This window comes from Pseudophryne corroboree, unplaced genomic scaffold (genome assembly GCF_028390025.1).
Source record: "Pseudophryne corroboree isolate aPseCor3 unplaced genomic scaffold, aPseCor3.hap2 scaffold_947, whole genome shotgun sequence".
Taxonomy (NCBI): domain Eukaryota; kingdom Metazoa; phylum Chordata; class Amphibia; order Anura; family Myobatrachidae; genus Pseudophryne; species Pseudophryne corroboree.
Window position 1 is genome coordinate 105677 of NW_026970527.1, and position 129520 is coordinate 235196.

General features: G+C 42.6%; 56 non-coding genes and 4 pseudogenes across 56 annotated transcripts; 47 read left to right on the forward strand and 13 right to left on the reverse strand.

Moving 5' to 3' along the window:
- Positions 1–45657: 45657 nt before the first annotated feature.
- On the forward strand, positions 45658–45836 carry LOC135048291 (U1 spliceosomal RNA; annotated as a pseudogene).
- A 2083-nt stretch (positions 45837–47919) lies between these two features.
- On the reverse strand, positions 47920–48082 carry LOC135048335 (U1 spliceosomal RNA). The gene has a single exon (XR_010240250.1). It is a non-coding gene; the product is annotated as a U1 spliceosomal RNA (small nuclear RNA).
- A 15191-nt stretch (positions 48083–63273) lies between these two features.
- Positions 63274–63452, reverse strand: LOC135048292 (U1 spliceosomal RNA; annotated as a pseudogene).
- A 3761-nt stretch (positions 63453–67213) lies between these two features.
- On the forward strand, positions 67214–67377 carry LOC135048316 (U1 spliceosomal RNA). Its single transcript, XR_010240231.1, has one exon. It is a non-coding gene; the product is annotated as a U1 spliceosomal RNA (small nuclear RNA).
- Positions 67378–67529: 152 nt separating this feature from the next.
- LOC135048344 (U1 spliceosomal RNA) lies at positions 67530–67692 on the forward strand. Its single transcript, XR_010240257.1, has one exon. It is a non-coding gene; the product is annotated as a U1 spliceosomal RNA (small nuclear RNA).
- Positions 67693–68363: 671 nt separating this feature from the next.
- LOC135048319 (U1 spliceosomal RNA) lies at positions 68364–68527 on the forward strand. Its single transcript, XR_010240234.1, has one exon. It is a non-coding gene; the product is annotated as a U1 spliceosomal RNA (small nuclear RNA).
- A 153-nt stretch (positions 68528–68680) lies between these two features.
- On the forward strand, positions 68681–68844 carry LOC135048346 (U1 spliceosomal RNA). The gene has a single exon (XR_010240259.1). It is a non-coding gene; the product is annotated as a U1 spliceosomal RNA (small nuclear RNA).
- Positions 68845–69508: 664 nt separating this feature from the next.
- LOC135048326 (U1 spliceosomal RNA) lies at positions 69509–69672 on the forward strand. The gene has a single exon (XR_010240241.1). It is a non-coding gene; the product is annotated as a U1 spliceosomal RNA (small nuclear RNA).
- Positions 69673–69823: 151 nt separating this feature from the next.
- LOC135048354 (U1 spliceosomal RNA) lies at positions 69824–69987 on the forward strand. The gene has a single exon (XR_010240266.1). It is a non-coding gene; the product is annotated as a U1 spliceosomal RNA (small nuclear RNA).
- Positions 69988–71193: 1206 nt separating this feature from the next.
- On the forward strand, positions 71194–71357 carry LOC135048307 (U1 spliceosomal RNA). Its single transcript, XR_010240222.1, has one exon. It is a non-coding gene; the product is annotated as a U1 spliceosomal RNA (small nuclear RNA).
- A 152-nt stretch (positions 71358–71509) lies between these two features.
- On the forward strand, positions 71510–71672 carry LOC135048336 (U1 spliceosomal RNA). Its single transcript, XR_010240251.1, has one exon. It is a non-coding gene; the product is annotated as a U1 spliceosomal RNA (small nuclear RNA).
- Positions 71673–72500: 828 nt separating this feature from the next.
- On the reverse strand, positions 72501–72663 carry LOC135048342 (U1 spliceosomal RNA). The gene has a single exon (XR_010240255.1). It is a non-coding gene; the product is annotated as a U1 spliceosomal RNA (small nuclear RNA).
- Positions 72664–73131: 468 nt separating this feature from the next.
- On the forward strand, positions 73132–73294 carry LOC135048329 (U1 spliceosomal RNA). Its single transcript, XR_010240244.1, has one exon. It is a non-coding gene; the product is annotated as a U1 spliceosomal RNA (small nuclear RNA).
- An 828-nt stretch (positions 73295–74122) lies between these two features.
- Positions 74123–74285, reverse strand: LOC135048343 (U1 spliceosomal RNA). Its single transcript, XR_010240256.1, has one exon. It is a non-coding gene; the product is annotated as a U1 spliceosomal RNA (small nuclear RNA).
- A 468-nt stretch (positions 74286–74753) lies between these two features.
- Positions 74754–74916, forward strand: LOC135048330 (U1 spliceosomal RNA). The gene has a single exon (XR_010240245.1). It is a non-coding gene; the product is annotated as a U1 spliceosomal RNA (small nuclear RNA).
- A 663-nt stretch (positions 74917–75579) lies between these two features.
- LOC135048305 (U1 spliceosomal RNA) lies at positions 75580–75743 on the forward strand. The gene has a single exon (XR_010240220.1). It is a non-coding gene; the product is annotated as a U1 spliceosomal RNA (small nuclear RNA).
- Positions 75744–80421: 4678 nt separating this feature from the next.
- On the reverse strand, positions 80422–80534 carry LOC135048304 (U5 spliceosomal RNA). Its single transcript, XR_010240219.1, has one exon. It is a non-coding gene; the product is annotated as a U5 spliceosomal RNA (small nuclear RNA).
- Positions 80535–82930: 2396 nt separating this feature from the next.
- LOC135048298 (U5 spliceosomal RNA) lies at positions 82931–83046 on the reverse strand. Its single transcript, XR_010240213.1, has one exon. It is a non-coding gene; the product is annotated as a U5 spliceosomal RNA (small nuclear RNA).
- A 275-nt stretch (positions 83047–83321) lies between these two features.
- LOC135048295 (U5 spliceosomal RNA) lies at positions 83322–83437 on the reverse strand. The gene has a single exon (XR_010240210.1). It is a non-coding gene; the product is annotated as a U5 spliceosomal RNA (small nuclear RNA).
- A 286-nt stretch (positions 83438–83723) lies between these two features.
- On the reverse strand, positions 83724–83839 carry LOC135048302 (U5 spliceosomal RNA). The gene has a single exon (XR_010240217.1). It is a non-coding gene; the product is annotated as a U5 spliceosomal RNA (small nuclear RNA).
- A 270-nt stretch (positions 83840–84109) lies between these two features.
- Positions 84110–84225, reverse strand: LOC135048296 (U5 spliceosomal RNA). Its single transcript, XR_010240211.1, has one exon. It is a non-coding gene; the product is annotated as a U5 spliceosomal RNA (small nuclear RNA).
- Positions 84226–84369: 144 nt separating this feature from the next.
- LOC135048338 (U1 spliceosomal RNA) lies at positions 84370–84533 on the forward strand. Its single transcript, XR_010240252.1, has one exon. It is a non-coding gene; the product is annotated as a U1 spliceosomal RNA (small nuclear RNA).
- Positions 84534–89354: 4821 nt separating this feature from the next.
- Positions 89355–89467, reverse strand: LOC135048306 (U5 spliceosomal RNA). The gene has a single exon (XR_010240221.1). It is a non-coding gene; the product is annotated as a U5 spliceosomal RNA (small nuclear RNA).
- Positions 89468–89742: 275 nt separating this feature from the next.
- Positions 89743–89858, reverse strand: LOC135048293 (U5 spliceosomal RNA). The gene has a single exon (XR_010240208.1). It is a non-coding gene; the product is annotated as a U5 spliceosomal RNA (small nuclear RNA).
- Positions 89859–90144: 286 nt separating this feature from the next.
- Positions 90145–90261, reverse strand: LOC135048301 (U5 spliceosomal RNA). The gene has a single exon (XR_010240216.1). It is a non-coding gene; the product is annotated as a U5 spliceosomal RNA (small nuclear RNA).
- Positions 90262–90531: 270 nt separating this feature from the next.
- LOC135048299 (U5 spliceosomal RNA) lies at positions 90532–90647 on the reverse strand. Its single transcript, XR_010240214.1, has one exon. It is a non-coding gene; the product is annotated as a U5 spliceosomal RNA (small nuclear RNA).
- A 144-nt stretch (positions 90648–90791) lies between these two features.
- Positions 90792–90955, forward strand: LOC135048310 (U1 spliceosomal RNA). Its single transcript, XR_010240225.1, has one exon. It is a non-coding gene; the product is annotated as a U1 spliceosomal RNA (small nuclear RNA).
- Positions 90956–91107: 152 nt separating this feature from the next.
- Positions 91108–91270, forward strand: LOC135048348 (U1 spliceosomal RNA). The gene has a single exon (XR_010240261.1). It is a non-coding gene; the product is annotated as a U1 spliceosomal RNA (small nuclear RNA).
- Positions 91271–91944: 674 nt separating this feature from the next.
- Positions 91945–92108, forward strand: LOC135048349 (U1 spliceosomal RNA). Its single transcript, XR_010240262.1, has one exon. It is a non-coding gene; the product is annotated as a U1 spliceosomal RNA (small nuclear RNA).
- A 152-nt stretch (positions 92109–92260) lies between these two features.
- LOC135048325 (U1 spliceosomal RNA) lies at positions 92261–92423 on the forward strand. Its single transcript, XR_010240240.1, has one exon. It is a non-coding gene; the product is annotated as a U1 spliceosomal RNA (small nuclear RNA).
- Positions 92424–93094: 671 nt separating this feature from the next.
- On the forward strand, positions 93095–93258 carry LOC135048318 (U1 spliceosomal RNA). The gene has a single exon (XR_010240233.1). It is a non-coding gene; the product is annotated as a U1 spliceosomal RNA (small nuclear RNA).
- Positions 93259–93410: 152 nt separating this feature from the next.
- On the forward strand, positions 93411–93573 carry LOC135048353 (U1 spliceosomal RNA). Its single transcript, XR_010240265.1, has one exon. It is a non-coding gene; the product is annotated as a U1 spliceosomal RNA (small nuclear RNA).
- A 674-nt stretch (positions 93574–94247) lies between these two features.
- On the forward strand, positions 94248–94411 carry LOC135048315 (U1 spliceosomal RNA). The gene has a single exon (XR_010240230.1). It is a non-coding gene; the product is annotated as a U1 spliceosomal RNA (small nuclear RNA).
- Positions 94412–94563: 152 nt separating this feature from the next.
- Positions 94564–94726, forward strand: LOC135048339 (U1 spliceosomal RNA). The gene has a single exon (XR_010240253.1). It is a non-coding gene; the product is annotated as a U1 spliceosomal RNA (small nuclear RNA).
- Positions 94727–95400: 674 nt separating this feature from the next.
- On the forward strand, positions 95401–95564 carry LOC135048288 (U1 spliceosomal RNA). The gene has a single exon (XR_010240206.1). It is a non-coding gene; the product is annotated as a U1 spliceosomal RNA (small nuclear RNA).
- Positions 95565–95716: 152 nt separating this feature from the next.
- On the forward strand, positions 95717–95858 carry LOC135048341 (U1 spliceosomal RNA; annotated as a pseudogene).
- Positions 95859–96553: 695 nt separating this feature from the next.
- LOC135048294 (U1 spliceosomal RNA) lies at positions 96554–96717 on the forward strand. The gene has a single exon (XR_010240209.1). It is a non-coding gene; the product is annotated as a U1 spliceosomal RNA (small nuclear RNA).
- Positions 96718–96869: 152 nt separating this feature from the next.
- Positions 96870–97032, forward strand: LOC135048289 (U1 spliceosomal RNA). The gene has a single exon (XR_010240207.1). It is a non-coding gene; the product is annotated as a U1 spliceosomal RNA (small nuclear RNA).
- Positions 97033–97703: 671 nt separating this feature from the next.
- LOC135048311 (U1 spliceosomal RNA) lies at positions 97704–97867 on the forward strand. Its single transcript, XR_010240226.1, has one exon. It is a non-coding gene; the product is annotated as a U1 spliceosomal RNA (small nuclear RNA).
- Positions 97868–98019: 152 nt separating this feature from the next.
- Positions 98020–98182, forward strand: LOC135048350 (U1 spliceosomal RNA). Its single transcript, XR_010240263.1, has one exon. It is a non-coding gene; the product is annotated as a U1 spliceosomal RNA (small nuclear RNA).
- Positions 98183–98856: 674 nt separating this feature from the next.
- LOC135048312 (U1 spliceosomal RNA) lies at positions 98857–99020 on the forward strand. The gene has a single exon (XR_010240227.1). It is a non-coding gene; the product is annotated as a U1 spliceosomal RNA (small nuclear RNA).
- A 152-nt stretch (positions 99021–99172) lies between these two features.
- On the forward strand, positions 99173–99335 carry LOC135048327 (U1 spliceosomal RNA). The gene has a single exon (XR_010240242.1). It is a non-coding gene; the product is annotated as a U1 spliceosomal RNA (small nuclear RNA).
- A 671-nt stretch (positions 99336–100006) lies between these two features.
- Positions 100007–100170, forward strand: LOC135048317 (U1 spliceosomal RNA). Its single transcript, XR_010240232.1, has one exon. It is a non-coding gene; the product is annotated as a U1 spliceosomal RNA (small nuclear RNA).
- A 152-nt stretch (positions 100171–100322) lies between these two features.
- On the forward strand, positions 100323–100474 carry LOC135048352 (U1 spliceosomal RNA; annotated as a pseudogene).
- Positions 100475–101159: 685 nt separating this feature from the next.
- Positions 101160–101323, forward strand: LOC135048308 (U1 spliceosomal RNA). Its single transcript, XR_010240223.1, has one exon. It is a non-coding gene; the product is annotated as a U1 spliceosomal RNA (small nuclear RNA).
- Positions 101324–101475: 152 nt separating this feature from the next.
- Positions 101476–101638, forward strand: LOC135048351 (U1 spliceosomal RNA). The gene has a single exon (XR_010240264.1). It is a non-coding gene; the product is annotated as a U1 spliceosomal RNA (small nuclear RNA).
- Positions 101639–102312: 674 nt separating this feature from the next.
- Positions 102313–102476, forward strand: LOC135048309 (U1 spliceosomal RNA). The gene has a single exon (XR_010240224.1). It is a non-coding gene; the product is annotated as a U1 spliceosomal RNA (small nuclear RNA).
- Positions 102477–103448: 972 nt separating this feature from the next.
- Positions 103449–103612, forward strand: LOC135048313 (U1 spliceosomal RNA). Its single transcript, XR_010240228.1, has one exon. It is a non-coding gene; the product is annotated as a U1 spliceosomal RNA (small nuclear RNA).
- A 152-nt stretch (positions 103613–103764) lies between these two features.
- LOC135048331 (U1 spliceosomal RNA) lies at positions 103765–103927 on the forward strand. The gene has a single exon (XR_010240246.1). It is a non-coding gene; the product is annotated as a U1 spliceosomal RNA (small nuclear RNA).
- A 671-nt stretch (positions 103928–104598) lies between these two features.
- LOC135048322 (U1 spliceosomal RNA) lies at positions 104599–104762 on the forward strand. Its single transcript, XR_010240237.1, has one exon. It is a non-coding gene; the product is annotated as a U1 spliceosomal RNA (small nuclear RNA).
- A 972-nt stretch (positions 104763–105734) lies between these two features.
- On the forward strand, positions 105735–105898 carry LOC135048320 (U1 spliceosomal RNA). Its single transcript, XR_010240235.1, has one exon. It is a non-coding gene; the product is annotated as a U1 spliceosomal RNA (small nuclear RNA).
- A 152-nt stretch (positions 105899–106050) lies between these two features.
- On the forward strand, positions 106051–106213 carry LOC135048328 (U1 spliceosomal RNA). The gene has a single exon (XR_010240243.1). It is a non-coding gene; the product is annotated as a U1 spliceosomal RNA (small nuclear RNA).
- A 670-nt stretch (positions 106214–106883) lies between these two features.
- Positions 106884–107048, forward strand: LOC135048340 (U1 spliceosomal RNA). The gene has a single exon (XR_010240254.1). It is a non-coding gene; the product is annotated as a U1 spliceosomal RNA (small nuclear RNA).
- Positions 107049–107200: 152 nt separating this feature from the next.
- On the forward strand, positions 107201–107363 carry LOC135048333 (U1 spliceosomal RNA). Its single transcript, XR_010240248.1, has one exon. It is a non-coding gene; the product is annotated as a U1 spliceosomal RNA (small nuclear RNA).
- A 674-nt stretch (positions 107364–108037) lies between these two features.
- Positions 108038–108201, forward strand: LOC135048321 (U1 spliceosomal RNA). The gene has a single exon (XR_010240236.1). It is a non-coding gene; the product is annotated as a U1 spliceosomal RNA (small nuclear RNA).
- Positions 108202–114114: 5913 nt separating this feature from the next.
- Positions 114115–114277, forward strand: LOC135048332 (U1 spliceosomal RNA). The gene has a single exon (XR_010240247.1). It is a non-coding gene; the product is annotated as a U1 spliceosomal RNA (small nuclear RNA).
- Positions 114278–114948: 671 nt separating this feature from the next.
- LOC135048314 (U1 spliceosomal RNA) lies at positions 114949–115112 on the forward strand. Its single transcript, XR_010240229.1, has one exon. It is a non-coding gene; the product is annotated as a U1 spliceosomal RNA (small nuclear RNA).
- Positions 115113–115264: 152 nt separating this feature from the next.
- LOC135048345 (U1 spliceosomal RNA) lies at positions 115265–115427 on the forward strand. Its single transcript, XR_010240258.1, has one exon. It is a non-coding gene; the product is annotated as a U1 spliceosomal RNA (small nuclear RNA).
- Positions 115428–116101: 674 nt separating this feature from the next.
- Positions 116102–116265, forward strand: LOC135048324 (U1 spliceosomal RNA). Its single transcript, XR_010240239.1, has one exon. It is a non-coding gene; the product is annotated as a U1 spliceosomal RNA (small nuclear RNA).
- Positions 116266–116417: 152 nt separating this feature from the next.
- On the forward strand, positions 116418–116580 carry LOC135048347 (U1 spliceosomal RNA). Its single transcript, XR_010240260.1, has one exon. It is a non-coding gene; the product is annotated as a U1 spliceosomal RNA (small nuclear RNA).
- Positions 116581–129520: the final 12940 nt, after the last annotated feature.

Genomic DNA, 129520 nt, shown 5'->3' on the forward strand with positions numbered 1-129520 from the left:
GCTTTTCCTTGCCAATATCTCTCTTTTGCAAAGAGCTAGGCATTGGAAAATTCAGGGCAATAACGTGTAGATGAAGCACTAACAGGAGGCTTTAAAATTTTCATTCTAGTGTCTTTCGTTTGGGAGAAAAATGCAAAAGTACAATGCAGCTTTTCCTTGCCGATATCTCTCTTTTGCAAAGAGATAGGCATTGGAAAATGCAGGGCTATAACGTGTAGATGAAGCACTAACAGGAGGCTTTAAAATTTTCATTCTAGTGTCTTTCGTTTGGGAGAAAAATGCAAAGGTACAATACAGCATTTCCTTGCCGATATCTCTCTTTTGCAAAGAGATAGGCATTGGAAAATTCAGGGCTATAACGTGTAGATGAAGCACTAACAGGAGGCTTTAAAATTTTCATTCTAGTGTCTTTCGTTTGGGAGAAAAATGCAAAGGTACAATACAGCTTTTCCTTGCCGATATCTCTCTTTTGCAAAGAGCTAGGCATTGGAAAATTCAGGGCTATACCGTGTAGATGAAGCACTAACAGGAGGCTTTTAAATTTTCATTCTAGTGTCTTTCGTTTGGGAGAAAAATGCAAAGGTACAATACAGCTTTTCCTTGCCAATATCTCTCTTTTGCAAAGAGCTAGGCATTGGAAAATTCAGGGCTATAACGTGTAGATGAAGCACTAACAGGAGGCTTTAAAATTTTCATTCTAGTGTCTTTCGTTTGGGAGAAAAATGCAAAAGTACAATGCAGCTTTTCCTTGCCGATATCTCTCTTTTGCAAAGAGATAGGCATTGGAAAATTCAGGGCTATAACGTGTAGATGAAGCACTAATAGAAGGCTTTAAAATTTTCATTCTAGTGTCTTTCGTTTGGGAGAAAAAAGCAAAGGTACAATACAGCTTTTCCTTGCCGATATCTCTCTTTTGCAAAGAGATAGGCATTGGAAAATTCAGGGCTATAACGTGTAGATGAAGCACTAACAGGAGGCTTTAAAATTTTCATTCTAGTGTCTTTCGTTTGGGAGAAAAATGCAAAGGTACAATACAGCTTTTCCTTGCCGATATCTCTCTTTTGCAAAGAGCTAGGCATTGGAAAATTCAGGGCTATAACGTGTAGATGAAGCACTAACAGTAGGCTTTAAAATTTTCATTCTAGTGTCTTTCGTTTGGGAGAAAAATGCAAAGGTACAATACAGCTTTTCCTTGCCAATATCTCTCTTTTGCAAAGAGCTAGGCATTGGAAAATTCAGGGCTATAACTTGTAGATGAAGCACTAACAGGAGGCTTTAAAATTTTCATTCTAGTGTCTTTCGTTTGGGAGAAAAATGCAAAAGTACAATGCAGCTTTTCCTTGCCGATATCTCTCTTTTGCAAAGAGATAGGCATTGGAAAATGCAGGGCTATAACGTGTAGATGAAGCACTAACAGGAGGCTTTAAAATTTTCATTCTAGTGTCTTTCGTTTGGGAGAAAAATGCAAAGGTACAATACAGCATTTCCTTGCCGATATCTCTCTTTTGCAAAGAGATAGGCATTGGAAAATTCAGGGCTATAACGTGTAGATGAAGCACTAACAGGAGGCTTTAAAATTTTCATTCTAGTGTCTTTCGTTTGGGAGAAAAATGCAAAGGTACAATACAGCTTTTCCTTGCCGATATCTCTCTTTTGCAAAGAGATAGGCATTGGAAAATTCAGGGCTATAACGTGTAGATGAAGCACTAACAGGAGGCTTTAACATTTTCATTCTAGTGTACTTCGTTTGGGAGAAAAATGCAAAGGTACAATACAGCTTTTCCTTGCCGATATCTCTCTTTTGCAAAGAGATAGGCATTGGAAAATTCAGGGCTATAACGTGTAGATGAAGCACTAATAGGAGGCTTTAAAATTTTCATTCTAGTGTCCTTCGTTTGGGAGAAAAATGCAAAGGTACAATACAGCTTTTCCTTGCCGATATCTCTCTTTTGCAAAGAGATAGGCATTGGAAAATTCAGGGCTATAACGTGTAGATGAAGCACTAACAGGAGGCTTTAAAATTTTCATTCTAGTGTCTTTCGTTTGGGAGAAAAATGCAAAGGTACAATACAGTTTTTCCTTGCCGATATCTCTCTTTTGCAAAGAGATAGGCATTGGAAAATTCAGGGCTATAACGTGTAGATGAAGCACTAACAGGAGGCTTTAAAATTTTCATTCTAGTGTCTTTCGTTTGGGAGAAAAATGCAAAGGTACAATACAGCTTTTCCTTGCCAATATCTCTCTTTTGCAAAGAGCTAGGCATTGGAAAATTCAGGGCAATAACGTGTAGATGAAGCACTAACAGGAGGCTTTAAAATTTTCATTCTAGTGTCTTTCGTTTGGGAGAAAAATGCAAAAGTACAATGCAGCTTTTCCTTGCCGATATCTCTCTTTTGCAAAGAGATAGGCATTGGAAAATGCAGGGCTATAACGTGTAGATGAAGCACTAACAGGAGGCTTTAAAATTTTCATTCTAGTGTCTTTCGTTTGGGAGAAAAATGCAAAGGTACAATACAGCATTTCCTTGCCGATATCTCTCTTTTGCAAAGAGATAGGCATTGGAAAATTCAGGGCTATAACGTGTAGATGAAGCACTAACAGGAGGCTTTAAAATTTTCATTCTAGTGTCTTTCGTTTGGGAGAAAAATGCAAAGGTACAATACAGCTTTTCCTTGCCGATATCTCTCTTTTGCAAAGAGATAGGCATTGGAAAATTCAGGGCTATACCGCGTACATGAAGCACTAACAGGAGGCTTTTAAATTTTCATTCTAGTGTCTTTCGTTTGGGAGAAAAATGCAAAGGTACAATACAGCTTTTCCTTGCCAATATCTCTCTTTTGCAAAGAGCTAGGCATTGGAAAATTCAGGGCTATAACGTGTAGATGAAGCACTAACAGGAGGCTTTAAAATTTTCATTCTAGTGTCTTTCGTTTGGGAGAAAAATGCAAAAGTACAATGCAGCTTTTCCTTGCCGATATCTCTCTTTTGCAAAGAGATAGGCATTGGAAAATTCAGGGCTATAACGTGTAGATGAAGCACTAATAGGAGGCTTTAAAATTTTCATTCTAGTGTCTTTCGTTTGGGAGAAAAAAACAAAGGTACAATACAGCTTTTCCTTGCCGATATCTCTCTTTTGCAAAGAGATAGGCATTGGAAAATTCAGGGCTATAACGTGTAGATGAAGCACTAACAGGAGGCTTTAAAATTTTCATTCTAGTGTCTTTCGTTTGGGAGAAAAATGCAAAGGTACAATACAGCTTTTCCTTGCCGATATCTCTCTTTTGCAAAGAGCTAGGCATTGGAAAATTCAGGGCTATAACGTGTAGATGAATCACTAACAGTAGGCTTTAAAATTTTCATTCTAGTGTCTTTCGTTTGGGAGAAAAATGCAAAGGTACAATACAGCTTTTCCTTGCCGATATCTCTCTTTTGCAAAGAAATAGGCATTGGAAAATTCAGGGCTATAACGTGTAGATGAAGCACTAACAGGAGGCTTTAAAATTTTCATTCTAGTGTCCGTCGTTTGGGAGAAAAATGCAAAGGTACAATACAGCTTTTCCTTGCCGATATCTCTCTTTTGCAAAGAGATAGGCATTGGAAAATTCAGGGCTATATCGTGTAGATGAAGCACTAACAGGAGGCTTTAAAATTTTCATTCTAGTGTCTTTCGTTTGGGAGAAAAATGCAAAGGTACAATACAGCTTTTCCTTGCCAATATCTCTCTTTTGCAAAGAGCTAGGCATTGGAAAATTCAGGGCTATAACGTCTAGATGAAGCACTAACAGGAGGCTTTAAAATTTTCATTCTAGTGTCTTTCGTTTGGGAGAAAAATGCAAAAGTACAATGCAGCTTTTCCTTGCCGATATCTCTCTTTTGCAAAGAGATAGGCATTGGAAAATGCAGGGCTATAACGTGTAGATGAAGCACTAACAGGAGGCTTTAAAATTTTCATTCTAGTGTCTTTCGTTTGGGAGAAAAATGCAAAGGTACAATACAGCATTTCCTTGCCGATATCTCTCTTTTGCAAAGAGATAGGCATTGGAAAATTCAGGGCTATAACGTGTAGATGAAGCACTAACAGGAGGCTTTAAAATTTTCATTCTAGTGTACTTCGTTTGGGAGAAAAATGCAAAGGTACAATACAGCTTTTCCTTGCCGATATCTCTCTTTTGCAAAGAGATAGGCATTGGAAAATTCAGGGCTATAACGTGTAGATGAAGCACTAATAGGAGGCTTTAAAATTTTCATTCTAGTGTCCTTCGTTTGGGAGAAAAATGCAAAGGTACAATACAGCTTTTCCTTGCCGATATCTCTCTTTTGCAAAGAGATAGGCATTGGAAAATTCAGGGCTATAACGTGTAGATGAAGCACTACCAGGAGGCTTTAAAATTTTCATTCTAGTGTCTTTCGTTTGGGAGAAAAATGCAAAGGTACAATACAGCTTTTCCTTGCCGATATCTCTCTTTTGCAAAGAGCTAGGCATTGGAAAATTCAGGGCTATAACGTGTAGATGAAGCACTAACAGGAGGCTTTAAAATTTTCATTCTAGTGTCTTTCGTTTGGGAGAAAAATGCAAAGGTACAATACAGCTTTTCCTTGCCGATATCTCTCTTTTGCAAAGAGATAGGCATTGGAAAATGCAGGGCTATAACGTGTAGATGAAGCACTAACAGGAGGCTTTACAATTTTCATTCTAGTGTCTTTCGTTTGGGAGAAAAATGCAAAAGTACAATGCAACTTTTCCTTGCCGATATCTCTCTTTTGCAAAGAGATAGGCATTGGAAAATGCAGGGCTATAACGTGTAGATGAAGCACTAACAGGAGGCTTTAAAATTTTCATTCTAGTGTCTTTCGTTTGGGAGAAAAATGCAAAGGTACAATACAGCATTTCCTTGCCGATATCTCTCTTTTGCAAAGAGATAGGCATTGGAAAATTCAGGGCTATTACGTGTAGATGAAGCACTAACAGGAGGCTTTAAAATTTTCATTCTAGTGTCCTTCGTTTGGGAGAAAAATGCAAAGGTACAATACAGCTTTTCCTTGCCGATATCTCTCTTTTGCAAAGAGATAGGCATTGGAAAATTCAGGGCTATAACGTGTAGATGAAGCACTAACAGGAGGCTTTAAAATTTTCATTCTAGTGTCTTTCGTTTGGGAGAAAAATGCAAAGGTACAATACAGCTTTTCCTTGTCGATATCTCTCTTTTGCAAAGAGCTAGGCATTGGAAAATTCAGGGCTATAACGTGTAGATGAAGCACTAACAGGAGGATTTAAAATTTTCATTCTAGTGTCTTTCGTTTGGGAGAAAAATGCAAAGGTACAATACAGCTTTTCCTTGCCGATATCTCTCTTTTGCAAAGAGATAGGCATTGGAAAATTCAGGGCTATAACGTGTAGATGAAGCACTAACAGGAGGCTTTAAAATTTTCATTCTAGTGTCTTTCGTTTGGGAGAAAAATGCAAAGGTACAATACAGTTTTTCCTTGCCGATATCTCTCTTTTGCAAAGAGATAGGCATTGGAAAATTCAGGGCTATAACGTGTAGATGAAGCACTAATAGGAGGCTTTAAAATTTTCATTCTAGTGTCCTTCGTTTGGGAGAAAAATGCAAAGGTACAATACAGCTTTTCCTTGCCGATATCTCTCTTTTGCAAAGAGATAGGCATTGGAAAATTCAGGGCTATAACGTGTAGATGAAGCACTAACAGGAGGCTTTAAAATTTTCATTCTAGTGTCTTTCGTTTGGGAGAAAAATGCAAAGGTACAATACAGCTTTTCCTTGCCGATATCTCTCTTTTGCAAAGAGCTAGGCATTGGAAAATGCAGGGCTATAACGTGTAGATGAAGCACTAACAGTAGGCTTTAACATTTTCATTCTAGTGTCTTTCGTTTGGGAGAAAAATGCAAAGGCACAATACAGCTTTTCCTTGCCGATATCTCTCTTTTGCAAAGAGATAGGCATTGGAAAATTCAGGGCTATAACGTGTAGATGAAGCACTAACAGGAGGCTTTAAAATTTTCATTCTAGTGTCTTTCGTTTGGGAGAAAAATGCAAAAGTACAATGCAGCTTTTCCTTGCCGATATCTCTCTTTTGCAAAGAGATAGGCATTGGAAAATGCAGGGCTATAACGTGTAGATGAAGCACTAACAGGAGGCTTTAAAATTTTCATTCTAGTGTCTTTCGTTTGGGAGAAAAATGCAAAAGTACAATACACTTTTCCTTGCCGATATCTCTCTTTTGCAAAGAGATAGGCATTGGAAAATTCAGGGCTATAACGTGTAGATGAAGCACTAATAGGAGGCTTTAACATTTTCATTCTAGTATCCTTCGTTTGGGAGAAAAATGCAAAGGTACAATACATCTTTTCCTTGCCGATATCTCTCTTTTGAAAAGAGATAGGCATTGGAAAATTCAGGGCTATAACGTGTAGATGAAGCACTAACAGGAGGCTTTAAAATTTTCATTCTAGTGTCTTTCGTTTGGGAGAAAAATGCAAAGGTACAATACAGCTTTTCCTTGCCGATATCTCTCTTTTGCAAAGAGCTAGGCATTGGAAAATTCAGGGCTATAACGTGTAGATGAAGCACTAACAGTAGGCTTTAAAATTTTCATTCTAGTGTCTTTCGTTTGGGAGAAAAATGCAAAGGTACAATACAGCTTTTCCTTGCCGATATCTCTCTTTTGCAAAGAGCTAGGCATTGGAAAATTCAGGGCTATAACGTGCAGATGAAGCACTAACAGTAGGATTTAAAATTTTCATTCTAGTATCTTTCGTTTGGGAGAAAAATGCAAAGGTACAATACAGCTTTTCCTTGCCGATATCTCTCTTTTGCAAAGAGATAGGCATTGGAAAATTCAGGGCTATAACGTGTAGATGAAGCACTAACAGGAGGCTTTAAAATTTTCATTTTAGTGTCTTTCGTTTGGGAGAAAAATGCAAAGTTACAATACAGTTTTTCCTTGCCGATATCTCTCTTTTGCAAAGAGATAGGCATTGGAAAATTCAGGGCTATAACGTGTAGATGAAGCACTAATAGGAGGCTTTAAAATTTTCATTCTAGTGTCCTTCGTTTGGGAGAAAAATGCAAAGGTACAATACAGCTTTTCCTTGCTGATATCTCTCTTTTGCAAAGAGATAGGCATTGGAAAATTCAGGGCTATAACGTGTAGATGAAGCACTAACAGGAGGCTTTAAAATTTTCATTCTAGTGTCTTTCGTTTGGGAGAAAAATGCAAAGGTACAATGCAGCTTTTCCTTGCCGATATCTCTCTTTTGCAAAGAGCTAGGCATTGGAAAATTCAGGGCTATAACGTGTAGATGAAGCACTAACAGTAGGCTTTAACATTTTCATTCTAGTGTCTTTCGTTTGGGAGAAAAATGCAAAGGTACAATACAGCATTTCCTTGCCGATATCTCTCTTTTGCAAAGAGCTAGGCATTGGAAAATTCAGGGCTATAACGTGTAGATGAAGCACTAACAGTAGGCTTTAAAATTTTCATTCTAGTGTCTTTCGTTTGGGAGAAAAATGCAAAGGTACAATACAGCTTTTCCTTGCCGATATCTCTCTTTTGCAAAGAGATAGGCATTGGAAAATTCAGGGCTATAACGTGTAGATGAAGCACTAACAGGAGGCTTTAAATTTTTCATTCTAGTGTCCTTCGTTTGGGAGAAAAATGCAAAGGTACAATACAGCTTTTCCTTGCCGATATCTCTCTTTTGCAAAGAGATAGGCATTGGAAAATTCAGGGCTATAACGTGTAGATGAAGCACTAACAGGAGGCTTTAAAATTTTCATTCTAGTGTCTTTCGTTTGGGAGAAAAATGCAAAAGTACAATGCAGCTTTTCCTTGCCGATATCTCTCTTTTGCAAAGAGATAGGCATTGGAAAATGCAGGGCTATAACGTGTAGATGAAGCACTAACAGGAGGCTTTAACATTTTCATTCTAGTGTACTTCGTTTGGGAGAAAAATGCAAAGGTACAATACAGCTTTTCCTTGCCGATATCTCTCTTTTGCAAAGAGATAGGCATTGGAAAATTCAGGGCTATAACGTGTAGATGAAGCACTAATAGGAGGTTATAAAATTTTCATTCTAGTGTCCTTCGTTTGGGAGAAAAATGCAAAGGTACAATACAGCTTTTCCTTGCCGATATCTCTCTTTTGCAAAGAGATAGGCATTGGAAAATTAAGGGCTATAACGTGTAGATGAAGCACTAACAGGAGGCTTTAAAATTTTCATTCTAGTGTCTTTCGTTTGGGAGAAAAATGCAAAGGTACAATACAGCTTTTCCTTGCCGATATCTCTCTTTTGCAAAGAGCTAGGCATTGGAAAATTCAGGGCTATAACGTGTAGATGAAGCACTAACAGGAGGCTTTAAAATTTTCATTCTAGTGTCTTTCGTTTGGGAGAAAAATGCAAAGGTACAATACAGCTTTTCCTTGCCGATATCTCTCTTTTGCAAAGAGATAGGCATTGGAAAATTCAGGGCTATAACGTGTATATGAAGCACTAACAGGAGGCTTTAAAATTTTCATTCTAGTGTCTTTCGTTTGGGAGAAAAATGCAAAGGTACAATACAGCTTTTCCTTGCCGATATCTCTCTTTTGCAAAGAGATAGGCATTGGAAAATTCAGGGCTATAACGTGTAGATGAAGCACTAACAGTAGACTTTAAAATTTTCATTCTAGTGTCTTTCGTTTGGGAGAAAAATGCAAAGGTACAATACAGCTTTTCCTTGCCAATATCTCTCTTTTGCAAAGAGCTAGGCATTGGAAAATTCAGGGCTATAACGTGTAGATGAAGCACTAACAGGAGGCTTTAAAATTTTCATTCTAGTGTCTTTCGTTTGGGAGAAAAATGCAAAGGTACAATACAGCATTTCCTTGCCGATATCTCTCTTTTGCAAAGAGCTAGGCATTGGAAAATTCAGGGCTATAACGTGTAGATGAAGCACTAACAGTAGGCTTTAAAATTTTCATTCTAGTGTCCTTCGTTTGGGAGAAAAATGCAAAGGTACAATACAGCTTTTCCTTGCCGATATCTCTCTTTTGCAAAGAGATAGGCATTGGAAAATTCAGGGCTATAACGTGTAGATGAAGCACTAACAGGAGGCTTTAAAATTTTCATTCTAGTGTCTTTCGTTTGGGAGAAAAATGCAAAAGTACAATGCAGCTTTTCCTTGCCGATATCTCTCTTTTGCAAAGAGATAGGCATTGGAAAATGCAGGGCTATAACGTGTAGATGAAGCACTAACAGGAGGCTTTAACATTTTCATTCTAGTGTACTTCGTTTGGGAGAAAAATGCAAAGGTACAATACAGCTTTTCCTTGCCGATATCTCTCTTTTGCAAAGAGATAGGCATTGGAAAATTCAGGGCTATAACGTGTAGATGAAGCACTAATAGGAGGTTATAAAATTTTCATTCTAGTGTCCTTCGTTTGGGAGAAAAATGCAAAGGTACAATACAGCTTTTCCTTGCCGATATCTCTCTTTTGCAAAGAGATAGGCATTGGAAAATTCAGGGCTATAACGTGTAGATGAAGCACTAACAGGAGGCTTTAAAATTTTCATTCTAGTGTCTTTCGTTTGGGAGAAAAATGCAAAGGTACAATACAGCTTTTCCTTGCCGATATCTCTCTTTTGCAAAGAGCTAGGCATTGGAAAATTCAGGGCTATAACGTGTAGATGAAGCACTAACAGGAGGCTTTAAAATTTTCATTCTAGTGTCTTTCGTTTGGGAGAAAAATGCAAAGGTACAATACAGCTTTTCCTTGCCGATATCTCTCTTTTGCAAAGAGATAGGCATTGGAAAATTCAGGGTTATAACGTGTATATGAAGCACTAACAGGAGGCTTTAAAATTTTCATTCTAGTGTCTTTCGTTTGGGAGAAAAATGCAAAGGTACAATACAGCTTTTCCTTGCCGATATCTCTCTTTTGCAAAGAGATAGGCATTGGAAAATTCAGGGCTATAACGTGTAGATGAAGCACTAATAGGAGGCTTTAAAATTTTCATTCTAGTGTCCTTCGTTTGGGAGAAAAATGCAAAGGTACAATACAGCTTTTCCTTGCCGATATCTCTCTTTTGCAAAGAGATAGGCATTGGAAAATTCAGGGCTATAACGTGTAGATGAAGCACTAACAGGAGGCTTTAAAATTTTCATTCTAGTGTCTTTCGTTTGGGAGAAAAATGCAAAGGTACAATACAGCTTTTCCTTGCCGATATCTCTCTTTTGCAAAGAGCTAGGCATTGGAAAATTCAGGGCTATAACGTGTAGATGAAGCACTAACAGGAGGCTTTAAAATTTTCATTCTAGTGTCTCTCGTTTGGGAGAAAAATGCAAAGGTACAATACAGCATTTCCTTGCCGATATCTCTCTTTTGCAAAGAGATAGGCATTGGAAAATTCAGGGCTATTACGTGTAGATGAAGCACTAAAAGGAGGCTTTAAAATTTTCATTCTAGTGTCTTTCGTTTGGGAGAAAAATGTAAAAGTACAATGCAGCTTTTCCTTGCCGATATCTCTCTTTTGCAAAGAGATAGGCATTGGAAAATTCAGGGCTATAACGTGTAGATGAAGCACTAATAGGAGGCTTTAAAATTTTCATTCTAGTGTCCTTCGTTTGGGAGAAAAATGCAAAGGTACAATACAGTTTTTCCTTGCCGATATCTCTCTTTTGCAAAGAGATAGGCATTGGAAAATTCAGGGCTATAACGTGTAGATGAAGCACTAACAGGAGGCTTTAAAATTTTCATTCTAGTGTCTTTCGTTTGAGAGAAAAATGCAAAGGTACAATACAGCTTTTCCTTGCCGATATCTCTCTTTTGCAAAGAGATAGGCATTTGAAAATTCAGGGCTATAACGTGTAGATGAAGCACTAACAGGAGGCTTTAAAATTTTCATTCTAGTGTCCTTCGTTTGGGAGAAAAATGCAAAGGTACAATACAGCTTTTCCTTGCCGATATCTCTCTTTTGCAAAGAGATAGGCATTGGAAAATTCAGGGCTATAACGTGTAGATGAAGCACTAATAGGAGGCTTTAAAATTTTCATTCTAGTGTCCTTCGTTTGGGAGAAACATGCAAAGGTACAATACAGCTTTTCCTTGCCGATATCTCTCTTTTGCAAAGAGATAGGCATTGGAAAATTCAGGGCTATAACGTGTAGATGAAGCACTAACAGGAGGCTTTAAAATTTTCATTCTAGTGTCTTTCGTTTGGGAGAAAAATGCAAAGGTACAATACAGCTTTTCCTTGCCGATATCTCTCTTTTGCAAAGAGCTAGGCATTGGAAAATTCAGGGCTATAACGTGTAGATGAAGCACTAATAGGAGGCTTTAAAATTTTCATTCTAGTGTCTTTCGTTTGGGAGAAAAATGCAAAAGTACAATGCTGCTTTTCCTTGCCGATATCTCTCTTTTGCAAAGAGATAGGCATTGGAAAATTCAGGGCTATAACGTGTAGATGAAGCACTAACAGGAGGCTTTAAAATTTTCATTCTAGTGTCCTTCGTTTGGGAGAAAAATGCAAAGGTACATTACAGCTTTTCCTTGCCAATATCTCTCTTTTGCAAAGAGCTAGGCATTGGAAAATTCAGGGCTATAACGTGTAGATGAAGCACTAACAGGAGGCTTTAAAATTTTCATTCTAGTGTCTTTCGTTTGGGAGAAAAATGCAAAGGTACAATACAGCTTTTCCTTGCCAATATCTCTCTTTTGCAAAGAGCTAGGCATTGGAAAATTCAGGGCTATAACGTGTAGATGAAGCACTAACAGGAGGCTTTAAAATTTTCATTCTAGTGTCTTTCGTTTGGGAGAAAAATGCAAAGGTACAATACAGTTTTTCCTTGCCGATATCTCTCTTTTGCAAAGAGATAGGCATTGGAAAATTCAGGGCTATAACGTGTAGATGAAGCACTAACAGGAGGCTTTAAAATTTTCATTCTAGTGTCCTTCGTTTGGGAGAAAAATGCAAAGGTACAATACAGCTTTTCCTTGCCAATATCTCTCTTTTGCAAAGAGCTAGGCATTGGACAATTCAGGGCTATAACGTGTAGATGAAGCACTAACAGGAGGCTTTAAAATTTTCATTCTAGTGTCTTTCGTTTGGGAGAAAAATGCAAAGGTACAATACAGCTTTTCCTTGCCGATATCTCTCTTTTGCAAAGAGCTAGGCATTGGAAAATTCAGGGCTATAACGTGTAGATGAAGCACTAACAGGAGGCTTTAAAATTTTCATTCTAGTGTCTTTCGTTTGGGAGAAAAATGCAAAGGTACAATACAGCTTTTCCTTGCCAATATCTCTCTTTTGCAAAGAGCTAGGCATTGGAAAATTCAGGGCTATAACGTGTAGATGAAGCACTAACAGGAGGCTTTAAAATTTTCATTCTAGTGTCTTTCGTTTGGGAGAAAAATGCAAAGGTACAATACAGCTTTTCCTTGCCAATATCTCTCTTTTGCAAAGAGCTAGGCATTGGAAAATTCAGGGCTATACCGTGTAGATGAAGCACTAACAGGAGGCTTTTACATTTTCATTCTAGTGTCCTTCGTTTGGGAGAAAAATGCAAAGGTACAATACAGCTTTTCCTTGCCGATATCTCTCTTTTGCAAAGAGATAGGCATTGGAAAATTCAGGGCTATAACGTGTAGATGAAGCACTAACAGGAGGCTTTAAATTTTTCATTCTAGTGTCCTTCGTTTGGGAGAAAAATGCAAAGGTACAATACAGCTTTTCCTTGCCGATATCTCTCTTTTGCAAAGAGATAGGCATTGGAAAATTCAGGGCTATAACGTGTAGATGAAGCACTAACAGGAGGCTTTAAAATTTTCATTCTAGTGTCTTTCGTTTGGGAGAAAAATGCAAAAGTACAATGCAGCTTTTCCTTGCCGATATCTCTCTTTTGCAAAGAGATAGGCATTGGAAAATGCAGGGCTATAACGTGTAGATGAAGAACTAACAGGAGGCTTAAAATTTTCATTCTAGTGTCTTTCGCTTGGGAGAAAAATGCAAAGGTACAATACAGTTTTTCCTTGCCGATATCTCTCTTTTGCAAAGAGATAGGCATTGGAAAATTCAGGGCTATAACGTGTAGATGAAGCACTAACAGGAGGCTTTAAAATTTTCATTCTAGTGTCCTTCGTTTAGGAGAAAAATGCAAAGGTACAATACAGCTTTTCCTTGCCAATATCTCTCTTTTGCAAAGAGCTAGGCATTGGAAAATTCAGGGCTATACCGTGTAGATGAAGCACTAACAGGAGGCTTTTACATTTTCATTCTAGTGTCCTTCGTTTGGGAGAAAAATGCAAAGGTACAATACAGCTTTTCCTTGCCGATATCTCTCTTTTGCAAAGAGATAGGCATTGGAAAATTCAGGGCTATAACGTGTAGATGAAGCACTAACAGGAGGCTTTAAATTTTTCATTCTAGTGTCCTTCGTTTGGGAGAAAAATGCAAAGGTACAATACAGCTTTTCCTTGCCGATATCTCTCTTTTGCAAAGAGATAGGCATTGGAAAATTCAGGGCTATAACGTGTAGATGAAGCACTAACAGGAGGCTTTAAAATTTTCATTCTAGTGTCTTTCGTTTGGGAGAAAAATGCAAAAGTACAATGCAGCTTTTCCTTGCCGATATCTCTCTTTTGCAAAGAGATAGGCATTGGAAAATGCAGGGCTATAACGTGTAGATGAAGCACTAACAGGAGGCTTTAACATTTTCATTCTAGTGTACTTCGTTTGGGAGAAAAATGCAAAGGTACAATACAGCTTTTCCTTGCCGATATCTCTCTTTTGCAAAGAGATAGGCATTGGAAAATTCAGGGCTATAACGTGTAGATGAAGCACTAATAGGAGGTTATAAAATTTTCATTCTAGTGTCCTTCGTTTGGGAGAAAAATGCAAAGGTACAATACAGCTTTTCCTTGCCGATATCTCTCTTTTGCAAAGAGATAGGCATTGGAAAATTCAGGGCTATAACGTGTAGATGAAGCACTAACAGGAGGCTTTAAAATTTTCATTCTAGTGTCTTTCGTTTGGGAGAAAAATGCAAAGGTACAATACAGCTTTTCCTTGCCGATATCTCTCTTTTGCAAAGAGCTAGGCATTGGAAAATTCAGGGCTATAACGTGTAGATGAAGCACTAACAGGAGGCTTTAAAATTTTCATTCTAGTGTCTTTCGTTTGGGAGAAAAATGCAAAGGTACAATACAGCTTTTCCTTGCCGATATCTCTCTTTTGCAAAGAGATAGGCATTGGAAAATTCAGGGTTATAACGTGTATATGAAGCACTAACAGGAGGCTTTAAAATTTTCATTCTAGTGTCTTTCGTTTGGGAGAAAAATGCAAAGGTACAATACAGCTTTTCCTTGCCGATATCTCTCTTTTGCAAAGAGATAGGCATTGGAAAATTCAGGGCTATAACGTGTAGATGAAGCACTAACAGTAGACTTTAAAATTTTCATTCTAGTGTCTTTCGTTTGGGAGAAAAATGCAAAGGTACAATACAGCTTTTCCTTGCCAATATCTCTCTTTTGCAAAGAGCTAGGCATTGGAAAATTCAGGGCTATAACGTGTAGATGAAGCACTAACAGGAGGCTTTAAAATTTTCATTCTAGTGTCTTTCGTTCGGGAGAAAAATGCAAAGGTACAATACAGTTTTTCCTTGCCGATATCTCTCTTTTGCAAAGAGATAGGCATTGGAAAATTCAGGGCTATAACGTGTAGATGAAGCACTAACAGGAGGCTTTAAAATTTTCATTCTAGTGTCCTTCGTTTGGGAGAAAAATGCAAAGGTACAATACAGCTTTTCCTTGCCAATATCTCTCTTTTGCAAAGAGTAAGGCATTGGAAAATTCAGGGCTATAACGTGTAGATGAAGCACTAACAGGAGGCTTTAAAATTTTCATTCTAGTGTCTTTCGTTTGGGAGAAAAATGCAAAGGTACAATACAGCATTTCCTTGCCGATATCTCTCTTTTGCAAAGAGATAGGCATTGGAAAATTCAGGGCTATTACGTGTAGATGAAGCACTAAAAGGAGGCTTTAAAATTTTCATTCTAGTGTCTTTCGTTTGGGAGAAAAATGTAAAAGTACAATGCAGCTTTTCCTTGCCGATATCTCTCTTTTGCAAAGAGATAGGCATTGGAAAATTCAGGGCTATAACGTGTAGATGAAGCACTAACAGGAGGCTTTAAAATTTTCATTCTAGTGTCTTTCGTTTGGGAGAAAAATGTAAAAGTACAATGCAGCTTTTCCTTGCCGATATCTCTCTTTTGCAAAGAGATAGGCATTGGAAAATTCAGGGCTATAACGTGTATATGAAGCACTAACAGGAGGCTTTAAAATTTTCATTCTAGTGTCTTTCGTTTGGGAGAAAAATGCAAAGGTACAATACAGCTTTTCTTTGCCGATATCTCTCTTTTGCTAAGAGATAGGCATTGGAAAATTCAGGGCTATAACGTGTAGATGAAGCACTAAAAGGAGGCTTTAAAATTTTCATTCTAGTGTCCTTCGTTTGGGAGAAAAATGCAAAGGTACAATACAGCTTTTCCTTGCCGATATCTCTCTTTTGCAAAGAGATAGGCATTGGAAAATTCAGGGCTATAACGTGTAGATGAAGCACTAATAGGAGGCTTTAAAATTTTCATTCTAGTGTCCTTCGTTTGGGAGAAAAATGCAAAGGTACAATACAGCTTTTCCTTGCCGATATCTCTCTTTTGCAAAGAGATAGGCATTGGAAAATTCAGGGCTATAACGTGTAGATGAAGCACTAACAGGAGGCTTTAAAATTTTCATTCTAGTGTCTTTCGTTTGGGAGAAAAATGCAAAGGTACAATACAGCTTTTCCTTGCCGATATCTCTCTTTTGCAAAGAGCTAGGCATTGGAAAATTCAGGGCTATAACGTGTAGATGAAGCACTAACAGGAGGCTTTAAAATTTTCATTCTAGTGTCTCTCGTTTGGGAGAAAAATGCAAAGGTACAATACAGCATTTCCTTGCCGATATCTCTCTTTTGCAAAGAGATAGGCATTGGAAAATTCAGGGCTATTACGTGTAGATGAAGCACTAAAAGGAGGCTTTAAAATTTTCATTCTAGTGTCTTTCGTTTGGGAGAAAAATGTAAAAGTACAATGCAGCTTTTCCTTGCCGATATCTCTCTTTTGCAAAGAGATAGGCATTGGAAAATTCAGGGCTATAACGTGTAGATGAAGCACTAATAGGAGGCTTTAAAATTTTCATTCTAGTGTCCTTCGTTTGGGAGAAAAATGCAAAGGTACAATACAGTTTTTCCTTGCCGATATCTCTCTTTTGCAAAGAGATAGGCATTGGAAAATTCAGGGCTATAACGTGTAGATGAAGCACTAACAGGAGGCTTTAAAATTTTCATTCTAGTGTCTTTCGTTTGAGAGAAAAATGCAAAGGTACAATACAGCTTTTCCTTGCCGATATCTCTCTTTTGCAAAGAGATAGGCATTTGAAAATTCAGGGCTATAACGTGTAGATGAAGCACTAACAGGAGGCTTTAAAATTTTCATTCTAGTGTCCTTCGTTTGGGAGAAAAATGCAAAGGTACAATACAGCTTTTCCTTGCCGATATCTCTCTTTTGCAAAGAGATAGGCATTGGAAAATTCAGGGCTATAACGTGTAGATGAAGCACTAATAGGAGGCTTTAAAATTTTCATTCTAGTGTCCTTCGTTTGGGAGAAACATGCAAAGGTACAATACAGCTTTTCCTTGCCGATATCTCTCTTTTGCAAAGAGATAGGCATTGGAAAATTCAGGGCTATAACGTGTAGATGAAGCACTAACAGGAGGCTTTAAAATTTTCATTCTAGTGTCTTTCGTTTGGGAGAAAAATGCAAAGGTACAATACAGCTTTTCCTTGCCGATATCTCTCTTTTGCAAAGAGCTAGGCATTGGAAAATTCAGGGCTATAACGTGTAGATGAAGCACTAATAGGAGGCTTTAAAATTTTCATTCTAGTGTCTTTCGTTTGGGAGAAAAATGCAAAAGTACAATGCTGCTTTTCCTTGCCGATATCTCTCTTTTGCAAAGAGATAGGCATTGGAAAATTCAGGGCTATAACGTGTAGATGAAGCACTAACAGGAGGCTTTAAAATTTTCATTCTAGTGTCCTTCGTTTGGGAGAAAAATGCAAAGGTACATTACAGCTTTTCCTTGCCAATATCTCTCTTTTGCAAAGAGCTAGGCATTGGAAAATTCAGGGCTATAACGTGTAGATGAAGCACTAACAGGAGGCTTTAAAATTTTCATTCTAGTGTCTTTCGTTTGGGAGAAAAATGCAAAGGTACAATACAGCTTTTCCTTGCCGATATCTCTCTTTTGCAAAGAGATAGGCATTGGAAAATTCAGGGCTATAACGTGTAGATGAAGCACTAACAGGAGGCTTTAAAATTTTCATTCTAGTGTCCTTCGTTTGGGAGAAAAATGCAAAGGTACAATACAGCTTTTCCTTGCCGATATCTCTCTTTTGCAAAGAGATAGGCATTGGACAATTCAGGGCTATAACGTGTAGATGAAGCACTAACAGGAGGCTTTAAAATTTTCATTCTAGTGTCTTTCGTTTGGGAGAAAAATGCAAAGGTACAATACAGCTTTTCCTTGCCGATATCTCTCTTTTGCAAAGAGCTAGGCATTGGAAAATTCAGGGCTATAACGTGTAGATGAAGCACTAACAGGAGGCTTTAAAATTTTCATTCTAGTGTCTTTCGTTTGGGAGAAAAATGCAAAGGTACAATACAGCTTTTCCTTGCCAATATCTCTCTTTTGCAAAGAGCTAGGCATTGGAAAATTCAGGGCTATAACGTGTAGATGAAGCACTAACAGGAGGCTTTAAAATTTTCATTCTAGTGTCTTTCGTTTGGGAGAAAAATGCAAAGGTACAATACAGCTTTTCCTTGCCAATATCTCTCTTTTGCAAAGAGCTAGGCATTGGAAAATTCAGGGCTATAACGTGTAGATGAAGCACTAACAGGAGGCTTTAAAATTTTCATTCTAGTGTCTTTCGTTTGGGAGAAAAATGCAAAGGTACAATACAGTTTTTCCTTGCCGATATCTCTCTTTTGCAAAGAGATAGGCATTGGAAAATTCAGGGCTATAACGTGTAGATGAAGCACTAACAGGAGGCTTTAAAATTTTCATTCTAGTGTCCTTCGTTTGGGAGAAAAATGCAAAGGTACAATACAGCTTTTCCTTGCCAATATCTCTCTTTTGCAAAGAGCTAGGCATTGGACAATTCAGGGCTATAACGTGTAGATGAAGCACTAACAGGAGGCTTTAAAATTTTCATTCTAGTGTCTTTCGTTTGGGAGAAAAATGCAAAGGTACAATACAGCTTTTCCTTGCCGATATCTCTCTTTTGCAAAGAGCTAGGCATTGGAAAATTCAGGGCTATAACGTGTAGATGAAGCACTAACAGGAGGCTTTAAAATTTTCATTCTAGTGTCTTTCGTTTGGGAGAAAAATGCAAAGGTACAATACAGCTTTTCCTTGCCAATATCTCTCTTTTGCAAAGAGCTAGGCATTGGAAAATTCAGGGCTATAACGTGTAGATGAAGCACTAACAGGAGGCTTTAAAATTTTCATTCTAGTGTCTTTCGTTTGGGAGAAAAATGCAAAGGTACAATACAGCTTTTCCTTGCCAATATCTCTCTTTTGCAAAGAGCTAGGCATTGGAAAATTCAGGGCTATAACGTGTAGATGAAGAACTAACAGGAGGCTTTAAAATTTTCATTCTAGTGTCTTTCGCTTGGGAGAAAAATGCAAAGGTACAATACAGTTTTTCCTTGCCGATATCTCTCTTTTGCAAAGAGATAGGCATTGGAAAATTCAGGGCTATAACGTGTAGATGAAGCACTAACAGGAGGCTTTAAAATTTTCATTCTAGTGTCCTTCGTTTAGGAGAAAAATGCAAAGGTACAATACAGCTTTTCCTTGCCAATATCTCTCTTTTGCAAAGAGCTAGGCATTGGAAAATTCAGGGCTATACCGTGTAGATGAAGCACTAACAGGAGGCTTTTACATTTTCATTCTAGTGTCCTTCGTTTGGGAGAAAAATGCAAAGGTACAATACAGCTTTTCCTTGCCGATATCTCTCTTTTGCAAAGAGATAGGCATTGGAAAATTCAGGGCTATAACGTGTAGATGAAGCACTAACAGGAGGCTTTAAAATTTTCATTCTAGTGTCTTTCGTTTGGGAGAAAAATGCAAAGGTACAATACAGCTTTTCCTTGCCGATATCTCTCTTTTGCAAAGAGATAGGCATTTGAAAATTCAGGGCTATAACGTATAGATGAAGCACTAACAGGAGGCTTTAAAATTTTCATTCTAGTGTCCTTCGTTTGGGAGAAAAATGCAAAGGTACAATACAGCTTTTCCTTGCCGATATCTCTCTTTTGCAAAGAGATAGGCATTGGAAAATTCAGGGCTATAACGTGTAGATGAAGCACTAATAGGAGGCTTTAAAATTTTCATTCTAGTGTCCTTCGTTTGGGAGAAAAATGCAAAGGTACAATACAGCTTTTCCTTGCCGATATCTCTCTTTTGCAAAGAGATAGGCATTGGAAAATTCAGGGCTATAACGTGTAGATGAAGCACTAACAGGAGGCTTTAAAATTTTCATTCTAGTGTCTTTCGTTTGGGAGAAAAATGCAAAGGTACAATACAGCTTTTCCTTGCCGATATCTCTCTTTTGCAAAGAGCTAGGCATTGGAAAATTCAGGGCTATAACGTGTAGATGAAGCACTAACAGGAGGCTTTAAATTTTTCATTCTAGTGTCCTTCGTTTGGGAGAAAAATGCAAAGGTACAATACAGCTTTTCCTTGCCGATATCTCTCTTTTGCAAAGAGATAGGCATTGGAAAATTCAGGGCTATAACGTGTAGATGAAGCACTAACAGGAGGCTTTAAAATTTTCATTCTAGTGTCTTTCGTTTGGGAGAAAAATGCAAAGGTACAATACAGCTTTTCCTTGCCGATATCTCTCTTTTGCAAAGAAATAGGCATTGGAAAATTCAGGGCTATAACGTGTAGATGAAGCACTAACAGGAGGCTTTAAATTTTTCATTCTAGTGTCCTTCGTTTGGGAGAAAAATGCAAAGGTACAATACAGCTTTTCCTTGCCGATATCTCTCTTTTGCAAAGAGATAGGCATTGGAAAATTCAGGGCTATAACGTGTAGATGAAGCACTAACAGGAGGCTTTAAAATTTTCATTCTAGTGTCTTTCGTTTGGGAGAAAAATGCAAAAGTACAATGCAGCTTTTCCTTGCCGATATCTCTCTTTTGCAAAGAGATAGGCATTGGAAAATGCAGGGCTATAACGTGTAGATGAAGCACTAACAGGAGGCTTTAACATTTTCATTTTAGTGTACTTCGTTTGGGAGAAAAATGCAAAGGTACAATACAGCTTTTCCTTGCCGATATCTCTCTTTTGCAAAGAGATAGGCATTGGAAAATTCAGGGCTATAACGTGTAGATGAAGCACTAATAGGAGGTTATAAAATTTTCATTCTAGTGTCCTTCGTTTGGGAGAAAAATGCAAAGGTACAATACAGCTTTTCCTTGCCGATATCTCTCTTTTGCAAAGAGATAGGCATTGGAAAATTCAGGGCTATAACGTGTAGATGAAGCACTAACAGGAGGCTTTAAAATTTTCATTCTAGTGTCTTTCGTTTGGGAGAAAAATGCAAAGGTACAATACAGCTTTTCCTTGCCGATATCTCTCTTTTGCAAAGAGCTAGGCATTGGAAAATTCAGGGCTATAACGTGTAGAAGAAGCACTAACAGGAGGCTTTAAAATTTTCATTCTAGTGTCTTTCGTTTGGGAGAAAAATGCAAAGGTACAATACAGCTTTTCCTTGCCGATATCTCTCTTTTGCAAAGAGATAGGCATTGGAAAATTCAGGGCTATAACGTGTATATGAAGCACTAACAGGAGGCTTTAAATTTTTCATTCTAGTGTCTTTCGTTTGGGAGAAAAATGCAAAGGTACAATACAGCTTTTCCTTGCCGATATCTCTCTTTTGCAAAGAGATAGGCATTGGAAAATTCAGGGCTATAACGTGTAGATGAAGCACTAACAGTAGACTTTAAAATTTTCATTCTAGTGTCTTTCGTTTGGGAGAAAAATGCAAAGGTACAATACAGCTTTTCCTTGCCAATATCTCTCTTTTGCAAAGAGCTAGGCATTGGAAAATTCAGGGCTATAACGTGTAGATGAAGCACTAACAGGAGGCTTTAAAATTTTCATTCTAGTGTCTTTCGTTCGGGAGAAAAATGCAAAGGTACAATACAGTTTTTCCTTGCCGATATCTCTCTTTTGCAAAGAGATAGGCATTGGAAAATTCAGGGCTATAACGTGTAGATGAAGCACTAACAGGAGGCTTTAAAATTTTCATTCTAGTGTCCTTCGTTTGGGAGAAAAATGCAAAGGTACAATACAGCTTTTCCTTGCCAATATCTCTCTTTTGCAAAGAGCTAGGCATTGGAAAATTCAGGGCTATAACGTGTAGATGAAGCACTAACAGGAGGCTTTAAAATTTTCATTCTAGTGTCTTTCGTTTGGGAGAAAAATGCAAAGGTACAATACAGCATTTCCTTGCCGATATCTCTCTTTTGCAAAGAGATAGGCATTGGAAAATTCAGGGCTATTACGTGTAGATGAAGCACTAAAAGGAGGCTTTAAAATTTTCATTCTAGTGTCTTTCGTTTGGGAGAAAAATGTAAAAGTACAATGCAGCTTTTCCTTGCCGATATCTCTCTTTTGCAAAGAGATAGGCATTGGAAAATTCAGGGCTATAACGTGTAGATGAAGCACTAACAGGAGGCTTTAAAATTTTCATTCTAGTGTCTTTCGTTTGGGAGAAAAATGTAAAAGTACAATGCAGCTTTTCCTTGCCGATATCTCTCTTTTGCAAAGAGATAGGCATTGGAAAATTCAGGGCTATAACGTGTATATGAAGCACTAACAGGAGGCTTTAAAATTTTCATTCTAGTGTCTTTCGTTTGGGAGAAAAATGCAAAGGTACAATACAGCTTTTCCTTGCCGATATCTCTCTTTTGCTAAGAGATAGGCATTGGAAAATTCAGGGCTATAACGTGTAGATGAAGCACTAAAAGGAGGCTTTAAAATTTTCATTCTAGTGTCCTTCGTTTGGGAGAAAAATGCAAAGGTACAATACAGCTTTTCCTTGCCGATATCTCTCTTTTGCAAAGAGATAGGCATTGGAAAATTCAGGGCTATAACGTGTAGATGAAGCACTCATAGGAGGCTTTAAAATTTTCATTCTAGTGTCCTTCGTTTGGGAGAAAAATGCAAAGGTACAATACAGCTTTTCCTTGCCGATATCTCTCTTTTGCAAAGAGATAGGCATTGGAAAATTCAGGGCTATAACGTGTAGATGAAGCACTAACAGGAGGCTTTAAAATTTTCATTCTAGTGTCTTTCGTTTGGGAGAAAAATGCAAAGGTACAATACAGCTTTTCCTTGCCGATATCTCTCTTTTGCAAAGAGCTAGGCATTGGAAAATTCAGGGCTATAACGTGTAGATGAAGCACTAACAGGAGGCTTTAAAATTTTCATTCTAGTGTCTCTCGTTTGGGAGAAAAATGCAAAGGTACAATACAGCATTTCCTTGCCGATATCTCTCTTTTGCAAAGAGATAGGCATTGGAAAATTCAGGGCTATTACGTGTAGATGAAGCACTAAAAGGAGGCTTTAAAATTTTCATTCTAGTGTCTTTCGTTTGGGAGAAAAATGTAAAAGTACAATGCAGCTTTTCCTTGCCGATATCTCTCTTTTGCAAAGAGATAGGCATTGGAAAATTCAGGGCTATAACGTGTAGATGAAGCACTAACAGTAGACTTTAAAATTTTCATTCTAGTGTCTTTCGTTTGGGAGAAAAATGCAAAGGTACAATACAGCTTTTCCTTGCCAATATCTCTCTTTTGCAAAGAGCTAGGCATTGGAAAATTCAGGGCTATAACGTGTAGATGAAGCACTAACAGGAGGCTTTAAAATTTTCATTCTAGTGTCTTTCGTTCGGGAGAAAAATGCAAAGGTACAATACAGTTTTTCCTTGCCGATATCTCTCTTTTGCAAAGAGATAGGCATTGGAAAATTCAGGGCTATAACGTGTAGATGAAGCACTAACAGGAGGCTTTAAAATTTTCATTCTAGTGTCCTTCGTTTGGGAGAAAAATGCAAAGGTACAATACAGCTTTTCCTTGCCAATATCTCTCTTTTGCAAAGAGCTAGGCATTGGAAAATTCAGGGCTATAACGTGTAGATGAAGCACTAACAGGAGGCTTTAAAATTTTCATTCTAGTGTCTTTCGTTTGGGAGAAAAATGCAAAGGTACAATACAGCATTTCCTTGCCGATATCTCTCTTTTGCAAAGAGATAGGCATTGGAAAATTCAGGGCTATTACGTGTAGATGAAGCACTAAAAGGAGGCTTTAAAATTTTCATTCTAGTGTCTTTCGTTTGGGAGAAAAATGTAAAAGTACAATGCAGCTTTTCCTTGCCGATATCTCTCTTTTGCAAAGAGATAGGCATTGGAAAATTCAGGGCTATAACGTGTAGATGAAGCACTAACAGGAGGCTTTAAAATTTTCATTCTAGTGTCTTTCGTTTGGGAGAAAAATGTAAAAGTACAATGCAGCTTTTCCTTGCCGATATCTCTCTTTTGCAAAGAGATAGGCATTGGAAAATTCAGGGCTATAACGTGTATATGAAGCACTAACAGGAGGCTTTAAAATTTTCATTCTAGTGTCTTTCGTTTGGGAGAAAAATGCAAAGGTACAATACAGCTTTTCCTTGCCGATATCTCTCTTTTGCTAAGAGATAGGCATTGGAAAATTCAGGGCTATAACGTGTAGATGAAGCACTAAAAGGAGGCTTTAAAATTTTCATTCTAGTGTCCTTCGTTTGGGAGAAAAATGCAAAGGTACAATACAGCTTTTCCTTGCCGATATCTCTCTTTTGCAAAGAGATAGGCATTGGAAAATTCAGGGCTATAACGTGTAGATGAAGCACTAATAGGAGGCTTTAAAATTTTCATTCTAGTGTCCTTCGTTTGGGAGAAAAATGCAAAGGTACAATACAGCTTTTCCTTGCCGATATCTCTCTTTTGCAAAGAGATAGGCATTGGAAAATTCAGGGCTATAACGTGTAGATGAAGCACTAACAGGAGGCTTTAAAATTTTCATTCTAGTGTCTTTCGTTTGGGAGAAAAATGCAAAGGTACAATACAGCTTTTCCTTGCCGATATCTCTCTTTTGCAAAGAGCTAGGCATTGGAAAATTCAGGGCTATAACGTGTAGATGAAGCACTAACAGAAGGCTTTAAAATTTTCATTCTAGTGTCTCTCGTTTGGGAGAAAAATGCAAAGGTACAATACAGCATTTCCTTGCCGATATCTCTCTTTTGCAAAGAGATAGGCATTGGAAAATTCAGGGCTATTACGTGTAGATGAAGCACTAAAAGGAGGCTTTAAAATTTTCATTCTAGTGTCTTTCGTTTGGGAGAAAAATGTAAAAGTACAATGCAGCTTTTCCTTGCCGATATCTCTCTTTTGCAAAGAGATAGGCATTGGAAAATTCAGGGCTATAACGTGTAGATGAAGCACTAATAGGAGGCTTTAAAATTTTCATTCTAGTGTCCTTCGTTTGGGAGAAAAATGCAAAGGTACAATACAGTTTTTCCTTGCCGATATCTCTCTTTTGCAAAGAGATAGGCATTGGAAAATTCAGGGCTATAACGTGTAGATGAAGCACTAACAGGAGGCTTTAAAATTTTCATTCTAGTGTCTTTCGTTTGGGAGAAAAATGCAAAGGTACAATACAGCTTTTCCTTGCCGATATCTCTCTTTTGCAAAGAGATAGGCATTTGAAAATTCAGGGCTATAACGTGTAGATGAAGCACTAACAGGAGGCTTTAAAATTTTCATTCTAGTGTCCTTCGTTTGGGAGAAAAATGCAAAGGTACAATACAGCTTTTCCTTGCCGATATCTCTCTTTTGCAAAGAGATAGGCATTGGAAAATTCAGGGCTATAACGTGTAGATGAAGCACTAATAGGAGGCTTTAAAATTTTCATTCTAGTGTCCTTCGTTTGGGAGAAACATGCAAAGGTACAATACAGCTTTTCCTTGCCGATATCTCTCTTTTGCAAAGAGATAGGCATTGGAAAATTCAGGGCTATAACGTGTAGATGAAGCACTAACAGGAGGCTTTAAAATTTTCATTCTAGTGTCTTTCGTTTGGGAGAAAAATGCAAAGGTACAATACAGCTTTTCCTTGCCGATATCTCTCTTTTGCAAAGAGCTAGGCATTGGAAAATTCAGGGCTATAACGTGTAGATGAAGCACTAATAGGAGGCTTTAAAATTTTCATTCTAGTGTCTTTCGTTTGGGAGAAAAATGCAAAAGTACAATGCTGCTTTTCCTTGCCGATATCTCTCTTTTGCAAAGAGATAGGCATTGGAAAATTCAGGGCTATAACGTGTAGATGAAGCACTAACAGGAGGCTTTAAAATTTTCATTCTAGTGTCCTTCGTTTGGGAGAAAAATGCAAAGGTACATTACAGCTTTTCCTTGCCAATATCTCTCTTTTGCAAAGAGCTAGGCATTGGAAAATTCAGGGCTATAACGTGTAGATGAAGCACCAACAGGAGGCTTTAAAATTTTCATTCTAGTGTCTTTCGTTTGGGAGAAAAATGCAAAGGTACAATACAGCATTTCCTTGCCGATATCTCTCTTTTGCAAAGAGATAGGCATTGGAAAATTCAGGGCTATTACGTGTAGATGAAGCACTAAAAGGAGGCTTTAAAATTTTCATTCTAGTGTCTTTCGTTTGGGAGAAAAATGTAAAAGTACAATGCAGCTTTTCCTTGCCGATATCTCTCTTTTGCAAAGAGATAGGCATTGGAAAATTCAGGGCTATAACGTGTAGATGAAGCACTAATAGGAGGCTTTAAAATTTTCATTCTAGTGTCTTTCGTTTGGGAGAAAAATGTAAAAGTACAATGCAGCTTTTCCTTGCCGATATCTCTCTTTTGCAAAGAGATAGGCATGAGAAAATTCAGGGCTATAAAGTGTATATGAAGCACTAACAGGAGGCTTTAAAATTTTCATTCTAGTGTCTTTCGTTTGGGAGAAAAATGCAAAGGTACAAAACAGCTTTTCCTTGCCGATATCTCTCTTTTGCTAAGAGATAGGCATTGGAAAATTCAGGGCTATAACGTGTAGATGAAGCACTAACAGGAGGCTTTAAAATTTTCATTCTAGTGTCCTTCGTTTGGGAGAAAAATGCAAAGGTACAATACAGCTTTTCCTTGCCGATATCTCTCTTTTGCAAAGAGATAGGCATTGGAAAATTCAGGGCTATAACGTGTAGATGAAGCACTAATAGGAGGCTTTAAAATTTTCATTCTAGTGTCCTTCGTTTGGGAGAAAAATGCAAAGGTACAATACAGCTTTTCCTTGCCGATATCTCTCTTTTGCAAAGAGATAGGCATTGGAAAATTCAGGGCTATAACGTGTAGATGAAGCACTAACAGGAGGCTTTAAAATTTTCATTCTAGTGTCTTTCGTTTGGGAGAAAAATGCAAAGGTACAATACAGCTTTTCCTTGCCGATATCTCTCTTTTGCAAAGAGCTAGGCATTGGAAAATTCAGGGCTATAACGTGTAGATGAAGCACTAACAGGAGGCTTTAAAATTTTCATTCTAGTGTCTTTCGTTTGGGAGAAAAATGCAAAGGTACAATACAGTTTTTCCTTGCCGATATCTCTCTTTTGCAAAGAGATAGGCATTGGAAAATTCAGGGCTATAACGTTTAGATGAAGCACTAACAGGAGGCTTTAAAATTTTCATTCTAGTGTCCTTCGTTTGGGAGAAAAATGCAAAGGTACAATACAGCTTTTCCTTGCCAATATCTCTCTTTTGCAAAGAGCTAGGCATTGGAAAATTCAGGGCTATAACGTGTAGATGAAGCACTAACAGGAGGCTTTAAAATTTTCATTCTAGTGTCTTTCGTTTGGGAGAAAAATGCAAAGGTACAATACAGCATTTCCTTGCCGATATCTCTCTTTTGCAAAGAGATAGGCATTGGAAAATTCAGGGCTATTACGTGTAGATGAAGCACTAAAAGGAGGCTTTAAAATTTTCATTCTAGTGTCTTTCGTTTGGGAGAAAAATGTAAAAGTACAATGCAGCTTTTCCTTGCCGATATCTCTCTTTTGCAAAGAGATAGGCATTGGAAAATTCAGGGCTATAACGTGTAGATGAAGCACTAACAGGAGGCTTTAAAATTTTCATTCTAGTGTCTTTCATTTGGGAGAAAAATGTAAAAGTACAATGCAGCTTTTCCTTGCCGATATCTCTCTTTTGCAAAGAGATAGGCATTGGAAAATTCAGGGCTATAACGTGTATATGAAGCACTAACAGGAGGCTTTAAAATTTTCATTCTAGTGTCTTTCGTTTGGGAGAAAAATGCAAAGGTACAATACAGCTTTTCCTTGCCGATATCTCTCTTTTGCTAAGAGATAGGCATTGGAAAATTCAGGGCTATAACGTGTAGATGAAGCACTAAAAGGAGGCTTTAAAATTTTCATTCTAGTGTCCTTCGTTTGGGAGAAAAATGCAAAGGTACAATACAGCTTTTCCTTGCCGATATCTCTCTTTTGCAAAGAGATAGGCATTGGAAAATTCAGGGCTATAACGTGTAGATGAAGCACTAACAGGAGGCTTTAAAATTTTCATTCTAGTGTCTTTCGTTTGGGAGAAAAATGCAAAGGTACAATACAGCATTTCCTTGCCGATATCTCTCTTTTGCAAAGAGATAGGCATTGGAAAATTCAGGGGTATTACGTGTAGATGAAGCACTAAAAGGAGGCTTTAAAATTTTCATTCTAGTGTCTTTCGTTTGGGAGAAAAATGTAAAAGTACAATGCAGCTTTTCCTTGCCGATATCTCTCTTTTGCAAAGAGATAGGCATTGGAAAATTCAGGGCTATAACGTGTAGATGAAGCACTAACAGGAGGCTTTAAAATTTTCATTCTAGTGTCTTTCGTTTGGGAGAAAAATGTAAAAGTACAATGCAGCTTTTCCTTGCCGATATCTCTCTTTTGCAAAGAGATAGGCATTGGAAAATTCAGGGCTATAACGTGTATATGAAGCACTAACAGGAGGCTTTAAAATTTTCATTCTAGTGTCTTTCGTTTGGGAGAAAAATGCAAAGGTACAATACAGCTTTTCCTTGCCGATATCTCTCTTTTGCAAAGAGATAGGCATTGGAAAATTCAGGGCTATAACGTGTAGATGAAGCACTAACAGGAGGCTTTAAAATTTTCATTCTAGTGTCTTTCGTTTGGGAGAAAAATGCAAAGGTACAATACAGCTTTTCCTTGCCGATATCTCTCTTTTGCAAAGAGCTAGGCATTTGAAAATTCAGGGCTATAACGTGTAGATGAAGCACTAACAGAAGACTTTAAAATTTTCATTCTAGTGTCTTTCGTTTGGGAGAAAAATGCAAAGGTACAATACAGCTTTTCCTTGCCGATATCTCTCTTTTGCTAAGAGATAGGCATTGGAAAATTCAGGGCTATAACGTGTAGATGAAGCACTAAAAGGAGGCTTTAAAATTTTCATTCTAGTGTCCTTCGTTTGGGAGAAAAATGCAAAGGTACAATACAGCTTTTCCTTGCCGATATCTCTCTTTTGCAAAGAGATAGGCATTGGAAAATTCAGGGCTATTACGTGTAGATGAAGCACTAAAAGGAGGCTTTAAAATTTTCATTCTAGTGTCTTTCGTTTGGGAGAAAAATGTAAAAGTACAATGCAGCTTTTCCTTGCCGATATCTCTCTTTTGCAAAGAGATAGGCATTGGAAAATTCAGGGCTATAACGTGTAGATGAAGCACTAACAGGAGGCTTTAAAATTTTCATTCTAGTGTCTTTCGTTTGGGAGAAAAATGTAAAAGTACAATGCAGCTTTTCCTTGCCGATATCTCTCTTTTGCAAAGAGATAGGCATTGGAAAATTCAGGGCTATAACGTGTATATGAAGCACTAACAGGAGGCTTTAAAATTTTCATTCTAGTGTCTTTCGTTTGGGAGAAAAATGCAAAGGTACAATACAGCTTTTCCTTGCCGATATCTCTCTTTTGCTAAGAGATAGGCATTGGAAAATTCAGGGCTATAACGTGTAGATGAAGCACTAAAAGGAGGCTTTAAAATTTTCATTCTAGTGTCCTTCGTTTGGGAGAAAAATGCAAAGGTACAATACAGCTTTTCCTTGCCGATATCTCTCTTTTGCAAAGAGATAGGCATTGGAAAATTCAGGGCTATAACGTGTAGATGAAGCACTAACAGGAGGCTTTAAAATTTTCATTCTAGTGTCTTTCGTTTGGGAGAAAAATGCAAAGGTACAATACAGCTTTTCCTTGCCGATATCTCTCTTTTGCAAAGAGCTAGGCATTGGAAAATTCAGGGCTATAACGTGTAGATGAAGCACTAACAGTAGACTTTAAAATTTTCATTCTAGTGTCTTTCGTTTGGGAGAAAAATGCAAAGGTACAATACAGCTTTTCCTTGCCAATATCTCTCTTTTGCAAAGAGCTAGGCATTGGAAAATTCAGGGCTATAACGTGTAGATGAAGCACTAACAGGAGGCTTTAAAATTTTCATTCTAGTGTCTTTCGTTTGGGAGAAAAATGCAAAGGTACAATACAGTTTTCCTTGCCGATATCTCTCTTTTGCAAAGAGATAGGCATTGGAAAATTCAGGGCTATAACGTGTAGATGAAGCACTAACAGGAGGCTTTAAAATTTTCATTCTAGTGTCTTTCGTTTGGGAGAAAAATGCAAAGGTACAATACAGCTTTTCCTTGCCGATATCTCTCTTTTGCAAAGAGATAGGCATTTGAAAATTCAGGGCTATAACGTGTAGATGAAGCACTAACAGAAGGCTTTAAAATTTTCATTCTAGTGTCCTTCGTTTGGGAGAAAAATGCAAAGGTACAATACAGCTTTTCCTTGCCGATATCTCTCTTTTGCAAAGAGATAGGCATTGGAAAATTCAGGGCTATAACGTGTAGATGAAGCACTAATAGGAGGCTTTAAAATTTTCATTCTAGTGTCCTTCGTTTGGGAGAAACATGCAAAGGTACAATACAGCTTTTCCTTGCCGATATCTCTCTTTTGCAAAGAGATAGGCATTGGAAAATTCAGGGCTATAACGTGTAGATGAAGCACTAACAGGAGGCTTTAACATTTTCATTCTAGTGTCTTTCGTTTGGGAGAAAAATGCAAAGGTACAATACAGCTTTTCCTTGCCGATATCTCTCTTTTGCAAAGAGCTAGGCATTGGAAAATTCAGGGCTATAACGTGTAGATGAAGCACTAATAGGAGGCTTTAAAATTTTCATTCTAGTGTCTTTCGTTTGGGAGAAAAATGCAAAAGTACAATGCTGCTTTTCCTTGCCGATATCTCTCTTTTGCAAAGAGATAGGCATTGGAAAATTCAGGGCTATTACGTGTAGATGAAGCACTAACAGGAGGCTTTAAAATTTTCATTCTAGTGTCCTTCGTTTGGGAGAAAAATGCAAAGGTACAATACAGCTTTTCCTTGCCAATATCTCTCTTTTGCAAAGAGCTAGGCATTGGAAAATTCAGGGCTATTACGTGTAGATGAAGCACTAACAGGAGGCTTTAAAATTTTCATTCTAGTGTCTTTCGTTTGGGAGAAAAATGCAAAGGTACAATACAGCATTTCCTTGCCGATATCTCTCTTTTGCAAAGAGATAGGCATTGGAAAATTCAGGGCTATTACGTGTAGATGAAGCACTAAAAGGAGGCTTTAAAATTTTCATTCTAGTGTCTTTCGTTTGGGAGAAAAATGTAAAAGTACAATGCAGCTTTTCCTTGCCGATATCTCTCTTTTGCAAAGAGATAGGCATTGGAAAATTCAGGGCTATAACGTGTAGATGAAGCACTAACAGGAGGCTTTAAAATTTTCATTCTAGTTTCTTTCGTTTGGGAGAAAAATGTAAAAGTACAATGCAGCTTTTCCTTGCCGATATCTCTCTTTTGCAAAGAGATAGGCATGAGAAAATTCAGGGCTATAACGTGTATATGAAGCACTAACAGGAGGCTTTAAAATTTTCATTCTAGTGTCTTTCGTTTGGGAGAAAAATGCAAAGGTACAATACAGCTTTTCCTTGCCGATATCTCTCTTTTGCTAAGAGATAGGCATTGGAAAATTCAGGGCTATAACGTGTAGATGAAGCACTAACAGGAGGCTTTAAAATTTTCATTCTAGTGTCCTTCGTTTGGGAGAAAAATGCAAAGGTACAATACAGCTTTTCCTTGCCGATATCTCTCTTTTGCAAAGAGATAGGCATTGGAAAATTCAGGGCTATAACGTGTAGATGAAGCACTAATAGGAGGCTTTAAAATTTTCATTCTAGTGTCCTTCGTTTGGGAGAAAACTGCAAAGGTACAATACAGCTTTTCCTTGCCGATATCTCTCTTTTGCAAAGAGATAGGCATTGGAAAATTCAGGGCTATAACGTGTAGATGAAGCACTAACAGGAGGCTTTAAAATTTTCATTCTAGTGTCTTTCGTTTGGGAGAAAAATGCAAAGGTACAATACAGCTTTTCCTTGCCGATATCTCTCTTTTGCAAAGAGCTAGGCATTGGAAAATTCAGGGCTATAACGTGTAGATGAAGCACTAACAGTAGACTTTAAAATTTTCATTCTAGTGTCTTTCGTTTGGGAGAAAAATGCAAAGGTACAATACAGCTTTTCCTTGCCAATATCTCTCTTTTGCAAAGAGCTAGGCATTGGAAAATTCAGGGCTATAACGTGTAGATGAAGCACTAACAGGAGGCTTTAAAATTTTCATTCTAGTGTCTTTCGTTTGGGAGAAAAATGCAAAGGTACAATACAGTTTTTCCTTGCCGATATCTCTCTTTTGCAAAGAGATAGGCATTGGAAAATTCAGGGCTATAACGTTTAGATGAAGCACTAACAGGAGGCTTTAAAATTTTCATTCTAGTGTCTTTCGTTTGGGAGAAAAATGCAAAGGTACAATACAGCTTTTCCTTGCCGATATCTCTCTTTTGCAAAGAGATAGGCATTTGAAAATTCAGGGCTATAACGTGTAGATGAAGCACTAACAGGAGGCTTTAAAATTTTCATTCTAGTGTCCTTCGTTTGGGAGAAAAATGCAAAGGTACATTACAGCTTTTCCTTGCCGATATCTCTCTTTTGCAAAGAGATAGGCATTGGAAAATTCAGGGCTATAACGTGTAGATGAAGCACTAACAGGAGGCTTTAAAATTTTCATTCTAGTGTCTTTCGTTTGGGAGAAAAATGCAAAGGTACAATACAGCTTTTCCTTGCCAATATCTCTCTTTTGCAAAGAGCTAGGCATTGGAAAATTCAGGGCTATAACGTGTAGATGAAGCACTAACAGGAGGCGAACATCCCCAAAGGGGAGTTCCTAAGATTAAAGAGGAACTGTTCGGATGAGGCAACCTACCGACACAAAAGTGAGGAGGTAGCGGCCCGTCTCAAGGAACGAGGCTACAGCAATAGATCCATTAAAAAGGCACGGAACTCCCTTTTGAAAACAACTAGGAATTCCCTCATCTTCCAAGAAAAGAAAGTGAAGGATCAAGATGACCTGAGATTTGTGGGAGACTTCTGTCAGGAGTGGAGACAACTTAAAGAAGGTATACAAAAACACTGGCATGTTCTGTTGTCTGACTCAGACCTAGCAACTAGCCTGGGAGACAAGGTCTCGATGAGCTGGAGAAGGTCACCCAACCTAAAGGACTATTGGGTACAAAGTCATTACCAACGACTCCCTTCCGTCTCTCCTTCAGTAAGAGGCACATACCCTTGTGGGACCTGCAGGGCCTGTGACTATATGAAGCCAACACAAGAAATCACAGACAAATTTGGTAACCAACACAGGATCTCCGATTACTTCAACTGCAAAACAACCAATGTGGTGTATTGCCTACAGTGCCTGTGTGGCAAAAGATATGTGGGAATAACCACACGGATGTTTAAACAACGGATTTTGGAACATGCAGGAACAATCCGAAACGTGGATAGGGATATGCAGAACTTCCGACAAATAACCACGGTGGCCAGACATTTTCATCTCCACCATAATGACAACACCCATCGAATGCAAGCTTTTGGCCTGGAAAAGGTCAAACTTGGAATCAGAGGGGGCGATGTAATGCAGGAACTACTCAAAAAGGAGAGCCAGTGGACCTACCTATTGGGAAGTTTAGCTCCATCAGGTCTCAACGAACACATAAACTATACGGTGTTCCTATGATGATTATTTACATGTGATATTGAGACACGCCATTTAGATCTCGATGGCGCCAATGTATGCGCTCTCTCTCTTTCTCTCTTTCCCCTTTCTTAACTCAACCTTTCCTTAGGCTCCAACAAATTCGTGCTACCCCGGCCTGCAAGACCTATTTTCATTACATGCTGTGTATCAGGCCACTTTTCATTAGATGTATCAACATAATAATTGCAATAGCAAATTAAATCACCAGTATATTTCAACAATATACAACTATTACCCCAATTTTTAACCTACTCCCCCCTTGGTGTCCTCCTTGACTCACCGTCCTTTCCCTTTCCTCCCCACTTTTCACCAGTTCTATTATTATCATTATTTTTATTTCTATAATTCTTACACATTCTGTACTCACTAGTATTCTTATTATTTGAATATACACACTCTTTAGACCGTTTTGAACAACAACTAGGTACACTTTTTGACATTACCTATCAAGGTAACATCTTTATCACCCACAAACATTTGTTTTGTGTTTTCTCACATGTGCACTTTTAATTTTGTGTTTAATGTCACTTTTTTCAATTTTGTCACTTTTATTCACATATTTTTCATCTCTGATACCACAACCATCAGGTCACAATTACATCTGCTCGATGATTTTTCGAGCAGACCTACACATAGAACCTAAATTAATCACCTGCAGTCAATTTCTACACAATCAGGTTTCATAACATTCACAATACAGAGCACCAACACTAATGATACACAACAACCAAACAAGCCTCCCCTGCACTGTAGTCACCCATTTCCCATTATTTAACCCTTTTTTTCCCCATTCTGTCATCCCTTCCCCCTCCCCTTCCAATTTTCCCTTCCCTCAATTACACCCCCCTTTTCTCCTCCCCCTTTTGTTTTCACTTCCCTCCCCCCCCCTCCCCCTTTCCCCCCTCTTTTTCCCCCCTCCCCCCCCCCTCCCTTTTCCTCCCCCCCCCTCCCCCGCTTTTTTCCCCCTGGTCCCTCCATACCCATTTCCCCCCCCCCCCTCCCAAACCCCCGCCCCCCCCACCCCCCTTTTATAAAAAAAATTTTTTTTTATATTTATATTTATCTTTATAATCTCTAATCCTTAATTTTCATGTTTCATTTTTAATTTCTAATTTTATATTTATATTTATTCTTATTTTTACATTCTTTATATTTATTTTTATTTTACAGTTATATTTATTGTCTTATCTATACCTATCTCATACCCATTTACATTTATCATTATTATTACTATTATTTTCAAATTTATACTCATTTTTATTCTTATTTATTATTTTTTATTATTATCATTATTACTTTTATTTATTTTGCATTTTTCTCTCCTCCGTATTTCCCCAAATTTCAACTTCGTATTCATCAGTGCATAATTTTACTCTATACGGACTTTGGCGGGAAAGCCTAAACTTTAAGGTTATATTATCAAAGATGAATATTCGGCGAGGATAATGCACAATATTTCCATCTCCAGAACAAGATTTGTTCCTCTAAATAGAGTTTTATTTATTTATTATTTATCATAACCGTCTATTAATTAGTAAATTACAGTCACTTTTATCTTACTTACGACGATTGGGTCACCAACCTCTGTCACTGGCATATTTTGATTAACAGGTCGGTCATGTTTATATCTATTTTCATTATTTTTTATTATTATTTCCTATTATCCCTATTATGATTATTACTTTTATTTTGATATCACTATTATTATTAGTATTATCACAGGAGATATTTCCTCTTACTAATCAATTAATTTCTGCATTAAGAATGTCATAGCTTAAATCTCCTGAAACATATTGTCGATTCTAATTATGTTAAATGTATGTTTAGAAAACGCACATTGTCTTTAATCTTATTTTTCTGTTGGATTTTCAGCTTATATAACTGTGATTTGATTAACCATTATCCTCCATAAAAAAATTCTGTTTATTAATTAAACCGTTATTCGATATTTTTGATCTAACACACCATACGCTTTGAACATTACTTTAATTGATTCCATTGTGATCCACATATATTAACTTTCATTTATGGAGGTTTAATAGAATAAGCACTGCCTGGTGGATAGAATTGTTTAACAAAAATTATGCCATAATTAGTGGTCTACGTATATTAACTATTACTTATGGAGCTTCAATAGAATAAGCACAGCCAGGTGGATGGAAGCGCTGAACAAACCTATGCCATAATTAGGCAATTAAGAACTCAGGAAAGGGATTGGTTGATGATCCCCTTTTTAAATGCACCATCTGAACACCACCATAGGCTGCCAGGTGAGCAAGCCCAGGTGGTGAAACGTACGTCCAACTAACGGCCTCACGCACGGACTCCTCACTGCAGGAGGAGCCGTGACCAACAGCAGTCATTCAGAACGGCTGAGCGGCAATGATCCATCGAGTTCGGGGAGATCGCGAGTGGTAATGTACAATAACCTACGGGTCAGACTCACTCACCCGACACTCCCCACACACTCTCTCTCTTCCTGTCAACTTTCACTTTCACGGACAGACACCCGGTCTCCGGTGGCGCATCCGGACCCTGCAAGGCAAGTGGCAACAGGGTCCGCCTAACACCACATACGGCTTCTCAGGCTGCCGTCCGCTGCCTTTCTTTCCACGGCACAACCCACGATCCCACTCTCATCTGTCCTCCGCTCCAATGATGAGGTCAGACAGCAGATGGGATCAGTGAACTGGAGTGCCGACTATCCTTTGCCCTCAGAGTTACAGTCTCACACTTGACCAGTTACCTGCAGGTAATTTTGATAAAATAACAAGTACCAACGCATACAAAAACATGGCAATAAACAAGGCGCAATTATTGGGGATATAAACACCTGTGATTTTGTTTTAACTTGTGCCTATTAAGATAATATCAATTGTTACCTAGCAACAGCAATGTTTTTTATTAGGAGCAGGTCTGTTTTGTGCAATCTCATTGCACAATAAATGTTGTTAAATGATGCAGTGTTATTAACACAATTGTGATTTAGTCTATTACTGTGGGCCTTTTTATTTCATTTTCGGACTCTGGCTCAGACCCAAGTGGCGCATTTAGGACCCTGCAAGGCTCATAAGCATCAGGGCCCATCTAACACCACGTTGGGGTCTCTAGCCAGTGTGCCAGTTCTATCTTTTTTCTGTGACACAGTCGACGGTCCTACTCTCATCTTTCCTCCGCTCATGAATGAGGTTAGACAGCAGATGGGACTAGCAGACTAGAGTGTCACTATCTAATTTTCTACTATCCATGCCAGCATAATCTTGTTTTTTCTTTATTTGCATTTGTTACATACCTGACAAACAACACTAATGTGTCAGTTTTTCATTCAAGATACAAATGAATCATTTTGGAGACAGAATGTTGCAGTAAAACCCAATTGTAACTATGTATTCTCTAACAGACATGGATATTATTTTCTCTTTAACATGGAAGAGATGTTAAAACACAGATTTACTCTGTGAAATATGGGGAGAAGCTGATCTCACATACACAGCAGTATTTTTCTGCAAGGTGTAATTAATTATATCACCAATATCATCTCTGCTGCTCACAGGATATTTTTGATAGATTACTATCATTTTTTGTCATTAATTTCTGTGATTACTGCTGTTCATTGGATAAGTTTGATAGATTACTATCATTTTTCTTATCATCCATTGTTGAGCAAAATATACAAATAATTTTAAGATGATGATATTTGCTCTTTTTTGAATTATTCATATTTTTACCACTGTTTAAAAGGGGAATAAGTAATTGATACGTCTAATATACCCCTGTTATTTTATTTTAGTTGAGTATTGGATAAATAAAAGCTAAGTTTTAATTATAGACAGTTTTCATCTTTTTCACATCATTAATCATCAAAAGAGTGCTCCAAATATAGGAATTTCTTCTATTTGGTAAGATGTGGGCTCTTCCACACCCACCAAATCATTCTGTATCTGGTACACTATTCCTGGGAGCACCTCCAACGTCAGAATAGTTGCCCACTTGGGCTTGATATATTTTTTCTGTTTAGTTGGTTGTTTGAGATTTAGTCATTCAATTATAACCAGTCTGGTGCAGGGTAAACCAAGTTTTGCCACAAAAGTCAATACTGACAAAGGCTAATAATCATTCATCTAGAACGTTTCCTAGAAAAACTTTAAAAAGTCAATAATCTGGAGAATTTTTGTAAGAAACACATTGGTACTTTCCCATGATGAGTGAGTGCTTCAGGATTTCTTGCACTTACATGGGCTATTAACCAAAAGGTTGGTGGTTCAATCCCACCCAGGGATGTAATTGACCTTGTCATCAGATTTTGGTGATCTTTAAGTAGACAAGTCAAAATTTCAAACCCCCTCTTATGGTGTAGGGTACCTGGCCTTCTCTGACGTAATCAGAGTTAGATTTAATTAAGTGATTTTATAAAAAACAGCTAGGAAGCACAATTTAGCAGTGGGTTGCAGAGAAAACAATAACATTTTAAACCTACCGGTAATTTTTTTTTCTCGTAGTCCGTAGAGGATGATGGGGACTCCGTAAGGACCATGGGGGATAGACGGGCTCCGCAGCAGACATGGGCACTTTAAGAAAGACTTTAGATCTGGGTGTGCACTGGCTCCTCCCTCTATGCCCCTCCTCCATACCTCAGTTAGAGAAACTGTGCCCAGAGGAGACGGACAGTACGAGGAAAGGATTTTTGTTAATCCAAGGTCAAGATTCATACCAGCCACACCAATCACACCGTATAACTTGTGATATACTACCCAGTTAACAGTATGAATCAAATCTAACTCTGATTACATCAGAGAAGGCCAGGTACCCTACACCATAGCAGGGGTTTTCGAAATTTTGACTTGTCTACTTAAAGATCAACAAAATCTGATAATAAATTCAATTACATCCCTGGGTGGGATTGAACCACCAACCTTTTGGTTAATAGCCGTATACACTAACTGATTGCGCCACAGCGAAACTTTGCAAAAGTACATACTGACAAAGGCTAATAAGCATTCATCTAGAACGTTTCCTATAAAAACTTTAAATAGTCAATAATCTGGAGAGTTTTTGTAAGATGTTTCTTCCATCAACCAATGAAGAAACACATTGGTACTTTCCCATGATGAGTGAGTGCTTCAGGATCTCTTGCACTTACATGTGCAGCAGAGTACTGTAATGGAAGCATGCTGGGTCCATAACCCAGAGGTAGGCAGATTGAAACTATCCTCTGCTATATGACTTGTCTACTTAAATATTACCAAAATTTGATCACAAGGTCAATTACGTCCCTGGATGGGATTGAACCACCAACCTTTTGATTAATAGCTGAACACACTAACCGATTGCGCCACAGAGAAACTTTGCAAAAAGTACATACTGACAAAGACTAATAAGCATTCATCTAGAACGTTTCCTAGAAAAACTTTAAAAAGTCAATAACCTGGAGAGTTTTTGTAAGATGTTTCTTCCAGCAACCAATGAAGAAACACATTGGTACTTTCCCATGATGAGTGAGTGCTTCAGGATCTCTTGCACTTACATGTGCAGCAGAGTACTGCAATGGAAGCATGCTGGGCCCATAACCCAGAGGTAGGCAGATTGATACTATCCTTTGCTATATGCATTTTTTTTGTTCATTAAAGTAATCCAAAACTGGGATTGATATTTTAGCTTTTATTTTTACTTAAAGTACAATAACTTTTACCATTTTAATTTGTTTTAATAGTATATTGACAGTGTTGTTTTCTTTCAAAAATCCAATTAATTTTCTTTACCCGATTATTAAAATGGTAAGTGACAAAAACAAACTACATTGTCACCAGAAGAGCAATACAAAATGTACAAGTGATATATTAAAATCATCTTTCCAGCTTGAATTTCAATGATGCATTGGGGCAACGATTTTGTGAGAAACATCTTCACCCTTAAATAAAGATTTTCTTAATTCCTTACCTGTGTGCTAATTAGATATCACCTTGTTTTCACATTAAACAGACTTCCACATGAGAAAGCAGCAAGGATGCAGTGGCGTTAATGTTTCCTGGTGTCAACCTGTATTATTTCAGTAGATATTGAAATGAGGATGCATCTTGCTGCCTTTCCAATGAAGCAAGTTTAATTTAGTAATAGGTGAAAAACCATCCCTACAAATATGTTAATCAGATACTTGGCTTTGTGGACACTTTTCAGAGAACAAATTAGTTAGCATAAAAATAAAGCCAGAAAATGAAGAGCTGTTTAATCACTCAATTGGATTTTTCTGCCAGCATATTTATTTTTCTCTGCAACCCACTGCTAAATTGTGCTTCCTAGCTGTTTTTTTTATAAAATCACTGATTCAAATCTAACTCTGATTACATCAGAGTAGGCCAGGTACCCTACACCATAAGAAGGGGGTTTGAAATTTTGACTTGTCTACTTAAAGATCACCAAAATCTGATAACAAGGTCAATTACATCGCTGGGTGGGATTGAACCACCAACCCTTTAATTAATAACCAAACACACTAACCGATTGCGCCACAGAGACACTTTACAAACATACATACTGACAAAGGCTAATAAGCATTCATCTAGAACGTTTCCTAGAAAAACTTTAAAAAGTCAATAATCTGGAGAGTTTTTGTAAGATGTTTCTTCCATCAACCAACGAAGAAACACATTGGTACTTTCCCATGATGAGTGAGTGCTTCAGGATCTCTTGCACTTACATGTGCAGCAGAGTACTGCAATGGAAACATGCTGGGCCCATAACCCAGAGGTAGGCAGATTGAAACTATCCTCTGCTATATGCATTTTTTTTTGTTAATTAAAGTAATCCAAAACTGGGATTGATATTTTTGCTCTTTTATTTTTACTTAAAGTACAATAACTTTTACCATTTTAATTTGTTTTAATAGTATATTGACAGTATTGTTTTCTTTCAAAAATCCACTTAATTTTCTTTACCCTATTATTAAAATGGTAATTGACAAAAACAAACTACATTGTCACCAGAAGAGCAATACAAAATGTACAAGTGATATATTAAAATCATCTTTCCAGCTTGAATTTCAATGATGCATTGGGGCAACGATTTTGTGAGAAACACCTTCACCCTTAAATAAAGATTTTCTTAATTCCTTACCTGTGTGCTAATTAGATATCACCTTGTTTTCACATTAAACAGACTTCCACATGCGAAAGCAGCAAGGATGCAGTGGCGTTAATGTTTCCTGGTGTCAACCTGTATTATTTCAGTAGACATTGAAATGAGGATGCATCTTGCTGCCTTTCCAATGAAGCAAGTTTAATTCAGTAATAGGTGAAAAACCATTCCTACAAAGGTGTTAATCAGAGACTTGGCTTTGTGGACACTTTTCAGAGAGCAAATTTGTTAGCATAAACATAAAATCAGAAAATGAAGAGCTGTTTAAACAGCTACTGCCTGAGGGTCTCTTGACCTGGTGCAATACCTCTGTAGCTTTTTGTTGAGGCGGGACGCCATCATGTCTATCTGGAACAGTCCCCACCGACTTGCAATCTGTGCGAAGACTTCCTGATGGAGTCCCCACTCTCCTGGATGTAGGTCGTGTCTGCTGAGGAAGTCTGCTTCCCAGTTGTCCACTCCCGGAATGAACACTGCTGACAGTGCGCTTACATGATTCTCCACCCAGCGAAGAATTCTGGTGGCTTCCGCCATCGCCACTCTGCTCCTTGTGCCGCCTTGGCGGTTTACATGAACTACTGCGGTGACGTTGTCTGACTGGATCAGAACTGGTTGGTCGCGAAGTAAGGTCTCCGCTTGACATAGGGCGTTGTATATGGCCCTTAGCTCCAGGATGTTGATGTGAAGACAAGTCTCCTGACTTGACCAAAGACCTTGGAAATTTCTTCCCTGTGTGGCTGCTCCCCAACCTCGGAGGCTCGCGTTCGTGGTCACCAGGATCCAGTCCTGAATGCCGAACCTGCGGCCCTCTAGAAGGTGAGCACTCTGCAGCCACCACAGGAGAGATACCCTGGCCCTGGGGGACAGGGTGATCAACTGATGAATCTGTAGATGTGACCCGGACCACTTGTCCAGTAGGTCCCATTGCAAGATCCTCGCATGGAACCTGCCGAAGGGAATGGCCTCGTATGATGCCACCATCATTCCCAGGACTCGAGTGCAGTGATGCACTGACACCTGTTTTGGTTTCAATAGGTTCCTGACCAGAGTCATGAGTTCCTGGGCCTTTTCTATCGGAAGATAAACCCTTTTCTGGTCCGTATCCAGAATAATGCCCAAGCAAAGTCAGACGAGTCGTAGGAACCAACTGCGACTTCGGGATATTGAGAATCCAGCCGTTTTGCTGTAACACCTTCAATGAAAGTTATACGCTGTTCAGCAACTGCTCTCTTGATCTCACTTTTATGAGGAGATCGTTCAAGTACGGGATAATTGTGACACCTTGCTTTCGCAGGAGCACCATAATTTCTGTCATTACCTTGGTGAAAATTCTCGGAGAAAATTCTGGAGAGACCAAACGGCAACGTCTGAAATTGGTAATGACAATACTGTACCGCAAATCTTAGGTACGCCTGATGAGGTGGATAAATGAGTACATGAAGGTATGCATCCTTTATGTCCAGAGATATCATAAAATCCCCCCCTTCTAGGCTGGCGATGACCGCTCTTAGCGATTCCATCTTGAACTTGAACCTTTTCAAGTATAGGTTCAGGGATTTTAAATTTAATATGGGTCTGACCAAACCGTCCGGTTTTGGGACTACAAACAGGGTCGAATAATTTCCCTTTCCTTGTTGAAGCAGGGGAACCTTGACCACCACCTGTTGAAGATACAATTTGTGAATTGCATTTAACACTATCTCCCTTTCCTGGGGAGAAGATGGTAGGGCCGATTTGAAAAACCGGCGAGGAGGCACCTCTTCGAATTTCAGCTTGTAACCCTGAGAAACAATTTCTATTGCCTAGGGATCCACCTGCGAATGAACCCAGATGTGGCTGAAAACTCGAAGACGTGCCCCCAACTGGGCGGACTCCTTTAGCGGAGCCCCAGCGTCATGCGGTGGATTTTGTAGAGGCCGGGGAGGACTTCTGTTCCTGGGAACTTGCTGTGTTGTGCAGCTTCTTCCCTCTGCCCTTACCTCTGGCAAGAAAGGACGCACCTCGTACTTTCTTGTTTCTCTGTGATCGAAAGGACTGCATTTGATAATGTGGTGCTTTCTTAGGCTGTGAGGGAATATAAGGCAAAAAATTTGATTTACCAGCTGTAGCTGTGGAGACAAGGTCCGAGAGACCTTCCCCAAACAATTCCTCACCCCTGTAAGGTAAAACCTCCATATGCCTTTTTGAGTCGGCATCACCTGTCCATTGCCGGGTCCATAGGACTCGTCTAGCAGAAATCGACATAGCGTTTATTCTAGAACCCAGTAGACTAATGTCACTTTGAGCATCTCTCATATATAGGACAGCATCTTTTATATGCCCTATGGTCAATAACATAGCATCCTTATCTAGGGTCTCAATCTCTGCTGATAAGGTATCTGTCCATGCTGCCACCGCGCTACAACCTCGGCCGACGCAATTGCCGGTCTGAGTAAGGTACCAGAATGTGTGTAAATGGACTTTAGGGTAACCTCCTGCTTGCGGTCAGCAGGGTCCCTGATGGTAGCCGTATCCTGGGATGGCAGCGCTACCTTTTTGGATAAGCGTGTCAATGCTTTATCCACCCTAGGGGAGGATTCCCACCGTATCCTGTCCATTGGCGGGAAAGGATACGCCATAAGAATCCTTTTGGGAATCTGCAGCTTTTTGTCTGGAGATTCCCAAGCTTTTTCACATAATTCGTTCAACTCATGTGAGGGGGGAAAGGTTATCTCAGGTTTCTTTCCCTTATACATGTGTACCCTCGTGTCAGGGACAGGGGACTCTGTGATGTGCAAAACATCTTTTATTGCAATAATCATATATCGAATACATTTAGCCAATTTTGGTTGTAACTTTGCATCATCGTAGTCGACACTGGAGTCAGAATCCGTGTCGGTATCTGTGTCAACTATTTGGGATAGTGGGCGCTTTTGAGACCCCGAAGGTCCCTGCGACATAGGGACAGGCATGGGTTGACTCCCTGACTGTTCCCTAGCTTCAGCTTTGTCTAATCTCTTGTGTAATAAGTTTACATTAGCACTTAAAACATTCCACATATCCATCCAGTCAGGTGTCGGCGTTGTCGATGGAGACACCACATTAATTTGCTCCTGCTCCTCTCTAGGAGAGCCTTCTACCTCAGACATGTCGACACACGTGTACCGACACACCATACACTCAGGGAATCCTCTTATCTGAGGACAGTTCCCCAACAAGGCCCTTTGGAGAGACAGAGAGAGAAAGTATGCCAGCACACACCCCAGCGCTATATGACCCAGGAAAAAAACACAATCATTTTATGTTTACCCAGTAGCGCTGTATTTCCATATATATATGCGCCTAATTATGTGCCCTCTCTTCTTTAAGACCCTCTTTCTACCGTGGTATAAGCAGGGGAGAGTCCATGGAGCTTCCCCTCAGCGGTGCTGTGGAGAAAATGGCGCTGGTGAGTGCTGAGGGAGAAGCCCCACCCCCTCAGCGACGGGCTTCTGTCCCGCTCAAATATAGTAAAAAAATGGCGGGGGCTCTTATATATATATACAGTGCCTAGCTGCATATATATTTATTTTGCCAAAGAGAGGTCTATATTGCTGCCCAGGGCGTCCCCCCTGCGCCCTTCACCCTTACACTGACTGCCGTGTGTGAGGTGTATGGGAGCAATGGAGCACAGCTTTACTGCTGTGCGTTACCTCAGTGAAGATCATGAAGTCTTCCGCCGCCTCTGAAGTCTTCTTTTCTTCTCATACTCACCCGGCTTCTATCTTCCGGCTCTGCGAGGGGGACGGCGGCGCGGCTCTGGGACGGACGGCGAGGGTGAGACCTGCGTACCGATCCCTCTGGAGCTAATGCTGTACAGTAGCCTAAGAAGCAGAGCCTATCAACTCACAGAAGTAGGTGTGCATCTCTCCCCTCCGCCCCTCGATGCAGGGAGTCTGTTGCCAGCAGGCTCCCTGAAAATAAAAAAATCTAACAAATATACTTTCTGTCAGGAAACTCAGGAGAGCTCCCTGAAAAGCACCCAGTCTCCTCTGGGCACAGTAGTAAACTGAGGTCTGGAGGAGGGGCATAGAGGGAGGAGCCAGTGCACACCCAGATCTAAAGTCTTTCTTAAAGTGCCCATGTCTCCTGCGGAGCCCGTCTATCCCCCATGGTCCTTACGGAGTCCCCAGCATCCTCTAGGACGTAAGAGAAAAATTATGCTTGCAGAAAAATCCAATTGAGTGATTAAACAGCTCCAGAGCTGCTCTGTAAGGCAAGTAAAAGGGTGTGGGCCCTGCAGCACTACCTGTAGTTTGCATTGTGCATTGGAAGCCTAGTTTGCTGTCTGTTTCCACTTCTTTTTTCTTGAGCCCCTCCCGTCTATACCCTTGTGCACTATCCTGACTTCTCCTCCCGTCTGCTTACTTTGTGCCTTCCAATGCACAATGCAAACTACAGGTAGTGCTGCAGGGCCCACACCCTTTTACTTGCCTTACAGAGCAGCTCTTGAGCTGTTACAGTGCCCAGCTGCTGCAAGAAATCAGCGTGAATGCTTCAGGGGCTGGGGCATGGCCAACATGAGCCCCACACCGAAGGAGGGTGGGGGTGTTTAATGCGAACTAGGGGTCTCGCACAATGCGAACTACAGGTAGTGCTGCAGGGCCCACACCCTTTTACTTGCATTACAGAGCAGCTCTGGAGCTGTTACAGTGCCCAGCTGCTGCAAGAAATCAGCTTGAATCCTTCAGGGGCTGGGGCATAGCCAACATGAGCCCCACACCGACGGAGGGTGGAGGTGTTTAATGCGAACTAGGGGTCATCCAAGTGCCGCAAAAGGCCGCCATGCCCTACACGCCCCTTTTCTCTTTTCATATGCAGACGAGGGTTGAAGCCAACTTTGACCCACTGCTTGGATGACATCGCCATATGCAAATCCATCTGCTGCAGGCCTTCCCCCAGGAATGCTTGCACTAGTTGTTGCATTTGGTTTGTTGTTTGGGGGTGCTTCAGTATTAGGCAGCCTTCTGCCCTCCCATGTTCATCTGAAAATATGTGTTCTCCCTGCAGTTGTTGTCCCCAGATGAGAGTTCCCTTGTGCTGCCTCAGTTGAATCTCCTTTACTTGACAGAGATGTGCCTGAGCAGCGGCCCTCCCCAGCCCTATCCCAAATCATACTTATTTTGCATAGGAGATACCATGGTCATGAAGACTGTTCTCCCAGGGTGCGGTTCATTCATTGCATTCTGGGTATGCTCACCCCTGTGATTTCCCCAAATGTGGGAAACTCGACTGCATTATTTAATGCGAACTAGGGGTCATCCAAGCACCGCAAAAGGCCGCCATGCCCTGCATACCCCTTTTCTCTTTTCATAAGCAGACGAGGTTTGAAGCCAACCTTGACCCACTGCTTGGATGACATCACTTGCTGCCTTTCCAATGAAGCAAGTTTAATTTAATAATAGGTGAAAAACCATCCCTACAAAGGTGATAATCAGATACTTGGCTTTGTGGACACTTTTCAGAGCACAAATTTGTTAGCATAAAAATAAAGCCAGAAAATGAAGAGCTGTTTAATCACTCAATTGGATTTTTCTGCCAGCATATTTCTTTTTCTCTGCAACCCACTGCTAAATTGTGCTTTGTGGCTGTTTTTTTTATAAAATCACTTAATCAAATCTAACTCTGATTACATCAGAGAAGGCCAGGTTCCCTACACCATAAGAGGTGGTTTGAAATTTTTACTTGTCTACTTAAAGATCACCAAAATCTGATAACAAGGTCAATTACGTCCCTAGGTGGGATTGAACCACCAACCTTTTGGTTAACAACTGAACACGCTAACTGTTTGTGCCTCAGAGACACTTTGCGAAAGTACATACTGACAAAGGCTAATAAGCATTCATCTAGAACGTTTCCTAGAAAAACTTTAAAAAGTCAATAATCTGGAGAGTTTTTGTAAGATGTTTCTTCCATCAACCAATGAAGAAACACATTGGTACTTTCCCATGATGAGTGAGTGCTTCAGGATCTCTTGCACTTACATGTGCAGCAGAGTACTGTAATGGAAGCATGCTGGGTCCATAACCCAGAGGTAGGCAGATTGAAACTATCCTCTGCTATATGCATTGTTTTTTGTTAATTAAAGTAATCCAAAACTGGGATTGATATTTTTGCTCTTTTATTTTTACTTAAAGTACAATAACTTTTACCATTTTAATTTGTTTTAATAGTATATTGACAGTATTGTTTTCTTTCAAAAATCCACTTAATTTTCTTTACCCTATTATTAAAATGGTAATTGACAAAAACAAACTACATTGTCACCAGAAGAGCAGTACAAAATATACAAGTGATATATTAAAATCATCTTTCCAGCTTTAATTTCAATGATGCCTTGGTGCAACAATTTTGTGAGAAACATCTTCACCCATAAAGAAAGATTTTCTTAATTCCTTACCTGTGTGCTGATTAGATATCACCTTGTTTTCACATTAAACAGACTTCCCCTTGAGGAAGCAGCAAGGATGCAGTGACGTTTATGTTTCCTGGTGTCAACCTGTATTATTTCAGTAGACATTGAAATGAGGATGCATCTTGCTGCCTTTCCAATGAAGCAAGTTTAATTCAGTAATAGGTGAAAAACCATTCCTACTAAAGGTGTTAATCAGAGACTTGGCTTTGTGGACACTTTTCAGAGAGCAAATTTGTTAGCATAAACATAAAATCAGAAAATGAAGAGCTGTTTAATCACTCAATTGGACTTTTCTGCCAGCATAATTTTTTTTCTCTGCAACCCACTGCTAAATTGTGCTTCCTAGCTGTTTTTTATAAAATCACTTAATCAAATCTAACTCTGATTACATCAGAGAAGGCCGGGTACCCTACACCATAAGAGGGGGTTTGAAATTTTGACTTGTCTACTTAAAGATCACCAAAATCTGATAACAAGGTCAATTACGTCCCTGGGTGGGATTGAATCACCAACCTTTAGGTTAATAGCCATACACACTAACTGATTGCGCCATAGCGACACTTTGCGAAAGTACATACTGACAAAGGCTAATAAGCATTCATCTAGAACGTTTCCTAGAAAAACTTTAAAAAGTCAATAATCTGGAAAATTTTTGTAAGAAACACATTGGTACTTTCCCATGATGAGTGAGTGCTTCAGGATCTCTTGCACTTACATGGGCTATTAACCAAAAGGTTCCCACCCAGTGATGTAATTGACCTTGTGATCAGATTTTGGTGATCTTTAAGTAGACAAGTCAAAATTTCAAACCCCCTCTTATGGTGTAGGGTACCTGGCCTTCTCTGACGTAATCAGAGTTAGATTTAATTAAGGTGCGCAAGGGCATAGAAGGGAGCGGTTTAAGAAAAGAGAAGTGGAAACAGACAGCAAACTAGGCTGGAGAGAGACCTGAGACAAAGAGATCTGAATTATACGAGAGCCGACCAGGGGAAACACAAATTATGCAGTCAAGTTTCCCACATTTGGGGAAATCGCAGGAGCAGCACACCCAGAGTGCAATGGGTGAGCCTTGCCCTGGGAGAAGCACCTTCATGATCATAGTATCTCACCTGGCAGGTAAGTAGGAGTTGGGCTAGTGCTGGGGAGGGTCGCTGCTCGGGTACGCCCCTGTCAAGTGAAGGAGATCCAACTGAGGCAGCACAAGGGAACTCTCGAAAGAAGAACAAGGCTAGAGGAAGATCTGAGACAAAGAAATCTGACTTTTACCAGAGCTGACCAGAGGAAAGCACAAACACAGTCCCCCACTACCACCAGGAAACATTAACGCCACTGCATCCTTGCTGCTTTCTCATGTGGTAGTCTATTTAATGTGAAAACAAGGTGATATCTAATTAGCACACAGAAAAGAAAATTAAGTGAATTTTTGAAAGAAAACAATACTGTCAATATACTATTAAAACAAATTAAAATGGTAAAAGTTATTGTACTTTAAGTAAAAATAAAAGAGCAAAAATGTCAATCCCAGTTTTGGATTACTTTAATTAACAAAAAAAATGCATATAGCAGAGGATAGTTTCAATCTGCCTACCTCTGGGTTATGGACCCAGCATGCTTCCATTACAGTACTCTGCTGCACATGTATGTGCAAGAGATCCTGAAGCACTCACTCATCATGGGAAAGTACCAATGTGTTTCTTCATTGGTTGATGGAAGAAACATCTTACAAAAACTCTCCACATTATTGACTTTTTAAAATGTTTCTAGGAAACGTTCTAGATGAATGCTTATTAGCCTTTTTCAGTATATGCTTTTGCAAAGTGTCGCTGTGGCGCAATCAGTTAGTGTGTAAGGCTATTAACCAAAAGGTTGGTGGTTCAATCCCACCCAGGGACGTAATTGACCTTGTTATCAGATTTTGGTGATCTTTATGTAGACAAGTCAAAATTTCAAACCCCCTCTTATGGTGTAGGGTACCTGGCCTTCTCTGATGTAATCAGAGTTAGATTTGATTCAGTGATTTTATAAAAACAGCTAGGAAGCACAATTTAGCAGTGGGTTGCAGAGAAAAAGAAATATGCTGGCAAAAAAATCCAATTGAGTGATTAAACAGCTCTTCATTTTCTGGCTTTATTTTTATGCTAACAAATTTGTTCTCTGAAAAGTGTCCACAAAGCCAAGTCTCTGATTAACACCTTTGTAGGGATGGTTTTTCACCTATTACTAAATTAAACTTGCTTCATTGGAAAGGCAGCAAGATGCATCCTCATTTCAATATCTACAGAAATAATACAGGTTGACACCAGGAAACATTAACGCCACTGCATCCTTGCTGCTTTCTCATGTGGAAGTCTGTTTAATGTGAAAACAAGGTGATATCTAATTAGCACACAGGTAAGGAATTAAGAAAATCTTTATTTAAGGGTGAAGATGTTTCTCACAAAATCGTTGCCCCAATGCATCATTGAAATTCAAGCTGGAACGATGATTTTAATATATCACTTGTACATTTTGTATTGCTCTTCTGGTGACAATGTAGTTTGTTTTTGTCAATTACCATTTTAATAATAGGGTAAAGAAAATTAATTGGATTTTTGAAAGAAAACAATACTGTCAATATACTATTAAAACAAATTAAAATGGTAAAAGTTATTGTACTTTAAGTAAAAATAAAAGAGCAAAAATATCAATCCCAGTTTTGGATTACTTTAATTAACAAAAAAAAATGCATATAGCAAAGGATAGTTTCAATCTGCCTACCTCTGGGTTATGGACCCAGCATGCTTCCATTACAGTACTCTGCTGCACATGTAAGTGCAAGAGGTCCTGAAGCACTCACTTATCATGGGAAAGTACCAATGTGTTTCTTCATTGGTTGATGGAAGAAACATCTTACAAAAACTCTCCACATTATTGACTTTTTAAAATGTTTCAAGGAAACGTTCTAGATATATGCTTATTAGCCTTTGTCAGTATGTACTTTTGCAAAGTGTCGCTGTGGCGCAATCAGTTAGTGTGTATGGTTATTAACCAAAAGGTTGGTGGTTCAATCCCACCCAGGGACGTAATTGACCTTGTTATCAGATTTTGGTGATCTTTAAGTAGACAAGTCAAAATTTCAAACCCCCTGTTATGGTGTAGGGTACCTGGCCTTCTCTGATGTAATCAGAGTTAGATTTGATTCAGTGATTTTATAAAAACAGCTAGGAAGCACAATTTAGCAGTGGGTTGCAGAGAAAAAGAAATATGCTGGCAAAAAAATCCAATTGAGTGATTAAACAGCTCTTCATTTTCTGGCTTTATTTTTATGCTAACAAATTTGTTCTCTGAAAAGTGTCCACAAAGCCAAGTCTCTGATTAACACCTTTGTAGGGATGGTTTTTCACCTATTACTAAATTAAACTTGCTTCATTGGAAAGGCAGCAAGATGCATCCTCATTTCAATGTCTACTGAAATAATACAGGTTGACACCAGGAAACATTAACGCCACTGCATCCTTGCTGCTTTCGCATGTGGAAGTCTGTTTAATGTGAAAACAAGGTGATATCTAATTAGCACACAGGTAAGGAATTAAGAAAATCTTTATTTAAGGGTGAAGGTGTTTCTCACAAAATCGTTGCCCCAATGCATCATTGAAATTCAAGCTGGAAAGATGATTTTAATATATCACTTGTACATTTTGTATTGCTCTTCTGGTGACAATGTCGTTTGTTTTTGTCAATTACCATTTTAATAATAGGGTAAAGAAAATTAAGTGGATTTTTGAAAGAAAACAATACTGTCAATATACTATTAAAACAAATTAAAATGGTAAAAGTTATTGTACTTTAAGTAAAAATAAAAGAGCAAAAATATCAATCCCAGTTTTGGATTACTTTAATTAACAAAAAAAAATGCATATAGCAGAGGATAGTTTCAATCTGCCTACCTCTGGGTTATGGGCCCAGCATTTTTCCATTGCAGTACTCTGCTGCACATGTAAGTGCAAGAGATCCTGAAGCACTCACTCATCATGGGAAAGTACCAATGTGTTTCTTCGTTGGTTGATGGAAGAAACATCTTACAAAAACTCTCCAGATTATTGACTTTTTAAAGTTTTTCTAGGAAACGTTCTAGATGAATGCTTATTAGCCTTTGTCAGTATGTACGTTTGTAAAGTGTCTCTGTGGCGCAATCTGTTAGTGTGTTTGGTTATTAATCAAAGGGTTGGTGGTTCAATCCCACCCAGGGATGTAATTGACCTTGTTATCAGATTTTGGTGATCTTTAAGTAGACAAGTCAAAATTTCAAACCCCCTTCTTATGGTGTAGGGTACCTGGCCTACTCTGATGTAATCAGAGTTAGATTTGAATAAGTGATTTTATAAAAAAAACAGCTAGGAAGCACAATTTAGCAGTGGGTTGCAGAGAAAAAGAAATATGCTGGCAGAAAAATCCAATTGAGTGATTAAACAGCTCTTCATTTTCTGGCTTTATTTTTATGCTAACGAATTTGTTCTCTGAAAAGTGTCCACAAAGCCAAGTATCTGATTAACATATTTGTAGGGATGGTTTTTCACCTATTACTAAATTAAACTTGCTTCATTGGAAAGGCAGCAAGATGCATCCTCATTTCAATATCTACTGAAATAATACAGGTTGACACCAGGAAACATTAACGCCACTGCATCATTGCTGCTTTCTCATGTGGAAGTCTGTTTAATGTGAAAACAAGGTGATATCTAATTAGCACACAGGTAAGGAATTAAGAAAATCTTTATTTAAGGGTGAAGATGTTTCTCACAAAATCGTTGCCCCAATGCATCATTGAAATTCAAGCTGGAAAGATGATTTTAATATATCACTTGTACATTTTGTATTGCTCTTCTGGTGACAATGTAGTTTGTTTTTGTCAATTACCATTTTAATAATCGGGTAAAGAAAATTAATTGGATTTTTGAAAGAAAACAATACTGTCAATATACTATTAAAACAAATTAAAATGGTAAAAGTTATTGTACTTTAAGTAAAAATAAAAGCTAAAATATCAATCCCAGTTTTGGATTACTTTAATGAACAAAAAAAAAATGCATATAGCAAAGGATAGTTTCAATCTGCCTACCTCTGGGTTATGGGCCCAGCATGCTTCCATTGCAGTACTCTGCTGCACATGTAAGTGCAAGAGATCCTGAAGCACTCACTCATCATGCGAAAGTACCAATGTGTTTCTTCATTGGTTGCTGGAAGAAACATCTTACAAAAACTCTCCAGATTATTGACTTTTTAAAGTTTTTCTAGGAAACGTTCTAGATGAATGCTTATTAGTCTTTGTCAGTATGTACTTTTCGCAAAGTGTCTCTGTGGCGCAATCGGTTAGTGTGTTCAGCTATTAATCAAAAGGTTGGTGGTTCAATCCCATCCAGGGACGTAATTGACCTTGTGATCAGATTTTGGTAATATTTAAGTAGACAAGTCAAAATTGCAAACCCCCTCTTATGGTGTAGGGTACCTGGCCTTCTCTGATGTAATCAGAGTTAGATTTCATTAAGTGATTTTATAAAAAAACAGCTAGGAAGCACAATTTAGCAGTGGGTTGCAGAGAAAAAGAAAAATGCTGGCAGAAAAATCCAATTGAGTGATTAAACAGCTCTTCATTTTCTGGCTTTATTTTTATGATAACAAATTTGTTCTCTGAAAAGTGTCCACAAAGCCAAGTATCTGATTAACATCTTTGTAGGGATGGTTTTTCACCTATTACTAAATTAAACTTGCTTCATTGGAAAGGCAGCAAGATGCATCCTCATTTCAATATCTACGGAAATAATACAGGTTGACACCAGGAAACATTAACGCCACTGCATCTTTGCTGTTTTCTCATGTGGAAGTCTGTTTAATGTGAAAACAAGGTGATATCTAATTAGCACACAGGTAAGGAATTAAGAACATCTTTATTTAAGGGTGAAGATGTTTCTCACAAAATCGTTGCCCCAATGCATCATTGAAATTCAAGCTGGAAAGATGATTTTAATATATCACTTGTACATTTTGTATTGCTCTTCTGGTGACAATGTAGTTTGTTTTTGTCAATTACCATTTTAATAATCGGGTAAAGAAAATTAATAGGATTTTTGAAAGAAAACAATACTGTCAATATACTATTAAAACAAATTAAAATGGTAAAAGTTATTGTACTTTAAGTAAAAATAAAAGAGCAAAAATATCAATCCCAGTTTTGGATTACTTTAATTAACAAAAAAAATGCATATAGCAGAGGATAGTTTCAATCTGCCTACCTCTGGGTTATGGACCCAGCATGCTTCCATTACAGTACTCTGCTGCACATGTAAGTGCAAGAGATCCTGAAGCACTCACTCATCATGGGAAAGTACCAATGTGTTTCTTCATTGGTTGATGGAAGAAACATCTTACAAAAACTCTCCACATTATTGACTTTTTAAAATGTTTCTAGGAATCGTTCTAGATGAATGCTTATTAGCCTTTGTCAGTATGTTCTTTTGCAAAGTGTCGCTGTGGCGCAATCAGTTAGTGTGTAAGGCTATTAACCAAAAGGTTGGTGATTCAATCCCACCAAGGGACTTAATTGACCTTGTTATCAGATTTTGGTGATCTTTAAGTAGACAAGTCAAAATTTCAAACCCCCTATTATGGTGTAGGGTACCTGGCCTTCTCTGATGTAATCAGAGTTAGATTTGATTCAGTGATTTTATAAAAACAGCTAGGAAGAACAATTTAGCAGTGGGTTGCAGAGAAAAAGAAATATGCTGGCAGAAAAATCCAATTGAGTGATTAAACAGCTCTTCATTTTCTGGCTTTATTTTTATACTAACAAATTTGTTCTCTGAAAAGTGTCCACAAAGCCAAGTCTCTGATTAACACCTTTGTAGGGATGGTTTTTCACCTATTACTAAATTAAACTTGCTTCATTGGAAAGGCAGCAAGATGCATCTTCATTTCAATGTCTACTGAAATAATACAGGTTGACACCAGGAAACATTAACGCCACTGCATCCTTGCTGCTTTCGCATGTGGAAGTCTGTTTAATATGAAAACAAGGTGATATCTAATTAGCACACAGGTAAGGAATTAAGAAAATCTTTATTTAAGGGTGAAGATGTTTCTCACAAAATCGTTGCCCCAATGCATCATTGAAATTCAAGCTGGAAAGATGATTTTAATATATCACTTGTACATTTTGTATTGCTCTTCTGGTGACAATGTAGTTTGTTTTTGTCAATTACCATTTTAATAATCGGGTAAAGAAAATTAAGTGGATTTTTGAAAGAAAACAATACTGTCAATATACTATTAAAACAAATTAAAATGGTAAAAGTTATTGTACTTTAAGTAAAAATAAAAGAGCAAAAATATCAATCCCAGTTTTGGATTACTTTAATTAACAAAAAAAAATGCATATAGCAGAGGATAGTTTCAATCTGCCTACCTCTGGGTTATGGACCCAGCATGCTTCCATTACAGTACTCTGCTGCACATGTAAGTGCAAGAGGTCCTGAAGCACTCACTTATCATGGGAAAGTACCAATGTGTTTCTTCATTGGTTGATGGAAGAAACATCTTACAAAAACTCTCCACATTATTGACTTTTTAAAATGTTTCTAGGAATCGTTCTAGATGAATGCTTATTAGCCTTTGTCAGTATGTACTTTTGCAAAGTGTAGCTGTGGCGCAATCAGTTAGTGTGTAAGGCTATTAACCAAAAGGTTGGTTATTCAATCCCACCCAGGGACTTAATTGACCTTGTTATCAGATTTTGGTGATCTTTAAGTAGACAAGTCAAAATTTCAAACCCCCTGTTATGGTGTAGGGTACCTGGCCTTCTCTGATGTAATCAGAGTTAGATTTGATTCAGTGATTTTATAAAAACAGCTAGGAAGCACAATTTGGCAGTGGGTTGCAGAGAAAAAGAAATATGCTGGCAGAAAAATCCAATTGAGTGATTAAACAGCTCTTCATTTTCTGGCTTTATTTTTATGCTAACTAATTTGTTCTCTGAAAAGTGTCCACAAAGCCAAGTATCTGATTAACATATTTGTAGGGATGGTTTTTCACCTATTACTAAATTAAACTTGCTTCATTGGAAAGGCAGCAAGATGCATCCTCATTTCAATATCTACTGAAATAATACAGGTTGACACCAGGAAACATTAACGCCACTGCATCCTTGCTGCTTTCTCATGTGGAAGTCTGTTTAATGTGAAAACAAGGTGATATCTAATTAGCACACAGGTAAGGAATTAAGAAAATCTTTATTTAAGGGTGAAGATGTTTCTCACAAAATCGTTGCCCCAATGCATCATTGAAATTCAAGCTGGAAAGATGATTTTAATATATCACTTGTACATTTTGTATTGCTCTTATGGTGACAATGTAGTTTGTTTTTGTCAATTACCATTTTAATAATAGGGTAAAGAAAATTAAGTGGATTTTTGAAAGAAAACAATACTGTCAATATACTATTAAAACAAATTAAAATGGTAAAAGTTATTGTACTTTAAGTAAAAATAAAAGCTAAAATATCAATCCCAGTTTTGGATTACTTTAATGAACAAAAAAAAAATTCATATAGCAAAGGATAGTTTCAATCTGCCTACCTCTGGGTTATGGGCCCAGCATGCTTTCATTGCAGTACTCTGCTGCACATGTAAGTGCAAGAGATCCTGAAGCACTCACTCATCATGCGAAAGTACCAATGTGTTTCTTCATTGGTTGCTGGAAGAAACATCTTACAAAAACTCTCCAGATTATTGACTTTTTAAAGTTTTTCTAGGAAACGTTCTAGATGAATGCTTATTAGTCTTTGTCAGTATGTGCTTTTTGCAAAGTGTCTCTGTGGCGCAATCGGTTAGTGTGTTCAGCTATTTATCAAAAGGTTGGTGGTTCAATCCCACCCAGGGACGTAATTGACCTTGTGATCAGATTTTGGTGATATTTAAGTAGACAAGTCAAAATTGCAAACCCCCTCTTATGGTATAGGGTACCTGGCCTTCTCTGATGTAATCAGAGTTAGATTTGATTAAGTGATTTTATAAAAAAACAGCTAGGAAGCACAATTTAGCAGTGGGTTGCAGAGAAAAAGAAAAATGCTGGCAGAAAAATCCAATTGAGTGATTAAACAGCTCTTCATTTTCTGGCTTTATTTTTATGATTACAAATTTGTTCTCTGAAAAGTGTCCACAAAGCCAAGTATCTGATTAACATCTTTGTAGGGATGGTTTTTCACCTATTACTAAATTAAACTTGCTTCATTGGAAAGGCAGCAAGATGCATCCTCATTTCAATATCTACGGAAATAATACAGGTTGACACCAGGAAACATTAACGCCACTGCATATTTGCTGTTTTCGCATGTGAAAGTCTGTTTAATGTGAAAACAAGGTGATATCTAATTAGCACACAGGTAAGGAATTAAGAAAATCTTTATTTAAGGGTGAAGGTGTTTCTCACAAAATCGTTGCCCCAATGCATCATTGAAATTCAAGCTGGAAAGATGATTTTAATATATCACTTGTACATTTTGTATTGCTCTTCTGGTGACAATGTAGTTTGTTTTTGTCAATTACCATTTTAATAATAGGGTAAAGAAAATTAAGTGGATTTTTGAAAGAAAACAATACTGTCAATATACTATTAAAACAAATTAAAATGGTAAAAGTTATTGTACTTTAAGTAAAAATAAAAGAGCAAAAATATCAATCCCAGTTTTGGATTACTTTAATTAACAAAAAAAAATGCATATAGCAGAGGATAGTTTCAATCTGCCTACCTCTGGGTTATGGGCCCAGCATTTTTCCATTGCAGTACTCTGCTGCACATGTAAGTGCAAGAGCTCCTGAAGCACTCACTCATCATGGGAAAGTACCAATGTGTTTCTTCGTTGGTTGATGGAAGAAACATCTTACAAAAACTCTCCAGATTATTGACTTTTTAAAGTTTTTCTAGGAAACGTTCTAGATGAATGCTTATTAGCCTTTGTCAGTATGTACGTTTGTAAAGTGTCTCTGTGGCGCAATCTGTTAGTGTGTTTGGTTATTAATCAAAGGGTTGGTGGTTCAATCCCACACAGGGATGTAATTGACCTTGTTATCAGATTTTGGTGATCTTTAAGTAGACAAGTCAAAATTTCAAACCCCCTTCTTATGGTGTAGGGTACCTGGCCTACTCTGATGTAATCAGAGTTAGATTTGAATAAGTGATTTTATAAAAAAAACAGCTAGGAAGCACAATTTAGCAGTGGGTTGCAGAGAAAAAGAAATATGCTGGCAGAAAAATCCAATTGAGTGATTAAACAGCTCTTCATTTTCTGGCTTTATTTTTATGCTAACGAATTTGTTCTCTGAAAAGTGTCCACAAAGCCAAGTATCTGATTAACATATTTGTAGGGATGGTTTTTCACCTATTACTAAATTAAACTTGCTTCATTGGAAAGGCAGCAAGATGCATCCTCATTTCAATATCTACTGAAATAATACAGGTTGACACCAGGAAACATTAACGCCACTGCATCCTTGCTGCTTTCTCATGTGGAAGTCTGTTTAATGTGAAAACAAGGTGATATCTAATTAGCACACAGGTAAGGAATTAAGAAAATCTTTATTTAAGGGTGAAGATGTTTCTCACAAAATCGTTGCCCCAATGCATCATTGAAATTCAAGCTGGAAAGATGATTTTAATATATCCCTTGTACATTTTGTATTGCTCTTCTGGTGACAATGTAGTTTGTTTTTGTCAATTACCATTTTAATAATCGGGTTAAGAAAATTAATTGGATTTTTGAAAGAAAACAATACTGTCAATATACTATTAAAACAAATTAAAATGGTAAAAGTTATTGTACTTTAAGTAAAAATAAAAGCTAAAATATCAATCCCAGTTTTGGATTACTTTAATGAACAAAAAAAAAATGCATATAGCAAAGGATAGTTTCAATCTGCCTACCTCTGGGTTATGGGCCCAGCATGCTTCCATTGCAGTACTCTGCTGCACATGTAAGTGCAAGAGATCCTGAAGCACTCACTCATCATGCGAAAGTACCAATGTGTTTCTTCATTGGTTGCTGGAAGAAACATCTTACAAAAACTCTCCAGATTATTGACTTTTTAAAGTTTTTCTAGGAAACGTTCTAGATGAATGCTTATTAGTCTTTGTCAGTATGGACTTTTCGCAAAGTGTCTCTGTGGCGCAATCGGTTAGTGTGTTCAGCTATTAATCAACAGGTTGGTGGTTCAATCCCATCCAGGGACGTAATTGACCTTGTGATCAGATTTTGGTAATATTTAAGTAGACAAGTCAAAATTGCAAACCCCCTCTTATGGTGTAGGGTACCTGGCCTTCTCTGATGTAATCAGAGTTAGATTTGATTAAGTGATTTTATAAAAAAACAGCTAGGAAGCACAATTTAGCAGTGGGTTGCAGAGAAAAAGAAAAATGCTGGCAGAAAAATCCAATTGAGTGATTAAACAGCTCTTCATTTTCTGGCTTTATTTTTATGATAACAAATTTGTTCTCTGAAAAGTGTCCACAAAGCCAAGTATCTGATTAACATCTTTGTAGGGATGGTTTTTCACCTATTACTAAATTAAACTTGCTTCATTGGAAAGGCAGCAAGATGCATCCTCATTTCAATATCTACGGAAATAATACAGGTTGACACCATGAAACATTAACGCCACTGCATCTTTGCTGTTTTCTCATGTGGAAGTCTGTTTAATGTGAAAACAAGGTGATATCTAATTAGCACACAGGTAAGGAATTAAGAACATCTTTATTTAAGGGTGAAGATGTTTCTCACAAAATCGTTGCCCCAATGCATCATTGAAATTCAAGCTGGAAAGATGATTTTAATATATCACTTGTACATTTTGTATTGCTCTTCTGGTGACAATGTAGTTTGTTTTTGTCAATTACCATTTTAATAATCGGGTAAAGAAAATTAATAGGATTTTTGAAAGAAAACAATACTGTCAATATACTATTAAAACAAATTAAAATGGTAAAAGTTATTGTACTTTAAGTAAAAATAAAAGAGCAAAAATATCAATCCCAGTTTTGGATTACTTTAATTAACAAAAAAAATGCATATAGCAGAGGATAGTTTCAATCTGCCTACCTCTGGGTTATGGACCCAGCATGCTTCCATTACAGTACTCTGCTGCACATGTAAGTGCAAGAGATCCTGAAGCACTCACTCATCATGGGAAAGTACCAATGTGTTTCTTCATTGGTTGATGGAAGAAACATCTTACAAAAACTCTCCACATTATTGACTTTTTAAAATGTTTCTAGGAATCGTTCTAGATGAATGCTTATTAGCCTTTGTCAGTACGTTCTTTTGAAAAGTGTCGCTGTGGCGCAATCAGTTAGTGTGTAAGGCTATTAACCAAAAGGTTGGTGGTTCAATCCCACCAAGGGACTTAATTGACCTTGTTATCAGATTTTGGTGATCTTTAAGTAGACAAGTCAAAATTTCAAACCCCCTGTTATGGTGTAGGGTACCTGGCCTTCTCTAATGTAATCAGAGTTAGATTTGATTCAGTGATTTTATAAAAACAGCTAGGAAGAACAATTTAGCAGTGGGTTGCAGAGAAAAAGAAATATGCTGGCAGAAAAATCCAATTGAGTGATTAAACAGCTCTTCATTTTCTGGCTTTATTTTTATACTAACAAATTTGTTCTCTGAAAAGTGTCCACAAAGCCAAGTCTCTGATTAACACCTTTGTAGGGATGGTTTTTCACCTATTACTAAATTAAACTTGCTTCATTGGAAAGGCAGCAAGATGCATCTTCATTTCAATGTCTACTGAAATAATACAGGTTGACACCAGGAAACATTAACGCCACTGCATCCTTGCTGCTTTCGCATGTGGAAGTCTGTTTAATGTGAAAACAAGGTGATATCTAATTAGCACACAGGTAAGGAATTAAGAAAATCTTTATTTAAGGGTGAAGATGTTTCTCACAAAATCGTTGCCCCAATGCATCATTGAAATTCAAGCTGGAAAGATGATTTTAATATATCACTTGTACATTTTGTATTGCTCTTCTGGTGACAATGTAGTTTGTTTTTGTCAATTACCATTTTAATAATCGGGTAAAGAAAATTAAGTGGATTTTTGAAAGAAAACAATACTGTCAATATACTATTAAAACAAATTAAAATGGTAAAAGTTATTGTACTTTAAGTAAAAATAAAAGAGCAAAAATATCAATCCCAGTTTTGGATTACTTTAATTAACAAAAAAAAATGCATATAGCAGAGGATAGTTTCAATCTGCCTACCTCTGGGTTATGGACCCAGCATGCTTCCATTACAGTACTCTGCTGCACATGTAAGTGCAAGAGGTCCTGAAGCACTCACTTATCATGGGAAAGTACCAATGTGTTTCTTCATTGGTTGATGGAAGAAACATCTTACAAAAACTCTCCACATTATTGACTTTTTAAAATGTTTCTAGGAATCGTTCTAGATGAATGCTTATTAGCCTTTGTCAGTATGTACGTTTGCAAAGTGTAGCTGTGGCGCAATCAGTTAGTGTGTAAGGCTATTAACCAAAAGGTTGGTTGTTCAATCCCACCCAGGGACTTAATTGACCTTGTTATCAGATTTTGGTGATCTTTAAGTAGACAAGTCAAAATTTCAAACCCCCTGTTATGGTGTAGGGTACCTGGCCTTCTCTGATGTAATCAGAGTTAGATTTGATTCAGTGATTTTATAAAAACAGCTAGGAAGCTCAATTTGGCAGTGGGTTGCAGAGAAAAAGAAATATGCTGGCAGAAAAATCCAATTGAGTGATTAAACAGCTCTTCATTTTCTGGCTTTATTTTTATGCTAACTAATTTGTTCTCTGAAAAGTGTCCACAAAGCCAAGTATCTGATTAACATATTTGTAGGGATGGTTTTTCACCTATTACTAAATTAAACTTGCTTCATTGGAAAGGCAGCAAGATGCATCCTCATTTCAATATCTACTGAAATAATACAGGTTGACACCAGGAAACATTAACGCCACTGCATCCTTGCTGCTTTCTCATGTGGAAGTCTGTTTAATGTGAAAACAAGGTGATATCTAATTAGCACACAGGTAAGGAATTAAGAAAATCTTTATTTAAGGGTGAAGATGTTTCTCACAAAATCGTTGCCCCAATGCATCATTGAAATTCAAGCTGGAAAGATGATTTTAATATATCACTTGTACATTTTGTATTGCTCTTATGGTGACAATGTAGTTTGTTTTTGTCAATTACCATTTTAATAATAGGGTAAAGAAAATTAAGTGGATTTTTGAAAGAAAACAATACTGTCAATATACTATTAAAACAAATTAAAATGGTAAAAGTTATTGTACTTTAAGTAAAAATAAAAGCTAAAATATCAATCCCAGTTTTGGATTACTTTAATGAACAAAAAAAAAAAATCATATAGCAAAGGATAGTTTCAATCTGCCTACCTCTGGGTTATGGGCCCAGCATGCTTCCATTGCAGTACTCTGCTGCACATGTAAGTGCAAGAGATCCTGAAGCACTCACTCATCATGCGAAAGTACCAATGTGTTTCTTCATTGGTTGCTGGAAGAAACATCTTACAAAAACTCTCCAGATTATTGACTTTTTAAAGTTTTTCTAGGAAACGTTCTAGATGAATGCTTATTAGTCTTTGTCAGTATGTGCTTTTTGCAAAGTGTCTCTGTGGCGCAATCGGTTAGTGTGTTCAGCTATTTATCAAAAGGTTGGTGGTTCAATCCCACCCAGGGACGTAATTGACCTTGTGATCAGATTTTGGTGATATTTAAGTAGACAAGTCAAAATTGCAAACCCCCTCTTATGGTATAGGGTACCTGGCCTTCTCTGATGTAATCAGAGTTAGATTTGATTAAGTGATTTTATAAAAAAACAGCTAGGAAGCACAATTTAGCAGTGGGTTGCAGAGAAAAAGAAAAATGCTGGCAGAAAAATCCAATTGAGTGATTAAACAGCTCTTCATTTTCTGGCTTTATTTTTATGATTACAAATTTGTTCTCTGAAAAGTGTCCACAAAGCCAAGTATCTGATTAACATCTTTGTAGGGATGGTTTTTCACCTATTACTAAATTAAACTTGTTTCATTGGAAAGGCAGCAAGATGCATCCTCATTTCAATATCTACGGAAATAATACAGGTTGACACCAGGAAACATTAACGCCACTGCATATTTGCTGTTTTCTCATGTGGAAGTCTGTTTAATGTGAAAACAAGGTGATATCTAATTAGCACACAGGTAAGGAATTAAGAAAATCTTTATTTAAGGGTGAAGATGTTTCTCACAAAATCGTTGCCCCAATGCATCATTGAAATTCAAGCTGGAAAGATGATTTTAATATATCACTTGTACATTTTGTATTGCTCTTCTGGTGACAATGTAGTTTGTTTTTGTCAATTACCATTTTAATAATCGGGTAAAGAAAATTAATTGGATTTTTGAAAGAAAACAATACTGTCAATATACTATTAAAACAAATTAAAATGGTAAAAGTTATTGTACTTTAAGTAAAAATAAAAGAGCAAAAATATCAATCCCAGTTTTGGATTACTTTAATTAACAAAAAAAAATGCATATAGCAGAGGATAGTTTCAATACATGTAAGTGCAAAAGATCCTGAAGCACTCACTCATCATGGGAAAGTACCAATGTGTTTCTTCATTGGTTGATGGAAGAAACATCTTACAAAAACTCTCCACATTATTGACTTTTTAAAATGTTTCTAGGAATCGTTCTAGATGAATGCTTATTAGCCTTTGTCAGTATGTACTTTTGCAAAGTGTCGCTGTGGCGCAATCAGTTAGTGTGTAAGGCTATTAACCAAAAGGTTGGTGGTTCAATCCCACCCAGGGACTTAATTGACCTTGTTATCAGATTTTGGTGATCTTTAAGTAGACAAGTCAAAATTTCAAACCCCCTGTTATGGTGTAGGGTACCTGGCCTTCTCTGATGTAATCAGAGTTAGATTTGATTCAGTGATTTTATAAAAACAGCTAGGAAGCACAATTTAGCAGTGGGTTGCAGAGAAAAAGAAATATGCTGGCAGAAAAATCCAATTGAGTGATTAAACAGCTCTTCATTTTCTGGCTTTATTTTTATGCTAACAAATTTGTGCTCTGAAAAGTGTCCACAAAGCCAAGTATCTGATTAACACCTTTGTAGGGATGGTTTTTCACCTATTATTAAATTAAACTTGCTTCATTGGAAAGGCAGCAAGTGATGTCATCCAAGCAGTGGGTCAAAGTTGGCTTCAAACCTCGTCTGCTTATGAAAAGAGAAAAGGGGTATGCAGGGCATGGCGGCCTTTTGCGGTGCTTGGATGACCCCTAGTTCGCATTAAATAATGCAGTCGAGTTTCCCACATTTGGGGAAATCACAGGGGTGAGCATACCCAGAATGCAATGAATGAACCGCACCCTGGGAGAACAGTCTTCATGACCATGGTATCTCCTATGCAAAATAAGTATGATTTGGGATAGGGCTGGGGAGGGCCGCTGCTCAGGCACATCTCTGTCAAGTAAAGGAGATTCAACTGAGGCAGCACAAGGGAACTCTCATCTGGGGACAACAACTGCAGGGAGAACACATATTTTCAGATGAACATGGGAGGGCAGAAGGCTGCCTAATACTGAAGCACCCCCAAACAACAAACCAAATGCAACAACTAGTGCAAGCATTCCTGGGGGAAGGCCTGCAGCAGATGGATTTGCATATGGCGATGTCATCCAAGCAGTGGGTCAAAGTTGGCTTCAACCCTCGTCTGCATATGAAAAGAGAAAAGGGGCGTGCAGGGCATGGCGGCCTTTTGCGGCACTTGGATGACCCCTAGTTCGCATTAAACACCTCCACCCTCCGTCGGTGTGGGGCTCATGTTGGCTATGCCCCAGCCCCTGAAGGATTCAAGCTGATTTCTTGCAGCAGCTGGGCACTGTAACAGCTCCAGAGCTGCTCTGTAAGGCAAGTAAAAGGGTGTGGGCCCTGCAGCACTACCTGTAGTTCGCATTGTGCGAGACCCCTAGTTCGCATTAAACACCCCCACCCTCCTTCGGTGTGGGGCTCATGTTGGCCATGCCCCAGCCCCTGAAGCATTCACGCTGATTTCTTGCAGCAGCTGGGCACTGTAACAGCTCAAGAGCTGCTCTATAAGGCAAGTAAAAGGGTGTGGGCCCTGCAGCACTACCTGTAGTTTGCATTGTGCATTGGAAGGCACAAAGTAAGCAGACGGGAGGAGAAGTCAGGATAGTGCACAAGGGTATAGACGGGAGGGGCTCAAGAAAAAAGAAGTGGAAACAGACAGCAAACTAGGCTTCCAATGCACAATGCAAACTACAGGTAGTGCTGCAGGGCCCACACCCTTTTACTTGCCTTACAGAGCAGCTCTGGAGCTGTTTAATCACTCAATTGGATTTTTCTGCCAGCATAATTTTTCTCTTACGTCCTAGAGGATGCTGGGGACTCCGTAAGGATAGACGGGCTCCGCAGGAGACATGGGCACTTTAAGAAAGACTTTAGATCTGGGTGTGCACTGGCTCCTCCCTCTATGCCCCTCCTCCAGACCTCAGTTTACTACTGTGCCCAGAGGAGACTGGGTGCTTTTCAGGGAGCTCTCCTGAGTTTCCTGACAGAAAGTATATTTGTTAGATTTTTTTATTTTCAGGGAGCCTGCTGGCAACAGACTCCCTGCATCGAGGGGCGGAGGGGAGAGATGCACACCTACTTCTGTGAGTTGATAGGCTCTGCTTCTTAGGCTACTGTACAGCATTAGCTCCAGAGGGATCGGTACGCAGGTCTCACCCTCGCCGTCCGTCCCAGAGCCGCGCCGCCGTCCCCCTCGCAGAGCCGGAAGATAGAAGCCGGGTGAGTATGAGAAGAAAAGAAGACTTCAGAGGCGGCGGAAGACTTCATGATCTTCACTGAGGTAACGCACAGCAGTAAAGCTGTGCTCCATTGCTCCAATACACCTCACACACGGCAGTCAGTGTAAGGGTGAAGGGCGCAGGGGGGACGCCCTGGGCAGCAATATAGACCTCTCTTTGGCAAAATAAATATATATGCAGCTAGGCACTGTATATATATATAAGAGCCCCCGCCATTTTTTTACTATATTTGAGCAGGACAGAAGCCCGTCGCTGAGGGGGTGGGGCTTCTCCCTCAGCACTCACCAGCGCCATTTTCTCCACAGCACCGCTGAGGGGAAGCTCCACGGACTCTCCCCTGCTTATACCACGGTAGAAAGAGGGTCTTAAAGAAGAGGGGGGCACATAATTAGGCGCATATATATATGGAAATACAGCGCTACTGGGTAAACATAAAATTATTGTGTTTTTTTCCTGGGTCATATAGCGCTGGGGTGTGTGCTGGCATACTCTCTCTCTCTGTCTCTCCAAAGGGCCTTGTTGGGGAACTGTCCTCAGATAAGAGGATTCCCTGAGTGTATGGTGTGTCGGTACACGTGTGTCGACATGTCTGAGGTAGAAGGCTCTCCTAGAGAGGAGCAGGAGCAAATTAATGTGGTGTCTCCATCGACAACGCCGACACCTGACTGGATGGATATGTGGAATGTTTTAAGTGCTAATGTAAACTTATTACACAAGAGATTAGACAAAGCTGAAGCTAGGGAACAGTCAGGGAGTCAACCCATGCCTGTCCCTATGTCGCAGGGACCTTCGGGGTCTCAAAAGCGCCCACTATCCCAAATAGTTGACACAGATACCGACACAGATTCTGACTCCAGTGTCGACTACGATGATGCAAAGTTACAGCCAAAATTGGCTAAATGTATTCGATATATGATTATTGCAATAAAAGATGTTTTGCACATCACAGAGTCCCCTGTCCCTGACACGAGGGTACACATGTATAAGGGAAAGAAACCTGAGATAACCTTTCCCCCCTCACATGAGTTGAACGAATTATGTGAAAAAGCTTGGGAATCTCCAGACAAAAAGCTGCAGATTCCCAAAAGGATTCTTATGGCGTATCCTTTCCCGCCAATGGACAGGATACGGTGGGAATCCTCCCCTAGGGTGGATAAAGCATTGACACGCTTATCCAAAAAGGTAGCGCTGCCATCCCAGGATACGGCTACCATCAGGGACCCTGCTGACCGCAAGCAGGAGGTTACCCTAAAGTCCATTTACACACATTCTGGTACCTTACTCAGACCGGCAATTGCGTCGGCCGGGGTTGTAGCGCGGTGGCAGCATGGACAGATACCTTATCAGCAGAGATTGAGACCCTAGATAAGGATGCTATGTTATTGACCATAGGGCATATAAAAGATGCTGTCCTATATATGAGAGATGCTCAAAGTGACATTAGTCTACTGGGTTCTAGAATAAACGCTATGTCGATTTCTGCTAGACGAGTCCTATGGACCCGGCAATGGACAGGTGATGCCGACTCAAAAAGGCATATGGAGGTTTTACCTTACAGGGGTGAGGAATTGTTTGGGAAAGGTCTCTCGGACCTAGTCTCCACAGCTACAGCTGGTAAATCAAATTTTTTGCCTTATATTCCCTCACAGCCTAAGAAAGCACCACATTATCAAATGCAGTCCTTTCGATCACAGAGAAACAAGAAAGTACGAGGTGCGTCCTTTCTTGCCAGAGGTAAGGGCAGAGGGAAGAAGCTGCACAACACAGCTAGTTCCCAGGAACAGAAGTCCTCCCCGGCCTCTACAAAATCCACCGCATGACGCTGGGGCTCCGCTAAAGGAGTCCGCCCAGTTGAGGGCACGTCTTCGAGTTTTCAGCCACATCTGGGTTCATTCGCAGGTGGATCCCTAGGCAATAGAAATTGTTTCTCAGGGTTACAAGCTGAAATTCGAAGAGGTGCCTCCTCGCCGGTTTTTCAAATCGGCCCTACCATCTTCTCCCCAGGAAAGGGAGATAGTGTTAAATGCAATTCACAAATTGTATCTTCAACATATGCAGATGAGGGTTCCAGCCAACTTTGGCCCACTGCTTGGATGACATCACCGTATGTAAATCCGTCTTCTGCAGACCTTCTCCCAGGAATGCTTGTACTAGTTGTTGCATTTGGTTTGTTGTTTGGGCGTGCTTCAGTATTAGGCAGCCTTCTGCCCTCCCATGTTCATCTGAAAATATGTGTTCTCCCGGCAGTTGTTGTCCCCAGATGAGAGTTCCCTTGTGCTGCCTCAGTTGAATCTCCTTTACTTGACAGAGATGTGCCTGAGCAGCGGCCCTCCCCAGCCCTATCTCAAATCATACTTATTTTGCATAGGAGATACCATGGTCATAAAGATTGTTCTCCCAGGGTGAGGTTCATTCATTGCATTCTGGGTATGCTGACCCCTGTGATTTCCCCAAATGTGGGAAACTCAACTGCATTATTTGTGGTAGTGGGGCACTGTGTTTGTGTTTTCCTCTTGTCAGCTCTGGTAAAAGTCAGATTTCTTTGTCTCAGATCTTCCTCTAGCCTTGTTCTTCTTTCGAGAGTTCCAATGTGCTGCCTCAGTTTGATCTCCTTCACTTGACAGGGGGGTACCCGAGCAGCGACCCTCCCCAGCTCTAGCCCAACTCCTACATACCTGCCAGGTGAGATACTATGATCATGAAGGTGCTTCTCCCAGGGCAAGGCTCACCCATTGCACTCTGGGTGTGCTGCTCCTGCGATTTCCCCAAATGTGGGAAACTTGACTGCATAATTTGTGTTTCCCCTGGTCGGCTCTCGTATAATTCAGATCTCTTTGTCTCAGGTCTCTCTCCAGCCTAGTTTGCTGTCTGTTTCCACTTCTGTTTTCTTGAGCCGCTCCCTTCTATGCCCTTGCGCACTATCCTGACTTCTCCCGTCTGCTTACTTTGTGCCTTCCAACGCACAATGCGAACTACAGGTAGTGCTGCAGGGCCCACACCCTTTTACTTGCCGTACAGAGCAGCTCTGGAGCTGTTACAGTGCCCAGCTGCTGCAAGAAATCAGCTTGAATGCTTCAGGGGCTGGGGCATAGCCAACATGAGCCCCACACCGAAGGAGGGTGGAGGTATTTAATGCGAACTAGGGGTCATCCAAGCACCGCAAAAGGCCGCCATGCCCTGCATAACCCTTTTCTCTTTTCATATGCAGATGAGGGTTCCAGCCAACTTTGGCCCACTGCTTGGATGACATCACCGTATGCAAATCCGTCTTCTGCAGACCTTCTCCCAGGAATGCTTTTACTAGTTGTTACATTTGGTTTGTTGTTTGGGGGTGCTTCAGTATTAGGCAGCCTTCTGCCCTCCCATGTTCATCTGAAAATATGTGTTCTCCCTGCAGTTGTTGTCCCCAGATGAGAGTTCCCTTGTGCTGCCTCAGTTGAATCTCCTTTACTTGACAGAGATGTGCCTGAGCAGCGGCCCTCCCCAGCCCTATCCCAAATCATACTTATTTTGCATAGGAGTTTCCATGGTCATGAAGATTGTTCTCCCAGGGTGAGGTTCATTCATTGCATTCTGGGTATGCTGACCCCTGTGATTTCCCCAAATGTGGGAAACTCGACTGCATTAATTGTGGTAGTGGGGGACTGTGTTTGTGCTTTCCTCTGGTCAGCTCTGGTAAAAGACAGATTTCTTTGTCTCAGATCTTCCTCTAGCCTTGTTCTTTTTTTCGAGAGTTTCCTTGTGCTGCCTCAGTTGGATCTCCTTCACTTGACAGGGGGGTGCCCGAGCAGCGACCCTCCCCATCTCTAGCCCAACTCCTACTTACCTGCCAGGTGAGATACTATGATCATGAAGGTGCTTCTCCCAGGGCAAGGCTCACCCATTGCACTCTGGGTGTGCTGCTCCTACGATTTCCCCAAATGTGGGACACTTGACTGCATAATTTGTGTTTCCTCTAGTCGGCTACTCGTATAATTCAGATCTCTTTGTCTCAGGTCTCTCTCCAGCCTAGTTTGCTGTCTGTTTCCACTTCTCTTTTCTTGAGCCGCTGCCTTCTATGCCCTTGTGCACTCTCCTGACTTCTCCTGTCTGCTTACTTTGTGCCTTCCAACGCACAATGCAAACTACAGGTAGTGCTGCAGGGCCCACACCCTTTTACTTGCCTTTCAGAGCAGCTCTGGAGCTGTTACAGTGCCCAGCTGCTGCAAGAAATCAGCTTGAATGCTTCAGGGGCTGGGGCATAGCCAACATGAGCCCCACACCGACAGGGGGGGAAGATGTTTAATGCGAACTAAGGGTCATCCAAGCGCCGCAAAAGGCCGCCATGCCCTGCATACCCCTTTTCTCTTTTCATATGCAGATGAGGGTTCCAGCCAACTTTGGCCCACTGCTTGGATGACATCACCGTATGCAAATCCGTCTTCTGCAGACCTTCCCCCAGGAATGCTTGTACTAGTTGTTGCATTTGGTTTGTTGTTTGGGGTGCATTAGGCAGCCTTCTGCTCTCCCATGTTCATCTGAAAATATGTGTTCTCCCTGCAGTTGTTGTCCCCAGATGAGAGTTCCCTTGTGCTGCCTCAGTTGAATCTCCTTTACTTGACAGAGATGTGCCTGAGCAGCGGCCCTCCCCAGCCCTATCCCAAATCATACTTATTTTGCATAGGAGATACCATGGTCATGAAGATTGTTCTCCCAGGGTGAGGTTCATTCATTGCATTCTGGGTATGCTGACCCCTGTGATTTCCCCAAATGTGGGAAACTCGACTGCATTATTTGTGGTAGTGGGGGACTGTGTTTGTGCTTTCCTCTGGTCAGCTCTGGTAAAAGTCAGATTTCTTTGTCTCAGATCTTCCTCTAGCCTTGTTTTTTTTCGAGAGTTTCCTTGTGCTGCCTCAGTTGGATCTCCTTCACTTGACAGGGGGGTATCCGAGCAGCGACCCTCCCCAGCTCAAGCCCAACTCCTACTTACCTGCCAAGTGAGATACTATGATCAGGAAGGTGCTTCTACCAGGGCAAGGCTCACCCATTGCACTCTGGGTGTGCTGCTCCTACGATTTCCCCAAATGTGGGACACTTGACTGCATAATTTGTGTTTCCTCTGGTCGGCTACTCGTATAATTCAGATCTCTTTGTCTCAGGTCTCTCTCCAGCCTAGTTTGCTGTCTGTTTCCACTTCTCTTTTCTTGAGCCCCTGCCTTCTATGCCCTTGTGCACTCTCCTGACTTCTCCTGTCTGCTTACTTTGTGCCTTCCAACGCACAATGCAAACTACAGGTAGTGCTGCAGGGCCAACACCCTTTTACTTGCCTTACAGAGCAGCTCTGGAGCTGTTACAGTGCCCAGCTGCTGCAAGAAATCAGCTTGAATGCTTCAGGGGCTGGGGCATAGCCAACATGAGCAGCAAGATGCAGCACTGGACTATTAGTAATGTACTGTTGTATGCTGAGCACCACAATGCAGCACAAGACAATGAGCAGTGATACTGAGCACTGATGAGGATACTACAGAGAACTGACACTGAGCAGGAGAGACACACTACTAGTATTACTGAGCAGCAATAAGTAACCACTGATACTGGGCACTGATATTGAGATTTCCACTGAGAGAACATAGCCACGTCCTCTCCGCTCTCTCTTCAATGCACGAGTAAAAATGGCGGCAACGCGCAGCTCTTTATATGGAATCCGAATCTCGCGAGAATCCGACAGCGGGATGATGACATTTTCCCTTGTTCAGGTTTTCCGAGTCAGGCGGGAACAACCGAGCCTGCCTCGGACCAGTGCCTTCCAATGCACAATGCAAACTACAGGTAGTGCTGCAGGGCCCACACCCTTTTACTTGCCTTACAGAGCAGCTCTGGAGCTGTTACAGTGCCCAGCTGCTGCAAGAAATCTGCTTGAATGCTTCAGGGGATGGGGCATGGCCAACATGAGCCCCACACCAAAGGAGGGTGGAGGTGTTTAATGCGAACTAGGGGTCATCCAAGCACCGCAAAAGGCCGCCATGCCCTGCACGCCCCTTTTCTCTTTTCATATGCAGATGAGGGTTGAAGCCAACTTTGACCCACTGCTTGTATGACATCACCGTATGCAAATCCGTCTTCTGCAGAACTTCCCCCAGGAATGCTTGCACTAGTTGTTGCATTTGGTTTGTTGTTTGGGGGTGCTTCAGTATTAGGCAGCCTTCTGCCCTCCCATGTTCATCTGAAAATATGTGTTCTCCCTGCAGTTGTTGTCCCCAGATGAGAGTTCCCTTGTGCTGCCTCAGTTGAATCTCCTTTACTTGACAGAGATGTGCATGAGCAGCGGCCCTCCCCAGCCCTATTCCAAATCATACTTATTTTGCATAGGAGATACCATGGTCATGAAGATTGTTCTCCCAGGGTGAGGTTCATTCATTGCATTTTGGGTATGCTGACCCCTGTGATTTCCCCAAATGTGGGAAACTTGACTGCATTATTTGTGGTAGTGGGGGACTGTGTTTGTGCTTTCCTCTGGTCAGCTCTGGTAAAAGTCAGATTTCTTTGTCTCAGATTTTCCTCTTGCCTTGTTCTTCTTTCGAGAGTTCCCTTGTGCTGCCTCAGTTGGATCTCCTTCACTTGACAGGGGGGTACCCGAGCAGCGACCCTCCCCAGCTCTAGCCCAACTCCTACTTACCTGCCAGGTGAGATACTATGATCATGAAGGTGCTTCTCCCAGGGCAAGGCTCACCCATTGCACTCTGGGTGTGCTGCTCCTGCGATTTCCCCAAATGTGGGAAACTTGACTGCATAATTTGTGTTTCCCCTGGTCGGCTCTCGTATAATTCAGATCTCTTTGTCTCAGGTCTCTCTCCAGCCTAGTTTGCTGTCTGTTTCCACTTCTCTTTTCTTCAGCCGCTCCCTTCTATACCCTTGTGCACTATCCTGACTTCTCCTCCCGTCTGCTTACTTTGTGCCTTCCAATGCACAATGCAAACTACAGGTAGTGCTGCAGGGCCCACACCCTTTTACTTGCCTTACAGAGCAGCTCTGGAGCTGTTAAAGTGCCCAGCTGCTGCAAGAAATCAGCTTGAATGCTTCAGGGGCTGGGGCATAGCCAACATGAGCCCCACACCGAAGGAGGGTGGAGGTGTTTAATGCAAACTAGGGGTCGGTCAAGCGCCGCAAAAGGCCACCATGCCCTGCACGCCCCTTTTCTGTTTTCATATGCAGACGAGGGTTGAAGCCAACTTTGACCCACTGCTTGGATGACATCACCATATGCAAATCCATCTGCGGCAGGCCTTCCCCCAGGAATGCTTGCACTAGTTGTTGCATTTGGTTTGTTGTTTGGGGGTGCTTCAGTATTAGTCAGCCTTCTGCTCCACCCTCCTTTGGTGTGGGGCTCATGTTGGCCATGTCCCATCCCCTGAAGCATTCAAGCAGATTTCTTGCAGCAGCTGGGCACTGTAACAGCTCCAGAGCTGCTCTGTAAGGCAAGTAAAAGGGTGTGGGCCCTGCAGCACTACCTGTAGTTTGCATTGTGCATTGGAAGGCACAAAGTAAGCAGACGGGAGGAGAAGTCAGGATAGTGCACAAGGGTATAGAAGGGAGCGGCTGAAGAAAAGAGAAGTGGAAACAGACAGCAAACTAGGCTGGAGAGAGATCTGAGACAAAGAGATCTGAATTATACGAGAGCCGACCAGGGGAAACACAAATTATGCAGTCAAGTTTCCCACATTTGGGGAAATCGCAGGGGCTGCACACCCAGAGTGCAATGGGTGAGCCTTGCCCTGGGAGAAGCACCTTCATGATCATAGTATCTCACCTGGCAGGTAAGTAGGAGTTGGGCTAGAGCTGGGGAGGGTCGCTGCTCGGGCACCCCCCTGTTAAGTGAAGGAGATCCAACTGAGGCAGCACAAGGGAACTCTCAAAAGAAGAACAAGGCTAGAGGAAGATCTGAAACAAAGAAATCTGACTTTTACCAGAGCTGACCAGAAGAAAACACAAACACAGTCCCCCACTACCACAAATAAAGCAGTCGAGTTTCCCACATTTGGGGAAATCACAGGGGTCAGCATACCCAAAATGCAATGAATGAACCTCACCTCGACTGCTTTATTTGTGGTAGTGGGGGACTGTGTTTGTGTTTTCTTCTGGTCAGCTCTGGTAAAAGTCAGATTTCTTTGTTTCAGATCTTCCTCTAGCCTTGTTCTTCTTTTGAGAGTTCCCTTGTGCTGCCTCAGTTGGATCTCCTTCACTTAACAGGGGGGTGCCCGAGCAGCGACCCTCCCCAGCTCTAGCCCAACTCATACTTACCTGCCAGGTGAGATACTATGATCATGAAGGTGCTTCTCCCAGGGCAAGGCTCACCCATTGCACTCTGGGTGTGCTGCCCCTGCGATTTCCCCAAATGTGGGAAACTTGACTGCATAATTTGTGTTTCCCCTGGTCGGCTATCGTATAATTCAGATCTCTTTGTCTCAGATCTCTCTCCAGCCTAGTTTGCTGTCTGTTTCCACTTCTCTTTTCTTCAGCCGCTCCCTTCTATACCCTTGTGCACTATCCTGACTTCTCCTCCCGTCTGCTTACTTTGTGCCTTCCAATGCACAATGCAAACTACAGGTAGTGCTGCAGGGCCCACACCCTTTTACTTGCCTTACAGAGCAGCTCTGGAGCTGTTAAAGTGCCCAGCTGCTGCAAGAAATCAGCTTGAATGCTTCAGGGGCTGGGGCATAGCCAACATGAGCCCCACACCGAAGGAGGGTGGAGGTGTTTAATGCAAACTAGGGGTCGGTCAAGCGCCGCAAAAGGCCACCATGCCCTGCACGCCCCTTTTCTGTTTTCATATGCAGACGAGGGTTGAAGCCAACTTTGACCCACTGCTTGGATGACATCACCATATGCAAATCCATCTGCGGCAGGCCTTCCCCCAGGAATGCTTGCACTAGTTGTTGCATTTGGTTTGTTGTTTGGGGGTGCTTCAGTATTAGTCAGCCTTCTGCTCCACCCTCCTTTGGTGTGGGGCTCATGTTGGCCATGTCCCATCCCCTGAAGCATTCAAGCAGATTTCTTGCAGCAGCTGGGCACTGTAACAGCTCCAGAGCTGCTCTGTAAGGCAAGTAAAAGGGTGTGGGCCCTGCAGCACTACCTGTAGTTTGCATTGTGCATTGGAAGGCACAAAGTAAGCAGACGGGAGGAGAAGTCAGGATAGTGCACAAGGGTATAGAAGGGAGCGGCTGAAGAAAAGAGAAGTGGAAACAGACAGCAAACTAGGCTGGAGAGAGATCTGAGACAAAGAGATCTGAATTATACGAGAGCCGACCAGGGGAAACACAAATTATGCAGTCAAGTTTCCCACATTTGGGGAAATCGCAGGGGCTGCACACCCAGAGTGCAATGGGTGAGCCTTGCCCTGGGAGAAGCACCTTCATGATCATAGTATCTCACCTGGCAGGTAAGTAGGAGTTGGGCTAGAGCTGGGGAGGGTCGCTGCTCGGGCACCCCCCTGTTAAGTGAAGGAGATCCAACTGAGGCAGCACAAGGGAACTCTCAAAAGAAGAACAAGGCTAGAGGAAGATCTGAAACAAAGAAATCTGACTTTTACCAGAGCTGACCAGAAGAAAACACAAACACAGTCCCCCACTACCACAAATAAAGCAGTCGAGTTTCCCACATTTGGGGAAATCACAGGGGTCAGCATACCCAAAATGCAATGAATGAACCTCACCTCGACTGCTTTATTTGTGGTAGTGGGGGACTGTGTTTGTGTTTTCTTCTGGTCAGCTCTGGTAAAAGTCAGATTTCTTTGTTTCAGATCTTCCTCTAGCCTTGTTCTTCTTTTGAGAGTTCCCTTGTGCTGCCTCAGTTGGATCTCCTTCACTTAACAGGGGGGTGCCCGAGCAGCGACCCTCCCCAGCTCTAGCCCAACTCATACTTACCTGCCAGGTGAGATACTATGATCATGAAGGTGCTTCTCCCAGGGCAAGGCTCACCCATTGCACTCTGGGTGTGCTGCCCCTGCGATTTCCCCAAATGTGGGAAACTTGACTGCATAATTTGTGTTTCCCCTGGTCGGCTATCGTATAATTCAGATCTCTTTGTCTCAGATCTCTCTCCAGCCTAGTTTGCTGTCTGTTTCCACTTCTCTTTTCTTCAGCCGCTCCCTTCTATACCCTTGTGCACTATCCTGACTTCTCCTCCCGTCTGCTTACTTTGTGCCTTCCAATGCACAATGCAAACTACAGGTAGTGCTGCAGGGCCCACACCCTTTTACTTGCCTTACAGAGCAGCTCTTGAGCTGTTACAGTGCCCAGCTGCTGCAAGAAATCTGCTTGAAAGCTTCAGGGGATGGGGCATGGCCAACATGAGCCCCACACCAAAGCAGGGTGCAGCAGAAGGCTGCCTAATACTGAAGCACCCCCAAACAACAAACCAAATGCAACAACTAGTGCAAGCATTCCTGGGGGAAGGCCTGCCGCAGATGGATTTGCATATGGTGATGTCATCCAAGCAGTGGGTCAAAGTTGGCTTCAACCCTCATCTGCATATGAAAACAGAAAAGGGGCGTGCAGGGCATGGTGGCCTTTTGCGGCGCTTGACTGACCCCTAGTTTGCATTAAACACCTCCACCCTCCTTCGGTGTGGGGCTGATGTTGGCTATGCCCCAGCCCCTGAAGCATTCAAGCCCTCAGTTGAATCTCCTTTACTTGACAGAGATGTGCCTGAGCAGCGGCCCTCCCCAGCCCTATCCCAAATCATACTTATTTTGCATAGGAGATACCATGGTCATGAAGATTGTTTTCCCAGGGTGAGGTTCATTCATTGCATTCTGGGTATGCTGACCCCTGTGATTTCCCCAAATGTGGGAAACTCGACTGCATTATTTGTGGTAGTGGGGGACTGTGTTTGTGCTTTCCTCTGGTCAGCTCTGGTAAAAGTCAGATTTCTTTGTCTCAGATCTTCCTCTAGCCTTGTTCTTCTTTCGAGAGTTCCCTTGTGCTGCCTCAGTTGGATCTCCTTCACTTGACAGGGGGTGCCCGAGCAGCAATCCTCCACAGCTCTAGCCCAACTCCTACTTACCTGCCAGGTGAGATACTATGATCTTCACTGTTAGGGCAATCAGGATGTGGAATTCCCTGCCAGGGAAGGTGGTAATGGCGGACTCTGTAATTGGATTTAAAAAAGGAATGGATACATTTCTGAATGAAAAAGCTATCCAAGGTTATAATACTTAAAATATCAACATGGTTAATCCGGGGGTAACATGAGTTATAGTAGCTAACTAGTCATAAAACATTATTCAGCAAGTATGTAGAATCATCACAACTTAAAACAGGTTGAACACGATGGGCAATTTGCCTCTATTCAACCTCAAAAACTATGTTACTATATGTTACTATATTACTATGTTACTGTAGTATACAGAAAACCAAAATGCATTGAACAGTGATAGTGAGCACTGATGAGGATACTAGAACTGACACTGAGCAGCAAGATGCAGCACTGGACTATTAGTAATGTACTGTAGTATGCTGAGCACCACAATGCAGCACAAGACAATGAGCAGTGATACTGAGCACTGATGAGGATACTACTGAGAACTGACACTGAGCAGGAGAGACACACTACTAGTATTACTGAGCAGCAATAAGTAACCACTGATACTGAGCACTGATATTGAGATTTCCACTGAGAGAACATAGCCACGTCCATTCCGCTCTATCTTCAATGCACGAGTAAAAATGGCGGCAACGCGCAGCTCTTTATATGGAATCCGAATCTCGCGAGAATCCGACAGCGGGATGATGACATTTTCCCTTGTTCAGGTTTTCCGAGTCAGGCGGGAACAACCGAGCCTGCCTCGGACCAGTGTAAACCACGTGGAGTTCGTGGGGAATTCGGTTCTCGGAGAACCGAACCCGCTCCTCTCTACCTTATACCCATCAATTTTTTTATTTTCAATCTAAGCCCCTGCAGTTTTCTGTAAGCATCTGCTTCGCTATGATGATCAACAAGTCACAAGGGCAAACACTCAGGGCTTGAGGTGTAGATCTTAGGACCAGCTGCTACAAGCATGGCAGAGGTGTCACTATTACTGGTGACACCCAGAGAGGTGGCGAGGGAGATTGTAATGCAGTGCGCGCAGATAAGCAGCGCAATGGTAAAAAGGAGGCATGGTTTCATAGGTAGGGGCGTGGCCTGGTGGCCTGAATCTACATTTTGTTGCTCCGGGTGTCCCGGGGGTTGGGGGCTGCACCCGGGGACTAGTGTGTGAGCGGTGCTGGCTCCTGCACAGTGAAAAGGCATGGCCACCCAGCATGACGCCTCCCTTCTTGACCATGCTGTAATTGCAGTCGCACTGCAGTTCAGCGTGATCATAAAAAATGGTGTAGCCTCCTGCTGGTGCAGACTGTATGTGCGCGCAGGAAGCCGCCACCATTTTTGTGATCACAGCGGCTGAATGTGATGTCATACAGCCGCTGTGACCACGCCCCCTGTGTCTCCTCCGTTGCAGACCCCATTTTGAAGCCTTGCACCCGCACCGCTCCATCCCTGACTTGGAAATGGAGTGTTGCTGACCCACCTATCCCCCCCCCGCCCCGATTGACAGGCAGAGGCGGTCGCATTCTCTGCGGGGTGCCGCAGAAAATGCAGGCACATGCGTATGCTCTTAGCAATTTTTGCAGTTGGATCGCTTATTGTGATTGCAATCCAACCTGAATCAGGCCCTATTACCTATCACAATGCGCTGCGGGCAGTACAAAATTGGGTTAATATAGGAGAAAAACCCCCAGACCTGTGCTCCTTAACTGTACCTGGTGGCTAGTGGAGCGGCTGCCCAGTAATCAGTGTCCACGCCAGTGCGCACACGGTCCACCCCCTACAGCGCCGCTGGGAGTGATGAAGCTGCAGTAAAGATGTCTATTAGACCTAGCCTGCTGCAGCCCTTGTAGATTCTCATAAAACAAGTTCTTCTTTTCTAGTCAAAATTTATAGCTAAGAATAGGCTGCCTGAGGCAGGCCCCTGTTAAGTGGCCTGCTACTGAAGGCACCAACTACAAACTGAGCTCCCTGTTCATGGAAGCGGGGTTATAGAGGAGAATGCACTGAGCATCTTGGGAACAGTCAAAAGCTTTGAGCCGGTTGGTGCCTCAGATCAAGATCCTACTCTACACCCCAATGTGAATCCTTGTGGAGTCCAGTGTACCCCACAGAAGAAATAAATGTGTCACACCCATTGGCAGCAACCTTAGAATAGCTGCTGACGGGCACAATTGAGAATGGAAGGGGGGGGGGGACATTTGAATCCAGCACATAAATGCAATTCAAATATGTAATTTGTACCTTCCTATTTTAAAATATAATGGATGAACCTCACCCTGTGAGAACAATCTTCATGATCAAGAAATCTCATATGCAAAATAAGTATGAGTTGGGATAGGGCTGGGGAGGGTGTCTGCTCTGGCAGCCCCTCCCCCGTCAAGTTAAGGAGATTCAACTGAGGAAGCACAAGGGAACTCTCGTCTGGGGACAACAACTGCAGGGAGACCACATCTTTTCAGATGAACATGGGAGGGCGGAAGGCTGCCTAATACTGAAGCACCATCAAATATCAAACCATATGCAACATCTAGTACAAGCATTCCTGGGGGAAGGTCTGCAGCAGACGGATTTGCATACAGTGATGTTATCCAAGCAGTGGGCCAAAGTTGGCTGGAACCCTCATCTGCATATGAAAAGAGAAAAGGGGCGTGCAGGGCATGGCGGCCTTTTGCAGTGCTTGGATGACCCCTAGTTCTCATTAAACACCCCCACCCTCCTTTGGTGTGGGGCTCATTTTGGCCATGCCCCATCCCCTGAAGCATTCAAGCTGATTTCTTGCAGCAGCTGGGCACTGTAACAGCTCCAGAGCTGTTCTGTAAGGCAAGTAAAAGGGTGTGGGCCCTACAGCACCACCTGTAGTTCGCATTGTGCGTTGGAAGGCACAAAGTAAGCAGACGGGAGGAGAAGTCAGGATAGTGCGCAAGGGCATCCTTTTCTCTTAGTCCGTAGAGGATGCTGGGGTCACATTAAGAACCATGGGGTATAGACGGGATCCGCAAGAGACATGGGCACTTTAAGACTATCAAAGGGTGTGAACTGGCTCCTCCCTCTATGCCCCTCCTCCAGACTCCAGTTATAGGAACTGTGCCCAGGGAGACGGACATTTCGAGGAAAGGATTTATTGTTAAACTAAGGTGAGCATCTTACCAGCTCACACCTTAAGCATGCCGCAGAACGTGGCATTCAACAGAACACAAGCCAACGGCATGAACAATTGCAGCAAAAAGCTGACCAGAACCATAACACAACATGTGTATAACCACAAGTAATAACTGCAGACACAGTATGGACTGGGACGGGTGCCCAGCATCCTCTACAGACTAAGAGAAAAGGATTTACCGGTAGGTATTAAAATCCTATTTTCTCATACGACCTAGAGGATGCTGGGGTCACATTAAGAATCATGGGGTTATACCAAAGCTCTTGAACGGGTGGAAGAGTGCGTACGACTCTGCAGCACCGAATGACCCAACTTGAGGTTATCATCGGCCAAGGTATCAAACTTGTAAAACTTAGCAAAAGTGTTTACTAAATAGCTGCTCGGCAAAGTTGCAATGCCGAGACTCCCCGACCAGCTGCCCAGGATGAACCCACCTTTCTAGTAGAATGGGTCTTCACCTAATTCAGTAACGGCAATCCTGCCGTGGAATGAGCATGCTGAATCTTACCACAGATCCAGCGCATAATGGTCTGCATGGAAGCAGGACACCCAATCCTGTTGGGAGCATACAGGACAAACAGAGCCTCTGTTTTCCTAATCTGAACCGTTCTGGTGACATAAATTTTCAAAGTTCTGACCACAGCCAGAGACTTTGACTCAACGAAGGTGTCAGTGGCCAAAGGCACCATGTGGAAAGATGAACCACCTTCGGCAGAAATTGTTGACGTGTCCTCAATTCTGCTCTATCTTCATGAAAGATCAAATAAAGGCTCTTGTGATACTGCATGGTTTGTACTGTTTTCCATGTGCTCCCAGATCTTTCAAGCAAGTAGCATGGTCAAGAAAGTTCTGTTTGAAAAGAAACAAACATTTACTGTCATTGTTATGCAAATAAACTTACATTAAAGCTAACAAGAAAGCACACTCGTTCTGTCTTTAAACTGATAAAAGAAACCCCAATAATATGGGCATACCTCCCAACTTTGTCGGCTCGCATAGAGGGACACACACGCGGCGAAGTCGCGCGCGCTCCCAAAAAGGGCGTGACCTAAGTAAAAGGGGGTGTGGCTTCGCGGGAGGACCCGCGATCGCGAGTCACGCCCCCGTTTTCGGCACTGAGGGGGCATGCCCAGCGCTCTGTGAGCCGCTGGCATGCCTCCTCTCCCTCTGACTTCAGTGAATAGACGCTGTGCGCATGCGCACAGCGTCTATTCACCGCTGCTCTGCTAAGCAGGGCAGCGACAGACAGAGCCTCCCAACTGTCCTCCCCACCGCGGGACACTGCGGCCCGCAGGTGGGACAGCGGGACAGTCCCCAAAAAACGGGACAGTTGGGAGGTATGATATGGGGCATGCAAAAATTGAGATAAAACTCAGTTTTGCTCCTCTCCACGGAAATCTTTAATAAAAGGCGAAATATTTGTTAGTTCTGAAGAGAAACCAGAGCATGACCAAGATTCCACCTGTCGCCTGAGTGCCATGCCAGCAGTTCTCATTCAGCCAGGGCCGGCGCTACCACTAGGCAGCTTTAGGCAGCTGCCTATGGGCGGCGACCACTGGAGGGCGGCACTGCTTAGTGAACGAAAGTGAAAGAGAACACTTTTTTATCATGTGCCTCAGCAGAAACAGAGGAGCTGCTCGTGTGCGCCCACCACGTCTGTCTGACTCTGCCTTCAAAAGTGAGTTGACTGACTGTGTGCCTACTTCTGCAACCCTGCCGTGCCGCCGCCCCCCCACCTCTGCGATCATAACACATTCCACTATGTTATGTGGGCTATGTGCAGCCTGCTGCCGCCTGTGCTCCTGAGTCCGGGGTCCCGTGTCCCACAGTATCAGCCTATCACTGACTACCCGCCGCTCCCCCACGCAATGGTCTCCCGCGTCCCCCCCCATCACCCCTGCATTTGGGCACAGGGCACATGAAGGAGAGTCACCCGCTGGCCTGGTCCGCTCCGCATCACTGACTACCCGCCGCTCCCCCACGCGATGGTCTCCCGCGCCGCGTCCCCCCCCCCATCACCCCTGCATTTGGGCACAGGGCACATGAAGGAGAGTCACCCGCTGGCCTGGTCCGCACTGCTGCCGCATCGGGCGCCGCCTCTCCCTACAATCCAGTGCAAATTGTTATCCGCGCTACCCCCCCAATCCCGCGACCGGCTCCCGCATCAGTACCTGCTGCTGCCTCTTTTTGTGACAAGCGCCCCCACAGCTATTAGGCTCCCGCTGCACCCCCCCCCTCCCCTCCTGCATCTTGTAGCTTTGTTCACTTCTCCCCCCCCTTCTGCATCTTGTAGCTTTGTTCACTTCTCCCCCCCCTTCTGCATCTTGTAGCTATGTTCACTTCTCCCCCCCCTTCTGCATCTTGTAGCTATGTTCACTTCTCCCCCCCCCCCCTCTGCCTCTTCTAATTACCAGCTCCCCCACAGCTATTAGGCTCCCGTTGCTCCCCCCCCCCCTCCTGCTTCTTGTAGCTAGGTTCACTTCTTCCCCCCCCCCCTCTGCCTCTTCTTATTACCAGCTCCCCCACAGCTATTAGGCTCCCGCTGCTCCCCCTCCTGCATCTTGTAGCTAGGTTCACTTCTTCCCCCCCTCTGCCTCTTCTTATTTAATTTATGTGAAAGGCAATAGGTTCTGCAGCAGCTGCGCCTCTCTAGTGCCTGAGAGGTGGCAGCTGTCTGTAGGTGGCCACAATAAACGGCCACAGTAATATACACGTGTGTGTGTATATATATATATATATATATACACATATATACACACATATACACACAACACAGTATATCCATCTATGTATAAACACAGTACATCTATCTTGATAGATCTTTTTAGATATATATATATGGACCGGATTAAAGACTTTTTTACTTTACAACAGTCTGCTGAGTGCCGCTGATTTCCTTTCCACTATATATATATATATATATATATATATAGTAACCTGTTTCCTCTGTCACTCCATAAGGGTACATGCTCACATGTATATGGTATCCAAATAGCTGGCGGCACTCAGAGGTTTGTACAAAGTGGAAAAAAAACCTGTGCAGGGTGTGTTGTTTATTAAATGTGACATTTGGGGACCGTTCCCCTTCTTCTAGATAGGGGATACGGTCCCTGAAACGTCACATTTAATAAACACACCACCCTGCAGAGGTTTTTTTTTTTTTTTTAACTTTGTACAAGCATCTAGGGCTTGGGGGGGACTGGGGAACTGGTGTAGCGGTGTTGGAGGATGTGTCAAAATTATTATGTATGTATATACTATATATATATGTATTTATGGGTGGCACTCCACATGTTTCAAAGAAGTACAGTATGCACATATGCGGAAATACAACTGTAGCTTATCAACTTTTCAGATGCTTTAATATTGCATCTTTTGACAAAACATCCAATATTAAAGATTCAATATCAAAGCATCCGAAACGTTGTTAAGCTATTTCTGCGCAAGTGCTGCGCACAAGTACAGGAGTATATTGTATATATTTATAAAGCTTAAAAGGAGCTTAGAAGACGCTACCTACGCACTGTTTCACCTGAGAGGCCGGGCATTGGGGGGGGGGGGGGGGGGCGATGAAGATTTGCCTAGGGTGCCGAGGAACCTTGCACCGGCCCTGCATTCAGCTGAAAGTGAGCACCCAATTTGAATGAAAGAAAGCAGATTTCTCACCAGGCTTCCCCTTGCTATAAACATGGTTTGTACTCTTTTCCATGTGCTCCCAGATCTTTCAAGCAATTAGTGTGGTCAAGAAAGTTCTGTTTGAAAAGAAACAAACATTTACTGTAATTTCTATGCAAATGAGCTTACATTAAAGCACACTCGTTCTATCTTTAAACAGATAAAATAAAACCCCAATAAGATGGGGCAAGGAAAAAATGAGATAAAACTCAGTTTTGCTCCTCTCCACGGAAATCTTTAGTAAAAGGCGAAAGATTTGTTCGTTCTGAAGAGAAACCAGAGCATGACCAAGATTCCACCTGTCGCCTGAGTGCCATGCCAGCAGTTCTCATTCAGCTCAAAGTGAGCACCCAATTTGAAAGAAAGAAAGCAGATTTCTCACCAGGCTTCCCCTAGCTATAAACATGGTTTGTACTCTTTTCCATGTGTTCCCAGATCTTTCAAGCAATTAGTATAGTCAAGAAAGTTCTGTTTGAAAAGAAACAAACATTTACTGTCATTTCTATGCAAATGAGCTTACATTAAAGCACACTCGTTCTATCTTTAAACCGATAAAATAAAACCCCAATAAGATGGGGCATGCAAAATTTGAGATAAAACTCAGTTTTGCTCCTCTCCACGGAAATCTTTAGTAAAAGGCGAAAGATTTGTTCGTTCTGAAGAGAAACCAGAGCATGACCAAGATTCCACCTGTCGCCTGAGTGCCATGCCAGCAGTCCTCATTCAGCTCAAAGTGAGCACCCAATTTGAAAGAAAGAAAGCAGATTTCTCACCAGGCTTCCCCTTGCTATAAGCATGGTTTGTACTCTTTTCCATGTGCTCCCAGATCTTTCAAGCAATTAGTATGGTCAAGAAAGTTCTGCTTGAAAAGAAACAGACATTTACTGTCATTGTTATACAAATAAACTTACATTAAAGCTAACAAGAAAACACACTCGTTCTGTCTTTAAACTGATAAAAGAAACCCCAATAATATGTGGCATGCAAAAATTGAGATAAAACTCAGTTTTGCTCCTCTCCACGGAAATCTTTAATAAAAGGCGAAAGATTTGCTCATTCTGAAGAGAAACCAGAGCATGACCAAGATTCCACCTGTCGCCTGAGTGCCATGCCAGCAGTCCTCATTCAGATCAAAGTGAGCGCCCAATTTGAAAGGAAGCAGATTTCTCACCTGGCTTCTCCTTGCTATAAGCATGGTTTGTACTGTATTCCATGTGCTCCCAGATCTTTCAAGCAAGTAGCATGGTCAAGAAAGTTCTGTTTGAAAAGAAACAAACATTTACTGTAATTTCTATGCAAATGAGCTTTCATTAAAGCACACTCATTCTATCTTTAAACCGATAAAAGAAACCCCAAAAAGATGGGGCATGCCAAAATTGAGGTAAAACTCAGTTTTGCTCCTCTCCACGGAAATCTTTAGTAAAAGGCGAAAGATTTGTTCGTTCTGAAGAGAAACCAGAGCATGACCAAGATTTTCATCTGAAAATATGTGTTCTCCCTGCAGTTGTTGTCCCCAGATGAGAGTTCCCTTGTGCTGCCTCAGTTGAATCTCCTTTACTTGACAGAGATGTGCCTGAGCAGCGGCCCTCCCCAGCCCTATCCCAAATCATACTTATTTTGCATAGGAGATACCATGGTCATGAAGATTGTTCTCCCAGGGTGAGGTTCATTCATTGCATTCTGGGTATGCTGACCCCTGTGATTTCCCCAAATGTGGGAAACTCGACTGCATTATTTGTGGTAGTGGGGGACTGTGTTTGTGCTTTCCTCTGGTCAGCTCTGGTAAAAGTCAGATTTCTTTGTCTCAGATCTTCCTCTAGCCTTGTTCTTCTTTCGAGAGTTCCCTTGTGCTGCCTCAGTTGGATCTCCTTCACTTGACAGGGGGTGCCCGAGCAGCAATCCTCCACAGCTCTAGCCCAACTCCTACTTACCTGCCAGGTGAGATACTATGATCTTCACTGTTAGGGCAATCAGGATGTGGAATTCCCTGCCAGGGAAGGTGGTAATGGCGGACTCTGTAATTGGATTTAAAAAAGGAATGGATACATTTCTGAATGAAAAAGCTATCCAAGGTTATAATACTTAAAATATGAACATGGTTAATCCGGGGGTAACATGAGTTATAGTAGCTAACTAGTCATAAAACATTATTCAGCAAGTATGTAGAATCATCACAACTTAAAACAGGTTGAACACGATGGGCAATTTGCCTCTATTCAACCTCAAAAACTATGTTACTATATGTTACTATATTACTATGTTACTGTAGTATACAGAAAACCAAAATGCAATGAACAGTGATAGTGAGCACTGATGAGGATACTAGAACTGACACTGAGCAGCAAGATGCAGCACTGGACTATTAGTAATGTACTGTAGTATGCTGAGCACCACAATGCAGCACAAGACAATGAGCAGTGATACTGAGCACTGATGAGGATACTACTGAGAACTGACACTGAGCAGGAGAGACACACTACTAGTATTACTGAGCAGCAATAAGTAACCACTGATACTGAGCACTGATATTGAGATTTCCACTGAGAGAACATAGCCACGTCCATTCCGCTCTATCTTCAATGCACGAGTAAAAATGGCGGCAACGCGCAGGTCTTTATATGGAATCCGAATCTCGCGAGAATCCGACAGCGGGATGATGACATTTTCCCTTGTTCAGGTTTTCCGAGTCAGGCGGGAACAACCGAGCCTGCCTCGGACCAGTGTAAACAACGTGGAGTTCGTGGGGAATTCGGTTCTCGGAGAACCGAACCCGCTCCTCTCTACCTTATACCTATCAATTTTTTTATTTTCAATCTAAGCCCCTGCAGTTTTCTGTAAGCATCTGCTTCGCTATGATGATCAACAAGTCACAAGGGCAAACACTCAGGGCTTGAGGCGTAGATCTTAGGACCAGCTGCTACAAGCATGGCAGAGGTGTCACTATCACTGGTGACACCCAGAGAGGTGGCGAGGGAGATTGTAATGCAGTGCGCGCGGATAAGCAGCGCAATGGTAAAAAGGAGGCATGGTTTCATAGGTAGGGGCGTGGCCTGGTGGCCTGAATCTACATTTTGTTGCTCCGGGTGTCCCGGGGGTTGGGGGCTGCACCTGGGGACTAGTGTGTGAGCGGTGCTGGCTCCTGCACAGTGAAAGGGCATGGCCACCCAGCATGACGCCTCCCTTCTTGACCATGCTGTAATTGCAGTCGCACTGCAGTTCAGCGTGATCATAAAAAATGGTGTAGCCTCCTGCTGGTGCAGACTGTATGTGCGCGCAGGAAGCCGCCACCATTTTTGTGATCACAGCGGCTGAATGTGATGTCATACAGCCGCTGTGACCACGCCCCCTGTGTCTCCTCCGTTGCAGACCCCATTTTGAAGCCTTGCCCCCGCACCGCTCCATCCCTGACTTGGAAATGGAGTGTTGCTGACCCACCTATCCCCCCCCCCCCCCGATTGACAGGCAGAGGCGATCGCATTCTCTGCGGGGTGCCGCAGAAAATGCAGGCACATGCGTATGCTCTTAGCAATTTTTGCAGTAGGATCGCTTATTGTGATTGCAATCCAACCTGAATCAGGCCCTATTACCTATCACAATGCGCTGCGGGCAGTACAAAATTGGGTTAATATAGGAGAAAAACCCCCAGACCTGTGCTCCTTAACTGTACCTGGTGGCTAGTGGAGCGGCTGCCCAGTAATCAGTGTCCACGCCAGTGCGCACACGGTCCACCCCCTACGGCCACGCTCCCCTTCATCAGCGGCCTCGTGATCCGGAAGGGTGGTGTGTGTGTGACTGACCTTAGGATGAAACCGGAGCCTCCGCTGCAGTGACCCAGCAACCAGGGCATGGGAGTATACAGCGCCGCTGGGAGTGATGAAGCTGCAGTAAAGATGTCTATTAGACCTAGCCTGCTGCAGCCCTTGTAGATTCTCATAAAACAAGTTCTTCTTTTCTTGTCAAAATTTATAGCTAAGAATAGGCTGCCTGAGGCAGGCCCCTGTTAAGTGGCCTGCTACTGAAGGCACCAACTACAAACTGAGCTCCCTGTTCATGGAAGCGGGGTTATAGAGGAGAATGCACTGAGCATCTTGGGAACAGTCAAAGCTTTGAGCCGGTTGGTGCCTCAGATCAAGATCCTACTCTACACCCCAATGTGAATCCTTGTGGAGTCCAGTGTACCCCACAGAAGAAATTAATGTGTCACACCCATTGGCAGCAACCTTAGAATAGCTGCTGACGGGCACAATTGAGAATGGAAGGGGGGGGGGGGGGACATTTGAATCCAGCACATAAATGCAATTCAAATATGTAATTTGTACCTTCCTATTTTAAAATATAATGGATGAACCTCACCCTGTGAGAACAATCTTCATGATCAAGAGATCTCATATGCAAAATAAGTATGAGTTGGGATAGGGCTGGGGAGGGTGGCTGCTCGGGCAGCCCCTCCCCCGTCAAGTTAAGGAGATTCAACTGAGGAAGCACAAGGGAACTCTCGTCTGGGGACAACAACTGCAGGGAGACCACATCTTTTCAGATGAACATGGGAGGGCGGAAGGCTGCCTAATACTGAAGCACCATCAAATATCAAACCATATGCAACATCTAGTACAAGCATTCCAGGGGGAAGGTCTGCAGCAGACGGATTTGCATACAGTGATGTTATCCAAGCAGTGGGCCAAAGTTGGCTGGAACCCTCATCTGCATATGAAAAGAGAAAAGGGGCGTGCAGGGCATGGCGGCCTTTTGCAGTGCTTGGATGACCCCTAGTTCTCATTAAACACCCCCACCCTCCTTTGGTGTGGGGCTCATGTTGGCCATGCCCCATCCCCTGAAGCATTCAAGCTGATTTCTGGCAGCAGCTGGGCACTGTAACAGCTCCAGAGCTGTTCTGTAAGGCAAGTAAAAGGGTGTGGGCCCTGCAGCACCACCTGTAGTTTGCATTGTGCGTTGGAAGGCACAAAGTAAGCAGACGGGAGGAGAAGTCAGGATAGTGCGCAAGGGCATCCTTTTCTCTTAGTCCGTAGAGGATGCTGGGGTCACATTAAGAACCATGGGGTATAGACGGGATCCGCAAGAGACATGGGCACTTTAAGACTATCAAAGGGTATGAACTGGCTCCTCCCTCTATGCCCCTCCTCCAGACTCCAGTTATAGGAACTGTGCCCAGGGAGACGGACATTTCGAGGAAAGGATTTATTGTTAAACTAAGGTGAGCATCTTACCAGCTCACACCTTAAGCATGCCGCAGAACGTGGCATTCAACAGAACACAAGCCAACGGCATGAACAATTGCAGCAAAAAGCTGACCAGAACCATGACACAACATGTGTATAACCACAAGTAATAACTGCAGACACAGTATGGACTGGGACGGGTGCCCAGCATCCTCTACAGACTAAGAGAAAAGGATTTACCGGTAGGTATTAAAATCCTATTTTCTCATACGACCTAGAGGATGCTGGGGTCACATTAAGAACCATGGGGTTATACCAAAGCTCTTGAACGGGTGGAAGAGTGCGTATGACTCTGCAGCACCGAATGACCCAACTTGAGGTTATCATCGGCCAAGGTATCAAACTTGAAAAACTTAGCAAAAGTGTTTACTAAATAGCTGCTCGGCAAAGTTGCAATGCCGAGACTCCCCGACCAGCTGCCCAGGATGAACCCACCTTTCTAGTAGAATGGGTCTTCACCTAAATCAGTAACGGCAATCCTGCCGTGGAATGAGCATGCTGAATATTACCACAGATCCAGCGCATAATGCTCTGCATGGAAGCAGGACACCCAATCCTGTTGGGAGCATACAGGACAAACAGAGCCTCTATTTTCCTAATCTGAACCGTTCTGGTGACATAAATTTTCAAAGTTCTGACCACAGCCAGAGACTTTGACTCAACGAAGGTGTCAGTGGCCAAAGGCACCATGTGGAAAGATGAACCACCTTCGGCAGAAATTGTTGACGTGTCCTCAATTCTGCTCTATCTTCATGAAAGATCAAATAAAGGCTCTTGTGATACTGCATGGTTTGTACTGTTTTCCATGTGCTCCCAGATCTTTCAAGCAAGTAGCATGGTCAAGAAAGTTCTGTTTGAAAAGAAACAAACATTTACTGTCATTGTTATGCAAATAAACTTACATTAAAGCTAACAAGAAAGCACACTCGTTCTGTCTTTAAACTGATAAAAGAAACCCCAATAATATGGGCATACCTCCCAACTTTGTCGGCTCGCAAAGAGGGACACACGCGCGGCGAAGTCGCGCGCGCTCCCAAAAAGGGCGTGGCCTAAGTAAAAGGGGGCGTGGCTTCGCGGGAGGACCCGCGATCGCGAGTCACGCCCCCGTTTTCGGCACTGAGGGGGCATGCCCAGCGCTCTGTGAGCCGCTGGCATGCCACCTCTCCCTCTGACTTCAGTGAATAGACGCTGTGCGCATGCGCACAGCGTCTTTTCACCGCTGCTCTGCTAAGCAGGGCAGCGACAGACAGAGCCTCCCAATTGTCCTCCCCACCGCGGGACACTGCGGCCCGCAGGTGGGACAGCGGGACAGTCCCCAAAAAACGGGACTGTCCCGCGAAAATCGGGACAGTTGGGAGGTATGATATGGGGCATGCAAAAATTTAGATAAAACTCAGTTTTGCTCCTCTCCACGGAAATCTTTAATAAAAGGCGAAATATTTGTTAGTTCTGAAGAGAAACCAGAGCATGACCAAGATTCCACCTGTCGCCTGAGTGCCATGCCAGCAGTTCTCATTCAGCTGAAAGTGAGCACCCAATTTGAATGAAAGAAAGCAGATTTCTCACCAGGCTTCCCCTTGCTATAAACATGGTTTGTACTCTTTTCCATGTGCTCCCAGATCTTTCAAGCAATTAGTGTGGTCAAGAAAGTTCTGTTTGAAAAGAAACAAACATTTACTGTAATTTCTATGCAAATGAGCTTACATTAAAGCACACTCGTTCTTTCTTTAAACAGATAAAATAAAACCCCAATAAGATGGGGCATGCAAAAATTGAGATAAAACTCAGTTTTGCTCCTCTCCACGGAAATCTTTAGTAAAAGGCGAAAGATTTGTTCGTTCTGAAGAGAAACCAGAGCATGACCAAGATTCCACCTGTCGCCTGAGTGCCATGCCAGCAGTCCTCATTCAGCTCAAAGTGAGCACCCAATTTGAAAGAAAGAAAGCAGATTTCTCACCAGGCTTCCCCTTGCTATAAACATGGTTTGTACTCTTTTCCATGTGCTCCCAGATCTTTCAAGCAATTAGTATGGTCAAGAAAGTTCTGCTTGAAAAGAAACAGACATTTATTGTCATTGTTATGCAAATAAACTTACATTAAAGCTAACAAGAAAGCACACTCGTTCTGTCTTTAAACTGATAAAAGAAACCCCAATAATATGGGGCATGCAAAAATTGAGATAAAACTCAGTTTTGCTCCTCTCCACGGATAATCTTTAATAAAAGGCGAAAGATTTGTTCGTTCTGAAGAGAAACCAGAGCATGACCAAGATTCCACCTGTCGCCTGAGTGCTGTGCCAGCAGTCCTCATTCAGATCAAAGTGAGCGCCCAATTTGAAAGAAAGCAGATTTCTCACCTGGCTTCTCCTTGCTATAAGCATGGTTTGTACTGTATTCCATGTGCTCCCAGATCTTTAAAGCAAGTAGCATGGTCAAGAAAGTTCTGTTTGAAAATAAATAAACATTTACTGTCATTTCTATGCAAATGAGCTTTCATTAAAGCACACTCATTCTATCTTTAAACCGATAAAAGAAACCCCAAAAAGATGGGGCATGCAAAAATTGAGATAAAACTCGGTTTTGCTGCTCTCCACGGAAATCTTTAGTAAGAGGCGAAAGATTTGTTCGTTCTGAAGAGAAACCAGAGCATGACCAAGATTTTTATCTGAAAATATGTGTTCTCCCTGCAGTTGTTGTCCCCAGATGAGAGTTCCCGTGTGCTGCTTCAGCTGAATCTCCTTTACTTGACAGAGATGTGCCTGAGCAGCGGCCCTCCCCAGCCCTATCCCAAATCATACTTATTTTGCATAGGCGATACCATGGTCATGAAGATTGTTCTCCCAGGGTGAGGTTCATTCATTGCATTCTGGGTATGCTGACCCCTGTGATTTCCCCAAATGTGGGAAACTCGACTGCATTATTTGTGGTAGTGGGGGACTGTGTTTGTGCTTTCCTCTGGTCAGCTCTGGTAAAAGTCAGATTTATTTGTCTCAGATCTTCCTCTAGCCTTGTTCTTCTTTCGAGAGTTCCCTTGTGCTGCCTCAGTTGGATCTCTTTCACTTGACAGGGGGGTGCCCGAGCAGCGACCCTCCCCAGCTCTAGCCCAACTCCTACTTACCTGCCAGGTGAGATACTATGATCATGAAGGTGCTTCTCCCAGGGCAAGGCTCACCCATTGCACTCTGGGTGTGGTGCCCCTGCGATTTCCCCAAATGTGGGAAGCTTGACTGCATAATTTGTGTTTCCCCTGGTCGGCTCTCGTATAATTCAGATCTCTTTGTCTCAGGTCTCTCTCCAGCCTAGTTTGCTGTCTGTTTCCACTTCTTTTTTCATGAGCCCCTCCCTTTTATACCCTTGTGCACTATCCTGACTTCTCCTCTTGTCTGCTTACTTTGTGCCTTCCAATGCACAATGCAAACTACAGGTAGTGCTGCAGGGCCAACACCCTTTTACTTGCCGTACAGAGCAGCTCTGGAGCTGTTACAGTGCCCAGCTGCTGCAAGAAATCAGCTTGAATGCTTCAGGGGCTGGGGCATAGCCAACATGAGCCCCACACCGAAGGAGGGTGGAGGTGTTTAATGCGAACTAGGGGTCATCCAAGCGCCGCAAAAGGCCGCTATGCCCTGCACGCCCCTTTTCTCTTTTCATATGCAGACGAGGGTTGAAGCCAACTTTGACCCACTGCTTGGATGACATCACCGTATGCAAATCCATCTGCTGCAGGCCTTCCCCCAGGAATGCTTGCACTAGTTGTTGCATTTGGTTTGTTGTTTGGGGGTGCTTCATTATTAGGCAGCCTTCTGCCCTCCCATGTTCATCTGAAAATATGTGTTCTCCCTGCAGTTGTTGTCCCCAGATGAGAGTTCCCTTGTGCTGCCTCAGTTGAATCTCCTTTACTTGACAGAGATGTGCCTGAGCAGCGGCCCTCCCCAGCCCTATCCCAAATCATACTTATTTTGCATAGGAGATACCATGGTCATGAAGATTGTTCTCCCAGGGTGAGGTTCATTCATTGCATTCTGGGTATGCTGACCCCTGTGATTTCCCCAAATGTGGGAAACTCGACTGCATTATTTGTGGTAGTGGGGGACTGTGTTTGTGCTTTCCTCTGGTCAGCTCTGGTAAAAGTCAGATTTATTTGTCTCAGATCTTCCTCTAGCCTTGTTCTTCTTTCGAGAGTTCCCTTGTGCTGCCTCAGTTGAATCTCCTTCACTTGACAGGGGGGTGCCCGAGCAGCGACCCTCCCCAGCTCTAGCCCAACTTCTACTTACCTGGCAGGTGAGATACTATGATCATGTAGGTGCTTCTCCCAGGGCAAGGCTCACCCATTGCACTCTGGGTGTGCTGCTCCTGCGATTTCCCCAAATGTGGGAAACTTGACTGCATAATTTGTGTTTCCCCTGGTCGGCTCTCGAATAATTCAGATCTCTTTGTCTCAGGTCTCTCTCCAGCCTAGTTTGCTGTCTGTTTCAACTTCTCTTTTCTTGAGCCGCTCCCTTCTATGCCCTTGCGCACTATCCTGACTTCTCCCGTCTGCTTACTTTGTGCCTTCCAATGCACAATGCAAACTACAGGTAGTGCTGCAGGGCCCACACCCTTTTACTTGCCGTTCAGAGCAGCTCTGGAGCTGTTACAGTGCCCAGCTGCTGCAAGAAATCAGCTTGAATGCTTCAGGGGCTGGGGCATAGCCAACATGAGCCCCACACCAAAGGAGGGTGGAGGTGTTTAATGCGAACTAGGGGTCATCCAAGCGCCGCAAAAGGCCGCCATGCCCTGCACGCCCCTTTTCTCTTTTCATATGCAGACGAGGGTTGAAGCCAACTTTGACCCACTGCTTGGATGACATCACCATATGCAAATCCATCTGCTGCAGGCCATCCCCCAGGAATGCTTGTACTAGTTGTTGCATTTGGTTTGTTGTTTGGGGGTGCTTCAGTATTAGGCAGCCTTCTGCCCTCCCATGTTTATCTGAAAATATGTGTTCTCCCTGCAGTTGTTGTCCCCAGATGAGAGTTCCCTTGTGCTGCCTCAGTTGAATCTCCTTTACTTGATAGAGATGTGCCTGAGCAGCGGCCCTCCCCAGCCCTATCCCAAATCATATTTATTTTGCATAGGCGATACCATGGTCATGAAGATTGTTCTCCCAGGGTGAGGTTCATTCATTGCATTCTGGGTATTCTGACCCCTGTGATTTCCCCAAATGTGGGAAACTCGACTGCATTATTTGTGGTAGTGGGGGACTGTGTTTGTGCTTTCCTCTGGACAGCTCTGGTAAAAGTCAGATTTATTTGTCTCAGATCTTCCTCTAGCCTTGTTCTTCTTTCGAGAGTTCCATTGTGCTGCCTCAGTTGGATCTCTTTCACTTGACAGGGGGGTGCCCGAGCAGCGACCCTCCCCAGCTCTAGCCCAACTCCTACTTACCTGCCAGGTGAGATACTATGATCATGAAGGTGCTTCTCCCAGGGCAAGGCTCACCTATTGCACTCTGGGTGTGGTGCCCCTGCGATTTCCCCAAATGTGGGAAGCTTGACTGCATAATTTGTGTTTCCCCTGGTCGGCTCTCGTATAATTCAGATCTCTTTGTCTCAGGTCTCTCTCCAGCCTAGTTTGCTATCTGTTTCCACTTCTTTTTTCATGAGCCCCTCCCTTTTATACCCTTGTGCACTATCCTGACTTCTCCTCCTGTCTGCTTACTTTGTGCCTTCCAATGCACAATGCAAACTACAGGTAGTGCTGCAGGGCCCACACCCTTTTACTTGCCGTACAGAGCAGCTCTGGAGCTGTTACAGTGCCCAGCTGCTGCAAGAAATCAGCTTGAATGCTTCAGGGGCTGGGGCATAACCAACATGAGCCCAACACCGAAGGAGGGTGGAGGTGTTTAATGTGAACTAGGGGTCATCCAAGCGCCGCAAAAGGCCGCCATGCCCTGCACGCCCCTTTTCTCTTTTCATATGCAGACGAGGGTTGAAGCCAACTTTGACCCACTGCTTGGATGACATCACCGTATGCAAATCCATCTGCTGCAGGCCTTCCCCCAGGAATGCTTGCACTAGTTGTTGCATTTGGTTTGTTGTTTGGGGGTGCTTCAGTATTAGGCAGCCTTCTGCCCTCCCATGTTCATCTGAAAATATGTGTTCTCCCTGCAGTTGTTGTCCCCAGATGAGAGTTCCCTTGTGCTGCCTCAGTTGAATCTCCTTTACTTGACAGAGATGTGCCTGAGCAGCGGCCCTCCCCAGCCCTATCCCAAATCATACTTATTTTGCATAGGAGATACCATGGTCATGAAGATTGTTCTCCCAGGGTGAGGTTTATTCATTGCATTCTGGGTATGCTGACCCCTGTGATTTCCCCAAATGTGGGAAACTCGACTGCATTATTTGTGGTAGTGGGGGACTGTGTTTGTGCTTTCCTCTGGTCAGCTCTGGTAAAAGTCAGATTTATTTGTCTCAGATCTTCCTCTAGCCTTGTTCTTCTTTCGAGAGTTCCATTGTGCTGCCTCAGTTGGATCTCTTTCACTTGACAGGGGGGTGCCCGAGCAGCGACCCTCCCCAGCTCTAGCCCAACTCCTACTTACCTGCCAGGGGAGATACTATGATCATGAAGGTGCTTCTCCCAGGGCAAGGCTCACCCATTGCACTCTGGGTGTGGTGCCCCTGCGATTTCCCCAAATGTGGGAAGCTTGACTGCATAATTTGTGTTTCCCCTGGTCGGCTCTCGTATAATTCAGATCTCTTTGTCTCAGGTCTCTCTCCAGCCTAGTTTGCTGTCTGTTTCCACTTCTTTTTTCATGAGCCCCTCCCTTTTATACCCTTGTGCACTATCCTGACTTCTCCTCCTGTCTGCTTACTTTGTGCCTTCCAATGCACAATGCAAACTACAGGTAGTGCTGCAGGGCCCACACCCTTTTACTTGCCGTACAGAGCAGCTCTGGAGCTGTTACAGTGCCCAGCTGCTGCAAGAAATCAGCTTGAATGCTTCAGGGGCTGGGGCATAGCCAACATGAGCCCCACACCGAAGGAGGGTGGAGGTGTTTAATGTGAACTAGGGGTCATCCAAGCGCCGTAAAAGGCCGCCATGCCCTGCACGCCCCTTTTCTCTTTTCATATGCAGACGAGGGTTGAAGCCAACTTTGACCCACTGCTTGGATGACATCACCGTATGCAAATCCATCTGCTGCAGGCCTTCCCCCAGGAATGCTTGCACTAGTTGTTGCATTTGGTTTGCTGTTTGGGGGTGCTTCAGTATTAGGCAGCCTTCTGCCCTCCCATGTTCATCTGAAAATATGTGTTCTCCCTGCAGTTGTTGTCCCCAGATGAGAGTTCCCTTGTGCTGCCTCAGTTGAATCTCCTTTACTTGACAGAGATGTGCCTGAGCAGCGGCCCTCCCCAGCCCTATCCCAAATCATACTTATTTGGCATAGGAGATACCATGGTCATGAAGATTGTTCTCCCAGGGTGAGGTTTATTCATTGCATTCTGGGTATGCTGACCCCTGTGATTTCCCCAAATGTGGGAAACTCGACTGCATTATTTGTGGTAGTGGGGGACTGTGTTTGTGCTTTCCTCTGGTCAGCTCTGGTAAAAGTCAGATTTATTTGTCTCAGATCTTCCTCTAGCCTTGTTCTTCTTTCGAGAGTTCCCTTGTGCTGCCTCAGTTGGATCTCCTTCACTTGACAGGGGGGTACCCAAGCAGCGACCCTCCCCAGCTCTAGCCCAACTTCTACTTACCTGGCAGGTGAGATACTATGATCATGTAGTTGCTTCTCCCAGGGCAAGGCTCACCCATTGCACTCTGGGTGTGCTGCTCCTGCGATTTCCCCAAATGTGGGAAACTTGACTGCATAATTTGTGTTTCCCCTGGTCGGCTCTCATATAATTCAGATCTCTTTGTCTCAGGTCTCTCTCCAGCCTAGTTTGCTGTCTGTTTCAACTTCTCTTTTCTTGAGCCGCTCCCTTCTATGCCCTTGCGCACTATCCTGACTTCTCCCGTCTGCTTACTTTGTGCCTTCCAATGCACAATGCAAACTACAGGTAGTGCTGCAGGGCCCACACCCTTTTACTTGCCGTTCAGAGCAGCTCTGGAGCTGTTACAGTGCCCAGCTGCTGCAAGAAATCAGCTTGAATGCTTCAGGGGCTGGGGCATAGCCAACATGAGCCCCACACCAAAGGAGGGTGGAGGTGTTTAATGCGAACTAGGGGTCATCCAAGCGCCGCAAAAGGCCGCCATGCCCTGCACGCCCCTTTTCTCTTTTCATATGCAGACGAGGGTTGAAGCCAACTTTGACCCACTGCTTGGATGACATCACCGTATGCAAATCCATCTGCTGCAGGCCTTCCCCCAGGAATGCTTGTACTAGTTGTTGCATTTGTTTTGTTGTTTTTCGGGGGTGCTTCAGTATTAGGCAGCCTTCTGCCCTCCCATGTTTATCTGAAAATATGTGTTCTCCCTGCAGTTGTTGTCCCCAGATGAGAGTTCCCTTGTGCTGCCTCAGTTGAATCTCCTTTATTTGATAGAGATGTGCCTGAGCAGCGGCCCTCCCCAGCCCTATCCCAAATCATACTTATTTTGCATAGGAGATACCATGGTCATGAAGATTGTTCTCCCAGGGTGAGGTTCATTCATTGCATTCTGGGTATGCTGACCCCTGTGATTTCCCCAAATGTGGGAAACTCGACTGCATTATTTGTGGTAGTGGGGGACTGTGTTTGTGCTTTCCTCTGGACAGCTCTGGTAAAAGTCAGATTTATTTGTCTCAGATCTTCCTCTAGCCTTGTTCTTCTTTCGAGAGTTCCCTTGTGCTGCCTCAGTTGGATCTCCTTCACTTGACAGGGGGGTACCCGAGCAGCGACCCTCCCCAGCTCTAGCCCAACTTCTACTTACCTTCCAGGTGAGATACTATGATCATGTAGGTGCTTCTCCCAGGGCAAGGCTCACCCATTGCACTCTGGGTGTGCTGCTCCTGCGATTTCCCCAAATGTTGGAAACTTGACTGCATAATTTGTGTTTCCCCTGGTCGGCTCTCGTATAATTCAGATCTCTTTGTCTCAGGTCTCTCTCCAGCCTAGTTTGCTGTCTGTTTCAACTTCTCTTTTCTTGAGCCGCTCCCTTCTATGCCCTTGCGCACTATCCTGACTTCTCCCGTCTGCTTACTTTGTGCCTTCCAATGCACAATGCAAACTACAGGTAGTGCTGCAGGGCCCACACCCTTTTACTTGCCGTTCAGAGCAGCTCTGGAGCTGTTACAGTGCCCAGCTGCTGCAAGAAATCAGCTTGAATGCTTCAGGGGCTGGGGCATAGCCAACATGAGCCCCACACCGAAGGAGGGTGGAGGTGTTTAATGCGAACTAGGGGTCATCTAAGCGCCGCAAAAGGCCGCCATGCCCTGCACGCCCCTTTTCTCTTTTCATATGCAGACGAGGGTTGAAGCCAACTTTGACCCACTGCTTGGATGACATCACCATATGCAAATCCATCTGCTGCAGGCCTTCCCCCAGGAATGCTTGTACTAGTTGTTGCATTTGGTTTGTTGTTTGGGGGTGCTTCAGTATTAGGCAGCCTTCTGCCCTCCCATGTTTATCTGAAAATATGTGTTCTCCCTGCAGTTGTTGTCCCCAGATGAGAGTTCCCTTGTGCTGCCTCAGTTGAATCTCCTTTACTTGACAGAGATGTGCCTGAGCAGCGGCCCTCCCCAGCCCTATCCCAAATCATACTTATTTTGCATAGGCGATACCATGGTCATGAAGATTGTTCTCCCAGGGTGAGGTTCATTCATTGCATTCTGGGTATGCTGACCCCTGTGATTTCCCCAAATGTGGGAAACTCGACTGCATTATTTGTGGTAGTGGGGGACTGTGTTTGTGCTTTCCTCTGGACAGCTCTGGTAAAAGTCAGATTTATTTGTCTCAGATCTTCCTCTAGCCTTGTTCTTCTTTCGAGAGTTCCATTGTGCTGCCTCAGTTGGATCTCTTTCACTTGACTGGGGGGTGCCCGAGCAGCGACCCTCCCCAGCTCTAGCCCAACTCCTACTTACCTGCCAGGTGAGATACTATGATCATGAAGGTGCTTCTCCCAGGGCAAGGCTCACCCATTGCACTCTGGGTGTGGTGCCCCTGCGATTTCCCCAAATGTGGGAAGCTTGACTGCATAATTTGTGTTTCCCCTGGTCGGCTCTCGTATAATTCAGATCTCTTTGTCTCAGGTCTCTCTCCAGCCTAGTTTGCTGTCTGTTTCCACTTCTTTTTTCATGAGCCCCTCCCTTTTATACCCTTGTGCACTATCCTGACTTCTCCTCCTGTCTGCTTACTTTGTGCCTTCCAATGCACAATGCAAACTACAGGTAGTGCTGCAGGGCCCACACCCTTTTACTTGCCGTACAGAGCAGCTCAGGAGCTGTTACAGTGCCCAGCTGCTGCAAGAAATCAGCTTGAATGCTTCAGGGGCTGGGGCATAGCAAACATGAGTCCCACACCGAAGGAGGGTGGAGGTGTTTAATGTGAACTAGGGGTCATCCAAGCGCCGCAAAAGGCCGCCATGCCCTGCACGCCCCTTTTCTCTTTTCATATGCAGACGAGGGTTGAAGCCAACTTTGACCCACTGCTTGGATGACATCACCGTATGCAAATCCATCTGCTGCAGGCCTTCCCCCAGGAATGCTTGCACTAGTTGTTGCATTTGGTTTGTTGTTTGGGGGTGCTTCAGTATTAGGCAGCCTTCTGCCCTCCCATGTTCATCTGAAAATATGTGTTCTCCCTGCAGTTGTTGTCCCCAGATGAGAGTTCCCTTGTGCTGCCTCAGTTGAATTTCCTTTACTTGACAGAGTTGTGCCTGAGCAGCGGCCCTCCCCTGCCCTATCCCAAATCTTACTTATTTTGCATAGGAGATACCATGGTCATGAAGATTGTTCTCCCAGGGTGAGGTTCATTCATTGCATTCTGGGTATGCTGACCCCTGTGATTTCCCCAAATGTGGGTAACTCGACTGCATTATTTGTGGTAGTGGGGGACTGTGTTTGTGCTTTCCTCTGGTCAGCTCTGGTAAAAGTCAGATTTATTTGTCTCAGATCTTCCTCTAGCTTTGTTCTTCTTTCGAGAGTTCCCTTGTGCTGCCTCAGTTGGATCTCCTTCACTTGACAGGGGGGTACCCAAGCAGCGACCCTCCCCAGCTCTAGCCCAACTTCTACTTACCTGGCAGGTGAGATACTATGATCATGTAGGTGCTTCTCCCAGGGCAAGGCTCACCCATTGCACTCTGGGTGTGCTGCTCCTGCGATTTCCCCAAATGTGGGAAACTTGACTGCATAATTTGTGTTTCCCCTGGTCGGCTCTCGTATAATTCAGATCTCTTTGTCTCAGGTCTCTCTCCAGCCTAGTTTGCTGTCTGTTTCAACTTCTCTTTTCGTGAGCCGCTCCCTTCTATGCCCTTGCGCACTATCCTGACTTCTCCCGTCTGCTTACTTTGTGCCTTCCAATGCACAATGCAAACTACAGGTAGTGCTGCAGGGCCCACACCCTTTTACTTGCCGTTCAGAGCAGCTCTGGAGCTGTTACAGTGCCCAGCTGCTGCAAGAAATCAGCTTGAATGCTTCAGGGGCTGGGGCATAGCCAACATGAGCCCCACACCGAAGGAGGGTGGAGGTGTTTAATGCGAACTAGGGGTCATCCAAGCGCCGCAAAAGGCCGCCATGCCCTGCACGCCCCTTTTCTCTTTTCATATGCAGACGAGGGTTGAAGCCAACTTTGACCCACTGCTTGGATGACATCACCATATGCAAATCCATCTGCTGCAGGCCTTCCCCCAGGAATGCTTGTACTAGTTGTTGCATTTGGTTTGTTGTTTGGGGGTGCTTCAGTATTAGGCAGCCTTCTGCCCTCCCATGTTTATCTGAAAATATGTGTTCTCCCTGCAGTTGTTGTCCCCAGATGAGAGTTCCCTTGTGCTGCCTCAGTTGAATCTCCTTTACTTGACAGAGATGTGCCTGAGCAGTGGCCCTCCCCAGCCCTATCCCAAATCATACTTATTTTGCATAGGCGATACCATGGTCATGAAGATTGTTCTCCCAGGGTGAGGTTCATTCATTGCATTCTGGGTATGCTGACCCCTGTGATTTCCCCAAATGTGGATAACTCGACTGCATTATTTGTGGTAGTGGGGGACTGTGTTTGTGCTTTCCTCTGGACAGCTCTGGTAAAAGTCTTATTTCTTTGTCTCAGATCTTCCTCTAGCCTTGTTCTTCTTTCGCGAGTTCCCTTGTGCTGCCTCAGTTGGATCTCTTTCACTTGACAGGGGGGTGCCCGAGCAGCGACCCTCCCCAGCTCTAGCCCAACTCCTACTTACCTGCCAGGTGAGATACTATGATCATGAAGGTGCTTCTCCCAGGGCAAGGCTCACCCATTGCACTCTGGGTGTGGTGCCCCTGCGATTTCCCCAAATGTGGGAAGCTTGACTGCATAATTTGTGTTTCCCGTGGTCGGCTCTCGTATAATTCAGATCTCTTTGTCTCAGGTCTCTCTCCAGCCTAGTTTGCTGTCTGTTTCCACTTCTTTTTTCATGAGCCCCTCCCTTTTATACCCTTGTGCACTATCCTTACTTCTCCTCCTGTCTGCTTACTTTGTGCCTTCCAATGCACAATGCAAACTACAGGTAGTGCTGCAGGGCCCACACCCTTTTACTTGCCGTACAGAGCAGCTCTGGAGCTGTTACAGTGCCCAGCTGCTGCAAGAAATCAGCTTGAATGCTTCAGGGGCTGGGGCATAGCCAACATGAGCCCCACACCGAAGGAGGGTGGAGGTGTTTAATGTGAACTAGGGGTCATCCAAGCGCCGCAAAAGGCCGCCATGCCCTGCACGCCCCTTTTCTCTTTTCATATGCAGACGAGGGTTGAAGCCAACTTTGACCCACTGCTTGGATGACATCACCGTATGCAAATCCATCTGCTGCAGGCCTTCCCCCAGGAATGCTTGCACTAGTTGTTGCATTTGGTTTGTTGTTTGGGGGTGCTTCAGTATTAGGCAGCCTTCTGCCCTCCCATGTTCATCTGAAAATATGTGTTCTCCCTGCAGTTGTTGTCCCCAGATGAGAGTTCCCTTGTGCTGCCTCAGTTGAATCTCCTTTACTTGACAGAGATGTGCCTGAGCAGCGGCCCTCCCCAGCCCTATCCCAAATCATACTTATTTTGCATAGGATATACCATGGTCATGAAGATTGTTCTCCCAGGGTGAGGTTCATTCATTGCATTCTGGGTATGCTGACCCCTGTGATTTCCCCAAATGTGGGAAACTCGACTGCATTATTTGTGGTAGTGGGGGACTGTGTTTGTGCTTTCCTCTGGTCAGCTCTGGTAAAAGTCAGATTTCTTTGTCTCAGATCTTCCTCTAGCCTTGTTCTTCTTTCGAGAGTTCCCTTGTGCTGCCTCAGTTGGATCTCTTTCACTTGACAGGGGGGTGCCCGAGCAGCGACCCTCCCCAGCTCTAGCCCAACTCCTACTTACCTGCCAGGTGAGATACTATGATCATGAAGGTGCTTCTCCCAGGGCAAGGCTCACCCATTGCACTCTGGGTGTGGTGCCCCTGCGATTTCCCCAAATGTGGGAAGCTTGACTGCATAATTTGTGTTTCCCCTGGTCGGCTCTCGTATAATTCAGATCTCTTTGTCTCAGGTCTCTCTCCAGCCTAGTTTGCTGTCTGTTTCCACTTCTTTTTTCATGAGCCCCTCCCTTTTATACCCTTGTGCACTATCCTGACTTCTCCTCCTGTCTGCTTACTTTGTGCCTTCCAATGCACAATGCAAACTACAGGTAGTACTGCAGGGCCCACACCCTTTTACTTGCCGTACAGAGCAGCTCTGGAGCTGTTACAGTGCCCAGCTGCTGCAAGAAATCAGCTTGAATGCTTCAGGGGCTGGGGCATAGCCAACATGAGCCCCACACCGAAGGAGGGTGGAGGTGTTTAATGTGAACTAGGGGTCATCCAAGCGCCGCAAAAGGCCGCCATGCCCTGCACGCCCCTTTTCTCTTTTCATATGCAGACAAGGGTTGAAGCCAACATTGACCCACTGTTTGGATGACATCACCGTATGCAAATCCATCTGCTGCAGGCCTTCCCCCAGGAATGCTTGCACTAGTTGTTGCATTTGGTTTGTTGTTTGGGGGTGCTTCAGTATTAGGCAGCCTTCTGCCCTCCCATGTTCATCTGAAAATATGTGTTCTCCCTGCAGTTGTTGTCCCCAGATGAGAGTTCCCTTGTGCTGCCTCAGTTGAATCTCCTTTACTTGACAGAGATGTGCCTGAGCAGCGTCCCTCCCCAGCCCTATCCCAAATCATACTTATTTTGCATAGGATATACCATGGTCATGAAGATTGTTCTCCCAGGGTGAGGTTCATTCATTGCATTCTGGGTATGCTGACCCCTGTGATTTCCCCAAATGTGGGAAACTCGACTGCATTATTTGTGGTAGTGGGGGACTGTGTTTGTGCTTTCCTCTGGTCAGCTCTGGTAAAAGTCTTATTTCTTTGTCTCAGATCTTCCTCTAGCCTTGTTCTTCTTTCGAGAGTTCCCTTGTGCTGCCTCAGTTGGATCTCTTTCACTTGACAGGGGGGTGCCCGAGCAGCGACCCTCCCCAGCTCTAGCCCAACTCCTACTTACCTGCCAGGTGAGATACTATGATCATGAAGGTGCTTCTCCCAGGGCAAGGCTCACCCATTGCACTCTGATTTCCCCAAATGTGGGAAGCTTGACTGCATAATTTGTGTTTCCCCTGGTCGGCTCTCGTATAGTTCAGATCTCTTTGTCTCAGGTCTCTCTCCAGCCTAGTTTGCTGTCTGTTTCCACTTCTTTTTTCATGAGCCCCTCCCTTTTATACCCTTGTGCACTATCCTGACTTCTCCTCCGGTCTGCTTACTTTGTGCCTTCCAATGCACAATGCAAACTACAGGTAGTGCTGCAGGGCCCACACCCTTTTACTTGCCGTACAGAGCAGCTCTGGAGCTGTTACAGTGCCCAGCTGCTGCAAGAAATCAGCTTGAATGCTTCAGGGGCTGGGGCATAGCAAACATGAGCCCTACACCGAAGGAGGGTGGAGGTGTTTAATGTGAACTAGGGGTCATCCAAGCGCCGCAAAAGGCCGCCATGCCCTGCACGCCCCTTTTCTCTTTTCATATGCAGACGAGGGTTGAAGCCAACTTTGACCCACTGCTTGGATGACATCACCGTATGCAAATCCATCTGCTGCAGGCCTTCCCCCAGGAATGCTTGCACTAGTTGTTGCATTTGGTTTGTTGTTTGGGGGTGCTTCAGTATTAGGCAGCCTTCTGCCCTCCCATGTTCATCTGAAAATATGTGTTCTCCCTGCAGTTGTTGTCCCCAGATGAGAGTTCCCTTGTGCTGCCTCAGTTGAATCTCCTTTACTTGACAGAGATGTGCCTGAGCAGCGGCCCTCCCCAGCCCTATCCCAAATCATACTTATTTTGCATAGGAGATACCATGGTCATGAAGATTGTTCTCCCAGGGTGAGGTTCATTCATTGCATTCTGGGTATGCTGACCCCTGTGATTTCCCCAAATGTGGGAAACTCGACTGCTTTATTTGTGGTATTGGGGGACTGTGTTTGTGCTTTCCTCTGGTCAGCTCTGGTAAAAGTCAGATTTATTTGTCTCAGATCTTCCTCTAGCCTTGTTCTTCTTTCGAGAGTTCCCTTGTGCTGCCTCAGTTGGATCTCCTTCACTTGACAGGGGGGTACCCAAGCAGCGACCCTCCCCAGCTCTAGCCGAACTTCTACTTACCTGGCAGGTGAGATACTGTGATCATGTAGGTGCTTCTCCCAGGGCAAGGCTCACCCATTGCACTCTGGGTGTGCTGCTCCTGCGATTTCCCCAAATGTGGGAAACTTGACTGCATAATTTGTGTTTCCCCTGGTCGGCTCTCGTATAATTCAGATCTCTTTGTCTCAGGTCTCTCTCCAGCCTAGTTTGCTGTCTGTTTCAACTTCTCTTTTCTTGAGCCGCTCCCTTCTATGCCCTTGCGCACTATCCTGACTTCTCCCGTCTGCTTACTTTGTGCCTTCCAATGCACAATGCAAACTACAGGTAGTGCTGCAGGGCCCACACCCTTTAACTTGCCGTTCAGAGCAGCTCTGGAGCTGTTACAGTGCCTAGCTGCTGCAAGAAATCAGCTTGAATGCTTCAGGGGCTGGGGCATAGCCAACATGAGCCCCACACCGAAGGAGGGTGGAGGTGTTTAATGCGAACTAGGGGTCATCCAAGCGCCGCAAAAGGCCGCCATGCCCTGCACGCCCCTTTTCTTTTTTCATATGCAGACGAGGGTTGAAGCCAACTTTGACCCACTGCTTGGATGACATCACCATATGCAAATCCATCTGCCGCAGGCCTTCCCCCAGGAATGCTTGTACTAGTTGTTGCATTTGGTTTGTTGTTTGGGGGTGCTTCAGTATTAGGCAGCCTTCTGCCCTCCCATGTTTATCTGAAAATATGTGTTCTCCCTGCAGTTGTTGTCCCCAGATGAGAGTTCCCTTGTGCTGCCTCAGTTGAATCTCCTTTACTTGACAGAGATGTGCCTGAGCAGCGGCCCTCCCCAGCCCTATCCCAAATCATACTTATTTTGCATAGGCGATACCATGGTCATGAAGATTGTTCTCCCAGGGTGAGGTTCATTCATTGCATTCTGGGTATGCTGACTCCTGTGATTTCCCCAAATGTGGGAAACTCTACTGCATTATTTGTGGTAGTGGGGGACTGTGTTTGTGCTTTCCTCTGGACAGCTCTGGTAAAAGTCAGATTTATTTGTCTCAGATCTTCCTCTAGCCTTGTTCTTCTTTCGAGAGTTCCCTTGTGCTGCCTCAGTTGGATCTCTTTCACTTGACAGGGGGGTGCCCGAGCAGCGACCCTCCCCAGCTCTAGCCCAACTTCTACTTACCTGCCAGGTGAGATACTATGATCATGAAGGTGCTTCTCCCAGGGCAAGGCTCACCCATTGCACTCTGATTTCCCCAAATGTGTGAAGCTTGACTGCATAATTTGTGTTTCCCCTGGTCGGCTCTCGTATAATTCAGATCTCTTTGTCTCAGGTCTCTCTCCAGCCTAGTTTGCTGTCTGTTTCCACTTCTTTTTTCATGAGCCCCTCCCTTTTATACCCTTGTGCACTATCCTGACTTCTCCTCCTGTCTGCTTACTTTGTGCCTTCCAATGCACAATGCAAACTACAGGTAGTGCTGCAGGGCCCACACCCTTTTACTTGCCGTACAGAGCAGCTCTGGAGCTGTTACAGTGCCCAGCTGCTGCAAGAAATCAGCTTGAATGCTTCAGGGGCTGGGGCATAGCCAACATGAGCCCCACACCGAAGGAGGGTGGAGGTGTTTAATGCGAACTAGGGGTCATCCAAGCGCCGCAAAAGGCCGCCATGCCCTGCACGCCCCTTTTCTCTTTTCATATGCAGACGAGGGTTGAAGCCAACTTTGACCCACTGCTTGGATGACATCACCGTTTGCAAATCCATCTGCTGCAGGCCTTCCCCCAGGAATGCTTGCACTAGTTGTTGCATTTGGTTTGTTGTTTGGGGGTGCTTCAGTATTAGGCAGCCTTCTACCCTCCCATGTTCATCTGAAAATATGTGTTCTCCCTGCAGTTGTTGTCCCCAGATGAGAGTTCCCTTGTGCTGCCTCAGTTGAATCTCCTTTACTTGACAGAGATGTGCCTGAGCAGCGGCCCTCCCCAGCCCTATCCCAAATCATACTTATTTTGCATAGGAGATACCATGGTCATGAAGATTGTTCTCCCACGGTGAGGTTCATTCATTGCATTCTGGGTATGCTGACCCCTGTGATTTCCCCAAATGTGGGAAACTCGACTGCTTTATTTGTGGTAGTGGGGGACTGTGTTTGTGCTTTCCTCTGGTCAGCTCTGGTAAAAGTCAGATTTCTTTGTTTCAGATCTTCCTCTAGCCTTGTTCTTCTTTCGAGAGTTTCCTTGTGCTGCCTCAGTTGGATCTCCTTCACTTGACAGGGGGGTGCCCGAGCAGCGACCCTCCCCAGCTCTAGCCCAACTTCTACTTACCTGGCAGGTGAGATACTATGATCATGTAGGTGCTTCTCCCAGGGCAAGGCTCACCCATTGCACTCTGGGTGTGCTGCTCCTGCGATTTCCCCAAATGTGGGAAACTTGACTGCATAATTTGTGTTTCCCCTGGTCGGCTCTCGTATAATTCAGATCTCTTTGTCTCAGGTCTCTCTCCAGCCTAGTTTGCTGTCTGTTTCAACTTCTCTTTTCTTGAGCCGCTCCCTTCTATGCCCTTGCGCACTATCCTGACTTCTCCCGTCTGCTTACTTTGTGCCTTCCAATGCACAATGCAAACTACAGGTAGTGCTGCAGGGCCCACACCCTTTTACTTGCCGTTCAGAGCAGCTCTGGAGCTGTTACAGTGCCCAGCTGCTGCAATAAATCAGCTTGAATGCTTCAGGGGATGGGGCATGGCCAACATGAGCCCCACACCAAAGGAGGGTGGGGTGTTTAATGCGAACTAGGGGTCATCCAAGCACCGCAAAAGGCCGCCATGCCCTGCACGCTCCTTTTCTCTTTTCATATGCAGATGATGGTTGAAGCCAACTTTGACCCACTGCTTGGATGACATCACCGTATGCAAATCCGTCTTCTGCAGAACTTCCCCCAGGAATGCTTGCACTAGTTGTTGCATTTGGTTTGTTGTTTGGGGGTGCTTCAGTATTAGGCAGCCTTCTGCCCTCCCATGTTCATCTGAAAATATGTGTTCTCCCTGCAGTTGTTGTCCCCAGATGAGAGTTCCCTTGTGCTGCCTCAGTTGAATCTCCTTTACTTGACAGAGATGTGCATGAGCAGCGGCCCTCCCCAGCCCTATCCCAAATCATACTTATTTTGCATAGGAGATACCATGGTCATGAAGATTACTCTCCCAGGGTGAGGTTCATTCATTGCATTCTGGGTATGCTGACCCCTGTGATTTCCCCAAATGTGGGAAACGCGACTGCTTTATTTGTTGGTAGTGGGGGACTGTGTTTGTGTTTTCCTCTGGTCAGCTCTGGTAAAAGTCAGATTTCTTTGTTTCAGATCTTCCTCTAGCCTTGTTCTTCTTTCGAGAGTTTCCTTGTGCTGCCTCAGTTGGATCTCCTTCACTTGACAGGGGGGTGCCCGAGCAGCGACCCTCCCCAGCTCTAGCCCAACTCCTACTTACCTGCCAGGTGAGATACTATGATCATGAAGGTGCTTCTCCCAGGGCAAGGCTCACCCATTGCACTCTGGGTGTGCTGCCCCTGCGATTTCCCCAAATGTGGGAAACTTGACTGCATAATTTGTGTTTCCCCTGGTCAGGTCTCGTATAATTCAGATCTCTTTGTCTCAGGTCTCTCTCCAGCCTAGTTTGCTGTCTGTTTCCACTTCTCTTTTCTTGAGCCGCTCCCTTCTATGCCCTTGCGCACTATCCTGACTTCTCCTCCGTTCTGCTTACTTTGTGCCTTCCAACGCACAATGCGAACTACAGGTAGTGCTGCAGGGCCCACACCCTTTTACTTGCCTTACAGAGCAGCTCTGGAGCTGTTACAGTGCCCAGCTGCTGCAAGAAATCAGCTTGAATGCTTCAGGGGCTGGGGCATAGCCAACATGAGCCCCACACCGAAGGAGGGTGGAGGTGTTTAATGCAAACTAGGGGTCAGCCAAGTGCCGCAAAAGGCCACCATGCCCTGCACGCCCCTTTTCTCTTTTCATATGCAAACGAGGGTTGAAGCCAACTTTGACCCACTGCTTGGATGACATCACCATATGCAAATCTATCTGCTGCAGGCCTTCCCCCAGGAATGCTTGCACTAGTTGTTGCATTTGGTTTGTTGTTTGGGGGTGCTTCAGTATTAGGCAGCCTTCTGCCCTCCCATGTTCATCTGAAAATATGTGTTCTCCCTGCAGTTGTTGTCCCCAGATGAGAGTTCCCTTGTGCTGCCTCAGTTGAATCTCCTTTACTTGACAGAGATGTGCCTGAGCAGCGGCCCTCCCCAGCCATATCCCAAATCATACTTATTTTGCATAGGAGATACCATTGTTATGAAGATTGTTCTCCCAGGGTGCGGTTCATTCATTGCACTCTGGGTATGCTGACCCCTGTGATTTCCCCAAATGTGGGAAACTCGACTGCATTATTTGTGGTAGTGGTGGACTGTGTTTGTGCTTTCCTCTGGTCAGCTCTTGTAAAAGTCAGATTTCTTTGTCTCAGATCTTCCTCTTGCCTTGTTCTCAGGGCCGGCGCTACCACTAGGCAGCTTTAGGCAGCTGCCTAGGGGCGGCGACCACTGGAGGGCGGAACGAAAGTGAAAGAGAACACACACACTCCTCCTATTCTTTAAGAGGAGCAGCTCGTTGGCGCCTGGCCCACCACGTCTGACTGTCTGCCAGTGCCGTGCCTTCAAACGTGAGTTGACTGTGTCTGTGTGTGCCTGCCAGTGCCCTACTTAAGTTCTTCTTCAACCCGGCCTGCCGTCAGTGCCGTGCAGCCGCCCCCCCCCCCCGGGCCCCCACCTCTGCGATCATAGCCCACAGCTGAGCCGCCCACAGAGGAATCATAACGTGGGACTCAGGAGTGCAGGCGGCAGCAGCAGCAGGCTGCGCATTATACTCATTCCTGAGGAATGAGTTATAATGCACAGCCTGCTGCTGCTGCCGCCTGCGCTCCTGAGTTATGTGAGCAGACGATCCGCCGCTCCCCCACGCGATGGTCTTCCACGGACTACAGGGCACATGCACACCATCATGAAGGGGTCTGCTGGCCTGGTCGCTGGTCCGCTCTGCTGCCACATCGGGCGCCGCCTCTCCCTAGAATCGAGCAAATTTTTATCTGCGCCTCTCCCCCCCCCCCCCCCCCCTCCCTCCGCAATCCCGCGACTGGCTCCCGGCCGCATCTCATCAGAACCTTCTGCTGCCTCCACAGCTATTGGGCTCCTGCTTCAACTCCCCCCCCCCCTCCTGCATCTAGTATTCCTGTACCTAGGTTAATTTCTTCAACACCCCCCCCTCTGCTCCCCCCCCCCCCCCTCTGCTGCTGCCTCTCATTACCAGCTCCCCCACAGCTGTTAGGCTCCCGCTGCTCCCCCCCTCCCCCCTCCTGCATTTTGTACCTAGGGTCATCTCCCCCCCCCCCCCCGCTGCTGCCTCTTCTTATTACCAGCTCCCCCACAGCTATTAGGCTCCCACTTCTCCCCCCCCCCCCTGCATCTTGTACCTAGGTTCATCTCTCCTTTCCCCCCCTCCCCCACAATTGGGCTCCCACATGTTGCATTGTAGCATTCAGTGTGCTACAATGTGAATTTCGGCTCATTCAGTGTGCTACAATGTGAATGTCGGCTCATTCAGTGTGCTACAATGTGAATGTCGGCTCGTTCAGTGTGCTACAATGTGAGTTTCGGCTCATTCAGTGTGCTACAATGTGAGTTTCGGCTCATTCAGTGTGCTACAATGTGAGTTTCGGCTCATTCAGTGTGCTACAATGTGAGTTTCGGCTCATTTAGTGTGCTACAATGTGAATGTCGGCTCATTCAGTGTGCTACAATGTGAGTTCCGGCTCATTCAGTGTGCTACAATGTGAATGTCGGCTCATTCAGTGTGCTACAATGTGAATTTCGGCTCATTCAGTGTGCTACAATGTGAATGTCGGCTCATTCAGTGTGCTACAATGTGAATGTCGGCTCGTTCAGTGTGCTACAATGTGAGTTTCGGCTCATTCAGTGTGCTACAATGTGAGTTTCGGCTCATTCAGTGTGCTACAATGTGAGTTTCGGCTCATTTAGTGTGCTACAATGTGAATGTCGGCTCATTCAGTGTGCTACAATGTGAATGTCGGCTCATTCAGTGTGCTACAATGTGAGTTTCGGCTCATTCAGTGTGCTACAATGTGAATGTCGGCTCATTCAGTGTGCTTCAATGTGAATGTCGGCTCACTCAGTGTGCTACAATGTGAATTTCGGCTCATTCAGTGTGCTACAATGTGAATGTCGGCTCATTCAGTGTGTTACAATGTGAATGTCGGCTCATTCAGTGTGCTACAATGTGAATTTCGGCTCATTCAGTGTGTTACAATGTGAATGTCGGCTCATTCAGTGTCCTACAATGTGAATTTTGGCTCATTCAGTGTGCTACAATGTGAATTTTGTCTCATTCAGTGTGCTACAATGTGAATTTCAGCTCATTCAGTGTGCTACAATGTGAATGTCGGCTCATTCAGTGTGTTACAATGTGAATGTCGGCTCATTCAGTGTGCTACAATGTGAATGTCGGCTCATTCAGTGTGCTACAATGTGAATGTCGGCTCATTCAGTGTGCTATAATGTGAATTTCGGCTCATTCAGTGTGCTACAATGTGAATTTCGGCTCATTCAGTGTGCTACAATGTGAATTTTGGCTCATTCAGTGTGCTACAATGTGAATTTCGTCTCATTCAGTGTGCTACAATGTGAATGTCGGCTCATTCAGTGTGCTACAATGTGAATGTCGGCTCATTCAGTGTGTTACAATGTGAATGTCGGCTCATTCAGTGTGCTACAATGTGAATGTCGGCTCATTCAGTGTGCTACAATGTGAATGTCGGCTCATTCAGTGTGCTATAATGTGAATTTCGGCTCATTCAGTGTGCTACAATGTGAATGTCGGCTCATTCAGTGTGTTACAATGTGAATGTCGGCTCATTCAGTGTGCTACAATGTGAATGTCGGCTCATTCAGTGTGCTACAATGTGAATGTCGGCTCATTCAGTGTGCTATAATGTGAATTTCGGCTCATTCAGTGTGCTACAATGTGAATTTCGGCTCATTCAGTGTGCTACAATGTGAATGTCGGCTCATTCAGTGTGCTACAATGTGAATTTCGTCTCATTCAGTGTGCTACAATGTGAATGTCGGCTCATTCAGTGTGCTACAAGGTAAATTTCGGCTCATACAGTGTGCTATAATGTGAATTTCGGCTCATTCAGTGTGCTACAAGGGGAATTTCGGCTTATTCAGTGTGCTACAATGTGAATTTCAGCTCGTACCGTGTGCTATAATGTGAAAGGGGCACCAGTACTAGATAGTATAAGGGGTTTTACTACACGGGACATGCCCCCTTTTGGGTGACCACGCCCCCTTTTCTGGAGCGTGCGCGCCGAAGGCACGTGCATATTTACATCCTTGACTTTTGCATACCCCCACTTCCAAATTTCCACTTCGACCATGTGTGTGTGTGTGTGTGTGTGTGTGTGTGTATGTATGTATATATATATATATATATATATATATATAATTATATAATATGAGACTACATGCACACACATATATGGGGGGGGGGGGCGCAGCTGACAATTTGCCTAGGGTGCCGAGAAACCTTGCACCGGCCCTGGGCACATGCACATCATCATGAAGGGGTCTGCTGGCCTGGTCGCTGGTCCGCTCTGCTGCCACATCGGGCGCCGCCTCTCCCTAGAATCGAGCAAATTTTTATCTGCGCCTCTCCCCCCCCCCCCTTTCCTCCCTCCGCAATCCCGCGACTGGCTCCCGGCCGCATCTCATCAGAACCTTCTGCTGCCTCCACAGCTATTGGGCTCCTGCTTCAACTCCCCCCCCCCCCCCTCCTGCATCTAGTATTCCTGTACCTAGGTTAATTTCTTCAACCCCCCCCCCCCCCTCTGCTCCCCCCCCCCCCCCTCTGCTGCTGCCTCTCATTACCAGCTCCCCCACAGCTGTTAGGCTCCCGCTGCTCCCCCCCTCCCCCCTCCTGCATTTTGTACCTAGGGTCATCTCCCCCCCCCCCCGCTGCTGCCTCTTCTTATTACCAGCTCCCCCACAGCTATTAGGCTCCCACTTCTCCCCCCCCCCCCTGCATCTTGTACCTAGGTTCATCTCTCCTTTCCCCCCCTCCCCCACAATTGGGCTCCCACATGTTGCATTGTAGCATTCAGTGTGCTACAATGTGAATTTCGGCTCATTCAGTGTGCTACAATGTGAATGTCGGCTCATTCAGTGTGCTACAATGTGAATGTCGGCTCGTTCAGTGTGCTACAATGTGAGTTTCGGCTCATTCAGTGTGCTACAATGTGAGTTTCGGCTCATTCAGTGTGCTACAATGTGAGTTTCGGCTCATTCAGTGTGCTACAATGTGAGTTTCGGCTCATTTAGTGTGCTACAATGTGAATGTCGGCTCATTCAGTGTGCTACAATGTGAGTTCCGGCTCATTCAGTGTGCTACAATGTGAATGTCGCTTCATTCAGTGTGCTACAATGTGAATTTCGGCTCATTCAGTGTGCTACAATGTGAATGTCGGCTCATTCAGTGTGCTACAATGTGAATGTCGGCTCGTTCAGTGTGCTACAATGTGAGTTTCGGCTCATTCAGTGTGCTACAATGTGAGTTTCGGCTCATTCAGTGTGCTACAATGTGAGTTTCGGCTCATTTAGTGTGCTACAATGTGAATGTCGGCTCATTCAGTGTGCTACAATGTGAATGTCGGCTCATTCAGTGTGCTACAATGTGAGTTTCGGCTCATTCAGTGTGCTACAATGTGAATGTCGGCTCATTCAGTGTGCTTCAATGTGAATGTCGGCTCACTCAGTGTGCTACAATGTGAATTTCGGCTCATTCAGTGTGCTACAATGTGAATGTCGGCTCATTCAGTGTGTTACAATGTGAATGTCGGCTCATTCAGTGTGCTACAATGTGAATTTCGGCTCATTCAGTGTGTTACAATGTGAATGTCGGCTCATTCAGTGTCCTACAATGTGAATTTTGGCTCATTCAGTGTGCTACAATGTGAATTTTGTCTCATTCAGTGTGCTACAATGTGAATTTCAGCTCATTCAGTGTGCTACAATGTGAATGTCGGCTCATTCAGTGTGTTACAATGTGAATGTCGGCTCATTCAGTGTGCTACAATGTGAATGTCGGCTCATTCAGTGTGCTACAATGTGAATGTCGGCTCATTCAGTGTGCTATAATGTGAATTTCGGCTCATTCAGTGTGCTACAATGTGATTTTCGGCTCATTCAGTGTGCTACAATGTGAATTTTGGCTCATTCAGTGTGCTACAATGTGAATTTCGTCTCATTCAGTGTGCTACAATGTGAATGTCGGCTCATTCAGTGTGCTACAATGTGAATGTCGGCTCATTCAGTGTGTTACAATGTGAATGTCGGCTCATTCAGTGTGCTACAATGTGAATGTCGGCTCATTCAGTGTGCTACAATGTGAATGTCGGCTCATTCAGTGTGCTATAATGTGAATTTCGGCTCATTCAGTGTGCTACAATGTGAATGTCGGCTCATTCAGTGTGTTACAATGTGAATGTCGGCTCATTCAGTGTGCTACAATGTGAATGTCGGCTCATTCAGTGTGCTACAATGTGAATGTCGGCTCATTCAGTGTGCTATAATGTGAATTTCGGCTCATTCAGTGTGCTACAATGTGAATTTCGGCTCATTCAGTGTGCTACAATGTGAATGTCGGCTCATTCAGTGTGCTACAATGTGAATTTCGTCTCATTCAGTGTGCTACAATGTGAATGTCGGCTCATTCAGTGTGCTACAAGGTAAATTTCGGCTCATACAGTGTGCTATAATGTGAATTTCGGCTCATTCAGTGTGCTACAAGGGGAATTTCGGCTTATTCAGTGTGCTACAATGTGAATTTCAGCTCGTACCGTGTGCTATAATGTGAAAGGGGCACCAGTACTAGATAGTATAAGGGGTTTTACTACACGGGACATGCCCCCTTTTGGGTGACCACGCCCCCTTTTCTGGAGCGTGCGCGCCGAAGGCACGTGCATATTTACATCCTTGACTTTTGCATACCCCCACTTCCAAATTTCCACTTCGACCATGTGTGTGTGTATGTATGTATATATATATATATATATATATATATATATATAATTATATAATATGAGACTACATGCACACACATATATGGGGGGGGGGGGGGGGCGCAGCTGACAATTTGCCTAGGGTGCCGAGAAACCTTGCACCGGCCCTGCTTGTTCTTCTTTCGAGAGTTCCTTTGTGCTGCCTCAGTTGGATCTCCTTCACTTGACAGGGGGGTGCCCGAGCAGCGACCCTCCCCAGCTCTAGCCCAACTCCTACTTACCTGCCAGGTGAGATACTATGATCATGAAGGTGCTTCTCCCAGGGCAAGGCTCACCCATTGCACTCTGGGTGTGCTGCCCCTGCGATTTCCCCAAATGTGGGAAACTTGACTGCATAATTTGTGTTTCCCCTGGTCGGCTCTCGTATAATTCAGATCTCTTTGTCTCAGGTCTCTCTCCAGCCTAGTTTGCTGTCTGTTTCCACTTCTCTTTTCTTGAGCCGCTCCCTTCTATGCCCTTGCGCACTATCCTGACTTCTCCCGTCTGCTTACTTTGTGCCTTCCAACGCACAATGCGAACTACAGGTAGTGCTGCAGGGCCCACACCCTTTTACTTGCCTTACAGAGCAGATCTGGAGCTGTTACAGTGCCCAGCTGCTGCAAGAAATCAGCTTGAATGCTTCAGGGGCTGGGGCATAGCCAACATGAGCCCCACACCGAAGGAGGGTGGAGGTGTTTAATGCGAACTAGGGGTCATCCAAGCGCCGCAAAAGGCCGCCATGCCCTGCATAACCCTTTTCTCTTTTCATATGCAGATGAGGGTTCCAGCCAACTTTGGCCCACTGCTTGGATGACATCACCGTATGCAAATCCGTCTTCTGCAGACCTTCACCCAGGAATGCTTTTACTAGTTGTTGCATTTGGTTTGTTGTTTGGGGGTGCTTCAGTATTAGGCAGCCTTCTGTCCTCCCATGTTCATCTGAAAATATGTGTTCTCCCTGCAGTTGTTGTCCCCAGATGAGAGTTCCCTTGTGCTGCCTCAGTTGAATCTCCTTTACTTGACAGAGATGTGCCTGAGCAGTGGCCCTCCCCAGCACTAACCCAAATCATACTTATTTTGCATAGGATATACCATGGTCATGAAGATTGTTCTCCCAGGGTGAGGTTCATTCATTGCATTCTGGGTATGCTGACCCCTGTGATTTCCCCAAATTTGGGAAACTCGACTGCATTATTTGTGGTAGTGGGGGACTGTGTTTGTGCTTTCCTCTGGTCAGCTCTGGTAAAAGTCAGATTTCTTTGTCTCAGATCTTCCTCTAGCCTTGTTCTTCTTTCGAGAGTTTCCTTGTGCTGCCTCAGTTGGATCTCCTTCACTTGACAGGGGGGTGCCCGAGCAGCGACCCTCCCAAGCTCTAGCCCAACTCCTACTTACCTGCCAGGTGAGATACTATAATCAGGAAGGTGCTTCTCCCAGGGCAAGGCTCACCCATTGCACTCTGGGTGTGCTGCTCCTACGATTTCCCCAAATGTGGGACACTTGACTGCATAATTTGTGTTTCCTCTGGTCGGCTCTCGTATAATTCAGATCTCTTTGTCTCAGGTCTCTCTCCAGCCTAGTTTGCTGTCCGTTTCCACTTCTTTTTTCTTGAGCCCCTCCCTTCTATACCCTTGTGCACTATCCTGACTTCTCCTCCCATCTGCTTACTTTGTGCCTTCCAATGCACAATGCAAACTACAGGTAGTGCTGCAGGGCCCACACCCTTTTACTTGCCTTACAGAGCAGCTCTGGAGCTGTTACAGTGCCCAGCTGCTGCAAGAAATCAGCTTGAATGCTTCATGGGATGGGGCATGGCCAACATGAGCCCCACACCAAAGGAGGGTGGGGGTGTTTAATGCGATCTAGGGGTCATCCAAGCAGCGCAAAAGGCTGCCATGCCCTGCACGCCCCTTTTATCTTTTCATATGCAGATGAGGGTTGAAGCCAACTTTGACCCACTGCTTGGATAACATCACCATATGCAAATCCATCTGCTGCAGGCCTTCCCCCAGGAATGCTTGCACTAGTTGTTGCATTTGGTTTGTTGTTTGGGGGTGCTTCAGTATTAGGCAGCCTTCTGCCCTCCCATGTTCATCTGAAAATATGTGTTCTCCCTGCAGTTGTTGTCCCCAGATGAGAGTTCCCCTGTGCTGCCTCAGTTGAATTTCCTTTACTTGACAGAGATGTGCCTGAGCAGCGGCCCTCCCCAGCCCTATCCCAAATCATACTTATTTTGCATAGGAGACACCATGGTCATGAAGATTGTTCACCCAGGGTGAGGTTCATTCATTGCATTCTGGGTATGCTGACCCCTGTGATTTCCCCAAATGTGGGAAACTCGCCTGCATTATTTGTGGTAGTGGGGGACTGTGTTTGTGTTTTCCGCTGGTCAGCTCTGGTAAAAGTCAGATTTCTTTGTCTCAGATCTTCCTCTAGCCTTGTTCTTCTTTCGAGAGTTCCATTGTGCTGCCTCAGTTGGATCTCCTTCACTTGACAGGGGGGTGCCCGAGCAGCGACCCTCCCCAGCTCTAGCCCAACTCCTACTTACCTGCCAGGTGAGATACTATGATCTTGAAGGTGCTTCTCCCAGGGCAAGGCTCACCCATTGCACTCTGGCTGTGCTGCCCCTGCGATTTCCCCAAATGTGGGAAACTTGACTGCATAATTTGTGTTTCCCCTGGTCGGCTCTCGTATAATTCAGATCTCTTTGTCTCAGGTCTCTCTCCAGCCTAGTTTGCTGTCTGTTTCCACTTCTCTTTTCTTGAGCCGCTCCCTTCTATGCCCTTGCGCACTATCCAGACTTCTCCCGTCTGCTTACTTTGTGCCTTCCAACGCACAATGCGAACTACAGGTAGTGCTGCAGGGCCCACACCCTTTTATTTGCCTTACAGAGCAGCTCTGGAGCTGTTACAGTGCCCAGCTGCTGCAAGAAATCAGCTTGAATGCTTCAGGGGCTGGGGCATAGCCAACATGAGCCCCACACCGAAGGAGGGTGGAGGTGTTTAATGCGAACTAGGGGTCATCCAAGCGCCGCAAAAGGCTGCCATGCCCTGCATAACCCTTTTCTCTTTTCATATGCAGATGAGGGTTCCAGCCAACTTTGGCCCACTGCTTGGATGACATCACCGTATGCAAATTCGTCTCCTGCAGACCTTCCCCCAGGAATGCTTGTACTAGTTATTGCATATGGTTTGATATTTGATGGTGCTTCAGTATTAGGCAGCCTTCCGCCCTCCCATGTTCATCTGAAAAGATGTGGTCTCCCTGCAGTTGTTGTCCCCAGACGAGAGTTCCCTTGTGCTTCCTCAGTTGAATCTCCTTAACTTGACGGGGGAGGGGCTGCCCGAGCAGCCACCCTCCCCAGCCCTATCCCAACTCATACTTATTTTGCATATGAGATCTCTATATCATGAAGATTGTTCTCACAGGGTGAGGTTCATCCATTATATTTTAAAATAGGAAGGTTCAAATTACATATTTGAATTGCATCTATGTGCTGGATTCAAATGTCCCCCCCCCCCTTCCTTTCTCAATTGTGCCCGTCAGCAGCTATTCTAAGGTTGCTGCCAATGGGTGTGACACATTAATTTCTTCTGTGGGGTACACTGGACTCCACAAGGATTCACATTGGGGTGTAGAGTAGGATCTTGATCTGAGGCACCAACCGGCTCAAAGCTTTTGACTGTTCCCAAGATGCTCAGCGCATTCTCCTCTATAACCCCGCTTCCATGAACAGGGAGCTCAGTTTGTAGTTGTTGCCTTCAGTAGCAGGCCACTTAACAGGGGCCTGCCTCAAGCAGCCTATTCTTAGCTATTAATTTTGACAAGAAAAGAAGAACTTTTTTTATGAGAATCTACAAGGGCTGCAGCAGGCTAGGTCTAATAGACATCTTTACTGCAGCTTCATCACTCCCAGCGGCACTGTATACTCCCGTGCCCTGGTTGCTGGGTCACTGCAGCGGAGGCTCCGGTTTCTTCCTAAGGTCAGTCACACACAATGTAACACCCCGGTATAACAAGTGTGTAAACTATGTGGAACAGGTCAGGGATACCTTGATGGACTATTCCTCCTTCAGCAGCAGCTCTTCTCTATTCCTGGCAGAGAGGCAAGGTTTCCCCAGACACAAAGAAAGGCAGGCAGGGCTTTGTATGAAAGAATAAATGGTTTACCACATAACTCAGAAAAGGAACTGATTACAGTAGGGAAGGGAAAGATTTGATTCAAGCAACTTAAACACAGACACCATATACACTTTAAGTCATTACACAAATGGTAATATAACTAAATCTGAGATTAATACTATGTTGCTTAGTAATAGAAATCAACTTATGCAGACAATATTTAAGTCCCAGATAACATTGGTGTCACTGCAGGGAGTCTCTATGTGCACGTTAGGGCCCGGTTATGTTGTTACATAGTTATATGCAGCTATTGTCTCCTTTAGCTGTGAACAAAATATTGTAGCTCTGTGTAGTAAAGATGATTGTTTAAAACAAACTGGAGCTGCTTCCCATGTAAATCGCTGCATAGGTATAGTAAATATAGGATAATGTCCTTTGCAGTGGAGTAGGTTTCAGTATAAATATGGATTTATCTCACCCAGTCAATAGATGTTTCTGAGGCAGTTTCCCCTCAGATGTAGGCCAGTCAGCATTGGTATAAAGGCTTTATACTCTCCTGTCTCTGACACTTGCTGTGCACTCTCTTGGCTGAGAGTGTCATGGCGTTCTTACTTGTTAATTGCTGCACTTCCACTGCTGTATTTTGCACTACTGCTTACTCTCTCATGCAATTTTCAGCTTATTTGTCTCCCCTCTCTCAGCTGCTCATCTCTGCGTAATGGCGTCGCCAGCTCTTTCCTCACCATGGCTCCAACTGACTTCTCAAACTGCTGTTCAATTTTCTTTTAAATAAACTTTATTTAAAATGGCACAGGCAACTACACTGTTGTCAAAAATGTCCTTGTTGTTATGGGATATCACACGTGCCCCCCCCCCAAAACATTCGTGTCCTCACGCATTTTGGTTTTATCCCTATATAAACTTCTCACTATATCCAGTCACATTCATTAGTGAACACAGTTTATGTCTGAAACATTAACATTTATCAACATTTTTAACATCAGTATCTGATAGGTATAATTCCTTTTGTGCTATAGTACATTAACACATGCTCCTGGAGCAATCGGTTGAAATCTGGACAGTATATGGTCTTGAAAAGTTTGTCTAGGAAACCTCAACCCCCCTGCCATGGATGAGTATTGAACTCTTTCTAAACTGTCTTTGGGACATGCTGTACAGAACTGCAGCTGACTATGGTGGTTTTCTGTTTTGCAAGCCCTAGTCTTCTTGCCTCCTTGTCGGTGACAAACCACCTTAGTCTGCTGTAAATACATTTTATGAGCCTCTTCCATTCCATCTTGGGATTCAGTATCACAGCTAGTTTGGGACAATGGATTCTGGAGAGAAAGAGGCAGCAAGGTTCTTCTTACAGAACAGGTTGGACAGTTTCGGCACCATCTCTTGATGTCTTCCCTCATTTCAACCCAAAAGAACTTTTTCCAGATGCTTGTTTCCATCCTTTTGCACCCAGGGTGACCTGACTTGTCGTGATATTCTTCAAGCACATAACAAGCACTTTGTCTTGGAATTACAAGTTGACTGATCCTATAATGAGTATTAGGATCCACACTACATCGAACCAACTGTCCTTTCTCTTCAAACAGCCTTTCTCGCTGTCTCAACAACTTCAGGAGTTCTGGCGAGGATTCTTGCCTTTGTCGCTTGGTCAGGTATTTCCCAGTCTTCAGTAAGGCTTTGAGGTGTCTTATCATCTGACTTTTATCTTGCAGGTGGTCAAAACTGGTTCCTTGAATAGGTTGCTCACAGTTTCTAGAACTGGATGCTATATTATTCATGCCTAACATTGAAGCATTCTTTCGGATAATCTGGACACTGGAGATGGGCATTTCTATCATTATTTGGCTAGCCTTATTTTTTTCATGTTCCTCTCTTACAGATAATTCTGTTATCATTCTTCCCTTTTGTTTGGCTATCCCAGGTTGAAGGCCTTGTTTCTCCTGGAGCTTGTCAGTTTGAAACTCTCCGTGGAGTGCTGCTACGAGCTCCTCACAGCAGTTCCGCAACACATTCATGCCCACTATCACTGGAGGCAATCCATCATCTTGGGCAGTGGTGATGATGAAGCCTTGCTGTGGTAGCACTGTTCGTCCGATTTGAATTTCAGCTTCCCAGTATCCTTTGCAAGGGATGCAGTGCCCATTGCTTGCAATCGGGTTTATCAATGTGGAAGTTGACGGAAACATCTGTTCCTCAGTCCAATGCTGCTCAAACTGTGTTGCTTGTATTGTGGTCACTTGTGATCCAGTGTCTAAGAGAGCGGGCATTGAGACTCCATTGATGCAAACTTGAACCACCGGGCATTGGCTAACATAACGGGTTAACCACATGAATTTGGAGTTTAAATGATCTGGCTGCTCAAATTCTCTCTTAATTTGTCCGCTTCCTTCACAGCTTTGAAAAATGGGTCGCCTTTGGGAGGCAAAGTGGTTGGAAAAAAGTGTCTCCCTGTTTCTATGTAGGTCCCATTGGGAACTGTTCAGTGGTCTCCTCTCCTGGCACCATTCCATTTCTTCATGGAGCAGTGCCTGCTGTCTCTTCAGAATCTGCAGGTCTCTGCGCATCTCTGTCACACCACGTGTCAGTTCAGCCAGCTGACCTCGTAACTCACTAGAAGAGTCAAATATGCATGTCTTTGAACATGGCACTGTCACTCCTTTTACTGTAGGTGGGTAAGTAGCTCCTTTAAAACTTGACTCCTGGGCATCAGAATTCTCTTGATACCGTGGCATCTCTGGAATAGACTCTTGTGGAACAGCCCCTGAAGTAAGACTGGAGCCTAGAACTTTAATCGCAGCCTCTTTAAAATCCAGGAATGTGCTTCCAGGCTTCTGCAATCTCAATAGTCGCAGCTGAGTTTTTACAAATTCGCCCCTTGCACCTTCAGTGAACTGGTCCAATAACATTTTCTCTTTGTCATGCACTTCCTCAGGGTCTGCTTGCTGAACATCTCTGAGTGCTTCCTGCAAGCTGAGGGCATAGCCCCGTAGTGACTCTCCTGGTTGTTGCTTTCGAGCAAAGAAGTGCATTTTAAGTTCTGACACTGTCCTTGTGTCAAATGTGGTAGCAAGCCTGTTGAGGATCTGGTCCACAGTCTTCTTCTCTTCAGTAGGCCAGGAAGTAAGCTCTCTAAGTGCAAGCCCTTTCAACTGTCCCATCAAGATCTCCACCTTTTGCTGCTCTTTCAGCGGGTACAGACGAAACAAAGACTGCAGTAGTATCCTCATCAGTTTATTTTTGTCAATTACCATTTTAATAATCGGGTAAAGAAAATTAAGTGGATTTTTGAAAGAAAACAATACTGTCAATATACTATTAAAACAAATTAAAATGGTAAAAGTTATTGTACTTTAAGTAAAAATAAAAGAGCAAAAATATCAATCCCAGTTTTGGATTACTTTAATTAACAAAAAAAAATGCATATAGCAGAGGATAGTTTCAATCTGCCTACCTCTGGGCTATGGACCCAGCATGCTTCCATTACAGTACTCTGCTGCACATGTAATTGCAAGAGATCCTGAAGCACTCACTCATCATGGGAAAGTACCAATGTGTTTCTTCATTGGTTGATGGAAGAAACATCTTACAAAAACTCTCCAGATTATTGACTATTTAAAGTTTTTCTAGGAAACGTTCTAGATGAATGCTTATCAGCCTTTGTCAGTATGTACTTTTGCAAAGTGTCGCTGTGGCGCAATCAGTTAGTGTGTACGGCTATTAACCAAAAGGTTGGTGGTTCAATCCCACCCAGGGACGTAATTGACCTTGTTATCAGATTTTGGTGATCTTTAAGTAGACAAGTCAAAATTTCAAAAACCCCTGTTATGGTGTAGGGTACCTGGCCTTCTCTGATGTAATCAGAGTTAGATTTGATTCAGTGATTTTATAAAAACAGCTAGGAAGCACAATTTAGCAGTGGTTTGCAGAGAAAAAGAAATATGCTGGCAAAAAAATCCAATTGAGTGATTAAACAGCTCTTTATTTTCTGGCTTTACTTTTATGCTAACAAATTTGTTCTCTGAAAAGTGTCCACAAAGCCAAATATCTGATTAACATCTTTGTAGGGATGGTTTTTCACCTATTACTAAATTAAACTTGCTTCATTGGAAAGGCAGCAAGATGCATCCTCATTTCAATATCTACTGAAATAATACAGGTTGACACCAGGAAACATTAACGCCACTGCATCCTTGCTGCTTTCTCATGTGGAAGTCTGTTTAATGTGAAAACAAGGTGATATCTAATTAGCACACAGGTAAGGAATTAAGAAAATCTTTATTTAAGGGTGAAGATGTTTCTCACAAAATCGTTGCCCCAATGCATCATTGAAATTCAAGCTGGAAAGATGATTTTAATATATCATTTGTACATTTTGTATTGCTCTTCTGGTGACAATGTAGTTGGCTTTTGTCAATTACCATTTTAATAATCGGGTAAAGAAAATTAATTGGATTTTTGAAAGAAAACAATACTGTCAATATACTATTAAAACAAATTAAAATGGTAAAAGTTATTGTACTTTAAGTAAAAATAAAAGAGCAAAAATATCAATCCCAGTTTTGGATTACTTTAATTAACAAAAAAAAATGCATATAGCAGAGGATAGTTTCAATCTGCCTACCTCTGGGTTATGGACCCAGCATGCTTCCATTACAGTACTCTGCTGCACATGTAAGTGCAAGAGATCCTGAAGCACTCACTCATCATGGGAAAGTACCAATGTGTTTCTTCATTGGTTGATGGAAGAAACATCTTACAAAAACTCTCCACATTATTGACTTTTTAAAATGTTTCTAGGAATCGTTCTAGATGAATGCTTATTAGCCTTTGTCAGTATGTACTTTTGCAAAGTGTTGCTGTGGCGCAATCAGTTACTGTGTAAGGCTATTAATTAAAAGGTTGGTGGTTCAATCCCACCCAGGGACGTAATTGACCTTGTTATCAGATTTTGGTGATCTTTATGTAGACAAGTCAAAATTTCAAACCCCCTCTTAGGGTGTAGGGTACCTGGCCGTCTCTGATGTAATCAGAGTTAGATTTGATTCAGTGATTTTATAAAAACAGCTAGGAAGCACAATTTAGCAGTGGGTTGCAGAGAAAAAGAAATATGCTGGCAAAAAAAATCCAATTGAGTGATTAAACAGCTCTTCATTTTCTGGCTTTATTTTTATGCTAACAAATTTGTTCTCTGAAAAGTGTCCACAAAGCCAAGTTTCTGATTAACACCTTTGTAGGGATGGTTTTTAACCTATTACTAAATTAAACTTGCTTCATTGGAAAGGCAGCAAGATGCATCCTCATTTCAATATCTACTGAAATAATACAGGTTGACACCAGGAAACATTAACGCCACTGCATCCTTGCTGCTTTCTCATGTGGAAGTCTGTTTAATGTGAAAACAAGGTGATATCTAATTAGCACACAGGTAAGGAATTAAGAAAATCTTTATTTAAGGGTGAAGATGTTTCTCACAAAATCGTTGCCCCAATGCATCATTAAAATTCAAGCTGGAAAGATGATTTTAATATATCACTTGTACATTTTGTATTGCTCTTCTGGTGACAATGTAGTTTGTTTTTGTCAATTACCATTTTAATAATCGGGTAAAGAAAATTAATTGGATTTTTGAAAGAAAACAATACTGTCAATATACTATTAACACAAATTAAAATGGTAAAAGTTATTGTACTTTAAGTAAAAATAAAAGAGCAAAAATATCAATCCCAGTTTTGGATTACTTTAATTAACAAAAAAAAAATGCATATAGCAGAGGATAGTTTCAATCTGCCTACCTCTGGGCTATGGACCCAGCATGCTTCCATTACAGTACTCTACTGCACATGTAATTGCAAGAGATCCTGAAGCACTCACTCATCATGGGAAAGTACCAATGTGTTTCTTCATTGGTTGATGGAAGAAACATCTTACAAAAACTCTCCAGATTATTGACTATTTAAAGTTTTTCTAGGAAACGTTCTAGATGAATGCTTATTAGCCTTTGTCAGTATGTACTTTTGCAAAGTGTCACTGTGGCGCAATCAGTTAGTGTGTACGGCTATTAACCAAAAGGTTGGTGGTTCAATCCCACCCAGGGACGTAATTGACCTTGTTATCAGATTTTGGTGATCTTTAAGTAGACAAGTCAAAATTTCAAAAACCCCTGTTATGGTGTAGGGTACCTGGCCTTCTCTGATGTAATCAGAGTTAGATTTGATTCAGTGATTTTATAAAAACAGCTAGGAAGCACAATTTAGCAGTGGTTTGCAGAGAAAAAGAAATATGCTGGCAAAAAAATCCAATTGAGTGATTAAACAGCTCTTCATTTTCTGGCTTTACTTTTATGCTAACAAATTTGTTCTCTGAAAAGTGTCCACAAAGCCAAATATCTGATTAACATCTTTGTAGGGATGGTTTTTCACCTATTACTAAATTAAACTTGCTTCATTGGAAAGGCAGCAAGATGCATCCTCATTTCAATATCTACTGAAATAATACAGGTTGACACCAGGAAACATTAACGCCACTGCATCCTTGCTGCTTTCTCATGTGGAAGTCTGTTTAATGTGAAAACAAGTTGATATCTAATTAGCACACAGGTAAGGTATTAAGAAAATCTTTATTTAAGGGTGAAGATGTTTCTCACAAAATCGTTGCCCCAATGCATCATTGAAATTCAAGCTGGAAAGATGATTTTAATATATCATTTGTACATTTTGTATTGCTCTTCTGGTGACAATGTAGTTTGTTTTTGTCAATTACCATTTTCATAATCGGGTAAAGAAAATTAATTGGATTTTTGAAAGAAAACAATACTGTCAATATACTATTAAAACAAATTAAAATGGTATAAGTTATTGTACTTTAAGTAAAAATAAAAGAGCAAAAATATCAATCCCAGTTTTGGTTTACTTTAATTAACAAAAAAAAATGCATATAGCAGAGGATAGTTTCAATCTGCCTACCTCTGGGTTATGGACCCAGCATGCTTCCATTACAGTACTCTGCTGCACATGTAAGTGCAAGAGATCCTGAAGCACTCACTCATCATGGGAAAGTACCAATGTGTTTCTTCATTGGTTAATGGAAGAAACATCTTACAAAAACTCTCCAGATTATTGACTATTTAAAGTTTTTCTAGGAAAACTTCTAGATGAATGCTTATTAGCCTTTGTCAGTATGTACTTTTGCAAAGTGTCGCTGTGGCGCAATCAGTTTGTGTGTACGGCTATTAACCAAAAGGTTGGTGGTTCAATCCCACCCAGGGACGTAATTGACCTTGTTATCAGATTTTGGTGATCTTTAAGTAGACAAGTCAAAATTTCAAAAACCCATGTTATGGTGTAGGGTACCTGGCCTTCTCTGATGTAATCAGAGTTAGATTTGATTCAGTGATTTTATAAAAACAGCTAGGAAGCACAATTTAGCAGTGGTTTGCAGAGAAAAAGAAATATGCTGGCAAAAAAAATCCAATTGAGTGATTAAACAGCTCTTCATTTTCTGGCTTTATTTTTATGCTAACAAATTTGTTCTCTGAAAAGTGTCCACAAAGCCAAGTATCTGATTAACATCTTTGTAGGGATGATTTTTCACCTATTACTAAATTAAACTTGCTTCATTGGAAAGGCAGCAAGATGCATCCTCATTTCAATATCTACTGAAATAATACAGGTTGACACCAGGAAACATTAACACCACTGCATCCTTGCTGCTTTCTCATGTGGAAGTCTGTTTAATGTGAAAACAAGGTGATATCTAATTAGCACACAGGTAAGGAATTAAGAAAATCTTTATTTAAGGGTGAAGATGTTTCTCACAAAATCGTTGCCCCAATGCATCATTGAAATTCAAGCTGGAAAGATGATTTTAATATATCACTTGTACATTTTGTATTGCTCTTCTGGTGACAATGTAGTTTGTTTTTGTCAATTACCATTTTAATAATAGGGTAAAGAAAATTAAGTGGATTTTTGAAAGAAAACAATACTGTCAATATACTATTAAAACAAATTAAAATGGTAAAAGTTATTGTACTTTAAGTAAAAATAAAAGAGCAAAAATATCAATCCCAGTTTTGGATTACTTTAATTAACAAAAAAAAATGCATATAGCAGAGGATAGTTTCAATCTGCCTACCTCTGGGTTATGGGCCCAGCATGCTTCCATTGCAGTACTCTGCTGCACATGTAAGTGCAAGAGATCCTGAAGCACTCACTCATCATGGGAAAGTACCAATGCGTTTCTTCATTGGTTGATGGAAGAAACATCTTACAAAAACTCTCCAGATTATTGTCTTTTTAAAGTTTTCTAGGAAACGTTCTAGATGAATGCTTATTAGCCTTTGTCAGTATGCACTTTTGCAAAATGTCTCTGTGGTGCAATCGGTTAGTGTGTTTGGTTATTAACCAAAGGGTTGGTGGTTCAATCCCACCCAGGGATGTTATTGACCTTGTCATCAGATTTTGGTGATCTTTAAGTAGACAAGTCAAAATTTCAAACCCCCTCTTATGGTGTAGGGTACCTGGCCTACTCTGATGTAATCAGAGTTAGATTTGATTAAGTGATTTTATCAAAAAACAGCTAGGAAGCACAATTTAGCAGTGGGTTGCAGAGAAAATGAAATATGCTGGCAGAAAAATCCAATTGAGTGATTAAACAGCTCTTCATTTTCTGGCTTTATTTTTATGCTAACAAATTTGTTCTCTGAAAAGTGTCCACAAAGCCAAGTATCGGATTAACATCTTTGTAGGGATGGTTTTTCACCTATTACTAAATTAAACTTGCTTCATTGGAAAGGCAGCAAGATGCATCCTCATTTCAATATCTGCTGAAATAATACAGGTTGACACCAGGAAACATTAACGCCACTGCATCCTTGCTGCTTTCTCATGTGGAAGTCTGTTTAATGTGAAAACAAGGTGATATCTAATTAGCACACAGGTAAGGAATTAAGAAAATCTTTATTTAAGGGTGAAGATGTTTCTCACAAAATCGTTGCCCCAATGCAACATTGAAATTCAAGCTGGAAAGATGATTTTAATATATCACTTGTACATTTTGTATTGCTCTTCTGGTGACAATGTAGTTTGTTTTTGTCAATTACCATTTTAATAATCGGGTAAAGAAAATTAAGTGGATTTTTGAAAGAAAACAATACTGTCAATATACTATTAAAACAAATTAAAATGGTAAAAGTTATTGTACTTTAAGTAAAAATAAAAGAGCAAAAATATCAATCCCAGTTTTGGATTACTTTAATTAACAAAAAAAAAATGCATATAGCAGAGGATAGTTTCAATCTGCCTACCTCTGGGTTATGAACCCAGCATGCTTTCATTACAGTACTCTGCTGCACATGTAAGTGCAAGAGATCCTGAAGCACTCACTCATCATGGGAAAGTACCAATGTGTTTCTTCGTTGGTTGATGGAAGAAACATCTTACAAAAACTCTCCAGATTATTGACTTTTTAAAGTTTTTCTAGGAAACGTTCTAGATGAATGCTTATTAGCCTTTGTCAGTATGGACTTTTGCAAAGTGTCTCTGTGGCGCAATCGGTTAGTGTGATTGGTTATTAACCAAAGGGTTGGTGGTTCAATCCCACCCAGGGATGTAATTGACCTTGTTATCAGATTTTGGTGATCTTTAAGTAGACAAGTCAAAATTTCAAAAACCCCTGTTATGGTGTAGGGTACCTGGCCTTCTCTGATGTAATCAGAGTTAGATTTGATTCAGTGATTTTATAAAAACAGCTAGGAAGCACAATTTAGCAGTGGTTTGCAGAGAAAAAGAAATATGCTGGAAAAAAAATCCAATTGAGTGATTAAATAGTTCTTCATTTTCTGGCTTTATTTTTATGCTAACAAATTTGTTCTCTGAAAAGTGTCCACAAAGCCAAGTATCTGATTAACATCTTTGTAGGGATGGTTTTTCACCTATTACTAAATTAATCTTGCTTCATTGGAAAGGCAGCAAGATGCATACTCATTTCAATATCTACTAAAATAATACAGGTTGACACCAGGAAACATTAACGCCACTGCATCCTTGCTGCTTTCTCATGTGGAAGTCTGTTTAATGTGAAAACAAGGTGATATCTAATTAGCACACAGGTAAGGAATTAAGAAAATCTTTATTTAAGGGTGAAGATGTTTCTCACAAAATCGTTGCCCCAATGCATCATTGAAATTCAAGCTGGAAAGATGATTTTAATATATCACTTGTACATTTTGTATTGCTCTTCTGGTGACAATGTAGTTTGTTTTTGTCAATTACCATTTTAATAATCGGGTAAAGAAAATTAAGTGGATTTTTGAAAGAAAACAATACTGTCAATATACTATTAAAACAAATTAAAATGGTAAAAGTTATTGTACTTTAAGTAAAAATAAAAGAGCAAAAATATCAATCCCAGTTTTGGATTACTTTAATTAACAAAAAAAAATGCATATAGCAGAGGATAGTTTCAATCTGCCTACCTCTGGGTTATGGGCCCAGCATGCTTCCATTGCAGTACTCTGCTGCACATGTAAGTGCAAGAGATCCTGAAGCACTCACTCATCATGGAAAAGTACCAATGCGTTTCTTCATTGGTTGATGGAAGAAACATCTTACAAAAACTCTCCAGATTATTGACTTTTTAAAGTTTTCTAGGAAACGTTCTAGATGAATGCTTATTAGCCTTTGTCAGTATGTACTTTTGTAAAGTGTCTCTGTGGTGCAATCGGTTAGTGTGTTTGGTTATTAACCAAAGGGTTGGTGGTTCAATCCCACCCAGGGATGTTATTGACCTTGTCATCAGATTTTGGTGATCTTTAAGTAGACAAGTCAAAATTTCAAACCCCCTCTTATGGTGTAGGGTACCTGGCCTACTCTGATGTAATCAGAGTTAGATTTGATTAAGTGATTTTATCAAAAAACAGCTAGGAAGCACAATTTAGCAGTGGGTTGCAGAGAAAATGAAATATGCTGGCAGAAATATCCAATTGAGTGATTAAACAGCTCTTCATTTTCTGGCTTTATTTTTATGCTAACTAATTTGTTCTCTGAAAAGTGTCCACAAAGCCAAGTATCGGATTAACATCTTTTTAGGGATGGTTTTTCACCTATTACTAAATTAAACTTGCTTCATTGGAAAGGCAGCAAGATGCATCCTCATTTCAATATCTACTGAAATAATACAGGTTGACACCAGGAAACATTAACGCCACTGCATCTTTGCTGTTTTCTCATGTGGAAGTCTGTTTAATGTGAAAACAAGGTGATATCTAATTAGCACACAGGTAAGAAATTAAGAAAATCTTTATTTAAGGGTGAAGATGTTTCTCACAAAATCGTTGCCCCAATGCATCATTGAAATCCAAGCTGGAAAGATGATTTTAATATATCACTTGTACATTTTGTATTGCTCTTCTGGTGACAATGTAGTTTGTTTTTGTCAATTACCATTTTAATAATTGGGTAAAGAAAATTAAGTGGATTTTTGAAAGAAAACAATACTGTCAATA